General features: G+C 43.1%; 1 protein-coding gene across 1 annotated transcript; it reads right to left on the reverse strand.

Moving 5' to 3' along the window:
• Nucleotides 1-33,129: 33,129 nt before the first annotated feature.
• st3gal4 (ST3 beta-galactoside alpha-2,3-sialyltransferase 4) lies at nucleotides 33,130-116,938 on the reverse strand. The gene is made up of 13 exons (XM_056283765.1): nucleotides 116,579-116,938; nucleotides 82,450-82,585; nucleotides 75,291-75,357; nucleotides 73,776-73,847; nucleotides 71,826-71,907; nucleotides 71,178-71,267; nucleotides 69,587-69,684; nucleotides 68,968-69,031; nucleotides 67,118-67,213; nucleotides 58,353-58,542; nucleotides 49,397-49,534; nucleotides 36,315-36,464; nucleotides 33,130-34,009 (listed from the first exon to the last, which is right to left on the reverse strand). The coding sequence occupies exons 4-13, from the start codon at nucleotides 73,801-73,803 to the stop codon at nucleotides 33,920-33,922; spliced, it is 1,026 nt and encodes a 341-aa protein (XP_056139740.1). The 5' UTR covers nucleotides 73,804-73,847; nucleotides 75,291-75,357; nucleotides 82,450-82,585; nucleotides 116,579-116,938; the 3' UTR covers nucleotides 33,130-33,919.
• Between the last annotated feature and the right edge of the window lie 4,958 nt (nucleotides 116,939-121,896).

Here is a 121,896-nt window from a genome sequence, read left to right on the forward strand (position 1 = left end):
TGGAAATGGTTGCTGCCCCAGCTGTCCTACAGGGGAAGAGCTCTGATTGCCTGGTTGCCTCATCTCTATGGCACAGACTCCTTGTTTTAGTGCCACTGCGAGGCCTTGTGGAAGAGATGCAGAGGCTCCTTGGGATTTTTTTTTCTGGTCTGGTCAGCACTGAATGAGAGCTTTGGCCCTGTATCTCTCTTTGGCAGAGGGAAGATGGTGACTAATGCGTTGGCATTGTGTTTACTGCCAGAAGCGCTGTCATCAATTGAAATTTGTATCTAGTTTTTAGCCACAGTTTTACACTACTTTTAACTTTTAACAACTTTTAATTGATTTTATGGTTTGCCTGTACTATTTTCTGGATTTTATCCAATCATCAGTTGTTGCATGGACTTGATCGCACTGGAGTCTCCGACTCCATTGTGCTTGCGTTGTATGTGGTGAGAACTGTATGGATTCGGCCCTCTGCCGTGGCCGTAATTGGTAGTGTGTCTCTCTGTCGCTCTCTGTCTCTCTCTAGCTGTAACACAGCTGTCAATTAAAAGCAGATATGTGTACATTATGAGCCCTGATGGAAACTTTCCTGAAACTGCATTATTACAAAGTGTCTATCATCAGTTAAACTGGGTTCAGTGTCTGTCCAAATGTAAATTTAAAAAAAAATGCCCATTTGTATAAATGACAGTTAATTGTGCACATTCAACATTTTATTTTGAACTATTTTGACTATCTGGTGTAAGTGAAAAATCTTAATTACAAATCTTGTAAATATGATGGTAAAACACACCTACCACTCTACTAGCAAAATACATGCCTTTACTGGCTCATTTCATTTCCTGTTAGACGATGTTCATTGAAATACCTTGAGATAATTAATCTGGAAATCCGTACTTTTCTGAAGAGTTCAAAACAATTTGTTGGAAACTTTGTTCAACAAATCCAGTTGGGTTAAAGAGCAAAGAAGAAATTGTTTCCCACCTTCTATCACAGCAATCTCTCATTGCCAAGAAAAGCTTGTTCAGGTCCACCCGACGGATCAATGGCTGGTGAAATATCCTGCTGATCCTAGGCTGCTCTATATATCTATTTTTTTAAAGCGCAGAGACAGGCAATGTTGCCAGATTTCTCCTAAAAAAACAAGCCAAGGACACCACTATAATACACATTGTCAGACATTTGAGGCAACTGCCAAGTTGGAAAAAAACAACAAAGGGGGAGCCTAAAGTAGATAGACACACCACAAAGAGAGGAGGAATAAAGACTTGTCTGATAGGAAAGGCCAACTTGGACATTACTTTGGGGGATGTATTCTCTCTTAATGAGGCAGGCGTTGGCACTGGTACTGTGATTACTTTGCAAAGGCGGATTTATACAAATCTGCATGGAAAAAATGCAGAGACACTGTGGGAAGAACAGTATACTTTTCAAGTTATGTTGTCATATACACTACCGTTCAAAAGTTTGGGATCACCCAAACAATTTTGTGTTTTCCATGAAAAGTCACACTTATTCACCACCATATGTTGTGAAATGAATAGAAAATAGAGTCAAGACATTGACAAGGTTAGAAATAATGATTTGTATTTGAAATAAGATTTTTTTTACATCAAACTTTGCTTTCGTCAAAGAATCCTCCATTTGCAGCAATTACAGCATTGCAGACCTTTGGCATTCTAGCTGTTAATTTGTTGAGGTAATCTGGAGAAATTGCACCCCACGCTTCCAGAAGCAGCTCCCACAAGTTGGATTGGTTGGATGGGCACTTCTTTGAGCAGATTGAGTTTCTGGAGCATCACATTTGTGGGGTCAATTAAACGCTCAAAATGGCCAGAAAAAGAGAACTTTCATCTGAAACTCGACAGTCTATTCTTGTTCTTAGAAATGAAGGCTATTCCATGCGAGAAATTGCTAAGAAATTGAAGATTTCCTACACCGGTGTGTACTACTCCCTTCAGAGGACAGCACAAACAGGCTCTAACCAGAGTAGAAAAAGAAGTGGGAGGCCGCGTTGCACAACTGAGCAAGAAGATAAGTACATTAGAGTCTCTAGTTTGAGAAACAGACGCCTCACAGGTCCCCAACTGGCATCTTCATTAAATAGTACCTGTTAGAGCCTGTTTGTGCTGTCCTCTGAAGGGAGTAGTACACACCGGTGTAGGAAATCTTCAATTTCTTAGCAATTTCTCGCATGGAATAGCCTTCATTTCTAAGAACAAGAATAGACTGTCGAGTTTCAGATGAAAGTTCTCTTTTTCTGGCCATTTTGAGCGTTTAATTGACCCCACAAATGTGATGCTCCAGAAACTCAATCTGCTCAAAGAAGTGCCCATCCAACCAATCCAACTTGTGGGAGCTGCTTCTGGAAGCGTGGGGTGCAATTTCTCCAGATTACCTCAACAAATTAACAGCTAGAATGCCAAAGGTCTGCAATGCTGTAATTGCTGCAAATGGAGGATTCTTTGACGAAAGCAAAGTTTGATGTAAAAAAAATCTTATTTCAAATACAAATCATTATTTCTAACCTTGTCAATGTCTTGACTCTATTTTCTATTCATTTCACAACATATGGTGGTGAATAAGTGTGACTTTTCATGGAAAACACAAAATTGTTTGGGTGATCCCAAACTTTTGAACGGTAGTGTATGTAGCTATATACAGTGCATCCGGAAAGTATTCACACCCCTTCACTTTCCCCACATTTTGTTATGTAACTTACAGCCTTATTCCAAAATGGATTAAATTACTTTTTTTTCTCATCAATCTACACACAATACCCCATAATGACAAAGTGAAAAAGGTTTTGTAGAAATTTTTGCAAATTTATTAAAAAATAAAAAACTGAAATATTGCATGTACATAAGTATTCACACCCTTTGCTATGACACTCAAAATTGAGCTCAGGTTCCTTCTGTTTCCACTGATCATCCTTGAGATGTTTCTACATCTTGATTGGAGTCCACTTGTAGTAAATTCAATTGATTGGACATGATTTGCGAAGGCACACACCTGTCTATATAAGGTCCCACTGTTGACAGTGCATGTCAGAGCAGAAACCAAGCCATGAAGTCAAAGGAATTGTCTGTGGACCTCCGAGACAGGATTGTATTGAGGCACAGATCTGGGAAAGGGTACAAAAAAATTTCTACAGCTTTGAAGGTCCCGAAGAGCACAGTGGTCTCCATCATTCATAAATTGAAGAAGTTTGGATCCACCAGGACTCTTCCTAGAGCTGGCCGCCTAGCCAAACTGAGCAATCGGGGGAGAAGGGCCTTGGTCAGGGAGGTGACCAAGAACCAGATGGTCACTCTGACAGAGCTCCAGCATTCCTCTGTGGAGATGGGAGAACCTTCCAGAAGGACAACCATCTCTGCAGCACTCCACCAATCAGGCCTTTATGGTAGAGTGGCCAGACAGAAGCCTCTGCTCAGTAAAAGGCACATGACAGCCCGTTTGGAGTTTGCCAGAAAGCACCTAAAGGACTCTCAGACCATGAGAAACAAGATTCTCTGGTCTGATGAAACCAAGATTGAACTCTTTGGCCTGAATGCCAAATGTCACGTCTGGAGGAAACCAGGCACCTCTCATCACCTTGCTAATACCATCCCTACAGTGAAGCATGGTGGTGGCAGCATCATGCTGTGGGGATGTTCTTCAGCGGCAGGAACTGGGAGACTAGTCAGGATCGAGGGAAAGATGAATGGAGCAAAGTACAGAGAGATCCTTGGTGAAAACTTGCTCCAGAGCGCTCAGGACCTCAGACTGGGGTGAAGGTTTACCTTTCAACACGACAACAACCCTAAGCACACAGCCAAGACAACAAAGGAGTGGCTTCGGGACAAGTCTGTGAATGTCCTTGAGTGGCCCAGCCAGAGCCCAGACTTGAACCTCATTGAACATCTCTGGAAAGACCTGAAAATAGCTGTGCAGCGAAGCTCCCCATCTAACCTTACAGAGCTCGAGAGGATCTGCAGAGAAGAATGGGAGAAATACCCCAAATATAGGTGTGCCAAGCTTGTAGCTTCATACCCAAGAAGACTTGAGGCTGTAATCGCTGTCAAGGGTGCCTCAACCAAGTACTGAGTAAAGAGTGTGAATACCTACGTACATGCAATATTTCAGTTTTTTATTTTTAATAAATTTGCAAAAATTTCTACAAAACCTTTTTTGCTTTGTCATTATGGGGTATTATATGTAGATTGATGAGAAAAAAAAAGGAATTTAATCCATTTTGGAATAAGGCTGTAACAACAAAATGTGGGGAAAGTGAAGGGGTGTGAATACTTTCCGGATGCACTGGATAGATAGATAGATAGATAGATAGATAGATAGATAGATAGATAGATAGATAGATAGATAGATAGATAGATAGATAGATAGATAGATAGATAGATAGATAGATAGATAGATAGATAGATAGATAGATAGATAGATAGATAGATAGATAGATAGATAGATGTAGATCGTTTTGGGTTTTTTTTCCAGAAAACATCAATGGTGTTGATCAAAGTGCTCAACAAATGAGGAGCGGAATATTAAGACAGATGTAGAAAAACACATAGATGAATGCATGACACACGAAACAGGCTTGTACTGCAATGTATTAACGTTTTTTCCTACATCTATCTTTACATATATATATATATATATATATATAGAGAGAGAGAGAGAGAGAGAGAGAGAGAGAGAGAGAGAGAGAGAGAGAGAGAGAGAGAGAGAGAGAGAGAGAGAGAGCAGGTTTTTTTCGGAAACCATCAATGGTGATGATAAAAGTGCTCAACAAATGAGTAGCGGAATATCAATACAGATGTAGGAAAAAAAAAACTTTTAATACATAGCAGCGCTTGTTTCGTGCATCGTGCACTCACCAGCTGCCAATGTGATTCAACAAAGAAAAACACATAGTATACGTATGTTGCCCCTTGTCAAGCCCCTAATTTCGGTGGACAGCAACCAATGAGAAGAGGAAACATTTGAACTATTACAACCAATGGGGTAGGTACTTACAATGCACAGCAACCAATGATGGGGTAGAAAACGTTACAACCAATGGGGTAAGGGGTTGGGGCTTTTTTTTTTTTTTTTGCAAAAGCATTTAAAGGACCAGGGCACTGTTGAAATAGCATACATTTAGAATATAACAAGGTAACATCGAATGGGGTAATTTATGTATATCATATAGTGGGGTGGTGTTGGGGCACAGTTGGAAGGGCAGGCAGTAAAAAAAAAAAATATATATATATATATATATAGAGAGAGAGAGAGAGTGAGAGAGAGTTGTTTTTTGTTTTGTATTTTTTTCCGAAACCATCAATGGTGTTGTTTTAAGTGCTCATCTAATGAGGAGCGGAATATCAATACAGATGCAGGAAGAAAAAAAAAAGTTTTAATACTTTTTTCCTGCATCTGTATTGAAAAATACAACATCTAATAAATGTCTCACGTGTATAATCTAATGGCTAATGGGGGGGTGATAAAGACATTTTACTTGTAGTTACAAAGAATATATTTTTTCGGTGTCTACAACTGGTGGGCAATTCGTTTCTACTATTCAAGGTAGACATATCAGGTCTGCAAATAATAAAATAATTTTCTGCCAAGCACAGGTTACAGCTTTTGCCACTAATTGAATATGCATTGCTTTCTGCAAGGATTTTCCTGTTTCCAGGCTGAAAACTCACCTTTTTAAGAACTACTACCCTGTTACTTGTTCTTAGCACTTATTGTATTCACTCATTAAAAAAACAAAAAAAACCTCTTTCTTGCACTTTTACTTTAGCACTGGTTTTGCTCTTAGATGCTTCTTTAGAAGCACTTATGACCTCTGATGACTAGTAGTTCTCCTGATTTCCTACGTTAAATGCACTTATTATAAGTCATTTTGAGTAACCGATATTATTGTCTGCCAATGACCAAATGTGGCAGCTCGAAGCCATTGCATTTCTTGAATACTCATTCCTGAATTCCTGAAGCTACTCATATGGGTGTTAAACCTAATTTTGAAAGGGCCCTCTGTTAATCCAATGTAAGTGTCCACATTGCAGTTGTCTTCGCTTGTCACTGATGCCCAGTAGATGACTCCCTCTGTCTGGCATTTTCCTTCAAGAGGGCATGATGCCTTAACATGGCATTTGCAGTTGGAGGTGCTTGGTTGTGGTGAGGGGGTCTGTGCCTTGGTCATAATGCTTGTGTTGGGGGATGAAATAACCTGCTGAACATTTGGCATGCAGCTGTAGCTAATTTTGACTGTGTTCCTGTTGAATAGTTTTCTCAATTGATGGCCTGGGGTAAAGCACTCATCCAAAAGAGTGAAAAATAGTTTTCCGATATTAGAGGCCACGGTGTGGCTGTAGTATATAGGGAGGATTATACCACGTGATGTTCCGCCTTCTGCTGTGTTTTTTTTTTTTGGTGGCTGTCACTAGTCGACGGTAGACTGTACTTAAGCCTGAAATTATATCCACATTTTTGTAAGGCTTCTTGGTATGGGGAGGGGGGAGCTGCTTCGTTAAAGATGTCTTCGCTGGATCATAAACATGAGAGTCTCTTATTTATGCTCACTGGGATATTTTTCAAGATAGAGGGTGGATGATTGCTTTCTCTGTGAATGTATTGCAGTGTATTATTGGGCTTCATGTATGGCCTGTATGTACCATTTTAAGGTCTAATGAGATGTAAAGGAAGTCAATTTGGTTTTTGTTAGCCTCAATTGACATTTTAGTCCATTGCTTGTGAATATACTACACATTTTATTTTTTATTCGCTTGACTTCTCTTACTGGTTTGTTGCAGACTGCCAGCCCATTGTCTCTATATAGCCTGACGTTAATGTCGAGGACCTGTAGTTGGGAGTGCGCGACGCACGAAACAAGCTTGTACCGCCATGTATTAAAAGTGTTTTTCCTACATCAATATTGATATTCTGCTCCTCATTTGTTGAGCACTTTTATCAACACCATTGATGGTTTCCAAAAAAACAAAACGAGAAATGGGCAGGAGTAAAGACCTGAGCAACTTTGACAAGGGTCAAATTGTTATGGTCAGATGACTGGGTCAGAGCATCTCTGAAACGGCAAGGCTCCCGATCAGCAGTGGTGTGTACCTACCGACAGTGGTCAGAAGAGGGACAAACCAGCGACAGGGTGTTGGGCGTCTAAGTCTAATCAATGTGCGAGGGCAATGAAGGCTATCCGGTCCTGTCTGAACCGACAGATGGTCTACTGTGGCACAACAACAACATCAACTTAGTTATGTATAGCGCCTTTCAAGGAACTCAAGGACGCTTTACACTCGATAAGAACAAAAAAATATATATATTACACACACAAGGCACAAGTCACAGAAAATTTTAGTAATGATTACGAGAGGAATGTGCCACAACACAGAGTTGTTTGAGTTGCTACAACACAGCATTGTTGCACCCTGCTGTGTATGGGGCTGCATAGCAGCAGGCAGGTCAGAGTGCACATGATGACCCCCATCCACATTGGAAAGCACTTACAATGTGCACGCAAGTGTCTGAACTTGAACCTTGGAGCAGTGGAAAGAAGTTGCCTGGTCCAATGAGTCCCATGTTCTTTTAAATCACATGGAGGGCCATGTATGTGTGCACTGTTTACCTAGGGAAGTGATGGCATGTGTGTCCACACTAATTGGGACAGGGACCTAGGGAGAGTGGATCTCCAGATGCTCCTCCCTGCCTCTGTACCCCTGGGTTACATCAGTCCTCAGAGACAAACACACACACACACACACACACACACACAAACACACACACAACTTCATTGGTGTCACAGTGTAGCTCTAGGGAAGGCACCAAGAAGATGAAAGAGAAAAGACAAGGAGCGAGGAAGAGTCAGTGTGAAAAAGACAGAGGAAGCGAGATTGAGTTAAGAAAAGGCTAAATGAAAGCCAAAATTCACATTTGTAACGCCACAAAAATGAGTCAACTTGATGTCAGAAGCTGTTTGAGAACACAACCACCAGGAGGCAACTCTATTGACTTGGTGCTGAACAGCAAGCTGTGCTGCAGGCTTTATATATGTAGTGACAAACCACACTGTGGCTTTTAGCAGGCTCAAGAAGAGATAAGCAGCTAGAAACAAAGGAAGACCACATTAGCTTGGAAAGGGGGGTGCAGCCCCCCTAGTGGAGGGTGCACCCCACCCACCCCAGTAGTGGCAGGTGGCTGTGTAACATCTTAGACCTAACAGTATGCCTAACTTTTCCTAACATACAAATGCAAAAAAAATAAAACATACATTTATTTTGAATAGTGGACTTGGGCTGCGTGGAATGTACATTGTTAATAATAAAGTGAGCAAAGTGAGTACTAAATTGTCCCCCATAGGTGTGAATGTGTCGGCCCTGTGATCATGGACTGGTAGCCTGTCCAGGATGTCTCCCTGCCTGCCGCCCAATGACTGCTGGGATAGGCTTCAGCATCCCGCCACCACGATTGGGATAAGCAGCTTGGATAATGGATGGTTGGAAGTGAGTAAATACTCCATTCCAAATCTGCTACACACACACACCTTACAAACAAAACAATGACTTCATACTGTTGCGACTGTGGGAGGCGGTCACTCTGACTGTCGGTGGTTCTGCACTGGGGGAGCACAATGGCTGATGGGATTGTTAATGTTAGATTTAAAATTGTGTTTTAATGATGTGGTGTTCATGTGGTTATTCTTGTGTTGTTGTTTTGGGGTTTGACTCAGATTATGTAGGAGACCATTTACTGACTAACTGACTGTAGGACCGTAATGGCACTGATGTCGCCACTTGGGACATGGGGGTGACTCGTTATGTTGTTATCAGTTCTGGTCCATTCTGGTCGATGTGAATAAAGAGCACTCTCGGGGTCGTGCAGTGTATGGGGCATGGGAGTTGCGATTAAAAAGAGATCTCTGCCTATCGACTTATTCTTCCACGCTGGCCCGCCACAATACTTGTCATTTTAGTTGGTAGCCCCCCCACACACACACACACACTTAAAACATCTTCCCGCGTGCCTGGAAGACCACGTATTGTTTTCCTTTGACAGAACAAAACAACAAATTGACCCAATTTCCCCTTGGGGATGAATACAGTATTATGATTCTGATTCTGAACCTGGAACAATTCAGATAACCTTCAAACTAGGACAATAAAGAGTCAGGAATAATTTTTATTCAATTCAATTCAATCTATTGCCATTAAAAACAATGTGCAGGCATATGTTAAAAATGAAATAAGGGCTGCGGCTTCGCCAAACAATGTAAGATACACATAGACAAACACAGCAAACACAGTATAAGATACACACACATGAAGATCAAAAGCTAAAAATTAGTTAAAAAAGAGCATGAGTACAAAAATATTTAAAAATATCCACAGACATTCAGTGGGTAGCCAGGTTCAGGTAGGCGACAGCTTGGGGAAAGAAGTTGTTTTTGAGCCTGGTAGTGCGGGCTCTGAGGCTCCTGTAGCGCCTCCCAGAGTGCAGGGGGGAGAACAGTCCATGGTTGGGGTTGGTGGGATTTCCGCTGATGCTGAGACCCCTTTGAAGGCAACGTTTGTGATAAATGTCTTTTATGGCTGGGAGCTGGGTACCGGTGATATGCTAGGCCGCCTTGATGACCCATTTTAAGCAGTAAGTTTAAATAATCTAAAAAAGGGATGTCAGTTATATTATTTCATTAACCTGAGTAGTAGGAAACGTGCTAATATAATTATTCTAACCATAGTAGTTTGGCTCCAATGTCAACCCAATATAGCGACAAAGCCAATAGATTTTTACCTGAAATTAGAGATGGTAGTTTTTATGTAATACCATGACAAAGCATAGGGGTGATTTCCTCAAGAGACCACCTTACATTCTGTGCCTGAGACATAGACATGTATTAAGGTGAGATAAATTTGTCATCTTGAAAATCTGAAAACACTAGATGAACACTTTCACAAAGAAAAGGGCAGATAAACAGTTCTTGGGTAGGTTAATCTGTGCTATTTTCCATATCTGTATAGAAGCAACTTTTTTTTTTCCAGTATTGATTTCAGACTGTAATGTGACATTGAGCTGGTCGTTCTGATGAGGATTTTTCACAAAAGAGTATTTTATCCATTTGGTTTCTTAACAATGGTATTGAAGATAATATGATCAGTACATATGGTACACATGTCAGGGGTTGAGCAACTCACATCTTAAATAACAACCCCACCTGTGGGAACCCACTAAAATAAAACAAGTTCTGTCATATAACACATTTTATCATATTTCAAGTTCATCTTTCACTCCTCAACAGTCAGTGTTAAGTAAATGCTACATACATTGTATTATGTTACATTGTATTTCAATGCAAATATAAATTCCTCCCAATTTCAGACACTGAACGCAACAAGATTAGTTTAACATTGAAAGCCAGACACTGAAATGCAATTGTGTTCATAACCCAAACCCTGATGTATTGTTGGCCGGTCTCTTATCCTGGTTAAAGGGGGGACAAAAGCCATGTTAAACTGATAATGTGAATATTTTTTTCATTTAGTATCAACTGTGGTGTTTTCTTTTTTCAGGCTGAGATGTAAAGCAAAGCTGGCTTAGAGGTTCCATTCAATTTGGTATGTTGAGATAAAATCCAAATATGCTGTATGGATCCACCAGCCAGCTCCTATATCTCCCTGATGCACACATTCTCACATAAAGGCAGCAAGTAAACAATCTCTCACCAGTGTCTTTGTAACACCACAAGTCAGCTAGCTTTAGTATAAGCCCAGCAAATCACTCATTTGCTTACCCAGAACTTTTTTGCCTATTGAATAGAAGGAAATCTACTCTCGTCTGTTTTTCATTTAAATATGTGTGTGTGTGTGTGTGTGTGTGTGTGTGTGTGTGTGTGTGTGTGTGTGTGTGTGTGTGTGTGTGTGTGTGTGTGTGTGTGTATGTGTGTGTATGTATGTGTGTGTATGTATGTGTGTATGTGTGGGTGTCTGTGTGTGTGTGTGTGTGTGTATATATATATATAAACTTTGTTAAGAGAAACACTCAACAGTAGGAAAAGTGCTCAACAAATGAGGAGCAAAATAATCCATCTGAATATAATCTGGCTAATAATCTGGATTTATATATATATATATAAAATCCAGTGAGTCAAGTAAATTCGTTATGAGATGGTACAAGCCTGTTTCATGCCATAAGCAATCATCAGCTGTTAACAAAGCTACTGTGAAAGAACATACCATTATTTGCCTGATGCACATCACGTGCACAGCGTCCAATGGGGAAGGGAGAGGTGCAACAGTCCAATGGGGGGTTGGTATTTGTCTGTTGGCATGATTTATTTATAATTAAAAAATAGGTGCTTGTATCTATGTCTGCAACTGCTGGCCATGAATCCTGTTATTCAACGAGGACATTTGTAGTTTGCAAATGATAAAATATTTTTCAGTTATACATAGATTGCACATTTTACTGCTTGTTGAATATGCCCTGTTCTTTGAGAGGATTTTCTGGGTGGTTGAATAATTAATGTTTCTGTCCGCCAATGACCAAATATAATGGCTTAAATATGTTACATTCTTTAAACGGTTGTTTCTAAAGTTTGTTTAAACGGTTGTTTCTATATACTATATACAGTGCATCTGGAAAGTATTCACACCCCTTCACTTTCCCCACATTTTGTTATGTTACAGCCTTATTCCAAAATGGATTAAATTCCTTTTTTTTCTCATCAATCTGCACACAATACCCCATAATGACAAAGTGAAAAAGGTTTTGTAGAAATTTTTGCAAATTTATTAAAAATAAAAAACAGAAATATTGCATGTACATAAGTATTCACACCCTTTGCTATGACACTCAAAATTGAGCTCAGGTTCATCCTGTTTCCTCTGATCATCCTTGAGATGTTTCTACATCTTGACTGGAGTCCACCTGTAGTAAATTCAATGGATTGGACATGATTTGCAAAGGCACACACCTGTCTATATAAGGTCCCACTGTTGAACGTGCATGTCAGAGCAGAAACCAAGCCATGAAGTGAAAGGAGTTGTCTGTTGACCTCCGAGACAGGATTGTATCAAGGCACAGATCTGGGGAAGGGTACAAAAAAATTTCTACATCTTTGAAGGTCCAGAAGAGCACAGTGGTCTCCATCATTCGTAAATGGAAGAAGTTTGGATCCACCAGGACTCTTCCTAGAGCTGACCACCTAGCCAAACTGAGCAATCGGGGGAGAAGGGCCTTGGTCAGGGAGGTGACCAAGAACCAGATGGTCACTCTGACAGAGCTCCAGCATTCCTCTGTAGAGATGGGAGAACCTTCCAGAAGGACAGCCATCTCTGCAGCACTCCATACAATCAGGCCTTTATGGAAGAGTGGCCAGACGGAAGCCTCTGCTCAGTAAAAGGCACATGACAGCCCGCTTGGAGTTTGCCAGAAAGCACCTAAAGGACTCTCAGACCATGAGAAACAAGATTCTCTGGTCTGATGAAACCAAGATTGAACTCTTTGGCCTGAATGCCAAACGTCACATCTGGAGGAAACCAGGCACCTCTCATCACCTTGCTAATACCATCCCTACAGTGAAGCATGGTGGTGGCAGCATCATGCTGTGGGGATGTTCTTCAGCAGCAGGAACTGGGAGACTAGTCAGGATCGAGGGAAAGATGAATGGAGCAAAGTACAGGGAGATCCTTGATGTAAACCTGCTCCAGAGCACTCAGGACCTCAGACTGGGGCAAAGGTTTACCTTTCAACACGACAACGACCCTAAGCACACAGCCAAGACAACGAAGGAGTGGCTTCGGGACAAGTCTGTGAATGTCCTTGAGTGGCCCAGCCAAAGCCCAGACTTGAACCCCATTGAACATCTCTGGAAAGACCTGAAAATAGCTGTGCAGCGATGCTCCCCATCTAACCTTACAGAGCTTGAGAGGATCTGCAGAGAAGAATGGGAGAAATACCCCAAATATAGGTGTGCCAAGCTTGTAGCTTCATACCCAAGAAGACTTGAGGCTGTAATCGCTGCCAAGGGTGCCTCAACCAAGTACTGAGTAAAGGGTGTGAATACTTATGTACATGCAATATTTCAAGTTTTTATTTTTAATACATTTGCAAAAAATTTCTACAAAACCTTTTTCGCTTTGTCATTATGGGGTATTATATCTAGATTGATGAGAAAAAAAAGGAATTTAATCCATTTTGTAATAAGGCTGTAACATAACAAAATGTGGGGAAAGTGAAGGGGTGTAAATACTTTCCGGATGCACTGTATATGTGTGTGTACAAAAGTATTGGGACCTGGCCATTACACCTACAGGAGCTTTTATGACATCCCATTCTAAATCCATAGGCATTGATATGGAGTTGGTCCCCCCTTTGCGGCTATAACAGCTTCCACTCTTCTGGCGAGGCTTTCCACAAGATTTTGGAGTCTGTCTGTGGTAATTTTTGCCCATTCATCAAGAAGAGCATTTGTGAGGTCAGGGATTGATGTTGGACGAGAAGACCGGACTCGCAATCTCTGTTCTAGTTCATCCCAAAGGTGTTCGATTAGGTTGAGGTCAGGGCTCTGTGCGGGCCAGTCGAAGTTCTTCCACACCAACCTCACCCAACCATGTCTTAATGGACCTTGCTTTGTGCACTGGGGCACAGTCATGCTGGAACAGAAGCGAGCCCTCCCCAAACTGTTCCCACAAAGTTTGAAGCATAGAATTATTCAAAATGTCTTGGTATGCTGAAGCATTAAGACTTCCCTTCACTGGAACTAAGGGGCTAAGCCCAACGCCTGAAAAACAACCCCATACCATTATCCCTCCTCCACCAAACTTTACAGTTGGCACAATGCAGTCAGGCAGGTAACGTTCTCCTGGCATCCGCCAAACCCAGACTCATCCATCAGACTGCCAGACAGAGAACCGTGATTCGTCACTCCACAGAACACGTTTCCACTGCTCCAGAGTCCAGTGGCAGCGTGCTTTACACCTCTCCATCCGACGCTTGGCATTGTGTGATGTAAAGCTTGCATACAGCTGCTCGGTCATGGAAACCCATCCCATGAAGCTCCCAGCGCACAGTTTTTGTGCTGATGTTAATGCCAGAGGAAGTTTGGAACTTGCAGTTATTGAGTCAACAGAGTGTTTGCGACTTTACACTCTATGCACCTCAGCACTCTTTGACCTCGCTGTGGGACTTTACGTGGTCTGCCACTTCATGGCTGAGTTGCTGTTGTTCCTAAATGCTTCCACTTCTCAATAATACCACTTAGAGTTGACAGTGGAATATCCAGCAGGGAAGAAATTTCACAAACTGACTTATTGCAAAGGTGGCATCCTATGACAGTACTATGCTTGAATTCACTGAGCTCTTCAGAACGACCCATTCTTTCAAAAATGTTTGTAAATGCAGACTGCATGGCTAGCTGCTTGATTTTATACACCTGTGGCAATGGATCTGAATGAAACACCTGAATTCAATGATTAAGAAGTGTGTCCCAAAACTTCTGTACACACACACACACACACAAACACATATATATTAGTGGTGGGACTTGATTAAAAAAATTAATCGAATTAATTATGGGCTTTGTAATTAATTAATCATAATTAATCGCATTTTAATCGCATATCGATATTTGACACCAGAAGCAACATTTTTCAATTCAAACAGGTCTTGGTAGATGACTAAATCAATGAATAGACACATACATAAGTTTAAACAACAAAATCCTGTTTATTTTGTTCAAAACAAGCTTGTTTTGTAAACACAGTACTTTTTGTAACCCCTGATCTTCTACCACTGAAAGTGGTCTACAGTCCACAGCAATCCATTTCGCCAGTGAGTTTGTTAATTTATCAGACGTGGACTTACTCATCTTGGCTTTGAAACCCATCATCTGGTGGAGTCGGTTGGCGACTCTGTTTGGTTGTACTAGGAGCACTAGTTTTAGCGTTAGCTCCGGTGTTCGTACTAGCTGCAGCGTGTTTCGCATTTAGGTGGTGCCGAAGGCTTGAATAACTGCGGTGGAATGCAAACTCTTTGTTGCAGAGTCTGCACACAACAGTGCTCTTATCTAGGCTTCCATCCGACCATTTTTTAAACGTAAATTTCCCATCCACAGAGCTAAGCAACGCGGTGTCATCCTTGTCGTCCATCACATCTGTTGTTAGCATACTAACTTGTTAGCCTAACCTACTCCGCCTTCCGCTTGACTGACGTCACTCGGTGCATCGGTATAATCCGTATGCCAGAAACGAGTTCACTGAGAAGTGTTCCATGTTGACTGGAGTGTAAAAATAAAATGCGATAAAATGCGTTAATTTTTTTTAACGCCGTTATTTTTTCTATAATTAATTATCGAATCAACGCGTTAAAGTCCCAGCCCTAATATATATATATATATATATATATATATATATATATATATATATATATATATATATATAAAATAAATTAAACTTATATTTCTAATACTCAAAGTCGCTTTACAATAAACGGGGCAAAACAAGATGACAGTTAAATATAACACAGACATAGAGGGGTGGAGGGGAAGGGGGGCTACGAGAGGGAGAAGCAGCAGCCGCACACGACGCCAGCAGTACTCTCTGACTTGGACAGATACAAAAGGGAAAGAAAAACAAACATCATAAATCACATAAATCACAGATGAAGTCTGAAGAGGTGAGTCCCGACCAATGACCTGAATGTGGGCAGACCGCAGCAGTGTCCGGTGCGCTTGGGGAGGGAGTTGAGGGAGGGGGCAGGTCGAGCACTCGGTCCCCAGCCTGCCCCAGACCAGGGGTGGATGAGAGGACGGGAGGGCATGAGAAGGCAATAGAGAAAAGGTGTGTCTTGAGATGGGATTGGAAGAGTGGGAGGGATTCTGAGTCTCTAATGATTTGGGGAAGTGAGTTGGGAGCTGCCCTGGAGAAGGCTCGGTCACCAAAGCCGCAGAGGTTGGACCTGGGGGTAGAGAGAAGAGAGGCTGAGGTGGATCTGAGGGACTGAGAGTGTTGGTAGGGGGAGAGGAGGTCGGTGAGATATGGGGGAGCCAGTTTGTGAAGGGCTTTATAAGTAAGAACCAGGATTTTATAATTGATCTGGTGGGAGATGGGTAGCCAGTGCAAGTCTTTTAGGACTGGGGTGATGTGGTGCCAGGATTTGGTGAAAGTTGAAAGTTAGGCGGATGCGTTCTGGACCAGTTGGAGTCTCTTGATAGAGCTAGCACTGATGCCATAGAGGAGTGATTTGCAGTAATCAAGGCAGGAGGAGATGAAGGCATGGATCAGTATCTCAGCAGCAGGGCGTGTGAGAGCAGATCTTATTTTCGCAATGTTGCGAAGGTTGGAGATTTGCCGGTAGTGGTTGAGGCAGGATGGATCAAGACCGGGTTTCTTGAGAATTGAGGTGACAGCAGCAGTTTTGTTGGCAGAGGGGACAATTCCATGGGAGAGTGAGGAATTGAAAAGGTTGGTGAGGTAGGGGCATAGGGCAGGGAGGCATTTCTTCAGTAGGGGGGTGGGGAGGGGATCAAGAGAGCAGGTTGTGGATTTTGATGAGCTGATGAGTTCAGAGATAGTGGTAGGGGCAACTGGAACAAACTGGGAGAGGCAGTGATCAGTGGGAGGGGTAGAGGAATGGGGAGAAGATGGGCCGGAGTAGGTGCTGCCAAGTCAGATGCAGGGGACAGTGATTTGTTGATAGCGGCGATTTTGTCTGAAAACATTTGAAGAAATGAGTTGCATTGTTCAGGAGTAGAGTTGTAGGGGGCATCAGCAAGGGGCTTGAGGAGGTTGGTTGGAATCATTAATGATGGTGGAAAAATAGGCAGACTTTGCAGCAGTGAGGGCATCTTTGTAGGCAGAGAGGTGGAGGTTCTGGGCTTCTTGATGTACAGTGAGAGGTGTTTTCTTGATGAGTCGTTCCAGTTGGCGGGCAGTCTGTCTCATTGTGCGGAGCTCATGTGTGAACCAGGGTGCAGAGGTATTGAAGGAGACTGTTTTTGTTTTGAGAGGGGGCAGACAGTGGCATTGAGGTAATTGGTGAGATCATCAGGTGAGGTAGAGGCTGGTTCCAGGGGGAGAGCAGTGGAGAGCAGATCAGAGAGTTGGAGGGGGTCAATAGATTTAGTATTGCATAATGTTATTTCTCTGAGGAGGTGTGGCCGAGGAGTTGGGGATGGAATAGTGTACTGGATGAGATTATCGTCTGACAGATGAAATGGGGATGAGTGGATGTTGTGTACCAGTAGGTTGACAGAGCAGACCAGTTCAAGGATGTTGCCTTTGACATGGGTGGGGAAAGTGACATGCTGGGTGAGGTTGAAATTGTCCAATCGAGTGATGAATTCTGATGCAAACTTACAGGTGGGTAAATCAATGTGGATGTTAAAATCACCAAGCAGTAGTAAGTGTGAGGAGAGAGATGAGGCTATTGTGAGGAGTTCAGAGAGGTCAGACAGGAAAGATGGATTTGTTGTGGGTGGCTGGTAGATGAGAATGACAACCATTGAGCAGGTTTTAAAGGCGAGGAATTCCAATGATGAGACGGTGGGGAGTGAGAGCTCAGTGGTCTTTAAATTCTGATTGAATAAAACAGCAAGACCACCTCCACAATGGGAGGGACGGGGTCTGCAGATGTGGCGAAAACTGTGGGGGTGCTTGGTTGAGGGAGAAAAAGTTGCCAGGTTGTTGCCAGGTTTCAGTGAGCAGGAGAAAGTCAAATGAATTATCAGTGATTGTTTTATGTAGGATAAGAGCTTTGTTATTTAGTGATCGGGTGTTAAGGAGGGCAAGTTGATGGAATGAGAGGGCAACGTAGTGGGGGCATGCTGGAGAGGTCTGAGGTTGTCCAGGTTAGCAGTGCAGGGAGGTGCAATGGAGGGGGGGTGGGAACATAGGATTTGGATGTGTGATATCATAGATGGTGGGAGTGTCTGGGGCCGCGATGAAGATAATGGCGGCAGTGGAGGATGCCAGCAGACAGAGCAGAGGTGCGTGCAATAGAAGATAGCTTGTAGTTTTTGTTGAGGGACACGAGTTCATCAGGAGAGTAGTGTAAGGGAGGAGGAGGGAAGCTAATCACGTGAGAAAATAAAAAGGGAAACCAGGGTATTCTATGTAGTCGTAATAAGGGGGTTAATGTAAGTAAAAACAGAAGAGGGCAGAGTATTGGTTCCATGATACGGGTGGGTTAATAACGTTGGAAACATTAGAGGGATCGCGCAGAGCACAGATGGGATGAGGCTAGCTACTCACGATATGAATGGGAGTGCCGCCAGGGATGGTGATGTCCAGATTACGCTAGTCCCAATTGATGATAGAGGGATAGTGTCCACTGCCGAGGGAAAATAAAATAAATAATCCAGTGGGGGTTGGGGGATGGAGCCAGATCCACAAGCTAGCGTGCAGAGCCAGGGGGTCAGAACTCATATATATATATATATATATATATATATATATATATATATATATATACACTACCGTTCAAAAGTTTGGGATCACCCAAACAATTTCGTGTTTTCCATGAAAAGTCACACTTATTCACCACCATATGTTGTGAAATGAATAGAAAATAGAGTCAAGACATTGACAAGGTTAGAAATAATGATTTGTATTTGAAATAAGATTTTTTTTACATCAAACTTTGCTTTCGTCAAAGAATCCTCCATTTGCAGCAATTACAGCATTGCAGACCTTTGGCATTCTAGCTGTTAATTTGTTGAGGTAATCTGGAGAAATTGCCCCCCATGCTTCCAGAAGCAGCTCCCACAAGTTGGATTGGTTGGATGGGCACTTCTTTGAGCAGATTGAGTTTCTGGAGCATCACATTTGTGGGGTCAATTAAACGCTCAAAATGGCCAGAAAAAGAGAACTTTCATCTGAAACTCGACAGTCTATTCTTGTTCTTAGAAATGAAGGCTATTCCATGCGAGAAATTGCTAAGAAATTGAAGATGTCCTACACCGGTGTGTACTACTCCCTTCAGAGGACAGCACAAACAGGCTCTAACAGGTACTATTTAATGAAGATGCCAGTTGGGGACCTGTGAGGCGTCTGTTTCTCAAACTAGAGACTCTAATGTACTTATCTTCTTGCTCAGTTGTGCAACGCGGCCTCCCACTTCTTTTTCTACTCTGGTTAGAGCCTGTTTGTGCTGTCCTCTGAAGGGAGTAGTACACACCGGTGTAGGAAATCTTCAATTTCTTAGCAATTTCTCGCATGGAATAGCCTTCATTTCTAAGAACAAGAATAGACTGTCGAGTTTCAGATGAAAGTTCTCTTTTTCTGGCCATTTTGAGCGTTTAATTGACCCCACAAATGTGATGCTCCAGAAACTCAATCTGCTCAAAGAAGTGCCCATCCAACCAATCCAACTTGTGGGAGCTGCTTCTGGAAGCGTGGGGTGCAATTTCTCCAGATTACCTCAACAAATTAACAGCTAGAATGCCAAAGGTCTGCAATGCTGTAATTGCTGCAAATGGAGGATTCTTTGACGAAAGCAAAGTTTGATGTAAAAAAAATCTTATTTCAAATACAAATCATTATTTCTAACCTTGTCAATGTCTTGACTCTATTTTCTATTCATTTCACAACATATGGTGGTGAATAAGTGTGACTTTTCATGGAAAACACAAAATTGTTTGGGTGATCCCAAACTTTTGAACGGTAGTGTATATACACACACACACACTCACTGGCCACTTTATTAGGTACACCTTGCTAGTACCGGGTTGGACCCCCTTTTGCCTTCAGAACTGCCTTAATCCTTCGTGGCATAGATTCAACAAGGTACTGGAAACATTCCTCAGAGAGTTTGGTCCATATTGACATAATAGCATCACGCAGTTGCTGCAGATTTGTCAGCTGCACATCCATGATGCAAATCTCCCGGTCCACCACATCCCAAAGGTGCTCTATTGGATTGAGATCTGGTGACTGTGGAGGCCATTTGAGTACAGTGAACTCATTGTCATGTTCAAGAAACCAGTCTGAGATGATTCGAGCTTTATGACATGGCGCGTTATCCTGCTGGTAGCAGCCATCAGAAGATGGGAACACTGTGGTCACAAAGGGATGGACATGGTCAGCAACAATACTCAGGTAGGCTGTGGCTTTGACACGATGCTCAATTGGTACTAAGGGGCCCAAAGTGTGCCAAGAAAATATCCCCCACACCATTACACCACCACCACCAGCCTGAACCATTGATACAAGGCAGGATGGATCCATGCTTTCATGTTGTTGATGCCAAATTCTGACCCTACCACCCGAATGTCACAGCAGAAATCGAGACTCATCAGACCAGGCAACGTTTTTCCAATCTTCTATTGTCCAATTTTGGTGAGCCTGTCCGAATTGTAGCCTCAGTTTCCTTTTCTTAGCTGACAGGAGTGGCACCCGGTGTGGTCTTCTGCTGCTGTAGCCCATCTGCCTCAAGGTTCGACGTGTTGTGCGTTCAGAGATGCTCTTCTGCATACCTCGGTTGTAATGAGTGGTTATTTGAGTTACTGTTGCCTTTCTATCAGCTCGAACCAGTCTGGCCATTCTCCTCTGACCTCTGGCATCAACAAGGCATTTTTGCCCACAGAACTGCCGCTCACTGGATATTTTCTCTTTTTCGGACCATTCTCTGTAAACCCTAGAGATGTTTGTGTGTGAAAATCCCAGTAGATCAGCAGTTTCTGAAATACTCAGACCAGCCCGTCTGGCACCAACAACCGTGCCACGTTCAAAGTCACTTAAATCACCTTTCTTCCCCATTCTGATGCTCGGTTTGAACTGCAGCAGATCATCTTGACCATGTCTACATGCCTAAATGCATTGAGTTGCTGCCATGTGATTGGCTGATTAGAAATTTGCGTTAACGAGCAGTTGGACAGGTGTGCCTAATAAAGTGGCCGGTGAGTGTATATATATATATATATATAGTGGCAAAAACTCGTGCCATGGAAGGGTTCAGATGGAGGATGGACACAGGTTTGATGGAAGACAAGCTTCTTTTTATTTACACAGTTCAGAGTTCGGTGTGTAAATAAAAAGAGGAAGACCAAGAGAAAGATGGAGAGACCAGATAAAGTTGCAGACAAGACAGTTTGCAGACAAGAGAAGACAACTGCAAAGTAGACACTTACATTGGACTAACAGAGGGCCCTTTTAAAATTAGGTTTAACGCCCATATGAATAGCTTCAGGAATGAGCATTCAAGAAATGCAATGGCCTTAAGCCGCCACATTTGGTCATTGGTAGACAAGAATATTAGTTACTGCATTTCATGGAAAATCCTCACGAAGAACAATGCATATTCAATTAACAGCAAAAGATGTAACCTATGCTTGGCGGAGAAATATTTTATTATTTGCAAGCCTGATATGTCCACCTTGAACAGTAGGAATTAATTGACCACCAACTGTAGACACAAAAAAAAACCTGCTTTGCAATTATAAGTAAACCAATGTCTTTATTACCCCCCCTCCATTAGATGATACAAATGTGACATTTATTAAATGTTATATTTTTATATTTTTACTGTCTGCCCTTTCTAACTGTACCCAAGCACCACTCCACTATATGATATCCATAAAGAACCCCATTTGATGTTATCTTGTTATATTTTAAATGTATGCTTTTTCAACACTACCCTGGCCCTTTAAGTTATTGCTTTTTCAAAACAAGCCCCAACCCCAACCCCATTGGTTGTAATTTTTCAAAAAAATTTCAAATGTTTTCGATCCTCTCTTTGGTTGCTGTCCACCGTAACTAGGGGTGTGACGCGGGGCTACATAGTTTTTATTGACTGTGTTTTTGGTTACACTTTACTTTAGGGGTTCAGAGGGGTTTGGAAATTACCTAGTAATTTCGTAGTAATGAGGTGGTAATTATCACGTAATTTCTTAGAAATAAGGTTAAAATTACCTTGTAATTTGGGTTAGGGTTAGGGAGGGTTAGGGTTAGCTGTAAAATTACCTGTAAAAACTACCACCGTATTACTATGAAATTACTAGGTAATTTCCCGACCCCCTAAAATAAACTGTTACCAGTTTTTTCATTGTTGTATTATTACATTGGCAGCTGATAAGTGCGTGACACACAAAACAAGCTTGTACTACAATGTATTGACGTTTTTTTCCCCAACATCTATCTTAATATATATATATATCATCTAATGAGTCCATCTTCAATGAAGCTTCACCCCCATACCAAAATCCATTACAAAAGAGCAGCTACAATTTTACGCTCAAGTACAACCCACCATTAAACTGACTGCCAGCAAATCGACAAACGTAGCAGAAAACAAAACATCACCTGGTACAACCCACCCTACAGTGATACCGTGGCCACAAACATTGGTAAGCAGTTTTTTGAACTTTTGGATAAGTGCTTTACCCTGGACCATCAGATGGGGAAGATATTCAATCGGAACACCATCAAAATTAGTTACAGCTGCATGCCTAACATTCAACAAATAATATCGTCCCACAACACAAGAATCATGAACAAATCAATGACACCTTCATCACTACCGGACTCCCCTAGCTGCAACTGCCGTGTGAACGACTCATGCCCCCTCGAAAGAAAATGCCAGACAAAGGAAGTTATCTACCAAGCTACAGTGACGAGAAATGACAACGGCAAAATAGAGACATACAAGTACGTCCATCTAACAGAGGGAACATTCAAAAAGAGGTTTAATGTACACGTGTAGCTTTAGAAGTAACTGTTTAAAGAATGTAACATATTTAAGCCATTATGTTTGGTCATTAGCAGACAGAAACATTAATTATTCAACCACCTGGAAACACCTTTCAAAGAACAGGGCATATTCAACAAGCAGTAAAATGTGCAAGCTACGTATAACTGCAAAATATTTTATCATTTGCAAACCAGAAATGTCCACATTGAATAACAGCAATGAATTGGCCAGTAGTTGCAGACATAGTAGATATAAGCACCTATTTTATAATTATAAATAAATCATACCAACACCCCCCTCCCCATTGAACCATTAGCGATCGTGTTTTAGAATTTTTTAATGTCGCACCTCTCACTTCCCCATTGGACGTTGTGCACGTGATGTGCATGACGAGGCAGTAAATGGTATGTTCTTTCCCGTGTAGCTTTATTGACAGCTGATGATTGCTTATGGCATGAAACAGGCTTGTACTGTCTCAAAAAGAATTTACTTGACTCACTGGATTATTTTGCTCCTTATTTGTTGAGCACTTTCCCTACTGTTGAGCGTTTCTTTTAAAAAGGTTATATATATATATTATATATATATATATATATATATATATATATATATAGTATAAAGAGTGTGTGTGTGGGGGGGGGGATTGCAGTGCCATAGAGCCTTCTTTGGCAGGTCCCTGTGCTGTCTGTGGAGCAGGGCAACAAGGGGTTAAGTTCATGGAAGTCAGCCATCAGGGCCAGTGGATGAGCTCTGCTGCCTCTAATGACAGCATCATCTATCACTGTCATTTAAGGGCTCAAGGAGAAAAGGCCTTACATCACTTTCAGTCCTGCCCCAGATGGCAGAAACTGAATTCACAGTACAGTGGGAGTCTTGTTCTCAACAAATATGTGGCCAAATGCAGCCACCAGACATATGGAAAAAGGCAGTAAAGGGACAGTTGTTTCTGTGACAGAAAGAATAAGCCAACAGTTTAGAGACACTGGGCTGCACAACATGTACTTGTGAAGTCATGGATGTAAAATATAGTCAATGCCCTTTGACGCATCTCCCTCTCTGTACCTCCCCGAAGGGAAAGAAAATCAAAATTAAAACTTATTTTCATCCAATATATGTCTCCTGGACATAAACGAGTTCTATTAAACAACAAAGTGAAGTGACATTTCCTAATAGTTCTCAAACTGTGCTTCTGAGCAATATTGTTTTACTTGGCTCACAGGGATCAAAATATAAGTTCTGACCTTTTGGGGTTCACAGATGAGAAGGTGCAACCTCTCACTTTTTCTTATACCACTCCCGTTCTTCTTGAATCCAACGTTAAACCCCAGATCATTTATTTGTCTTAAATTGATCAATGCTTTCATTATTTTCCCTCGGGGTGGATGAAGAGACACAGTTGACTGTTCATTGATCCATACATAATATTTCTCACAGCAAGAAAAGGAGACCGGAATAGGCTGGACACCTTTTTTTGGGTGTTTTCTGCCACTTTCCGATACGGTAAAAGAATAAAGTTAAAAAAAAAACAACTTATAAATTAAGTTTTAGTTTCTTGCTGATATTTGTGCCATCAGTAGTTACAGTGCAGTCAGATTTCAAGCACATTATCAACAAAACACAGGCAGTTGTGTACAAAATGGACACCCCCTATTACCACGAGAGCACTGGAGAGTGTCTTGTTAAAGGAGCTCTTCCCGCACTCAAGAGTGCTGCCATATGACTATCATTGGAAAACGAAAAATATAGACTTGAGGCATTATGAAACAGTTCATTTCTGGCCATATTCTCTCATTGTTTTGTACGGTCATTATTCAAGCCTTTTCTGTTTCCGGCAGACAGAATAGAGGGAGAGGGAGTGGGGGAGATTTGACCTCTCAACAATGTAGGCGGGCATTACCACATCAAGAGGTGGTCGACAGTTACAAAAAGCTTGGTTTAAAAAAAGAAAAAAGTCAACTGGAAATTGAAAAAGTGACGGTGCATCATTACATAAGTACACATTATACCCCCACCAAAAAAAACACACACATCATTCTCTTGGGGTGAAACATGGGATTCCATTCCAGAGAGGGAAAGACGGGGAAAGTGTTAATACATGTAGGTTATATTCAACCGTACAACATTCGCATGCAGACATTTATTTATCTGTATATAATCATAACATTAAGATCGTGACTGTATGACAACTGACAAGCATCCGTCTTCTCTCAGCCACTGGTCTTGATTTACAGTCAATACAACCTGTTGATTTATGTGCCCCCATGTGTCAGCAACAATTCTTATTTCTGAGAAGGGGAACAATGCACATTGTGCCACAACATAACAAGGCACATGAGGACTCTGTTGTTCCTGGCAAATGAGACTGTGTCAGCAATGTGTTCAGTGAAATATAAATCTATATGAACTGAAAACAAAGTGTCATAAAAATACAGTGCCTCGGCAATGGCCATGAAAAAAAAGAGTGAATGAATGAATGAATTAATGAGTGAATGGACGGGTGTATGGATCAATGAATGAGTGAGTGAGTGAGTGAGTGAGTGAACGCACCACACATTTGTTTGTCTTTGTGTGTCCAATATTAGAGGATCGGAATCACAATCTGTTTTAATGCAAAATAAGTGTGACTCTACATAACTTGTTGCGACCTTAAATCATAACACTAGATTCAAGAAAATAAAGGCAAAATTAGTATCAGCAAAACGAAATGATATATATCAGAAATATGTATAATGCTCTAAGAATACTGGATTCCTGAATGGGCAGGAATGTAACATAAGTAATTAACAATTTTTAAAAAATTTAAGAACATGCTAAATATACATCGAATCTAATACAGTCAATACTAAGTATTACAATTAAAAAAAAGTTTTTTAAATAATAATAATCGGGCGGCACGGTGGCGCAGTGGTTAGCGCGGTCGCCTCACATCCTGGGTCGTCCTCTGGAGTTTGCATGTTCTCTCCGTGTCTGCATAGGTTTCCTCCCACAGTCCAAAGACATGTAGGTCAGGTGAATTGGCCATACTAAATTGTCCCTAGGTATGAATATGTGTGTGTGTGTTGGCCCTGTGATGGCCTGGCAGCCTGTCCAGGGTGTCTCCCTGCCTGCCACCCAATGACTGCTGGAATAGGCCCCAGCGACCCTGAGAGCAGGATAAGTGGTTCAGATAATGGATGGATGGATGATAATGATAATAATTACATTTATATAGCACTTTTCTAGACACCCAAAGCACTATTGTGATTTATGTACACACACACACACACCACACACACACACACACACACACACACACACACACAAACACACAAAGGCATACTATCAATAAAATACTAAAATAGTAAGCTTACTAGCTGTGGTGCTAGCTGGTATACATTGCCACTGTATAATAGTTTTCAGTATGATTTATTTAAGTGAAAGAGCGTTTTATTAATTGATGAGGTAAAGCGTTTATTATTTCTTTTCATCTGCCATTCACCCAATCCACGTGGTGATACATGGCATTAATTATTTTCATTTACTCTATGCTACAAAGGCAATTTGACAAAAATGAGTCAAACACGCATGGCTTGGCACATTCAAAACCACAGGTGTGCAGTGTGGTAGGATCCTATGTAATTGATCAACACAGCTCAGGTAGAGTCAGGTCAGCCGTCAATCACCGAATAAGGTTTGCAAAAACTTTGCAAGTATTGGCTGACCTGTGGCACTATTCAAACCATCAAGCCCTTCCTTCTCATATGAAGCGCAAGTCATCCAAGTCCAACCTGAAATAGGATTCCCATGTACTACATAGGTTGATAAAATTATACTATGCACGTAGCTCATAACTGATCTAATGGTGTTAATCTGCTTGTTTTTATTGCAGTGCACCAATTTATTTGGACGGTGATTAAAAAAAATTTGAATTTGTAACCATCATGATGACAGTAATGCCACTTGACTTGTTTTGCCAGACGTTAGATGGCAGCAAGAATATATTTTCTCAACCACACCATCCAGAAGATAAAGTGTCCTCATTGCTAGATGGATTCTGGGTTACGGAAGAAGAGTACACTCTAAAATCATCATGACACCAAAACACCCAGATGCCCAGTCCTTGAGGACAAGTAGAGCAACATACAAGGTGGCAAACAGACAGACAGACTGGTGCCCGGGATGAAACCCCACCCTCCTGGCACCATACTAGCAACACAAGGTTGTCCCTTTCACTCAAGGCCGGATCAGCGTCCAACCAGCCCTCGTGAGATACAAACAACCCTGAGATTTGCAATTAGAGGGTGAAGAAGTCGATACAAACACACACACACACACACACACACACACACACACACACACACACACACACACACACACACAGGCGTGCACACACAGCCACAGCAGTTTTTATGTCCCAGTACACTCTGGAGGCTTTTTCCTCAGCAAAGGTCTACTTCAGCATTTATGAACACAGTGTCCATTCTCAACCTGTGACCCTCAGATGGCAACTGCGAAAAATGTTAAAGCGCCTCTCCGACAACTTTTTAACTCGAGTTTTGTATGCAGAACTCTCTCTGGCTTTTGCAAGTCAAAGTAGGAGCAACGTGTGATTCTTGCCATGGACAAGAATCCGAGTACATCATGCATCAATGTCACAAAACTAAATTCCTGTGTAGTTATTATACTTGGAGATTAAAGCGATTCTGGTTCTGCATTTTTACCACACAGTTATTCTGAGCATGTGACCAAAGAACAATGCTTCTAGGCCCTGGTCATAAAGATTAAATCTTGCCTAAGCACTGATACTGAATTATTATGATTAGCGAGCGTTTTGTTTTTGGTAGGTCACTGACAAGACGAACCTCCACAACAAAAACAAAGTGTCACAGTGGGTGTTTATGAGTAAACAACAGCGGCAGTCTTGCTTTTAAATCAGCTGAGATGGTTGACCTTTATGGTCGTGCAGCAAATAAATGCATGGCACCACTTGGCAAAAAGTATGATGAATTAGCCCGTCAACATTAATAATGCCTTAAATATGGGAGGCCTAAACATCTGAAAGGGATGGAAGGTCTTGAGCCACAAGGGAATGGAGGATTTCTTGGACACCACACTGAAGAGAGAGAAAAAAATCACACTAACCACCTCTGACAGTTGTCCTTTTCGGTTACAGCTGAAATTGTGCATTACACGTGGTATCTGAGATGCACTCCTTCCTCTGCCCCTAAGCCTCTCAGTGGGGTGGAAAGCACACTGAAAATCTGACGTCATATGGTGGTTCTGCTCATGCAGGAGTGTTTTTTTTTTTTTTTTTTTTGGGAGGGGGGTGTCAAGGAAGGAGCTCTGTGAAGGAACAGCAATACCAGCAAATGCTCAAATAGGAGCAAAGAGTTGTTTTTTGGCCGTTTTTACCTCCACACGCTTCCCCTGTTTGTGCTCCTGCACCCAGTTCCCATAGCAGTGTTGTGTTTGCATGAGCACCTGACTCACGGCAGCTATCCTGGCTGTGGGGGAGTATCAATGAGCCAAGCCAGATGCCCTCTCTCTAGGTAGCTAGCCACATACCTCTTCTGCTTCTTCCCACACAGACTATCCACCAGGGCCACACACACACACACACACAGACACACAGTATAGGCTATACTGTATATCCTCATCTTTCATCTACATCAAGGGGACTGAGGCAGCAAAAGTTAAAAAATAAAAAAGGCTTAATGTGGCCTCATTTGGCTTCATTACAGAAAAGTGAGCACCTGACATTGTTAGGGCCGTAGACTAGAATGGTGGTAGTGGTGGTGGTGGTTTGGGTGGGGGGACACCTTAAAGCAATGTTGTCAGCCTCTTTAGCTCAACCCAAAGAGACAGAACAGCCGCGTCAATTCCCAGAGGATGACATTCACCTATATTTTTTCTTTGCTTTTGACATTTCTTAAGATAAATCACAAAATTAGCAGCAATCATTGTCAGTCCAAATTGATATATATATATATATATATATATATATATATATATATATATATATATATGGCCTGTGATGGACTGGCGGCCTGTCCAAGGTGTCTCCTCGCCTGCCGCCCAATGACTGCTGCAATAGGCTCCAGCATCCCCGTGACCCTCAGAGCAGGATAAGCGGTTTGTGTGTGTGTGTATCCATCCATCCATTCATTACCCATTAGCAGCTGATGAGTGTGTGTCGCACGAAACAGACCTGCACTGCAATGTATTAAAACTTTTTTTCCTGTATCTGTGTTGATATTCCGCTCCTCATTAGTTTAGCACTTATAACACCATTGACAATTTCGGGAAAAAAACGCTATATATATATATATATATATATATATATATATATATATATATATATACACACACACACACACACTCACACACACACACACATAGGTACCCTATCAACAGCACTTAGATGATGTTGTGACTCTTGAAAGATAGGAATCGACTCCTCAAGCATGTTCTTTCAAAGCAAGATGGTGAACTGGTGGGCTCAAAGCACTGTATGCAGAGAAGCAGATGGTGTAATGAGATATAATGACAATCACACCCACAGAGTTTTTGCCTGCATGAGACGTTCCTCACACAGTGGCATAGACATCATCATAGACCCCCCTCCCCTCTTTTTTTGTTGCTATGAAATATCTATGATTTAAAAAAAATTAAAACCATTCCATGGCAGTGTCATAGTGTACAAGGGGACTCCTTGAAAGTTCAGAGCTATGCATTTAAAATAGATGTTACGGTCTCATGCAGACATCAATCCTTTGGGTCACTGATAAATGTGTTTGGGGCCATGTACGGCAGCAGTGTGCACAGCATGGAAAATGTCGTGTTGATTTTGAAAGGTGTGCTACAGTACAATACCATTCTCTCAACAGTCTGACCTAATTTTCAGTTGTCTTATAAACAGCCTGCAGATTAACACTGTCCTGCACACTTACATAACTCAGCACTGTTGTGTAAGAGACGCAGGAAGCATAGAACTCTCTGAACACTTCGCCAGATTATTCATGCTCATTAACAGCCAATCAGATTCTAGATACTATATTCTATTCATCTCAGGACAGAACACACACACACATATACACACACACACACACACCAATCAGCCAAAATATTAAGACCACTGACAGGTAAGTGAATAACATTGGTTATGTCATTACAATGGCACCTGTCAAGGGGTGGGATATATTAGGCAGTTATTGAACAATCAGTTCTTGAAGTTGATGTGTTGGAAGAAGGAAAAATGGACAAGTGTAAGGATCTGAGTGAATTTGACAAGGGCCAAATTGTGATGCCCAGACGACTGAGTCAGAGCATCTCCAAAATGGCAGGTCTTGTGGGGTGTTCCCGGTATGTAGTGGTTAGTACCTACCAAAAAGGGGTCCAAAGAAAAACAACCGGTGAACCAGTAACCGAGTCATGGGCGCCCAAGGCTCACTGATGTGTGTCGGGAGCAAAGGCTACCCCGTCTGGTTCAATCCCACAGAGGAGCTACTGTTGCTCAAATTGCTGAAAAAGTTAATGCTGGCTATGATAGACAGGTGTCAGAAGACACAGTGCATCACAGCTTGCTCTGTATGGGGTTGCATAGCCGCAGACCAGTCAGAGTGTCCATGATGACCCCTGTCCACAGTTGAAAGTTCCTACAATGGGCACGTGAGCGTCAGAACTAGACCATGGAACAATGAAAGAAGGTGGCCTGGTCTGATGAATCACATTTTCTTTTACACCATATGGATGGATGGCCAGGTGCATGTGCGTCGTTTACCTGGGGAAGAGATGATACAAGGATGCACTATGGGAAGAAGGCAAGCTGGTGGAAACAGTGTGATGCTCTGGGCAATGTTCTGCTGGGAAACCCTGGGTCCTGGCATTCATGTGGATGTTACTTTGGCACGTACCACCTACCTAAACACCAAATGTTGCAGACTAAGTACACCTCTTCATGGCAACGGTAATCCCAGATGGTGGTGGGCTCTTTCAGTCTTTCAGCAGGATAATGCACTCTGCCACACTGCAAAAATTGTTCAGGAATGGTTTGAAGAATATAACAAAGAGTTCAAGGTGTTGCCTTGGCCTCCAAATTCCCCAGATCTCAATCCAATCGAGCATCTGTGGGATGTGCTGGAAGTTAGGCAGGTGGTTTTAATGTTTTGGCTGATTGGTGTATCTACAAACACACACACACACACACAAACACACACACACACGTGGAAGTATTTGTGCTCATGCAAATGTACGTGCACTGATCTGATTGATTTGAGTGTGTGTGTACACACATGAAAGCACACATAAGTATGAGTCGGTGTGTGTGATTATGAGTAGGAGGATGAATGAAGATGGGGGGCTTTCCACAGTTCATTCCCCTCAACACATAATAGACAACACTAAGAACTGAAACGGTAGAGTTGATATAGACAAAAAAGAATAATCTTTTTTCTGTCTGATTGGCTTTCAATTGCATGAAAATCAGCAGGCACAAAAAACTGCCAGTTCTAGTGGGGAATATTGAGGTAGGCATTTGAATAGTTTTCACCTTAATAGATAACGGATTCCTCCTCTGAATCAACAATTTGAATCCACACAGCAATGATCAGAGCAAAAATGCAGAACTCAGCAGTTTACAAATGATTCACAGATGGAAGATCCGTGTGGAAATAAAATCATGAAAAAATAAAAATCTCTAAGTTTGATTGGGTAATGTAGTTCCTGTTATAGCAGATACCATCGCATAGTCAATTGCTTACTTACCAAGAACTTCTCTTACAGGCCTGACCTTGTGGTAGCCTTCCGCTGACTTTGCAAGCTTCTTTGTTGAAGGTCTAATCCATGTTTTGCTTACACACACACACACACACACACGCGCACACACACACACACACACACACAAACACACACACACACACACACACACACACACACACACACACACACACACACACACACACACACACACACACACACACACACAAAGAACCAAAGCTTACCACTCAAGTGATACCATTTGTAATTCTGTCTCCATAAAAGAATACATTCGTGAATTGCGTAGCGTAACAGATTTAGGGATTTAGGAAAATTCATCATTCGTGACACCGACTGGCAAAGTAACACACTGAAGAAGCACTTACTTTATTATGTCATATATATTAATTGAACCGGTGGTGAAACAAACGCCCAGTTATGATGTCAGTGACAAAACTGGATAGAGATTCAGCTCACATTATGTGGTAGTACACAGAGGTCTAGTTTATGAAGTGCTAAAGGCAAAACTCCACAGTCCTGCAAATAAAGGGAAGATGTTTATAGTGGGTTGCAAAACATCATCAACATCTGTCTGTAGCAGGAAATATGCATTAATCATTCCTAGTAAATAGCATTGTGTGATGTTCCGGTCTTCCAGATGTTCATTCTGTATGCGGGTTTCTCCAGCTCATGTGGTTGGCTAGTGCTGTTGTGAACATGGCTCCAGGCGGCTGAAGCCCTGCCGCTGCATGACTGCACAGTATGCGGCGCCTCAGTGTGAACGTCATCCATGCTACCTCTGGAGGCTCTACGCCCTCTAGCGGTCAACGGTGTTACTGAGACTCAAAGTGAATGCCGAGCTCAACCTGCAGGTTTTGAATCACGTCAAGTCCGTCCATTTCTAGCGACTTAAATTCAGTCTGTTCGTTAACTCGCATGGACATTAGTAACCAACTCGCCGGGTTATAGGAAGGATGAAATGTGGGTCTATTAAATAGGACTCAGTCAGATCTCTTCAGATATCATTTTAATACAAAACAAATTACATACTGTACAATAAAAAATATCCAGTAGTATAATTTTACCAGCATTATTCTGAATATAAAAAAAATAATTTTCAAAATCAAGAGAACTGATAAAATCAGAAGTCAAAGATAAAGCCAACTTTTTCAATCTCAAGAAAGAGTAAAGTTAATCTTATTTATATGTTATTGTGTGAGTTAGGTCTGGGGAAAAAAACCTCACTTTCGATTCAACAGGTCCAACATGTAAAGTGAAAGTGTAATTCACATAATAACCATTGAATCTTTCTTCTTAAAATTCTATGCACAGGTGTAATAACCAATTAATGACAAATGTTGAATTTCGAAGAAAACCCAGTTGATGAATTGATTGAATTGAAAGTGAATTTCAAGCATTGAAGAGTCGTACTGCTTAGGAGGAGTTAGTTAGGAATCATGAGAAATCATCCACCTTACTGATATGTAGGGAAACTCTGGCCAGCAGGAACATCTAGCCCAGCGGTGGCTAACCATGTGCCATGGAGAGCCATGTGTATGCAGGTTTTCATTCCATCCTGACTCCACACCAGATGATTTCACTGATACATTCTTCCTCTTTGGTTGAAAGGTTGCTAATCAATGAAATCACCTGGTGTGGAGTCCGGCTGGAATGAAAACTTGCATACACATGGCTGTCCATGGCACATGTTTAGCCACCCCTGATCTAGCCCCTCACCTCAATCTAAAGATGATTCCTTTGATTCATGTCATCGTGAGAGAAAATAGCCCTGTAAAATAAAAGCAAACCACACACACTACTGTTAGGGTTGAGCCTATGAGAGGATCCAATTGCTCTGATGAACCTCAAAGGGGACCTCGCTATTTGCATGTACTTGATGCCCAGCATACACCATGGTGCAACACTTTGTAGCACTGAGTCATTACTGACTAAAATCAGGCCCCTGCTCAACGGCCCGGAGAGTCACCATCCAAAGTCCTTTAAAGACATTAACATTCCAAAAGTATAAAGTCATCAAAGTCCCTGTGACAAAGGTAATCCCACTTGACCACATAAAGACAACTATCAACCATCTAGCTCAATCATTTACATGTCTTTCAGATTTAGATAATATAAGATGCCAAGGCAAGGAGGTAGGGGTGAAGGTTGTTTCATAGATAGACCAATGTCACTAGTGTGAACTAATTGTGACTTTATTGTGAATTGGCATCTGGTATGCATCAAAATCAGTGTTGACCATTGTACAGGGCATGTGTCATTAAAGCTCATGTTGCAAAATAAATTAAATCCCAAAATAGGCACATAAAATTTTGATTTGAATCAGATGACCCAGAACACTTTGAATCAGATTTAATGTTGCAATTTAGGCATAGATAAGAAATAAGATCAACAGATTTGACAGATTTGTTGAACGATGTTTGTGCCAGATTTCAACTCTGTGTGTGTGTGTGTGTGTGTGTGTGTGTGTGTGTGTGTGTGTGTGTGTGTGTGTGTGTGTGTGTGTGTGTCATGCATGTGGGTGAAGGTAAAAAATGGCTCCCAAATCTTCCAGTCTTTTTAAGGCCTCAGCTTCATGACTCAGGTCATGATAAGAATCCTGGAAACAGAGAGAGAGTTGAATCATTATAAAGGATCTGGGATTTCCAAAGTGTGAGTTCCTACATCTGAGCAGAGATATGAAAGAAGGCAGAGCTCTCTGGTGGAGACACCCAAAGATCAACAGTAAGAGATTGGCAGTCTGTGGTGTAGCCTCATAGGGAAGGCCACCGAGGACAAGGCCAAGTCCACATCAAGTCTTTAGGGGGTGAGTACAAGTCAAGACCAATGGGGCTAAAACTTGGGTAAAGACACACCAGAACAGTGTAAGTCCAATTAAACACCTTGGCTTTGACTGTTGTAGTCTACCATCATTGTAAAAGTCACAATTTCACTACACTGTAACATTTATCTAAGCTTTTTTTTTAATCCTCTGCCAAGGGAGAAACGTCTCAGATTCCAATTGCCCGATGTTTCAGATACATAAATTGATAAAGATAATATTTAAACAAGATTAGATTGTACTGTATTGAGTAGGGATGTCCCGATCAAGTTTTTTGGGCCCCGATCCGATTCCGATAATTTAACATTGCTATCTGCCGATGCCTATACCGATCCAATCCGATCAGATACATTTTCCTAGAATAACCAATCCAATGTATATGCTTGACAATTGAATAGCTCTGGAATGTATTAAGAAAGAAAATGCCTGCATCCAAGCTGTTCCTTAATGGGTTTTTATTTATTTTCAAAATAAACAGTATAAATATATAACTCTAATCACAAGTACACTTGTATTGCAGCATTGGTTTTAATTTGTTCTTTAACAAAATAACCAAGTAACTGTAAACAAACTAAAATATATAGCTTATTCCACTTAGTGCAAATACTCACAATTCCACTTCAAAATGGAAGCTTAACTTTGACATTCAGTCACAACAATCAATTCCTTAGTGCAACATTGTACTAAAACTGGAATACTCAAAATGAGTGCATGACATGTAGTGTCGGGAGAGTAGGACATAACGTGGCTCCAACAGCTGCAAAAGACGGCGAAAACCAGTGTCCTCTACCACAGCGATGGGCTGGTCATCCAAAGTGATGAATTCAGCTACTTTTTCAGTTATCTTTTTGGCCTTGTTGCTGCCGGGAGGAAATCTCTCTCTTTGTAAAAGTACCCTCCAGTGTGAGTTGCTTCGGTGCAGCCTTCACCTTGGTTAGCAGAGTGAACTCCTTAAATTCCGTTTCGTGTTGTTTTAGGTGCCTAATCAAATTAGTGGTATTGTACACAGCTCTACAAAAACCGCCTCGCAAAATGCTTGCATTGCAAGTGGCTGTTGGGTTATTTTCAGTTTCTATTTTAAAATAATGCCACACTTCAGACATTTTAGCTGCATCCTGGTCATCCCTGATACTGCTGCAAATTGTGCTCCCCGTTTATGACAGCTGTGTGACAGCGGACTGACCGGAGGTGTCGCAAAACAAAACAAAAGATCGGATTTATTTTCCGCTCAATCCGATCCGATCTCTTAAAAATGCCTGGATCGGCCCCGATCCCGATCTTTGAGATCGGATCGGGACATCCCTAGTATTGAGCCGCATCGAGCCTCATCCTTCCTCCTCAGGGGGAGTTTGATATCAAATATAAGAAGTAAATGAAAGTCTTGTACTCAACTGGTCTTGAAAAATTATCTTGACTGTCTGGGATCGAGTCAAAATCTGAGTCATTAGGCTCTGAAGTCCAAGGCAAAATGGAATCAAGACCGGACTCGAGACTCGAGTACTACAACCTTACTTTGATATATAAATTGTTTTCTATTAAATGATTCTCATCATTAAATAACTAAACAAAACCAAATTCACCATAGGTATATAATTAGTCAAATCTGAGAATCAGCCAGATTTGGCACTTGGGTAGTCCCTTGAGGTTGACACTTCCTGTATATTCCCTTGGGCTCTACATCTTTTTTTAAGGAATATTGGATAGCATAACCAGACATATACTAAATGTACATGTGACCATTACAACATACACTTTGTCCCAAATGCCCACTACATACCAATTCTTACAGTGTTTTGAGTGTGCAGTGTGTTCACACTAGAAAACTGACAAAATTAAGTACACTTCAGCATTCCAGCATGCAACCGAATCTGCTTGAATTTTGAGTGAGCTGTATTGTACCATAATGCAATATCCTGCATTATGACTTTCCTGGTTTTACAAAATGGTACGTTTGTTCATTTCTGACACATTGTCAAAATAGTATACTAGGAAGATTAGAACATAACAGTTACTATAGTTTTGGTGTATTGTATGGATTTGGGACACAACAACAGACTACAATGGACAGATTAATGTCACCCACCTTCATAGATTTCATGGTGTCATATCCATAGTAATGAATGGGAAGCTTTTGGTTCTTGGAGGTGGGGTATCCAAAGCCAGCAACATGGACCATATCGCAGTAGTTGAGAGCCATGAACACAGCTAAGATACCTGTGGTGGGATGCACCGGCTTCTGAAACAAAACAAAATCCCATAAGACTACGAGGAATTGCAGCCTTGCTAGATTGATTCTGGCTGTGCCACGTGCCAAAACATTCACATATTGTTAAATGGTGGGGTTTCAGTGATTTCCGTGCAGGTTTCCTTGTGCAAGGCCTTTAACAACCAATAAGCTCTTGGGAGGGACTGAGGTAAGTGGATGAGTTCGGATGAACCATGATCATACAGTAATTGTAAATCATAGGAGAAAAATAAAGGGATGGTGAAAATGTGCAAACAAACATTATTTTGATAAAAAAAAAAAGTTCAAAAGCTGTCTCTCCATTTATGTATTCCAGTATATAAGGTGTATAAATCCTTGACACAATGGACTGGAGTTGTACATTTCTCCATTTATAAATCGTTATTTGATGCATCTGGACTATGGAGTCAGGCTGCATAATGCTAACGTTCATCTTCACCATGGTTGGAGACACACTTCAGCCTCAATATACTGTGGTGGACACGTATTGGGGACAGAATTCAACCCAGGAACTAAGGGTTAAGTCATGGTTGCCCTGGCAGGTTAACGCAGGGTTAAGTTATGGTTGTCCAGCCAGTTTTCTGGGAATTCTTGCCACCTCCGCTCAGTCGAGCTGTGGTTTGGTTGTCTCTCTGATTTACCGTGGATTAAAGAAAGTTGCCTACACGGCTAAAGTGTGAACCTACGGTCTTCTCCGTTCCTTCGGCTCTACACTGGTGACCCCGACGTCGGTTTTCGGATAAGTTTTCTGAAACCACACACATTATGGCTACGAACGCCGTTGCAATGAAACTGCCGGAGTTTTGGGAGTCTTCCGCGGCTACATGGTTCGCGCAGGCTGAGGCACAGTTCGCGCTCAGAGACATAACAGCAGACGAGACCAGGTACTACTACGTAGTGGCAGCGCTGGGGTGCGCTACGGCTTCCAGGATAAGCGGTTTCATAACCGACCCACCGGCCGATGGTAAATACGCCGCACTTAAACATATCCTCCTTGAAACTTTTGAACTGTCAACAACGGAGAGAGCACGTCGCCTCTTCGCAATTCAGGGCTTGGGAGATGGCAAACCATCGGAGCTAATGAGCAGGATGTTAAACCTACTGGTTCAAGAAAAGCCATGTTTCCTGTTTATGGAGCTGTTTCTGCGCAACATGCCGCCCCACGTCCAGACTGCGCTCGCTAACTCCACCATCACTGATCCCCGTGAGCTGGCAAAGGAGGCTGACCGATTCTTCGTCGCTACACAACGTTCCTCCCATGCCGGGGTGCTGGCTCCTACCTTCACTGGCCCCCCGCCGACATCGCGGGCGTGGCCCGACGGTGGCGCCACAGCGTCAGACCGCTACAAGCCCTCTGGACTCTGTATGTACCACGCTCGATTTGGTGCGAAAGCTAAACGGTGCCGTTCCCCCTGCAACTACAGGCCGACGGGAAACGAGAGGGCCAACACTCAGTAGTGGCCATGAGTGTTGGCGATACGAGCAGGCTACTCTTCATCCTCGACACCATCTCCGGTCGGCGATTTCTTTGTGACACGGGCGCACAGAGAAGCGTGCTCCCTGCTACTGACGTCGACATCATGGGCGGGGAGCGGGGCCCCCAGTTGGCGACGGCTGACGGCAGCCCTATCCACACCTACGGCGTGCGGTCTGTAGAACTGTGTTTTGGTGGACAACGTTTCACGTGGGAGTTCGTCATGGCCAATGTAACGCTTCCTCTCCTCGGAGCTGATTTTTTGTGCGCTTACGGTTTGCTAGTGGACATTCAGAACAGCCGTCTGGTCGATGCCTTAACCTTCTCCTCCTTCGCATGTACGCGGAGGGAAGCGGCCTATGCAGGTCTAGCCAACTCTCTCTCAGAGGCAGACAAGTTCAACCGCCTCCTCGCTGAGTTCCCTGACCTCACCCAGCCTACCTTCTCTGCACCTACCGCTAAGCATGGGGTGGAGCATCACATTGCTACGAAGGGGCCCCCGGTCTACGCCAGAGCCAGGCGTCTCGACCCCGCCAAACTCGCCATTGCCAAGTCTGAGTTTGAGCACCTGGAACGCATGGGGATCATCCGCCGCTCTGACAGCCCGTGGGCGTCCCCACTCCACATCGTCGCTAAGCCTGATGGAGGTTGGCGCCCATGCGGGGACTACCGCCGACTAAATGACGCCACCACGCCCGACCGCTATCCTGTCCCGCATATCCAGGACTTTTCTGCAAACCTGTCTGGCAAATGCGTCTTCTCAAAAGTCGACCTGGTCCGTGGTTATCATCAAGTTCCCGTGCACCCCTCAGACATCCCCAAGACAGCGGTGACTACCCCATTTGGCCTATTTGAATTCCTACGAATGCCATTTGGACTCAAAAACGCGGCCCAGTCCTTTCAGCGGCTGATGGATTCAGTGCTCCGTGGCCTTCCTTTCATCTTTGTCTATTTGGACGACATACTCATCGCCAGCGCCTCCGAGGAAGAACACCTGTCCCATCTTCATGCCCTCTTCACACGCCTCAGCCAGCATGGGCTGATCGTCAACCCGGCGAAGTGCCGGTTCGGGCTGACAGCCATTGATTTCCTCGGGCACCGCATCACTGGGGACGGGGCAGTCCCCCTGCCCTCAAAGGTGGAAGCGGTGGCGGCCTTTCCGCGCCCCCAAACAGCTCGTGCGCTCAGGGAGTTCATCGGGATGGTGACATTCTACCACCGCTTCATTCCCCGAGCCGCCTTTATCATCCGGCCACTGTACGAGGCGCTGAAAGGCATGTCCCCCAACCAGGCGGTCGACTGGACAGCAGAGCAGGACCGTGCGTTCACCGAGACTAAAGCTGCGCTCTCCCAGGCTACCCTGCTAGCGCATCCTTCACCTACAGTGCCTATTTCCATAACCACGGATGCATCGGACTATGCTGTTGGTGCGGTTCACGAACAGTGGGTGGGGGGGGCTTGGCAGCCTTTGGCCTTTTTCAGTCGCCAGCTTACACCCCGAGAGCGCAAGTATAGTACTTTTTACAGGGAACTCCTCGGTCTCTGGCTCGCCGTCCGGCATTTCCGTTTCCTGCTAGAGGGCCGCGAGTTTACTGCGTACGTGGACCACAAGCCCCTCACGTTTGCCATGTCCAAGACGGCCGAGCCATGGTCCGCTCGCCAGCAGCGACAACTCTCCTACATTTCGGAATTCACTACCGACATCCAGCACGTCGCTGGTAAGTCTAACCAGGTAGCTGACTGCCTCTCTAGGGCAGTGATTGGAGCGGTCCACCTAGGCCTTGACTATGCACAGATGGCCGCTGACCAGGCCACGGACCCGAGCATCCTCCGTCTCCGGGCCTCCGACACGGGGCTCCGCCTGCAGGACGTTCCTTTCAGCGACACAGGTGTCACCCTCCTGTGTGACGTCTCCACAGGACAGCCCAGGCCCATCGTCCCGCACAGCTGGAGACGCCCCGTATTTGAAGCTGTGCACGGCCTCTCTCATCCAGGCGGTAAGCCATCCGTGCGCCTGACCTCTGCTAAGTTTGTGTGGGAGGGACTTAAGAGAGACGTGAAAGCGTGGGCCGACTTGTGTGTTGCCTGTCAGCGGGCTAAGATACACCGCCACATTAAGGCGCCCCTGGAACGCTTCGCAGTGCCGGAGAGACGATTTGACCATGTCCACGTCGACCTGGTTGGTCCCCTACCCCCCTCCCAGGGGTTCACCTACCTCTTCACTGTGGTGGACAGGACTACGCGCTGGCCTGAAGCTGTTCCCCTGGCATCCACGACGTCTGCTGATGTGGCCCGGGCTTTTATTGGGTTGTGGGTCTCACGTTTCGGTACGCCTTCCGACCTTTCATCTGACCGCGGGCCACAGTTTACCTCAGAGCTATGGAATGCTGTGGGTGAGGCTCTGGGCGTCAAGCTTCATCGCACTACCGCCTACCACCCTCAGGCGAACGGCCTATGTGAGCGCTTCCACCGGTCCATGAAGGCTGCGCTTCGGGCTACTCTCAAGGACTGCAACTGGGTCGACAAGCTCCCATGGGTCATGCTGGGCCTGCGGACCGCCCCGAAGGAAGACCTACAAGCCTCCTCTGCGGAGCTGGTGTACGGCACGCCGCTGCGAGTCCCAGGCGATTTCATGCCCAATGCAACGCGTCCCTGGTCAGCTGTGGACCAACGAGCCTCCTTGCTGGACGGGGTCAGAGCTTTCACACCCGTCCCTACCGCCCAACACGGCGCGCCGGTGTCCCAGGTGCCCCCAGGTCTGCAGTCAGCGGACTACGTGTTCATCCGTCACGACGCACACCGCCCCCCTCTGCAACCCCCTTATGACGGCCCCTTCCGCGTCCTGGAATGGGGAACTAAGCACCTGGTGGTGGATTTTGGGGGCACGGCCGAGCATGTTTCAGTGGACCGAGTTAAACCCGCACACCTGGACTTGACGCAGCCGTTGGAGTTAGCCCAACCTCCTCGTCGCGGTCGTCCCCCGGCTCCGCCTCCTCCCCCCGTGGAGGCCCGAGCTGCCTCTTCTGCTCCTCAGGCCGACCTCCACAGGCCCGCGTCAATGCCTCCCGGAGACACTCCGGCCCCTGTTATCCGGAGCCGCCGCGGACGGCCTGTCGTCCCCCCGCGCCTGCCTGACTTCGATTACTAGGGCGAATTCTGGGGGGGCTCATGTGGTGGACACGTATTGGGGACAGAATTCAACCCAGGAACTAAGGGTTAAGTCATGGTTGCCCTGGCAGGTTAACGCAGGGTTAAGTTATGGTTGTCCAGCCAGTTTTCTGGGAATTCTTGCCACCTCCGCTCAGTCGAGCTGTGGTTTGGTTGTCTCTCTGATTTACCGTGGATTAAAGAAAGTTGCCTACACGGCTAAAGTGTGAACCTACGGTCTTCTCCGTTCCTTCGGCTCTACAATACCACTTTTGAAATGTGTTGACCGGGTAGGACAAACTGGTGCAGTAGCAAATCCATACGTGTTGGAAACATCTCCAGTGGCAAAAAAGAAAGGAAAAAAATGTTAAAATGCGATGCAAATGTGGCAATGCTTCTGTCAGACAGACGATCGATGTAACTGTAGAAAAATTAAGTAGTATGATGACGTACACTACCGTTCAAAAGTTTGGGATCACCCAAACAATTTTGTGTTTTCCATGAAAAGTCACACTTATTCACCACCATATGTTGTGAAATGAATAGAAAATAGAGTCAAGACATTGACAAGGTTAGAAATAATGATTTGTATTTGAAATAAGATTTTTTTTACATCAAACTTTGCTTTCGTCAAAGAATCCTCCATTTGCAGCAATTACATCATTGCAGACCTTTGGCATTCTAGCTGTTAATTTGTTGAGGTAATCTGGAGAAATTGCACCCCACGCTTCCAGAAGCAGCTCCCACAAGTTGGATTGGTTGGATGGGCACTTCTTTGAGCAGATTGAGTTTCTGGAGCATCACATTTGTGGGGTCAATTAAACGCTCAAAATGGCCAGAAAAAGAGAACTTTCATCTGAAACTCGACAGTCTATTCTTGTTCTTAGAAATGAAGGCTATTCCATGCGAGAAATTGCTAAGAAATTGAAGATTTCCTACACCGGTGTGTACTACTCCCTTCAGAGGACAGCACAAACAGGCTCTAACCAGAGTAGAAAAAGAAGTGGGAGGCCGCGTTGCACAACTGAGCAAGAAGATAAGTACATTAGAGTCTCTAGTTTGAGAAACAGACGCCTCACAGGTCCCCAACTGGCATCTTCATTAAATAGTACCTGTTAGAGCCTGTTTGTGCTGTCCTCTGAAGGGAGTAGTACACACCGGTGTAGGAAATCTTCAATTTCTTAGCAATTTCTCGCATGGAATAGCCTTCATTTCTAAGAACAAGAATAGACTGTCGAGTTTCAGATGAAAGTTCTCTTTTTCTGGCCATTTTGAGCGTTTAATTGACCCCACAAATGTGATGCTCCAGAAACTCAATCTGCTCAAAGAAGTGCCCATCCAACCAATCCAACTTGTGGGAGCTGCTTCTGGAAGCGTGGGGTGCAATTTCTCCAGATTACCTCAACAAATTAACAGCTAGAATGCCAAAGGTCTGCAATGCTGTAATTGCTGCAAATGGAGGATTCTTTGACGAAAGCAAAGTTTGATGTAAAAAAAATCTTATTTCAAATACAAATCATTATTTCTAACCTTGTCAATGTCTTGACTCTATTTTCTATTCATTTCACAACATATGGTGGTGAATAAGTGTGACTTTTCATGGAAAACACGAAATTGTTTGGGTGATCCCAAACTTTTGAACGGTAGTGTAGCTTAGACTGTCTGCGTTAGCTTTAGTCTATGGATAACATTTAACAAGGGTGCAGACTATTTACTGGTGAGCTGATGGCACACGAGCTACAATGGCCGCTACACCTTGTTTGTAATCCGAAAACATCAGTGTCAGCAGGTCTATTTCTCTGTCTCCTACATCCAACTATGTTGGAATGCTGTTTTACTGTAATAGTGATTGATTTTCCAACAGAATTTCCAAATTTTCATCACATTTCAAATGGATAAAATAATGTAAAATCTTACGGATTGCAGCTTTAACTGTCTAGTTCTTCAAGCACAGGCATGACTAATAGGCACTACCACATTTAACCATTAGATGGTGATAAATAGCTAGAAACGTTGATACTAGGTCCTTAAGCCCTATCATTTCAGAATCAGAAAGATGTTTTATTTGCCATGGAAGCTTTCACATTACCAGAAATTTTGCTTGGTGCATTGCTTTTATTATGACCCTTAGAATATAAAATTTAAGAGAAATTAAAAAGAGTAAAAGCAATGTAATCTGTAAATATGCATATAAGATCATTGCTCGATTGACATTGGAATATTGGCTGTGTGCAGAATAATAATTGCAAATTTTGACAGATGACCAAATCATTCAAAATATGATTTCTTTATACAGGGTGAATATGACATATTTACAAAGGGGCAGGAGGTGCAAATTGAAAAGGACAGGACTGAAAAAGGAAAACTTGTCTTAAAAAAAGCTCTGTTTAATAAATTTGATCCTAGGCATGGCTTCATGTGATCATCTGAAAAATCATGCAAAGGTTGTACCAGGGGCATAAAATCTGCCCCTGATCCCTAGTAGATGGCAATGTTGCTTACATGTTCATTTCTTCTCAGACTGCAACCTGGAACACATTAACAGATTATAATCTTCCTAATCCTCATTCCTAACACTCACTCCTCTACACAGAAAAAACAAACCAACACAAAAAGAAGGGAAAAATGTGGTCATCAGTTTCTGAAAGGTTTGGCAATTTTTTAATTTGTGCTCGGCTAAGATAGTTAAAACTGGCCAGTTAAATATCCAGCAAACTCAAGAGATGGATGTCATGCATTTGATTTATAACAGCTAAACAATTTCTACTCAATGTGAATATGAAGAAATATTAGTTAGCTTCCTGCCAGAACACTGAACGTTTTGAAATGGCTGATTGTTAAATGATATGTTTTTTGTTTTTTTTTTAACCCAGATTTAATCAAAACGTCACCGGGTATCTTTTAGAATCATACGGACAAAAATGTCACTGATTTTGTTGATATTGAGAAACTTAACCCTTTACTGAATTTGCTCAGTAGGTTTCAACACAGTCCAATGGGGCAATTGTTTAAGCATTCAAGCACCACGAGATCTCCTTTTCAAAAATTGGATTCTGAAAGTACAGTCAGTCATATCTTACTGTGTTCAATTAAAGAAAATAGTTGCAAACCATGCTTTCTATCAAGTTAGAATGACTTTATTTTGCATTTCCACGAATTCGCTTTCCTTGCTGCGTTAGTACATGGCAGTGCATCACACGGTAAGCTGCAGGGGGACAAGACGTCATGCTTTCACGGGTGTGCAAGTTTTGGTCGTCACTCGGGGTCGAGTAAGACCGTCGTCCCTCTGGGTCCTTCTGGATCTTCATGTGTAGAGGCCGATCCTGGAGCCGCATAATGGGAGGACGCCTGTGTGTGACAGCTTTTTTACCTGGAATGGCTGATACACCTGCAGCCACCACACGGTCCTTGGCAGGGGGTGGTCAGAGTCCAATGGCATGGAGAACCAAGACGATTGGGACCACCCTCTGTTGCAGTCTTCATCCATCTTCACTGCCATTGTGACCTGGAGACGTCTTCCGCCAGTTCTGCCATTGAGGTCTTTGTTGGATCGCGCTTCGTCTGGAACCTCCCCCTTGACCTGTCCACCTTGGGTGACCCTACCAGGAGACAAGCTCCGGACGGCATAGCTCTTGGGATCATTAGTACACACAAGCTTCTCCACTACGGTAAGGTGGCAATCCAGGAGAAGTGTGCAAGTTTACAGGTGGTTGGGATGCGCTGCATCAACTCCAAAAAGTTGTTTAAAATCAAATCAAATCAGATCAAATCAAATCAAATCAGATATCACTCCTATTCAAAACGTAGTATGCATAAAGATAAAATAGTAATAATACATTTTATTTGTGGTGCCTTTCAGAGCACTCAAGGACACCTTACAGAACAGTTAAAAAAAACAAACAAACAAGCAGCACTGTATCAGACAGCATAAAAATAAATGAAGATAAGTCTGACTGTATTTTGACCTTCCCATTTTGGAAAAGGAGCTTATAATCATGTTTTGTTTTTGTTTTTTAAGCCAAGCGAGAAAATTCAGCAAAGTTATACACTTCTCAATACTGACGCAATCAGTAAACATTTTGTCCGTAACATTTTAAATGATCCCCGATGACATTTCAGTGAAATCTAGGTTAAAAAAAAGTGATCCTATCCTTAAGTAAATGCAAACACCACACACAATATCTTGATAAACATTGAATTAGTTACTTCAAAAGTTAAATAAGGAAAAAAATAATAATGTACGTTCACTTGTTATAAATACAGTTTTAATTTTTAACAATGAAATTATGGGAAATCTATGAAAATAGTGGATTGATCAATATTACAAGAATATCTGTCATCAAGACATTGTTTCCAATAAATTGACTTAATAATTTTGCTGGAAATAACTGAAATGATCTTACTGTACTGGCAAATGGATTAACTTACAAAGTTTGTAAAAATGGATACAAGATTTTTTGTAAAGACACATTTTTTACAGTGTATAGTGACTCACTGTGCACAGAAATTTCCAAGTGTTGTTTGTTGCTTGACTCTGTAAACTATTATCTATGTTCACAGAGGCAGGGAGAGGCAGAATCACTTCCACATGAACTGGAAAAGGGGCAGAGTCTCTCCATCCCTTTCCAGCAGGTCACATGCTATTCCAAAAGCTTTTCTATTTATCTCCTCTATCTTTTCATATGCCATCAGTTTCTTCTGATTGAGTTATCCTGTACTCAGCATCCTATCCGTGCATGCAGGGGTGCTCACCATTACTTTAATTCCAAGTTTCCATTACAACTCAAAAAGAAACAACTTGATTCCTGTGACAGGTGAATTCTACCAAAATTAAATTTGCATGATTCCTTTTTGTTTTTGTTTTTTTCTTGTTTTGTTTTGTTTTGTTTTAATCTGGCTGCACCAAAAGAGAATTTTTTCATCAGTTCAATAATATTTTTAAATAGCCAAGCGGTATTTTTAATTGCCAATCTATTGACATATAGGCATTGGCGCTGTCCCTCACAGGCACAACCAAACAACTGTGGAAAAGTTGCAACTGACACAACATGAAAAAAAAAGACAGTATTATTATAAAACACACTGACAGCATAGAAAATAAATAGTTCCAAGTTGGGCATTCCTGTTAATAATACTAGCATAAAAGTGATCTATCCAATAGGTAAGCTTCGTTGACATCTTGAATGAGATTTACGTCACGCAATCCGTCACATCATTCTCAAAAGCTCATATCACTCTGTGTGTGCCTGTGCTGTTTATCCGTTTGTATGCATGCCACTATTTCCTCTCTAAGCTTTCCCCTCTGATATATTCCATCAAACCGGATTGCCGGTGCACTTAGAATGAGTGTCTTTTTCTCAAAGTCGATGAAAGCCCAGTGATGGGATACAGCTGACATTCTCGCCAACAGACCAACCAGCAACAGTTTATTTTCTGTGACTGTGCAGCCTATAGTTTGGATGCATGCATACAGGGTCTGGCGAGAGAGGTAACAGCAGCAGCATACAGTCCCACAACTGCAGGAGAGATCCAAGAGCTAAACAAAATCTTTTGTTTGGACATGGGGGCGTTTCAGCATTGGTGTGTGAAAGCAATGTGTTTGAGAAAGAGATGCTTGAGAGAGAGAGAGAGAGAGAGGAGAGGGGGGAGAGAAAGAGAGAGAGAGAGGAGATAGAGATTGAGAAAGGGGGAGAGAGGAAAGAGAGGGAGGGCGCGAGAGAGAGGAGAGAGCGAGGGGAGACATAGGAGAGGGGGGGGGAGAGTGAAAGAAAGACTGAAATGCAAAGAAAGAAAGAATTCCATGTGTGTTTGTGTGCATGTGTGTACATGTAGAATGTGCGCAAACGCAGAAAGGGTCATCGTCTACTTGTCTGACTGACTGGCAGAGACACGAGCTAGCCTAATATCAGTCAGCCCTACCCATGATGCCTTAGGGCACGGCCTGCTGCTGCTTTCAGATGGGCCATGGCCTGATGGCTGCGATGGGTATAGAAGGCTGAGTGAGTAAGGTGGGGGTGAAGGGTGGATGGATGGATGTGTGCCAACATGGAGACCACAGCTCCTGCAGTCAGAATTTTTCAAGGCCCCTGCTGACATTTTGCGAATGCCAACCAGACACCCAGATACCAACCAAACACCCACCAATAACCAGACAACCAGATACCAATCAGACACCCAGATACCAACCAGACGCAAACCAATAACAAGACACCCAGGGACAGAGAGGGAGAGAAATAGCCTGAAAGAGACTAAGGGGAAGACAGGGGAGGAGAGGGCATGGGACAGACAGAGATGGATATGGGGGGGGGGGGTGAAAAGGTGACTCCGGAGCTACTGCAGGTTTCAGAAAATTTCATCAAAAACTTTTTAAAGGGATAGTTTGGTTTGCAGGATTTTTATTATGAGGCCTACTTAACAGGGAGTTTAGACAAACGCATGAATTACCTTTTTCATGTATCCGCATGCAGTTTGAAGGTACCTTGAATAGTGAGTTTAGCCTATTGCTAAGGATTGCCAGCAGCTCCTCTCAAAAGAAGGGAAATAAACCTTCTCCAAAGACAATCTTTAATCCTTTTCACTCATTACCCAAGTGTTGAAAACTCTTCCTAACCAAAGTTTTCATAAGTACAAGCAATAGCCTTAAAATCAGATTGTTATACATATATGCAGCTTCTACGGCAGAAGAAGACGCACAGAAGCATTATGGAAAAAAATAGTTAAAATTGTAGTTTTTAGGATTTTGCATGTACCTGTGAAAACTCTGGTTAAGAAAAATTGTCAATGCTAGGTTAACGAGCAAAAATTATGAATGATCGACTCATTTATTTGTGATAAACATAAAATTAAATTAAAATGAAAGCAATGAAATTGAATCACTATAGATCAACAAACAAGCTTAACTTTTCAAGGGGGCAATATTTTGTGGCACACCCCAACCCTGGTCTAATCATTGTATTCAAGCCATCAAAATAAACCATTTATCCCAAACTTTCATTTCCTCTCTGTAACGACATTCCTTCGCTTTCTCCCTCCCTTGTCCGCTATCCGGTCAGCCGCCCATGTCGATGGTGCAAACGTCCTATTGTGTCTGGCCCACTGATCATCTGTAAGATACCCCTGACTTCCAACTGTTTGTGCTGTGCTCATGCACCAGCTAGATTTGTTTGTATCATAGTCCAAGAGGTGAACACCCCCTCAGCCTTCGAAGAAAAGGCCTCTTGGGAGGGAACGAAGCAGAGCCAAAAACAAAAGTTGGCTTTGTTCCATGTCAGAGGCGATCCTCAGCACAACGCGAACGAGTCTGCTTGGCAGATGGGAGGTTACATGAGTAATAGCTCATGTCACAACCCAGTCTATAGCATTTCAAAATCTGAGTGTCAAAGTAGGAATTGAGGTCCAATTTCTGAAAATAAAAGCGGGTCAATGACACACTAGAAAAAAATGCACTGCAGTTTCTCATTCCACAACTCCTCCTGACTTTAATGATTCTCATAAACTGTTAATCCCATAACCCTACTTTGCATGGTCCCACTTACCTTTAGATTGACTTTCATAGGCCCTACGGCCATCGGACCTCTTTAACCTTTACTAGACTAGTCCGACCTTTAAATCTTGTAAAAATTAAAAATTAAAAAAGTTATGAAATTAGTTCTGCCACAGCCAGCTTTGCAGAACATGAAAGCACAAAAATATCTTATTTTCAATTTACTTGAATTGTATACAATATGTCAGCCATACGCTCAAGAGCCAATTATTTCCAAAGGGTTCATTGTGCATCCCAAAAGACAGTAAGAGCTTATCATGTAATGAGCTGCCAAGAGGTCGAGAGGAAGCCAGTATTCATCATATTTTGCAGTAATTGGCTTCAAAAATGTCTCCTGACCCCTCATTACTTTAAGAGACATACTTTTTACAGTAAATTGCATATCATAGCACCCAAGAACACACCAATGAGGTGATGTGGCCAGTCATGAGGATGCACGATCCCCCTGTTCACTTTTAGGATGGGGGCAAGGGGAGGAAGAAAGAAAGGATGGGAGGAGTAGAGAGTGTAAAGAAGGCTAAGGGAGGCAATAGATGGATGAAATGAAACAAGGGAGTCGGGAAACTGTTGAAGGTAAGAAAGAACAGTGAAGACCTGCACAAATAAACAAACAACCATTGTAATGAGGTCAAAGAAGAAAAGAAGAAAAAAACGTATATATTTTCCCAAAGTTCTGGTAAGCCTGCTAAAGTAAATAGAACAGGATGTCAATGCAAAGCAGCCGTGTGGCGTGGTGAAAGGAATGGGGTCTCTCACCTGTTTGTTCTTGGGATGGAGAGGGATCTGGAGCAGTCTCTCTGCTGTCTGGTGTATAAAGTGAGGGTCCAACACTCTGATGTTATTGATGTCACCAAGCCAGATCTGGGGAGGGGGCTTCCAAAAGCCTTTCCTCACCTGATTCACAAATGGATATACACGCATGCATGAGAAACACATACAAAACAGGAGACACAACAGAAGAGAAAGAGACCAACAAAGCAAGAGAAAGTAGGAAGGAGTCAGACAAAGATAGGACAAATTAAGAGAAATGACAAAGGTCAGTGAAAATGTGGAGGACATGGTCATTTTTGATGCGCAGACAGAATTCATTGATAAATTGAGATGCAACTGAACTTCTGGCGCCCTTCCTTCTGGAGGCAACTAAATTGATGTGCAAATTACAGGGAAATGACCCTGCAACTATTAGCACTAAGAGGCAAGAGGGGCTGGGAGCTACAGAGTGGGATTGTCTGTGCAAAACACTTAACTGTGAAGGGTTTTGGCATGGAAGACATTAAACCACTTAAATGTTTTTTCCCCGCCAGGCGGTAGCCTATAGAGAAGTTTGTGTGTGTGCGTGTGCGTGTGCGTGTGTGTGTGTGTGTGTCCGTCCCCAAGGCTAATCTTGAAAACTACTGGACCGATCAGCCTAAAATATTTTGTGCATAGTTATGACTGTACGCTGAAGAAACTGTCGTGGTTGTGGTGATTCAAAACGTTTGTTCTCGCGATTGCTTCTCCCTCTCTTCATTCACTCTAGTTCGTTCGACCAATGCTGCTCACTGCCAGATCAGTCATCGGTGCACATGGGTGCGCATGCACGACTCACATCTACGGTTGACTCGGATCGTGCAGCGACATGATCAAAAGTTATTAAATAAATTTTAATAATCCAAAAAAAATGTAAAAGTTATAAATGAATAATGTCCTCTAGGTTGTAGTCAAAAAAGGAAGTGTTGCATATGTAACCCATATGAAATATAGGGCTACTAACCCATTGTGCGCCCGGGTAGCGTAGCTGAATATTCCGTTGCCTTCCAATACGGGCGGTCGGCGGTTCGTATCCCCGTGTTACCTCCGGCTTGGTCGGGCGTCTCTCCAGACACAATTGGCCGTGTCTGCGAGTGGGAAGCCGGATGTGAAGAGTAGGGTAATTGGCCAAGTACAATTGGGGAGAAAATGGGGGAAATTTAAAAAAAAAACATTGTCATTTAGAGATGTGGTTACATGTTGTTCCCAGCAGAGGGACGCTGGCAGTTAAGGGTATTTGTGCTGTGTGCAGGCGCCATTTTCTCTCTGCTGGAGATCTCTTCATGTGTTGCCACGGATTAAACCTTTCCTGGTATGAAACGCCCCGCGACCCTGAAAGCAGGATACACTGTTCGGATAATGGATGGATGGTATGAAACGCCACCAAATCACGCTCAAACTGCCCGACTTCTGGGAAACGGCTGCGGCAGCAGGGTTCGCTCACATCGAAGCCCAGTTCGCTATTAGGAACATCACCGTTGGTGGGACCAAGTGCTACTACGTCGTGGCGGCACTCGGAACATCTACGGCGTCACGGATATTGGGCCTGCTGCAAGCCCCGCCGCCCGTGGATAAGTACGGTACGGTTAAAAGACACTTGCTGCAGGCTTTTGAGCCAGCAGAGGTGGAGCGGGCGGACTGGTTGTTTTCGCTGCAAGGCTTGAGAGACGGCAAGCCATCGGAGTTAATGGACAAGACGCTGAGTGTGCTGCGTTCGTGCGACCCCGCCTTCCTTTTCGGCCAGCTGTTCCTCCGTCAGCTCCTCTCGCACGTCCGTGCTGCTTTGGGTCCGTGCTGCTTTGGCCAACTCCAAGTTGTCCACCACCAGCAACTTTCGGGAGTTGGCCGCGCAGGCTGACGGGATTTTTCTCGCCAGCCGACAGCAGTGTGCGGCCGCTCTGCTGCCTGCCCACGCTCTTCCACCACCGCCGGTTGAGGCTGCGGGCGTCGCCGCGGCAGCAGTTTCCCGTCAGCAGCAGGACTCAGGGGGACTGTGCTTCTACCATGCTAGGTTTGGAACCACAGCCAAGCAATGCCGTGCACCACGCACTTTCAGCAGGGCGGGAAAAGCCAGGGCCGGCGCTCAGTAGTAGCCCTGAGCGTTGGCCAAGAAGGCAGGCTGCCGTTTATTCAGGACACCATCTCCGGCCGGCGGTTGCTAGTTCATTCGGGCGCGCAGCGGAGCATCCTGCCTGCGACACCAGTGGACGCGATGGCCGGCGGATTCGGCCCCCCATGGATGCTGCTAACGGCACCCTCGTACGCAATGGCAAATGTGTCCATCGCTCTCCTGGGTGCGGATTTCCTGCGCGCTTATGGACTGTTGGAAGACGTTAAAAACCGCCACTTGATTGACGCCGTCTCCTTCTGCTTCTACCCATGTACGCTACAATTGAGTTTCCGGACCTCGCAACGCCCATCTTCTCATCAGAAGTCGCCAAGCATGGAGTGGAACACTACATCACCACCACAGGCCCCCAGTCTACGCCCGTGCACGGCGCCTCGACCCAACCAAGCTTGCCATCGCCAAGGAGGAGTTTGCTAACATGGAGCGCTTTGGCATCGTGCGCCGCTCCGACAGTCCATGGGCCTCCCCCTGCATATGGTCACGAAGGCTATACGGTGGCTGGCGTCCATGTGGTGATTACCGCCGCCTCGACGCCAGACCGCTATCCTGTCTCGCACATCCAAGACTTCTTCGTGCACTTGGTGGGGGCGGTCATCTTCTCCAAAGGTGAACCTCGTGCACGGATACCACCAGGTGGCGGTCCGCCCACAGGATGTGCCGAAGACGGCAGTAATCACGCTGTTCGACCTGTTAGAGTTCCTGAGGATGACGTTTGGGCTCAAGGGGGCTGCACAGACCTTTCAGCGGCTCATGGACGATGTGCTGCGAGATATGCCGTTCCTGTTTGTTTATCTGCAGCAGAGCACCTGGTCCACCTCCGGCAGCTGTTCGAATGGCTCAGCCAGCATAGGCTCATCGTTAACCCAGCAAAGTGCCAGTTGGGCCTGCCCACCATTGATTTCCTTGGGCACCGGGTTACAAAGGACGGAGCAACCCCCTCCCTGACAAGGTGGACGCCGTCGCCAGGTTCCCACCACCGAACACGGTGAAGTCCCTGCAGGAGTTCCTGGGCATGGTGAACTTTTACAACCGGTTCATTCCCCAGGTGGCTCATCTTATGCGCCCCCTGTGTGAGGCTCTGAAGGGTAAGGACCCCAATGGCCCAGTGGACTGGTCGGAAGAGAGAAACCAGGCGTTTGAGGATGCTCAGGCTGTGCTGGCTGACGCTGCCTTGTTGGCGCACCCATCACCAACTGCCCCAGTAGCACTCACCACGGATGCCTCAGATTACGCCGTGGGGGCAGTGTATGAGCAGTGGGTGGGCGGAGCCCGGCAGCCGCTTGCTTTTTTCAGCCGCCAGCTACGCAGCAGTGAGAGGAAATACAGTACCTTCGACTGGGAGCTTCTTGGCCTGTTTTTTGCCATCCGCCGCTTCCGGTTCCTGCTGGAAGGCTGCCGGTTCTCTGTGTTTGTGGACCACAAGCCGCTGACATTCGCCATGGCCAAAGCCACCAAGCTGTGGTCTGGGCGCTAACAGCGCCAGCTCTCTTACATCTCCAAGTTCACAACTGACATCCGGCATGTCGCCGGCAAGGACAACTTCGTCGCTGACTGCCTCTCCCAGGTGATGTTTGGGGGCCATCCTTATTTGCTGTCTTTGCTGCTTGCCAATGGGTTGTGTTCCAGGACGCTGCCGGCGTTTTCACTCCAGTCCCAACTTCGCAGCACGGCCTCCCTCAGTCTTATATCCCCAAGGACCTGCAGTCAGCTGGGTACATCTTGATCCGGCATGATGCCCACCGTACCCTCCTGTGGCCCCCCTACGATGGCCCCTTCCGTGTCCATTTGTTGTGGATGTCGGTGGTAAGCAGAAGTGGGTTTCAGTGGACCGCCTCAAGCCGGCTCACCTGGACTTGGACCGGCTGGTTCAACTGGCCTAGCCCCCTCGGTGTGGACGCCCCCCTGCTCCTACACCCGTCAAGAGGAGCCGTTTTGGCCGCATTATTCATGTCCCGCCACGTTGATTTTTTCTTTTTTCTTTTTGTCATGGTGAATTCTGGGGGGGCGTGTGTAGTGACTTACTTGCATGTTACATATTCACCATGAGGGCCAGAGACGGTCCCTTTAAGAAAGTGGGTGGGGGTTAGCAAAGGGTATTGTGGGTAGACACGAGGCTGAGGTTTAGCAGAATGAACTGCGGACTTAGTTTGAGTTGGAGGAAATAAATGACCCCACGGCTGTGTGGTCAAAAGGAGAAGGGGTCTCGTCTCCTTTCTTTCCTCCTCCACATACAGTGTTCTGTTTCTATTGACATTCATGTTACCCTCTTGCACCACTAGGTGGTGCTATGTTAATATGCTGTTTCCTGTTTTGACGTGAAGAAGAGAGTGTAACGATGGCTGCTTACATGATCCTTGAGTTAGGTAAACGTCCGTTCTAATCCGACCTGCATCCTCGTGATTGTGCATCATCCAACACTACAAACTGGCGACGAGTGAACCCAAAGATTGTTTTATGCTTTCAGCTGATATTTTCTGAAAATGGCTGTGAATGTGCCTTCTCCTGCGATGTTCCTGCCTTGCCCAGGCGAACCTGCAATGCCATTCGATACATGGCTACGGATGTTTAACAATTACCTACTGGTGATCAATGCAACTGGAAAAGATTGGCCTGAGGCTCGCAAGAGAGCTGTTCTGCTACATTGTCTGGGCACTGAAGGACAACGGATTTTTTACACATTACCCGATACGGGTGAGACATTTTCTTCTGCTGTTACTGCCTTACAGGCTTACTCTACACCTAAGACCAACGTCGTTGTTGAACTGCATATTTTCAGGAAGCAGACACAGGCATCACATGAGACTATTCTGCAATATGTTGCTGCCTTGCGTGAACTGGCTACTAAATGTGACTTTGCTGATAAAATGGATGAGATGGTCCGCGACCAGTTAATTGAGCATGTAGTTAGCCAGCATATAAGAGAGAGACTGCTACTTGAACCTGATCTAATGCTGTACAGTCGAGGTCACGTGCCTTTAGGAAGCGGGACAGACAGCCCTCCCACTCAGCTGAGCCACCTACTACTTCACAGCCTGCATCACCTGGCTCCTGCTTCAGATGTGCCTCTGACAGTCACTTGGCTAACTCTCCCCATGCCCAGCTGCAAATGCCACTTGCAATGCATGCCACAAAGTAGGCCTCTTTGCTCGTGTCTGCAGATTTCCTCAAAACCAGCCTGTGCATGAGGTTGAACTCCCTGAACTGACAGTGCTCTACTTAGATGGTGCTGACTATGCTCCAAAGAAAATTCTGTGCAATGTACATGTCCACACACCAACTACTCCTGCCCAGGAAATAAAACTAGCTGTGGATACAGGTTCAGCAGTGTCCATAATGCCACACTCTACCTACAACAAGTACTTCAGTACCACACCACTGTCTGCACCTGCTGTTCGCCTTGTGTCATACAACCGGTCTTGCATACCTGTTCTGGGGTGCCTACAAGCTCAAGTGAGTAGAGATGACATCACTGCCCCTGCCACGTTTTTTGTAGTGGATAAAGGAACCCCATTGTTCGGGATGGACCTGATGACTGCTCTACACCTCTGTATTAGTGGAAATACTGTCCTTCCCTCTTCTGCTCCAGCTACATCTGCTCCGGTGATGACCACTGCTCTCACCGCTCCTACTGCCCCTGCCATCGGCTGTGCAAAGGACTTTGTGCATCAAGTTAAGCCTCGTTCTGCACCCCTACAACCAGTACCTCTGCCAAATTGCCCATGGAAAAAGCTAGGTCTTGACATAGTAGGGCCTTTTGAGACAGCTGTGCCCACCTGCCATTATGCTGTTACGCTGATGGACTACTACTCCAAGTTGCCTGAGTTGGCCTTTCCCCACACTGCAACAACTGCTGATGTAATACAGTGTCTTACCTCTGTTTTTAGCAGACACGGTGACCCAGAAAGGCAGCCTTCGCTGAGTTTCTTGAGAAAAAGGGGCATCCCCCACAATCGGGTATCAGTCTACAATCCGGCGGCCAGTGGGGCCATTGAACATTTCCACCGTGTTCTGAAGAGCTGCATCCAGACTGCAATCCAGCAGTCTCGGCCATGGAAAGAGGCTGTGTTGGATTGGCTACAAGTCTACAGGGCCACTCCACACACCACCACTGCCATCTCCCCACATGAACTGCTTTATGGCAGAAGAATAAACACTTAACTGGACATACTGCCCCTGCAACCTACTTTGACAGTACAGGGTGACTCTGCACAGAATGGTCCAAGAAAAACAGGCCAAGATGAAGCGCTACACTGACTCCAAATGTGGTGCCTGTGCACCTCTCTTTCAGAAGGGAGAGAGGATTAGGATAAGAATACCTCACCATGTTCCCAAAGCACACCCGAGATTCAGTGGACTAGTGACTGTGGAAAAGAAGGTAGGCACAATCACCTTCTTACTTAGCGATGGAAAAAAATGGAATGCATCCCACCTGGCTCCCTTCCCTGCTGCAGCTGAGTATGAACCTGTCAACAATCATGCTCCAAAATCACATCACACGCACACTCCCCACATCCAGCCACGTGCAAGAAACAAGCCTAGTTGGCATAAGGACTATGTCCCGTACTGAAAGTTTGACTGTAAGTTTAAGCCATTGGATGGCTAGAAAAAGTCATGGGGAAGAGAAAAAATAATCTTACAAGCAAGCCTGTTATAAGGGAAACATACTGTTGACAAGTCTTTATTTGATGTATACTCTGGTTTTGAAGAATTGACCATGGCCTAGACAGAAAGATAGTATCAGAAAGAAATGGTAAATGAAACGTAATGTTATTGTAGGATTAGAGATGTTAAGGTATATTGTTTGATTGATTACATAATCTTACTGATGCTGGTTTGGTAGTAACATTATTTTACAGAGAGATGTTGTGTTCTGTTTATATTGATATCTATGTTACCCACTTGCACCACCAGGTGGTGCTATGTCAATATGTCGTTTCCTGTTTTGGCGTGAAGAAGAGAATGTAACGATGGCTGCCTACATGATCCTTGAGTTAAGTAAATCTCCGTTCTAATCCGACCTGTCTCCTCGTGATTGTGCACCATCCAACACAACAAAAAGGTACATATTAGTCATGATAATTCAGTTCATGTTCATGTTAAAGTGAAACATATTAAATGTTGTTTAAAAGAGTTAAAAATCGACGTGTTACAGGTAAAAAAAAAAGTGGTTAAAAAGAAATAATTCGTCAATGCTAAAAATAACAATTGTTGTGACATTCATCTCATTGTAATCAAAGTATATCCTTTATTCAATGGTTATATGTTTTAAGATGTTCTGAATGAAGAAAAGAAGCTAATGAGGTCTCATGTTAGAAAAAGAACAGAGAACAGAATAACTTATTAGAGCTCTGCACTATGTGTGTAGGTTGTTTTTTTAATTACCAGATAGTCTGGATGATTCTGTGATGGCGAGCCCAGCCCAATGAGACTGGATGGTCGTGGAAGCGGTGTGGCCTACTATGGGATCTGTCCACAGAAGAAGTCGGACTAGCTCGATTCGCTCATTCAAGACACCAGATAAGAACACATACACACTATTGCTTTACCCGGGTAGAAGTAATGATAGTAGTAGTACATCCAACACACTCATGAACAAAGAAACTGAACTCTTTGGATCACATATGCACAGGGACAATGAACTGAACTCGTTGCTCTCGGACCCTTTATCATTAAGGAGCGTAAGTTGGAACTTTCAGCTTGGAAGAGACTTTTTTTAATTTTCTCTCTTTTAATTGAAACTTTAAAGTGCTCTATTTTATTTTGGGGTTTTATATACAAATGACAGTGCTATTTGTATGTGTTATTATTGTGAGGCGATAAAACTGCAAAATGTTCAACTCCACACCAACTCCCCCGAGAGTTAATCAAGGCGTACCACTCCTCAAACCTAGGTAGATGTTGGTGTCCCTTTTCTTCCATTGGTTCGGACTAGAGGCGCTACACATATTTGTGTCACTGCTTGATCTGAGTCAACCATAGATGTGAGTCGTGCATGCACGTGCATAAATGATTTACCCAGCTTTATCATATTATGAGAATAAAGACAGGGTTATGGTTAGACCAAAATGGCCACATAGCAAAACCATTTCTTTTTGGAAAGTGCAAGTTCATAATTGTTGCATTCATGCGAGAGTCCGCCTAGGAGGCTGCACATCCACAGACTGACAGGTAAAAAGTTTTTGTTATGTAATTTTTTTTAGCTTGAGCACTGCATATTAAAAACTTTTTATCCATATTTCCCGTAAAATAGATTTTGGCACAAGTCTTATAATGGCTTGGAAAACACTGTTTTTGGGGGGGGGTTTCTGTCCGTGTGTGCGTGTATCTGTCTGCCGCTAATCTCGCATACTACTGGGCCTGTCAGCCTAATAATTTTTGTGCACAGTTATGACTGTATGGTCAAGGACCTCTTTTGGTGGCTGTGATTCAAAACCTTTGAAAACCCTGTTTTATACTGTGATTGTGTGCTACCTCCTCAGCTGGATTTTCATCTAAATCCGAGCACCAGAGAAGCAGAGATACGCAGACAGTGCCTCCGTATTTTCCCTTCTCCCAGTAGGTGAAAAAAGGGGTAATTTGTCACCAAGTCCGAGAACCGGAGAAGGGGAGATACGCCTGGTGGAGATCTGCACCATACTCTTTTAGTTGTCTCTACTATGGGTGGCTGGCAAGTGCTGGTAAGAAGTTTGTGTGTGTGTGTGTGTGTGTGTGTGTGTGTGTGTGTGTGTGTGTGTGTGTGCGCGTGTGCGTGCGTGTGTGCATGCGTGCATTGGCATTTCCATGCATATCCTATACCCTCTTTTCGTTGTAGAGGATCTCTTTCAGCCACCGTAGGTCTTGTTGTTTGAAAGGCACCAGGACCATGAGTGTGCTGGGGTCATTGTGCATGGCAGGGTTATAAGAGGCAGACTCGGGGTAGAAGAGCCTCATGGTGGTCTTGTTACCCACGTCGTCCTCATAACCTCTCACTGGGGCATTATTCAACCTGTAGATGAGTCATGATACATATTTTTTTCCCTTTCAGGATTATTTATAGTCATTTGTTTATTGTAGGAGGTAACTGCTTGTGTCAACATACTTTTTAGGTTTTTATGTCTTCCAAGATCAAAAATCACTATGATAACCAAATAAGCTAATAATGACCAAACCAAAACAAATAACCAAACAAACAAATAATGATAACCAAATAAGCTAATAATTAGCTGATAACTGGTGCAGGGACAAATTCACAAATGAGAATGCAAGACATAACACAGACAGAAGACCATGAACACTCCATATTCTGTCCTGTTTAAACACATCATGGAATACAGGATGGTTTGCAGCTTTAAAAAAAAAAAGCTTGAGGAGTGACCAGTGCATTAGAGCACCACACTGTAATGACATCCTGGCCACAGAAAGATTCAAAGCTAGGCTTCTTTTAAAGTGTCTTAAATCCTTGAGACAGCCAAAGGGGTGTGGGGAGTGCCTTGCTCAAGTCCACTTTGATGATTATTTATACTTTGCCAAAAGCAGAAGATCTGTGAGCTGGCTTGAACATTATCTGAAATAAAACCCCACAATTGTCTCCAAGACTCCAAGCTCCACACATCACTGCCATTGGTTGACCAAATAGCTCTGACTAAAATCTTCAACTGCAAACCAAAATGTCTACAGTTTGGGAGTTTCAGTTAGAGCACACTTGATTCAGTGGTATTAGTGTTATTAGTGTTGGGCTAGTGTTGCTATGACAGGACCCCCCCCCCCCTTTTCTTTTTTTTTGACAAAATAGTTGATAGTTCATGGAAACTTTCAGGCTTTTTGTAACAGAGAATGTAAAATGTCAATAACCTTGCTTTACTCAGCCAGTAAGAGATTAGCTTTTGATAAGAGAGGGAAAGACGACAGGGGTAGAGGCTAAAAGGGGAAAAAGGTGCATTGTTACCAGGACAAATTCAGGATGTTTGAAAGAGGCTTATAAAAACTCCAACTGCATGTGCTCATTCCAAGGCTGTATAAAATCAGGTTTGCGGTGCTTTTGTCCCAGGGTAAACTAAATCCCCTTGTTCCCTTTTAGAGAGCCTGCCTTGGCCCAACAATTTGCTAGCTGCTGAGAGAAAGGTTATAACCGGGTCAGATAGAAACAGACTATTATAAGTCATTACTTTATAAGGAGAATGTGATTAATATTTTTACTTATTAGGAAAAGTCACTGCATATCTCTTTGATGGGTTAAGGAGAAGGTAATTGCTTTCCCTAAATTTCATCCTCTTGCATGGAGGGAGGGCATTACGTGAATTCTGCAGCAAATTGGGGCCTTTGCTAATTTGACTTGCATGCAACCTTGGCACAAAGTAAAATTGACTCCATACTGATGTGAACCATCTTGTTTTATCACCATTAGCATAACAAATTTATCACTTAGTGCAATTAAACCCATGGCAAACAGAAACAAGAGAGTAATTCTTCCACAATTTCTTTGTAGATGCTACAACAGGAAAACATGGTTTAATCATAAAAAGAAAAGACCAGGCATTGCCTAATAACAGCTGGATTAAAGAAAGTGCAAGGGGGTTGCATAACATTGTTGAGGGTGTGTATTATGGTTGAGAATACTATGTAGGCTATGCTTTGATTGAGAACAGCTTGTGCAATTGAGTCGCTTTCTAAGCTGTTCCATAATTTTGTTAGTTGATAACAATATGAGTAAAATTCCAAAAATCCCCATCCCAAATTCAAAACTTTGACAAAACGAGAAATCCCATGTAGTGAAGCCTAAACATTTCATTAAAATAATGACCAATAAATATATTGTGGCATATGGCATTTAATTAGTATTTCAGTAAACAACATTGTTTTAGCAGTTCAGCTGGCAGCAAAACTAAAAAGTAATAATACACATCTTTGACATAGTGGCATATAGTCTTCAAATAGTAACTGATTTTTTTTTTTTTAGTTAGGAAATCATATATTAGAATATCAATTATACAAATTATAATAAGAATCTTTTAGTATAGACTATCTTCTGTATTCAGGTCAAAGCAGCCTAAACACTGGGATTGTAATGCCCGTGACTCAGTTATGTGCTGCAGGGTATTAGACACACAAGTGTATGCAGCCTTGTTGGTCCATAGATTTGTGGTACAGACATAAAGCAGCTTTTCCCTAAGTTGCTGCATTATGATGTCCCAGGTTTCTGTGTAGATTTTGAGGATCTCTGTGTACATAGCTGATATCGGGGGTTCAACTCATCAAGCATTTGTGTGACTTCATGAATTTCAACAGTGTAAACAGGAATTTGACATGCAGATAAAGCAACTGCCCTGTCTAATTTCCTTCCTTCGTTGGAGTCCTTTCCTTTCTCTTTTTTTTTCTTCTCAAAAGCAACAGCAGCAGTCTCTCCAGCAAACTAAGCAAAACAGTTTTGTAATTTCTTGATGCATGCTCAGTAATCCAGGTAAGGGAATACCAGAAAGTTGAATCAGTTCATCTGGACACAATGTTTATTGAGAGAAAGGTTTCATCCCTCATCTAAGTGACCTCTTCAGTCTCAGCTGACTGCAGGCATCCCCATTCCTTATAAACAATACAATTAAGTTTCCTGTATTAATCCCCTTGGGGAAATCCAGTTACTGCCAATTAAACCATCCTAACTGTGATCTGTGTAGCTAGGAGCAGTGAGCTGCAGTGGCATAATGACCGAAACCAACAATCAGTTTCATATGCAAATTGCCGTGACCATTAACTAGAGTTACAATGGCCATGTGTACTATTCAGAGGATTGGGGAATAGTTGCAAACACAGCCTAAGATGGTGACACACTATGGTGATGGTAAACACTGTAATGTTAGCATGCTTCGGTTCAACAAAATGCAGTCTTACAAATACTGAATTTGCAGGCAAATGTAGCCTACATGTTTAAAAATGTTATATGGAAAAACAGCCACCTTCAACAATTTAGCATCATACACGCATTTCAATGCAGCCACAGCAATTACACATGGCAATACATGTGCAAAAGAGATGTGTGTACTCAGAGAGAGAGAGAAATAAAAAGAGAGAATCTGTCTCTTGTCACCTAATGAAGCCATTTCCACCGTCGAAAACTAGCCTGCTTTGAATGAGCTTGAAAAGTTGTTGGTGCCAGAACCCCTAGGTAGACACTTTAAATCTAGTTGGAAAGACTCAGTTGAACACCTGTTTTCAATTCCAGGTTCTGTACCCATGGACCTAAGGTAAAGTTAGACATTTTTGGATGTTGGATTTTCCCTTATCCGTAGAGGAAGACATTTTGCTGGCAGAGTGGTGTTATAGAGTTGGTATCAGAAGACAGTTGGATATTTGTCTGCTCTGTTTTTGCTGGTCTAAACCAGGTGGTCAGTAGAATTTCAGTGAAATTCAGGTTTTTTGCAGTCAGGGTTCAGGACAGAATGATCCAAGAAAAAAACAAAAGGTAAGAAGATAATTTGAGTTTAAGCTCACGAATACACTTTCGTGGTCTAACTGGCAAATTTGTAGAACACACTCAGTAGAAAATGTGTACCAAGTTCCACGTCAATCAGACTATCAAGTGTGGGAATTACAGCCCTACAAATGCAGAAAGTTTGGAATTTTAATAGTATTTTATTTTCATAGATTTGTGATGGCCCTGTGATGGCCTGGGGGCCTGTCCAGGGTGTCTCACCGTCTGCTGCCCAATGACTGCTGGGATAGGCTCCAGCATTCCTGCAACCCTGAGAGCAGGATAAGCAGTTTGGATAATGGATGGATGGATGGACATTTGTAATGAGTGTGAAAATTTTAAGGCCTTGACTATTTACCATCTCATGGGAAATTGAGCAAATGTATGGAGAAGAATGACAAAAAAATAGGGGTGCAGCCGTATGAGCGAAACCCACCCTGCCACAAGGACGCATAGGCCTATACTATGCCTAAAATAATTTTTGTTCAAGCTCATCTTTTGCAGTTAAATAATACAAAGTATAGGGGAAGCTGCAGCACTCTTAAGCATCCCCATTTCCCGCATCCTTGTGCTCACTGTTAAGATGCTTACACATGATTAGCGGTGAAACCCCTCAGTACTGGCTTAGCCATTGTTTTCCTATGGGGGAGAACATTTCACCACAGTTACCCTCCAGCATCACACAGCACTCAGAGTTGCAGTTGTAGTGCTACATACAAAATTCAACAAGTTTGAACTTGGACCCTGTTTGCAGCTGATCTTTCAAAGTGCAACTAATGATTTCAAGTGTGATGTAATGTGATACAGGTCACATGAGACCCAATTAAAATGGAAGAAAAACTAATTTTTATGTCAGAGTTCCCTGAGCTGTATAATGCCATATTAAAATCTTATCATGACCTCATCATAAAAAAAATAATTCCTGGCAGAATGATGGGATTGAGATGAGGCTATCAGGTTTATGGATTCAACTATAATTATTTGATAATGTAGTAGCCTGATGTACTTAAGTACATTGCTTAGCTACTGTTCTGAAAGTTGTTTTCTTGATTTGTTAATATGTTCTTGCTCACTACTTCCAACAGCACTTCCATGGTGTTGCATCTACTAAATTGCTAATCATGTGGATCAAGGATGGGCAACATGATCCAGAAAGGGCCGCTGTGGGTGCAGGTCTGTTCCAACCAAGCAGTTACACACCTGAGTCTACAAATCAAGGTCCTTAGCAAAGACTATTGGTTGACTAACAGACTCAGATCTGTAACTGTTTGGTTGGAACAAAGACCTGCACCCACACCAGCCCTTTCTGCATCATGTTACCCATCCCTTCGACTTATCATGTGTAAGTAGCTTTAGAAACATTTTGCGAAATCTGTTTCCATCCCTTGTTATAGCATACCCCCACAGGTCTGTGTTTTGAATTCAATCTTTTGTGTGATGTTCAGAGGCACACTTTAGTCAAATATTGATCCAATACAATCAAATAGATGTTTTCTTAGATCTACCGGTCCATTATGTAATGGTCTTACTCCATAAACATATATTTGCTGTTTTTGACCAATTGGTCATGGAGCACAACTGTTCCTTATCACAGACACGATACCTGGGTCCCTCCCGTGTGGCCCAATGTAATGGTACATTATAAATATGTATGTGGCAAGCATTTTGTCACTGGCAAGTTACAAATCATTAGCAAGTTATCTTTATGTAAGATAACATGTTAAAATTTGTTTCGAAAGCTACCTTTGCTGACATAAATCTTCTACTGTGCAAATACTATTACTGAGCCGATTCCTTTTGTATTGCTTACACTGCCTTCAACGCAATGTTAGCGGTAAAAAACTGTCCAGGCTGTGAGTTCAGACATGCACAGTGAATGTTTTCCCCCACGATGGGGAAAGTATGACACTCTGAAGTGTCTTGCAAGAAGGCTTGCAGGTTCACATTGCCACCTCTTGCATGTACATTGTGCGCTGCATGAGGCCCTATCTCGAATGAATTAAAGGTACCTTAGAAAGGCACACATTAGGGGAGCACCTATGAGACTTGTTATTAGGGAATAAAAAATTCCAGATACAGAAGCAGGACTGGCAGGTTCATCTTAAGTCTACTATACATATGGCAGCTTAACTGCTATTTTTTGAACTGATCTATGCTACTACAAAACATGTATTAAGATAAAATAGGCATGTCTTCGTATACCTTCAGAATTTTCCATGTTTCCAAGAGGGCTTGAATATCTTTGTGTGATTTCCTGAGATTTTACAGTCTGAAGACAGGTTCAATAAAATTAATATATAATATATTAACTTTGGCTTATTAGATCTGTGGCACAATCATCTGGCATGAACGTAGGGTAGGGCTGTCACTTTAAGAAAAAAACATATTCGATATTCGTGGCAGAATTGTACCCATATTCGAATTTGGATTCGAATTTCCACGTAAAACACGGTCTTTAAAATGGCAAGACTAAAAATAACCCGTAATTTATTGACCAGTAATTATTTTGATCATGCGTTTTACCATTTGTATCCACAAGAGGGGACAAGCAGACAGACAACATATTTCGGTCGAAATAATTAGTGAAGTTTAATGCAAATTATGAAGTCAAATGTTGCCATATTTTCAAAAACAATTACCACAGAGTATGCTTCTCAAAAAAGTAATAATAATGTCAATAATCCTCACGGCGATTGGGCTGCATTCAGCGCTGCCATGGCAATGTAACGAAGGCTACTGACAGAACGTGGCCTGTAAGTAGCCTAGGCAAGCCCACCAAACTAAATAACTAAAATAAATAATAATAGTAATAATAAAATAAAAAATAGTGGGTTATGTGGCCTTTGTAAACACGATTATACATAGCCTACACATAGGCCTAACTGGACTGGGAGGCTACAAATTATTCGCCAGGAATATCAACTGGTTAACGTGTTCAGTGTCAAGAGCGGAGCGCTTTTTGTTAACAGTATTCCCAGCTGTGGAAAAGACTCGCTCAGAACGCACTGATGTCCCGGGAACACTCAGCTAGAGCGGAGCGCTTTTTGTTAACAGTATTCCCAGCTGTGGCAGAGACTCGCTCAGAACGCACTGATGTCCCGGGAACACTCAGGTACTTTCTTGCAAGCTGCGCCAGGTGGGGATATTTTGCGCTACCCAGCGTCTTCCACCACAGAAGAGGATTGCTGTCTGCTGGCATCGTTGTCTCTCTTCGGTAGGACCACATCTCTTGGTGCAGTACATTTTCTTGGTCGTCTCTCGTCTCGCCCCTTCCCTTGTATGTTTCTCCAAACAGATCGCCCATTGCCGTCAGGGCCGTTTTCCCTGCGTGAGTGTCTGAGCTTAACGAATGCTCATCTGTCCCACTTTCAAATCTCACGGCCATTTCTTCTTTAATGTTTGCGTGCACTTGGTCCTTCTGTTCCTCTGATAAATGCATTAAACTATGAAAGCGGGTATCCAGGTATGCTGCTTTATTCAATAACATGAATGTTGCTTCGTTATTTTTGTCATAACGCTTCCTCAAATCTGTGTCGATCTTTGCGGTCATTTCTCTCAAGCTGGGCATTGCATTAGGAATGGGTGAGCCAAGTTGACACAGTAGTACATGCTGTAAAGGCAATACAGCAGAAGCTGTGGGATATCTGTTAGTTGACAAAGCCTCAGTCGCAATCTTGAACGGTCTAAGTATTTCACGCATCTGTTCGACCATGGACCATTCAGTTGTGGTTAGTTCGAGATTTGACCATTTTTTCTCAAATATTACAGCTGCAACAGCTGCCTGTTGTTCCGATGCCCTGCAGATCATTTCATATGTACTATTCCATCGCGTGATGCAATCGTTAATTAATTTATCAGTTTTCAAGCCCAGCAAACGCTGTTTATCCTCCAATAGGTAGCTGTCGGTAGGTGACCTGCCGAAATGTGCGGCTGCTTTCTTTAGCCTGCTAAGTGTCGTGTCTATGGCTCTGACGTCTAGCCCTTTACGTACAGCTAGATTGATTGTATGTGCCATGCAAGGTATGTTAACGGTATCGAGGTACCTCTCCACAGCATTCACATAGTTATGTGCATTGTCTGTTGTGACTGCGATCACCGATTCACGAGGAATGTGAAAATCCCTCAGTGTGCCAGAAATGCACTCCGTGACATTTTCTGCAGTGTGGCTACTTCTCAAGTCTTTCGTTTGTAGGACAAAATCGTTCAGTTCCCATGCCTCCGACATTACGTGTGCTGTAACTGTAACATAAGCGTCTGTGGCTATAGACGTCCACCCATCTGTAGTGAATGCAATTTCCTTATCGCTTAGTATCTGGCGTACATTTTCACGAGTAGTATCGTAGAGTTTCACAATGTTTTTAGTTATTGTGGTTCTGCTGGGATAGTGTAACGTGGCTCAATTTCACGGAGAAAATCTTTAAAGCTTACACCTTCCACGATGCTTATGTCTTTACATATGAATTTGGTGAGTTGTGAAGTGATCGCCTCTTTTCGTGTAGAGGACAGAGCAGCCGAAGGTGAGAAAAACGTTGTCAGCCTCGGTTGTTTAGCAGCAGCAGACGCACCAGCAGGGTCCTGCAGTTCTTTGTATTCGGCCGGATGATGGAACTGCATGTAGGTTGGTGGTGGAACTATGGTATGCTAGTTCACGCTCACATAGTTTGCATATTACCTTGTCCTTGTTTTCAGTCTTTCCATTTACAGTCCAAAAACCAAAGTGTTTCCAAATCGCACTCCTAAGATTCTCTGGAGTGACGATCTTTCTGGTATGCTGATCATCGGGCTCGTTGTCGGCAGCACCAAATTCCTCCATTTTTTTGTTTCTGGCTGCAGCCTAGGCCTACGTTTCCGCTCCATGGACTTATGGGTAATTAGAGCTGGAATGCTTGCCGTAGCCTACTTTCGGCATTTTTGACATTAATTAATTAATAATTTAAAAGTACAATCAATGTATTTATTTATTTAATTCGAATTTCCCCATTTATGTTCGAATCTCGTGTTTTTATGCAAATTCGAAATTAAATTCGATATTCGAATATAATGTGACAGCAGTAACGTAGGGCGGAACAAACTGAATTTCACTTCATTAGCTTTCATTAGCACAACATTCCATGCTTACCGAATGACCACGTCATACTTGTTGATAATACTTCCCAGGGAGCGGTTTTTAATGGCAAAGCCATTTCCTATTACGATGCAGGTTCTGCAGTCGAGGCTGTGGGAAAATACACACACACACACACACACACACACACACACACACACACACACACACACACACACACACACACACACACAGAGTTCAAACAGACCAGACACTTTAAGCCACTTCAAAGTTTGGTTGTCACAAGGTAAAGCAACTGCTTTATACATAGGCTGTACGTTACAAGATCCTGGGGTTTAGGACATAATCCTTAAGTGACAGAACATAAAATAACACCATTTATTTGGTGACAGTTATATTATTCTGCTAGTTATGACGTTTGAGATGGCTGCTATTGGCTTTACCAAAGCCCCAGCACACACTGAACACATTATAGGGCTAGATGTGATGTTGTAACACAGTTTTAAGCAATTACAGTTTGCCTGAGACTATACACAAAACACTACACAGTACACTACACTATACAATATACACTACACTATGCCTTACACGTTGCACTCTTTACACTATGCACTACACAATATACACTATCACTACACTATACACTATCGCTACATTACACTATACAATATACACTATGCACTATACACTACAGTATACACTACACACTACAGTATACATTAAACACTACAATATACACTACTACACTATACACTATTCTATACACTTTACACTACACTAAAGAATATACACTGCACTATACTATACACTACACACTATACACTAAACACTATACAATGTACTGTACATTATAAACAAAACACTATGCACTATACAATATAGATTATACACTGTACAATATACACTATACATCATACGCTATACATGATACACTATACACTACACTATACAATATACACTATACACAATGCATCATATACTATACATGATACACTATACATTACACTATACATTTTGTAAATTTATTTCTGACTTTTGTCTTTTTCTCCCAATTTAGTGGCCAATCGATCCCTATTCTAGTTCAAACACCCACCCTCGTACTGCATGCGTTCACGAACTGCATCTCTCCGGCTGGCAGTCTCGAAGGAGACGTCTCGCCACTTCCGTGACAAGGCGACTCCAGGTCGAACCGCTGCTTTTTCCGACACACACAGAAACACGTTCATGTGACGAACACAAGCCGACTCTGCCCCCCTCCCGAGGACAGCGTAGCCAATTATTGCTGCTTCATCGAGTCCGGCCATAGTCAGATCTGACGAGACCGAGGCACGAACCCCGGTCTCCAGTGGGCAACTGCATCGGCGCACAAAGCCGATGCTTAGACCGCTACACCACCGTGGACCCTACACTATACATTTTAATGCACTATACACTACACTATAGACTATACACTACACTGTACACCACACTATACACTATGCATTATACATAATAAACAAACCATTATATACATTATACACTATACACTACACTATACGTTATACATGAAACACTATACAATGCACTATACATAATAAACAAAACACTATATACATTATACACTATACATCATACACTATACACAGTGCACTACACACTATACATTATACATCATACACTATACACAATATACACTTTACACTACACACTATACATTATACACTATATAATATATGAACATGTCATGTGGTGGGTGCTGAGAATGAGGTAGGACACAAGAATTAGTATGACCTATTTTTTTTTAACTTTTATACAGAAAAGGACTTTATACTAAGATGTTTATCATCCATTTAGCATACATCTAACTAAAAATAAGTTAGTTTCTGCAACACATGTCAAGCTGACTTGAGTTAACTCATACTTACTTTTCAATACTGGCTGGCACTTTATAATTGGCAATAATGGCGAGAACTTTTAGTAACAGTAGTTCTGGGAAAACAAAAGTAGTTCAAAAAGTGTGATTGCTTGGAAACATTAAGTTACATTTAGAATTTAAACTTCACATGAAAGTATGCCACAGATTAAATGTTCCAATGGAACATGTTGCCATTCACATAATTTGAAAATGCTGTGTAAATCCTACATGCCAAAATGTTTTTTTTTAACAAGTTGGATGTATTTAAGCCTTCTTTTAGAATAATTTCAATTCTTAAAAGGTCCGTAGTCTTTCTGATCCAATTGAGATTGTTTTAATATTACCAAACAAATATCAAAGGTCATCAGCCTCAAAATCCAAAATCAGCTTTAAAAAAAATTATTGAAAGATGAAATGAAAAATGTATTTTTTTTTTCAAATAAGTGACTTAAATCATGTAGCGGTACTGTATGAATGACCAACTAATTATATAATAAAAACACATACATACTTTACTGTATGTGTGTGTGACCAGTTACTGTACATATGGTTGTAAACTAGATAAATAAGAGATAGACAGATGAAAGCACCATATATACAGACAAGCAGATAAAGTGGTGTCGACATACCACTGCCCTTAATGCCGTAGGGTAATGCCAGCTTTGATAAATGCTCTCGCCAGAAGAAATCCTCCAGTTTCAGAAAAAGCTGTGTGTGCCTGCTAATGCTGGATAAGATATGCAACAGCCATTATTACAATACAGTAGTGTACAAAGGATTAAAGTGCACAGATAAATGCTGTGGGTTGTTTTGTGATGAAAAAGTTATATATATGGCACATTGTTAACATTGTGTAAGAAGGAAATTAATGTTATGTTGCAACTGCATCAAACTAAACAAAGCACAATGTGATGTGTGTTGTCAAAAGTCCACAGGAGAACAGGGAAAAATACTGGATCATTTTCTCTTAATCCGTGAACTCTCTAAATATGAAATGCTCTGCTGTCTACCAGGCAGGTTCACTTGATTCATTATAAGCAATCATGAGTTCTTTTTTTTAAAATTTATTTCCCTCCCAATACAGTAGACAAATGCGCTTGCATGATGTCATGAAATAACAATTTCTCTCATTAAAATTGGCTGTTGCCACTTCTACCACGACAGGGAGGGGAACGAAAACACCGACAGCTACAGACAGACCCCATCGAGAGAAACAAATGCATTATGTTATAATGAACTATTTTATATGTGAAAACACAGCGGTGCCGTATGCTTGCTTTCCTTCCTGTTTGATTCAACATAGTTCCTAGACCACTGCGTTAACATCCTGCTGCTCATAACCGACTGGCTTTGACAGCGAGTCTTGCAGACGTGCTAACCAGCTCTCAGATAGAGATGTGATTACATCTGGGGACGGGAGCTGGCTAGCTCGATAAATGTCCCTGCCATTGACTTGAAGGCCTTCTGGTGACTTTTAATGAACCAGTGGCTGATCTTTACAAGTAATAACGCTTTTATTTGAACCTGAATGAATGCAATTCACAGTCATTTTTGGGGTAAAACAACTGAATATGAAACAGGCTTCAGGATTATGAATCTTAATGTTGTTTTACAAGTCTTGTCATAGAACGGCTGTGGAAGGTCTCCCAAGTTAAAGAAATAAACAGTGACATAGGGGGTGGTTGGGCCAAACTGCAGATGGAGACTATATCAGTGTTTTGCCCCTAAACAGGGCACACAAACAGACCCACACCAGTAAATATCCAGCTGAATAAACCAATAACTGTGCAAGTGAAAATAAATGAGAGAGGGGTTCAAGTCTGCAGAACAGCAGTTACTCAACAAGCCAGAATTCTGAGGGATACAAACGGCCGTTGTCCTCCTTTAAAAAATATGTATTCACCAGCCAAGACTTATGCTCCTGTTAGCCCTCCCTCTCTTAACAATTTCATTCTAGTTTCAGCTTGAATGACCGTTCCAATAAAAGTTCTTTATTTGAGATTTGGGTAGCAAATTCTTTCCTTTCATTATATGTAGAACCTGTTCTGTCTCAGGAAAAAAAAATGCTGGATTTCAATTACGACTCTGTGTGCATAGCCCCCTGAATTTCCAAGGAGGCTGGCACCTTGGGTGCCAGTAAAAATGCTGGCATGGCATCCTCCCTCAATAAGCCATCCACTCCCTCCAGGTCTTAAAATGCAAAGACATGCTATTACTCACTTAAAGTTGAGGCTCTCCCATTTCTTCTGCGTTAGCCAGCCACCACACACTGACTTGCTACTGTTCAAAGACTTGTTGGTGCTGCCATAGCTGTAAGACAGACATACAGATCACCACATTTCACGAAGCTGGCATGCTCCCGACTGCTGACTTCCTAAAAAGACACTGTGCCAGGATGTGGATCCAACACACTCAAAAAGTGCAAAGACAGGCACGTCTGAGGGTCTAGAAGAAACCACCATTTAGTTACTTACTGTAAAACCCTTGCTAATCTGTTTAATGTCAATTTCTCATGACTCATGAGCATTGTAGCCCTCACATTTCACAGAGAAATTTGCAGATGTAACTCTGCAACCTTAATATGAAGACAGGAAGAAAGAAAGAAAGAAAGAAAGAAAGAAAGAAAGAAAGAAAGAAAGAAAGAAAGAAAGAAAGAAAGAAAGAAAGAAAGAGACAGACACAGACAGACAGATCGAGACAAGCAGACATAGAGAGACAGACAGAAAGAGAGAGACAGCCAAACAGAGACAGACAGAAAGACAGAGACACACAAACAGACAGACAGACAGACAGAGAGACCGAGAGAGACAGACAGATAGGCAGAGAGACAGACAGACAGACAATGGCTGTGTCAGGGTGTGTATTTACCTCTGTATGAATGCATAGGAACAGTAGTAGGTAGCAAAGGAGATGAAGAAAAGGACAACTGGGAGCAGCCTGAGGCACCATGCTAGAAACAAAGAAATTACACAGAGGTGTGAGATTATTTCAAACAGCTGGAAAGATAAACTATCATACAACAAACAAGAGGTGTATATAAAAAGTATAGCTAACTTTATTGTGCCTTTTTTGTATCAATATCAGGGTTTTGGTACCAAAAGGTATTGAGTGGAATCCAAAGCCTTCAATGTCTTGAATGAGTACAAAATTATTTTTTCCTGACTTAGCTCATTATTGAGGAAACCAGTTACATTTTGTTGGAATTCTATGTAGAATTATACTGTAGAATAATAAATAATGTATTCCATTGACTAATAAATTATGCTTTAATGCCTCAAAGATTTTTTTTAAAAGTACAAGGCATACCACATGGTCCTTTCACATCAGCAGAAAGCTTCCATTTCCAACAATAACAACCCAACATGATAATATATAATTAGGTTAAAAATCTTCATATATCATTTTTTTTTGCAAACAGCCCAGTGAGTATTTGTGTGGGGGGAAAAAATGCCCTCTCTTGCAGGGCTGGTGAATGACTGGTGAATTTCAAACCATGGTGATATCAGAGACCAAAATACTGAGATAGAGGTTTCATTTTCACTTCTAAATAATGTCAACTATAAAGTTATGCTGTCCTCTCAAACCCTGGAAATATCAAAAAACAGTGTTCTATGTTGTGAAAATCAATCTGTCCTTTTACATCTCTAGCCGTCATCTCTAGTGAGACATGGTCCTGGTAGTGGTATAACATGGATCTAAGATGGATCTTAACATCTGGTTATGCCTGCCATTTCTTCTTGTTAACTTACAAACTCATATCTGCATATGTGAGCTACTGTACATACAGCTCAGTCACCACATGACCATGGTTACCTCCTTATGCTGGCCATGTGCAAGTAGACAGGGAAGAAGTTTCTCCTTTTTAGGACAGATATTTTTTTTCTATATTTGTTCCAGGAATAAAATCGGGCACTGACAGTGTAAATGCAAATTGTTTGTAGCATATTACCCAGGAAATTGGCTCTCTGAAACTGTTTTGCAGGAAGTCATGATTCACCTGCCCTTTAGTACTGTTACTTGTCTTGCAAGTCTTTTTGGTAGTTTCAGTGACAAAAGAAAAGGCTGTCCATAGCGCAGTCTGTTTTGTCAAATTGAAAAATGTTGAAAAAGGAAGGAAGAGGGAAATATTTCCAAGAAAAGAGACTGAGGAAAATGTGCTCTCCTAAAAGTGTAACATGTTTTGAACAACATCTTGATTATAACATGCAAAGCCTATAATGAATTATATTGTCTAGGGTTGAATATAAATCAACAAAGCACAGAATTAAATAACAGATAAAGAGCATTCAAAGTTTTCATACATGGCTGCACACATTTTATTTACACATTGCCATGTAGACAGTAGAGAAAAATATCAATGTATCTCAATATTGTAATAATTTTCCCCCACAAATGATGCTTCATTAGCTTAATGCAAAGCTTCATTACAGTAACATTTCAAGGACTTAATTGTAGGACTACATGAAGATATCTAGTAATTAAATAAAACGTAGTTATAACTAATTTAATGGTAGTCCATATGATAAAAAAAATGACTTGCATATTCTATAGATTTTTCAGAGCAAAGTAATGCAAAACACAATTGAGGCTAGGTACTAGTGACGGACATGCTTACATGATCTATATTTCATAATGAATAACATGAGAATACCCTTGCCAGCCTCGATTATGGTTTTATCAGATATCAGAGACTTTTCAGTGCAATGCATATCCTGTGTAAATGAGACTGCTGCAAGCGAGCACAAAGGATTGGCAACTTCTGAGAAGGCTCAGTCAGGTGCTCAGAGGTGCTAAACCACCCACAGCAGAAACGCTTACTCTTAGTTGCCTTCTGGGACATCTTCATATGCTCCGTGGCCCTCTCATCTCTGCACAGTGCATGATGTTATCCTGTGGAGGGGGTTGGCTCAAAAGAAACAAGAGCAACTTGTTAGTAAATGTCACACAGCTGAGTTGCCCTTCCATAATCATCAATGAAATAACCTTCACAGACGCGTTCTCTAAAAAAACACCTGGAAAATATATACCCTTATTGTTGAGTAAGACGTTGGGAGTGTGGAAGTAGAGACACAGCAGTGTGCCAAGTATAATTTGGGATTACAGACAAAAAACTGCTTTGGGTCAGCGGGGTTTAGTCTCTGGAAGTGAGGACATGGTAAGGGTATGAGAGCTATTGTATAATACCGTGCAAAAGGTCAGGGGAGGCTGGAGGCAACAGAGGAAGAGGGATTGGCAGGAGTACATCCTGGTTACTTCAACAGTTAATGTACAAAGTTTAGGCTGCCATTGCCTCTTTCACTGCTCTATTTATCCGGTGGCTCTATGATCTATCAAGTAAAAGCAATAATCTCTACAACAATTTCAAATAAAACGACAAGGCAAGACTTGAACGACACACAGCATGAAAAGAGTGACACTGGCAGAAAGTGAGAGATGGCAATGAGAGAGAGAGAAACAGCAGCAGCTGTTTAAGGCTGAAAAGATGATCAAGCTGGATTGATGGACACTTGGCCCCTTAATTTAAAAGCATGTGCAATTCCACACCATTATGCCAGATTCATCTCAGTCTGCTTTGCTCAACTGTGCTTTGGAGTGGCCAAGTCAAGATGACAATTTAGATCAGATTAAAAGACCACAGATTCCCAGTCACACCTGGCCGTTTATTGCAACATGCACATTCATCTGTGATTAACAGATAATGTGTGGAGGAACTATCTACCCACTTCAACAGAGAGAAAGAAAAAATCCCTTTGGTAAAATTCAGCTTGTGATGCTGCTTTAAAAAATACTTATAACTATTTCACTTTTCAATTAAGAGAATGATGGACTTGGGGTATACATTTTAAGATGTTTTTGTATGTGTTTACATTACAAATTTGAAGACTGGTGGTTGGGTAAGACCCAACATGACATTTGGTAAAAAATGCTATCTAATAATCGGTATAAAACTTTAAATTGAATAACCATAATAGGATAATCCAAGCAGATCACATGTTCTCAAAACCATAGCGACCATATTTGTCTTATGTCTAATATTTGTGGGAGCATTAAAGGGCAACGTCATCTGCGCTTTTTTCCGGGTTGTTAAAATGGAAACACCCACTCAGCCATTAGCGAAACGCAGTGACAGGTTAGCACAGATGCCCGACCCCCCCCCTCCTTCACCCCCCCTCACACACACATGCACACGCACACACACACGCAGTGCGATGACAGTGTAAGAATGAAGAGTGACGAAAGTGTTAAGTCACATGGGAAAATAGCATTTTGATGCAAAACCCTCAGACACACAAAAAATGGACCCCCCCCCATCTTCAAATTACAGAATCTTACCTTTTTTCTCACTCATTTCTACTGACCCCCCAAATATCACAAATCTGTTTTGATTCCAGGCATCTTCCTGTAATAGAGGTAATATTTTTAAGATGTGTAGAGGCTAAACTGAAACAATATTGGAGCAGCACTCAACTACCAAGCTGTCAAACGAGAAGGCAGGACTTATCTCTTGTGTTGCCACACTCAGTTCAGGATTTAGATAGTTTCACTGAATTTCCTCAAGTTAAAGATCATTGTATAATTGAATCATACTATGTAGTTGAGATTAAGGTTATCCCTAGTAGCTTTCTTTTAAGAGGATAAACGAATAGCAACTAGACAGAGAAAATCCTGCATTAATAAAGCCTGTCCACCCTAACAGAGAACCAATGACGTAGTCATTACACATGATAGTGTAGCTCATTCACCTTCCTACCTTACACGTGCAAACAAGATGTTGCCACCTGGCAACATCTAAGGTCTTTGCTGGTACATGAAGCAAAATCCAGAATGAACTGATCAGTGCCACTGCCGAGGTGTTATGGGATGCAATGAAAGATGAGGAACATACTACTTGTAGTGGTCATGGTTGATGAGACAACCAATGTGAGTAACTCGGTACAGATGTCACTTGCATTACGTTATGTCACTGGCAGTCGCGTGAAGGAGATTTTTCAGATTCAAGATGTCACTGTGGACAAGCGGGCGGAGGTTAATGCAGCTCACAATTTTGCCTTTCTTAACGAGTTCGTTACTTTGGACAGTTGACCCCTAGTATTTAAACTTATACGCCTTCTTCAACTCTACTCCTTGCATCCTCACCATTCCACTGTCATACCTCTCATTCACGCATAGGTATTCCATCTTGCTCCTACTGACTTTCATTCCTCTTCTCTCCGATGCATACCTCCACCTCTCCAGGCTCTCCTTAACCTGCACCCTACTCTCACTGCAGATGACAATGTCTTCCACAAACATCATAGTCCACGAAGACTCCTGCCTGATCTCGTCCATCAACCTGTCCATCACCATTGCAAACAATACTTTATAAATAAATGGTAACACTTAATGCTTCATGTTAATTTTCTTTCACAGATGCGGAGAAAGCTTTTGACAGGGTTGAATGGAATTTTCTTTTCTCCGTTTTACATAGATTTAATGTGGGCTCTAATGTCGCCGAACAGATCTAATCAATTTACAAAAGTCCTAAAGCAGCAGTTATCACTAATGGTACTTCCTCTGACTTCTTCCCTTTAAGCAGAGGGACGAGACAAGTGTGTCCATTATCACCTTTGCTTTTTGCATTGGTGATCGAACCATTGGCGTCATGTGTACAAGACAGTACAAACATTAATGGATTGAAGATTAATAATAATGAACACACAATATCTCTAAACGCAGATGAATGAATTCTATATATAACAGATCTATAAAACTCAATATTGTAGTTATATAGTAAAATAGAACAATTTGGAAGGTAATCAGGATATAAGATAAATTTAAACAAATCCAATGCTTGTGTCTTACATATGACACCGGCGGAATAAAATGTGAGTCTTGTCCTTTTAACTGGATACCAGGGGGTTTTAAATACTTGGGAATAAATATTATGCTACATTTAGATAATCTGTTTAAAGAAATAAAAAGCCTTCTCGTAGATGAGCTCAAAATGGATTTATGCAAACGGTCCTCTCTACTATTATCTCTGTTGGAAAGAATAAATGTTATAAGAATTAATGTTCTCCCAAGATTTAATTTCCTTTTTCAAATGTTACAATGTTATTTATCTGCAGCATTTTTTAACCTTTGAGCGTAAATATTTGAAAATCTATCTGGTGCTATGCAAAACGTTAGTTTACTTCCGTAAGCCAGGTTCTCTGAGTAGCATGAGTGAGATGTCTCACTATGGAGTACGCCCCTCGCATATTCACAGAAGCCCTGATTGGCTGGCAGTCATGACGTCTGCATCAGGGCCCTGCGCCTTATATATGACTGACGCAGCGTCACTCGTCATTCAGTCACCTCTTCTCACTTCAGAAAGAAGCTACTCTCACCCATATCTAACCTACTAGCTAGATTGTCCCCAGACCGGAGCGAACACCTCCATCATCAGATGTTAGCCGCTGAGATACCGGTACGACTGCCTTCACCAGAGGTAGTTTTTTTTACTCAGGCCTGTCCCCAGATTGCTGGGTATTTCTGCTTCTACAAGCTAGCTAGCACATTAATTTTGCTACTTCAAGCAAACTAGTGATACCGGGAACCTGCGGTCACCTCACTGATTGCCGCCCACTGTGAAAGAGAACCAAGGACTAGTTTATTGGCCCTCCAGAGCTGGAGCCCATAAGGTGTCTTGGTCGCCCCAATCGCCAGTATTACTTTTGGTCAGAGACGGGGATCTCACTGTGGATACAGATGGAAGACAACCGTTTGTGATTCCTTGCCTTTGGGATGTCTTATATTTAGAAAACACTACAATAAGATGAAAAACCATGGATCGGTATTTCACTGTTTTCAATACACTGTGAGCCTAGATACAGATACATATCAGTTTATCTTTTATAACATTTTTCATTCATTCATTCATCTTCAGCTGCTTCTCTGGGGTAGAGTTGAGCTGATAGCAAGCTAAGTAGGGTACTCCATACGTCCCTCTCCCCAGCAAGGCCCTCCAGCTCTCCCTGGGGGATCCCAAGGTGTTCGCAGGCCAGACTGGACATGTAGTCCCTCCAGTGAGTTCTGGGTTTACCCTGGGGTCTCCTTCCAGTTGGCCATGCCCGGTAAACCTCCAAAGGAAGGCACCCAGGAGACATCCTAATCAGATGTCCGAACCACCTCAAGCGGCTCCTTTAGATGCGAAGGAGCAAGCTCTATTCCAAGCTCCCTCCGGATGTCTGAGCTCCTCACCCTATCTCTAAGGCTGAGCCCAGACAACCTACAGAGGAAACTCATTTCAGCCGCTTGTATCCACGATCTCACCCTTTCAGTCACTACCCAGAGCTCATGACAATAGGTGAGGGTTGGAATGAAGATTGACTGATAAATTGAGAGCTTTGCCTTCTGGCTCAGCTTCCTCTTCATCACAACGGTCCGGTACAACATCCGCATTACTGCTGATGCTGCACCGATCCTCCTGTCAATCTCCTGCTCCATCCTACCCTCACTCATGAACAAGACCCCGAGATACTTGAACTCCTTCACTTGAGGCAACAACTCATAGAAAACCCAAAGGGAATGATCCACCATTTTCCGGTAGAGAACCATGGCCTCAGATTTTGAGCTGCTGACTCTCATCCCAGCCATTTCACACTCAGCTGCAAACCACCCCAGTGTGCGCTAGAGGTCGCGTTCTGATGAACGAAGAGAAGATATGCAATTCTGAGGTTGACAAGATGGACACACTCCTCACCTTGGCTGCACCTTGAGATCCTGTCCATGAATATCACAAACGGAATTGGAGACAAGGGACAACCTTCGCAGAATCCGACACCCACCGAAAACGTGTTTGACTTTGTGCCGAGAATGCGGACACAGCTCTCACTTTGGTTATTCAAGGACCGGATGGCTTGTAGCAACTGCCCTGGTACCCCATACTCCCGCAGTACCCCCCCACAGAGTGCCCCGGGGTACACTGTCATAAGCCTTCTCCAAGTCCACAAAACACATGTAGACTGGCTGGTCAAACTCCCATGCCCCCCTCAGCACTTCCGCAAGGGTAAAGAGATGGTCCGTTGTTCCACGACCAGGACAGAATCCACATTGTTCCTCCTGGACCCGAGGTTCGACAATTGATCGGAGCCTCCTTCCAGCACCCTAGAGTTGACTTTACCAGGGAGGCTGACCAATGTGATGCCCCAATAATTGGAGCACAACCTCCGGTCCCCCTTTGTAAATTTGGGAACCACCACCCCAGTCTGCCACTCCACAGGTACTGTCCCCGACCTCCACGCGACACTGAAGAGGCGTGTCAACTAAGACAGCCCAACAATGTCCAGAGCCTTCAGCATCTCAGGTCGAATCTCTTCAACACCCGGCGCCTTGCCACCGAGGAGTTAAACTACGTCAGAGACCTCTGCCAGGGATATGGGTGGGGCGTCCCCTGAGTCTTCAGACTCTACCTCCTCCACTGAGGACGTGTTAGCTAGGTTCAGGAGCTGTTCAAAGTGCTCTTTTCACTGCTTGACAACATCTCCAGTCCGGGTCAACAGTTCCCCTCCCTGGCTGAATACAGCCTGAGTCAAGCCTGGCTTCCCCTTCCTGAGTTGCCAGAAGGTTTGCCAGAACTTCCTTGAGGCCAACTTAAAGTCCTCCTCCTTAGCCTCGCCGAACTCCTCCCACACCTGAGTTTTTGCTTCCGCGACCACCAAAGCGGCAGCCCTTCTGGCCTCTCAATACCTGTCTGCTGGTTCAGGAGACCCCTGGGCCACCCAAGCCCAAAAGGCCTCCTTCTTCAGCCTGACGGCTTACCTCACCACAGGTGTTCACCAACGGGTTCTTCGGTTGCCGCCTCGATACGCACCGATGACCTTTATCCACAGCTCCTGCCTGCCGCGTCTGCAATAGAGGCTTTGAACATGGCCCACTCAGACTCAATGTCCCCAGCCTCCTTCAGGATACACGAGAACGTCTTCCGGAGGTGGGAGTTGAAGACCTCACAGACAGAGCCTCTGCCAGACGTGTCCAGTTCACCCTCACTACACATTTGGGTTTGCCAGGTCTGTTCGGCAGTCTTCCCCACCATCTCATCCAACTCACCAGCAGGTGGTGATCAGTTGACAGCTCTGCTCCTCTCGTCACCCAAGTGTCCAAAACATACAGCTGCAGATCTGATGATACCACCACAAAGTCTGCCATCAATCTTCAGCCTCAGGTGTTCTGGTACCAAGTACACTTATGAACTACCCTATGTTCAAACATGGTGTTTGTTATGGCCAATTCATGACTCACACTGAAGTCCAATAACAAGGCACCATTCGGATTCTGATCGGGGAGGCTGTTCCTCCCAATCACGCCCCTCCAGCTTTCTTGGTTGTTGCCCACATGAAGTCCCCCAGCAGAAATATAGAGTCCCGAGGTGGAGCCCTATCCAGGACACCACCCAGAGACTCCAAGCAGGCCAGATACTCCGAACTGTTATTCGCTGCATAAGCACACACAACAGTCAGAGCCTTCCTCCCAGCGACTCATGTCGTATAGAGGCAACCCTCTCGTTCCCCGGGGAGAACTCCAACACGGTGGCACTCAACTGGGGATTTTTGAGTATCCCCATACCTGCCCGGCACCTGTCACCTTGGCCAAATCTTGGTGGTCTGTCAGGTAGTCTTCAACAGGCTGCTAGGAATCTTGGGGTAATATTTGATGCTAACCTCAGTTTTGACAATCAAATTAAACATGTTGTTTAGTCATGCTTTTTCCAACTCAAGCTAATCTCCAAAATTAGGTCATTTTTATCAGTTGCTGGTTTGCAAAAAGTTGTACACGCTTTTATCTTTTCTCGGCTCGACTACTGTAATGCACTTTATTCTGGGTACAAAATGCCACTGCTCGGCTCATTACAGGGACAAGGAGGCATGACCATGTCACTCCTGTGCTTGCCTCCCTACACTGGTTCCCTGTTATATTTCGTATTAATTTTAAAATTTTACTGCTCACTTTTAAGGCTTTAAATGGTATTGCTCCTTTATACATTTGTGATTTATTGACTTGGTATGTCCCCCCTCGACCATTAAGGTCTGCTAATGGAGCCCTGCTAGTTATTCCCAGGTCTCGGCTGGTTACAAAGGGTGATCTGGCTTTGCTGTTAGAGCCCCCACACTATGGAACTCTCTTCCTGATAAACTAAGACGAACCAAGTCTCTAGCTTCTTTTAAATCTCGTCTTAAAACTTTTCTTTTTATGAAAGCTTTTACAAATGTTTGATATGTTTTTATTTTTACTTTTTTTATGTTTACTCTTATTTGGTCTTACTCTTATTCCTGCCTTGTCTGGTTTTTTTTTTCTTTGTGACGCACTTTGTAACATTGTTTTAGAAAGATGCTACATAAATAAAATTATTATTATTATTATTAGTAGTAGTAGTAGTAGTAGTTGGAGTATTATTATTATTCCATGTCCCGGGGACCAATCTGCGAACCCTGAAGTCGGCATGCCCCGGTCCCCACCTTTGCCTGCCACCTGGCCTGCATTGCACCCTACCCCAATGCTCACCCCCGCGTATGGTGGGTCCATGGGGTGCTGGCTCCATTTTGTTTTTTTGGGCTGGGCCCAACCGGGCCCCGTGGGCCAAGGCCCGGCCACCAGATGCTCGCCAGCGAGCTCCCTTCCCAGGTCTGGCTCCTGGAGGGGGCTCTGGTTTCCCTTTTCCAGTCGAGGTGCTGTAACTGCTGGTGTAATTTCATTGGGTTTTTTTGGGGGGGTTTTCTGGACCAAATATTGGATTTTTTGCAATTAGAGAGATTAACTCTAGAAAAATATAACCATGGATAAATAGGATATGTAGAGACGAGTTGGCTCCACGTCAGTTCAGCTGACATGGATTTTTTTATGGTTGGTTCTCAGAATTAAGTGTGTAGTTTTCGTAGTAAATGCTAGAGCATGCGTCCGGGTAGCGTAGCGATCTATTCCGTTGCCTACCAACACGGGATCGCTGGGTCGAATCCCCGTGTTACCTCCGACTTGGTCGGGCGTCCCTACAGACACAACTGGCCGTGTCTGCGGGTGGGAAGTTGGATGTGGGTATTTATCCTGGTCGCTGCACTAGTGCCTCCTCTGGTCGGTCGGGGCGCTCCCCGGATCGGCAGAGAAGGGGTGGAGCAGCGACCAGGACGGCTGGGGGTAATTGGCCAGATACAATTGGGGAGAAAAAGGGGGGAAATTTTTAAAAAAAATGCTTGAGCATAACCACGCACAATTCAAACCCAACATCAGGAAAGTTTGTAAAATCTTGAATGACAATATATAATAAAAGGTTATTGTGGATTTGGGTTTCCAGTGGCTTTAAGTACTTTTTTCCGTTTTTGTTTGGTTTTGTTTACTTGGGCCTAAGGGAGTGGAGGGAAGGGAGGAGAATATGAGGATACTCAGTGTGCTGTTATGCTTATATGATTACCCATAGGTACTGGTTATTGTACATTCGGAAATCGGAAATCAAACCACATTGAAAAAAATAAAGACTTACACACACAACCGGTGCAACCGGCCCCTGGTCTTCATTACTTCTTTGGAACAGAAAGTCATGCTTTGACAAACAACAGAGGTTAACCACTTCCAGTTGGTCATCTTAGACTGTTCCCATACGAGCAAGAATCCAAAATCTACCGGGGGAATGTTACAGAGGGAATGGATCAATAAACTTGACAATATTCCTCTATCTAGTGAATGATTCATATAATGATTGATAGAATCAAAAAGGGACATCTTATCCTTGATTCAGTTAGTCATAATGGCACGTGCAGTGGGATACAGAAGCCATCAGACATGATGAAATCCTCAAATCCTTTCCATTTATCCAAACTATTTGAGCAGGGGTGCCCGTTCTTGTTTTACATGAAGAACCCATTAAAAGATCTCCTAAACCAAAAATCTTTAGTTTGATTTTATCTTAGATAACCCTATCTGAAGGAACTTATAATCTTAGGAATTGTTTAATACAAACTCATATTCTAGGAAGGATACCAGGGAGGAGATTGACATCTCTCATCGATGTAGTTTCTTAGTTACATTACATTTTGTTCCTTCAATTTGTTAAGTGCTAGTGAATAAAAGGACCACTTTTATGGTAATTTCTTTTTTTCTTTTTTTTTTAATCCCGGGACTTCCAGCCTGTGCTTCGTAAACAACTATTTAAAAGCAGGAATATGAAAGTTTTATTGGGCAATTGTCTGTACAACAGAAGTTGTCTAATGTTTGTTGCTCAGACATTCATTCTCAGTAATTTAACAAGGACATTTCTAAGCAGTCACTTTCGTGAAAGGCATAGCATGGCCTGTCAGTCCCAGAAGTCACACATGTTGCCATGTGCACAATAAAAGTAATCCTCATTAAAAGGCAGCGTCTGTGAAATAAATAATTAAAAGTCCTCCCTTGTGTGGACTATCAGTGGCTGAAATGAAGTGAATGAAAGTAGTTTAAATTATCTGAAACAACTCAAATCAAATCTTTCCTTGTTGTTTCACCCTGACCAGGCAAAGTGTGTCCTGTTCTTTGCTTTCTATGGCAGTGTTGCTATGCGACAGATTTTCCCTTTGGGAATGATGGGCAGCTGGGGAAAAAGTGATTGTCTGGACATATTGGCAGGATGGTTTATGTTCCTCTGTTGTGTTGCCATTAGTTCTACTTTAAAGCGCAGTTTCATTTGCTGGTGTGTAAGCTGATGTAGCCTTATTTGTGTTCTCCTATGACTTAGCATATAAAGGCAGCATATTGGGAAGCCTGCATTTCCTCAAAGTGTGTAAACCCTTGTTACAAAGTACATAAAGAGGCTCACTCTAGTCAATAAGCAGCTCGTCTGCATTGCTAGATTACCTATAATTCATTATTGTAGATAAACAGCTTTCCCAGCCCTGGGAAACAAACAGGCAACTTGATTTAAAGTAAGCCTTCCCAATGGAAGCAGTACAGCTATTCAGTGAGCATTTAGAGTAGGGATGCACCAAAATCCAATTGTTTACTGCTGATAAAGATTCTGAGTATGATTCTTTAAGTATTGTCCGATACCAAGTGTTGATCTGATCCATTACTTTTGCCGGACAGTGCAAGCTGAGACCATTAGTTTGGGGTCAGTGAGCAAAATAATTGAGATAGAACGTTTTTGTTTTTTTCACCATTAAAGAATGTATATATGTAGAATGTATTTCTATGTAATTAGAAAATGTTGTAAATCAAGCTATTTTGCTTTTATTTTTAACACATTAATCATGGCTTTTGGGTTAAGATTTTATTCCTTGGTAAGATCTCTGATACTGACACTCGATTTTAGCCTGGTATCTGGCTGGTATCCAATACCAGTATCAGTATCGATGCATCCCTAATTCAGAGAATGCTATGGGTGCTAGGAGCAAGATACCAACAAGGGGTGTGTAAATATCCAAATGTGGCAGGGCTGTACAGTGCAACAATATTGCCTCATTTGGTAATAGAAATATACTGATATTCCTATCACACATGTGCAACATCTTGGTTAGTTTGGAAGATTCTTTATTCAATAGCACTGAAATTATTAGTCAACTAGTCAGTCAGTTGACAGAACATTATAATCATGGTAACTGATGAATGTTTGAGACATTTATCAAGTTAAAAATTTTTTTTTGCTGGTTATAGCTTCACAACTGCTGAGATTTGCTTGCCTTCTCCACTTACTGTCATAATAAAAAAAAACAACACTTCAGGGGTTTTTTTAGCTGCTGGTTAGACTGAATAAACGGTTGTAAGATACCCCTTTGGGCCATGTGACTAGTGATAGACATCTTTCATTATTTTAAACATTTTATAAACTCAAACAGTCAACCAATTAATACAAAAAATGAAAAGATTAAATGATAATGATAATAATCCTCAATTGCAGCCCTAAATTTTAACATTAAATCTGCAGGAGTTGAAGTTCGAAACAACTTTCTTCTCAGAAAAAACAACTGAATGCATTATGCAAGATGCATTCTCTTCTACCTTTCATAGCACTCCCAGCTTCCCCTGCAGTAAGCCTAAGTATAATGACACCCCAAGTTCCTATTCAGTAATTCCAGTTGTGATCACTTCCAGATATAACACAAAATGAATTTATGGCATGAATTTTAATAATCGCAGGCCTGTATGTACACATAAACCACCTGCTGCTAATAAACCCCTCATGAGAACTTTGTCAGTGACCCTTTTTGGGGCAGCATGGCTCAGGAGGTAGAACAGGTCATCTAGTAATCTGAAGGTTCCTGGTTCGATCCCCAGCTCCTCCAGAGAGCATGTCGGAGTGTCGTTGAGCAAGACACTGAACCTCTAACTGCTCCTGATGAGCAGGTTGGCGCCTTGTATGGCAGCCTCCACCATCAGTGTTTGAATGTGTATGTGAATGGGTGAATGTGAGGCATACATTGTAAAGTGCTTTGAGCGGTCGGTTGACTAGAAAAGTGCTATATAAATGCAGTGAATTTACCATTTACCCTAAATATGGCACTACTGAATGTCCAATCCCCTTTAAACAAGACATTTCTTGCTAATAATTTTGATTGTAGACGATAATATTGATTGCATTTTTTTAACTGACACATGGCTTAATACTGATGGACCTGCTGTTCTCATTGAGGTCTCACCAGCAAACTACAACTTTTCATACTCTTCCAGGAAAAGTAAAAGAGGTGGAGGTACAGCAACCATCCTCTCAGCGTCCCTTGTGTTTTAAAGACATTACATTTGATGAATACACATCTTTTGAATATCAATCCATTATTTTTACCATTCCTCCTATACTGTGTGTGATAGTTTACAGGCCACACAAGTGATGATCCTCTTTCATTTCAGATTTTTCAGAAGTACTCACACCAACTATGACAGAATTATTATTTTAGGTGATTTTAACTTGGACAACTTGGAAATTTTAATGTGGACAATCAATCAGACTCTTTTGCTTTGGAATTGTTATACTTGCTGAACTGTATGACTTTTATCCAACATGTTACTCAGCCTATTCATATAACAGAGGCCACACTTCAGACCTTGTAATAACTCATGACCTGTCTGCCAATTTCTCTTCAGTTGTGGATGTAGCCATCTCTGATCATTTTTTGTGTTTTTTTTACTGTCAATAGTTCTCTACAGCAGAATATTCTAGAACAAAATATTAGGAAACACTATCTTACTACTGAAGTGGCTCCAAATTTTACTGATCACTTATTTGACACTCCAGCAGAAATTATACCCTCCTCTTGTGATTTTATTGTAGATAGTTTTAACAGTAAACTAAGGTCTACTCTTGACACAGTGGCCCCACTTAAACTAAAAAAGACATTCTAATCTGACACCTTCCTGGAGAAACATGAAAATTAAACAAAGAAAAACTGTCAAACAACAGAAAAACGACGGAGAAATATTAAATTACTGGTCAATTATCAAGTTTTCTGTGAACAGCTGATTATTCACAATAAGGCAATTAAGACAAACACACTTCTCAAAATTGATAACCAGAATAACCCCAAAATCCTCTTTTCAACCACTGTTTTGTCAGCCAATAAGCAAGAAAATTGGCATAAAAGTCTGTAAAGGAGAAAAAAGCTTAAAATCCCCAATAAAAGTGACCAGCTCACCTAGCCACCAGCGTAAAGCTGGCAGCAGTTGAGATGGTCAAGTAAGCTATGTACAGCTGTCAGCCAATTTAAAATTACTAACAACCCAAGAAACATACATCCAATGACTAACATATTTTTACCTTGTCTAAAAGTGTAGCATAAATTTTCAGCTAAAAACTAGATAAAAATTTCAATTTATGACAGCTTCTAGCAGAAAAACACAATGCCAACACATGCGCAGAGAGTCCACCGATGTCGAAATTGTGTCATGTGTCATGTGATATGCTGCTGCAGTACAATTTAGCAACAAATATTACTGGGGTCACTGCAGAAAATTGCAGATGAACATTTAATATCCAGGAATTCACATTATGGATGCTACCACAGACGATCCCTGTAACAAATTGGCCACAATTTTGAACATTGACCATACATGGTCCGATACATGTGGAGTCACCATAGCTAAGATTTTCATGGGGAGTGATGAAGAAGGACAGGATTAGGAATGATTATATTAGAGGGACAGCTCAGGTTGGACGGTTTGGAGACAAAGCAAGAGAGGTAAGATTGAGATGGCTTAGACATGTGTGGAAGAGTGATGCTGGGTATATTGGGAGGATGCTGAATATGGAGCTGCCAGGGAAGAGGAAAAGAGGAAGGCCAAAGAGGAGGTTTATGGGTGTGGTGAGGGAGGACATGGAGGTGGCTGGTGTGACAGAGGAAGATGCAGAGGACAGGAAGAAATGGAAATGGATCATCTGCTGTGGCGACCCCCTAATGGGAGCAGCCGAAAGTAGCAGTAGTACACTATACACGGTCTGGCCATATACTAGGTTTTGACTTAGTCTTCTTAAATCAGTTTAGCTTTTTTGGATGAAGTTTAACTTAACATTGTAAACTATTTTCCTCAGATGGGTGTTTCCCCTACTGCTCTTAAGACCGCCATCATTAAACCTCTTCTGAAGTAAAACAATTTAGATGCCTCACTTCTTAATAATTGCAGACCAGTATCCAATCTTCGATTTTTAAGTAAAATTTTAGAGAAGCTTGTTTTAAGCAGTTAAATTATTTTATTAACTCCCACAATACTTTGGAAAAATACAAATCTGGTTTTCAGGCCAATCATAGCATTGACACAACAGTAGTCAAGGTTGTTAATGCACTCAGGTACAATATGGATATGAAGAAACTTTCTGTGTTAGTACTACTTGACTTAAGCACATTCTTTAACACAGTAGATCACTCAATTCTTTAAGCTAGACTTCACAGTCTGATTGGTCTCTCTGGTACTGTTCTTAGTTGGTTCATGTCTTGTCTTACCAACAGGGAATATTTTGCAAGCATAGGTGAATGTTCATCTAAAAGCTTTAAAATGAATTGTGGTGTTCCTCAAGGTTCCATTTTAGGTCCTATACTTTTTAACCTTTATATGCTGTCACTTGAAAATGTCATCAGGAGGCACGGAATCAATTTTCATAGCTATGCTGATGACTAACAGCTTTAAACTGCCATGGCACAGGGCCAATAGATGCCAATTATCGCTATATTTTAGATATCAAGTTTTGGATGGCAGAGAATTTTCTAAAGCTCAGGCAGGACAATACTGATGTCTTCTTTATTGTTGTTATAGCTCAGAGAGACAAACTCAATGCAAATTTTCAAGCACTGGCATTATCCACTGTCAAGTAAAAAACAAATAAGTTACTTTGTAACTTCATTTTGAAATGTGCTATATAAATAGTTATGATTATCATTATTATTTTCTTTGATTCAGATCCAAGTTTTGAACCTCACATTAGAAACATAGCAAAGAATGCATTTTATCATCTGAAGAACATTGCCAGCGTGTGCTCGTTTCTCTCTTAAACCAACACAGAGACCTTAATGCATGCCTTTATTGCCTGCAAGATGGATTATTGCAATGCTCTCTTCTCTGGTGTCCCTAAAAAGAACATAGTTCAATTACAATTACTGCAAAACTGCTGCTCATGTGACCAGACCAGAAAGAGAGCACATATTACACAAATTTTAAAGTCCTTGCATTGGCTGTCTGTTTGCTTCAGAATTGATTCTAAGCTCGTTCAATTTGTTTATAAAGCTCAATGGTCTTGGTCCTACCTATTTAGCAGATTTGCTTTCAGCCTATGAACCTTTAGAACTCCCAGGTCATCTGGTAGTGGCCTCTTAATTACTCCAAAATTAAGAACAAAAACCCACAATGAGACACCCATTTATTACTATGGACCAAGTCTCTAGAACAGCCTTCCTGTGGACTTGGGGGCAGCAGAGAATGTTGATATAGATATATAGATATAGATATATATATATATATCAACACAGATACAGGAAAAAAAAGTTTTAATGCATAGCAGTACAGGCCTGTTTCGTGCATCGTGCACTCACCAGCTGCTAATGTGGTTCGACAAAGAATCATACAGCTTAGTTTGCCCAGCGTCACGCCCCTGATTTCGGTTGGACGGCAACCAATCAGATGAGGAAACATTCAAAATATAACAACCAATGGGGTAGGTACGTACGACGCACAACAACCAATGGAGGGATAGAAAACATCACAACCAATGGTTTAAGGGACTGGGGCTTGTTTTGAAAAGCATTTAGCGACCAGGGCACTGTTGAAATGGCATACATTTATTTATATATATATATATATATATATATATACACACAAACCCCAATTCCAATGAAGTTGGGACGTTGTGTAAAACGTGAATAAAAACAGAATACAATGATTTGCAAATTCTTTTCAAACTATATTCAATTGAATACACTACAAAGACAAGATATTTAATGTTCAAACTGATAAACTTAATTGTTTTTTGCAAATATTCACTCATTTTGAATTTGATGCCTGAAACACGTTCCAAAAAAAGCTGGGACAGCGGCAACAAAAGACTGGGGAAAGTTGAGGAATGCTCAAAAAACACCTGTTTGCAACATTCCACAGGTGAACAGGTTAATTGGAAACCGGTGAGTGTCATGATTGGGTATAAAAGGAGCACCCCCAGAAAGGCTCAGTCGTTCACAAGCAAGGATGGGGCGAGGTTCACCACTTTGTGAACAACTGCGTGAGCAAATAGTCCAACAGTTTAAGAATAACGTTTCTCAATGTACAATTGCAAGGAATTTAGGGATTTCATCATCTACAGTCCATAATATCATCAAAAGATTCAGAGAATCTGGAGAAATCTTTGCATGTAAGCGGCAAGGCCAAAACCCAACATTGAATGCCCGTGACCTTCGATCCCTCAGGCAGCACTGCATTAAAAACCGACATCATTCTGTAAAGGATATTACCACGTGGGCTCAGGAACACTTCGGAAAACCATTGTCAGATAACACAGTTCGTCGCTACATGTACAAGTGCAAGTTGAAACTCTACCATGCAAAGCAAAAGCCATATATCAACAACACCCAGAAACGCCGCCGGCTTCTCTGGGCCCGAGCTCATCTGAGATGGAGTGACGCAAAGTGGAAAAGTGTGCTGTGGTCTAACAAGTCCACATTTCAAATTGTTTTTGAAAATCATAGATGTCGTGTCCTCCGGGCTAAAGAGGAAAAGGACCATCCAGATTGTTATCAGCGCAAAGTTCAAAAGCCAGCATTTGTGATGGTATGGGGGTGTGTTGGTGCCCATGGCATGGGCAGCTTGCACATCTGTGAAGGCACCATTAATGCTGAAAGGTACATACAGGTTTTGGAGCAACACATGCTGCCATCAAAACGACATCTTTTTCAGGGACATCCCTGCTTATTTCAGCAAGACAATGTCAAGCCACATTCTGCACATGTTACAACAGCGTGGCTTTGTAGTAAAAGAGTGCGGGTACTAGACTGGCCTGCCTGCAGTCCAGACCTGTCTCCCATTGAAAATGTGTGGCGCATTATGAAGCACAAAATACAACAACAGAGACCCCGGACTGTTGAGCAACTGAAGTCGTACATCAAGCAGGGATGGGAAAAAAATCCACCTACAAAGCTTCAACAAGTAGTGTCCTCATATCCAAACGCTTATTTAGTGTTGTTAAAAGGAAAGGTGATGTAACACAGTGGTGAACATAACCCTGTCCCAACTTTTTTGGAACATGTTGCAGGCATCAAATTCAAAATGAGTGAATATTTGCAAAAAAAAACCCCAATAAGGTTTATCAGTTTGAACATTAAATATCTTATCTTTGTAGTGTATTCAATTGAATATAGGTCGAAAAGGATTTGCAAATCATTGTATTCTGTTTTTATTTACGTTTTACACAACGTCCCAACTTCATTGGAATTGGGGTTTGTATATATATATTTTTAGCAAACTCAAGACCTACCTTTTTAGTCTGGCTTTTAATTAAATTTCATGTGATGAAATAATGAAATAGACGGTGGTGCCGTATTATGGTGACTCGCTACGAGCTACTCGGGCTTTGTTGTTTGTTTCATGTTATATGTCGCTTTTGTTGCACAACATGCCTCTTGCACAATTACTGATGATCACCAGACTTTACTGGACATAAGATTAGACGTTCCCAACAACTCGAAGCTGTGGGACTTGACAAGAGAGATTACCCACAACAAACAGTTACAACCATGGAGTAATGGCCACAGACAGTGCTGCCAGAGGCGAGGTAAATGAGGTGGCACCCTGGTGAGCCTACGACGGCGTCCTACCTGGCTTCTGATTCCCAGCATACTGCTGCCTAATGTCCAGTCCGTCAGCAAAAAGCTGGACGAACTTCATTGCCGAATAAGCTCTCAAAAGGACATTACGTACTGTTGCATGTTCTGCTTTACAGAGACTTGGCTGGGCCCTAATACACTTGATAGGGCTACACAACTGGAGCGTTTTTCTGTGCACTGCATGGACCGTTCTATGACGACCACTGGCAAGATAAAGGGAATTTTTGTTAACAATTCATGGTGCATGAACGTGGAATTAGTCTCTCAGCCCTGTTTGCCAGTGTTGGAACAATTAAAACTAAGGTGCAGACCATTCTATCTCCCAAGGGAATTCCCTTGTGTTTTGTTAACTGCTGTCTACATGCTGCTGCAAGCTACTGTTGCAGTAGTGCTGGAAAAACTGGATGGAGCCATTAGCAGGCAGGAGAACTTACATGCTGAGGCCATTTCAATTTTGGTAGAGGACTTTAACCACTGTAACCTCAAATCTGAAATCTTACCAACATGTCACCTGCCCAACCAGAGGCAATAAGACCCTTGAACACTGTTACTCCACGGTCAAGGCAGCGTACAGGTCTATCCCACAATCTCACTTTGGGAAATCAGACTACCTGTCAGTAATCTTGTTTCCTGACTACAAGCAGAAAGTGAAGTGTGTGCAGCCACTAGTCCAACAGCACAATGTTGGACTACAAAACAGAATCAACGGACTGGTCAGTCTTTAAGAATTCAGCCTTGAGTTTGGATGACTATGCTGAACTGGTCACTGGATGTTAGATTCTGTGTGGATAACTGTATCCCACTATGGTCTATTTGCTCCTACCCCAACCAGAAGCCCTGGGTTAGCAAAATTCGCCTGAGGTTGAGGGAGCGTACCACTGTAAATCGGGGGACAAGGAATGCTACAAAAAAATCCAGGTGTGACTTAAGGAGAGCCATCAAAGCTGCTAAAGGTGCTGCTATAAGGACAAACTGGAAAATGACTACAGTGGTTGTGACTCGCGGCACATATGGAGGGGGCTGCAGGCGATTACGGACTATAAATATAAACCCAGTGTGACTATCAACATTTCTGCCTCTCCCGGATGAGCTTAAGAACTTTTATGCCCACTTTGAAGCTGACAACATGGACCCAGTGACAACAGCACAGTGCCCACCCAATGAAGTTGATCTACAGGTGACAGAAGCTAATGTGAGTAAAACTTTTAAGAGTTAAGGCTCATAAAGCTGCTGGCCCAGACGGCATCCCTTCCCATGTCCACAAGTCATGTTACACTCAGCTATCTCAGGTTTTTACTGACATTTTTAAGCTGTCCCCGTCATTGTGTGGTTCCACTTTGTTTTAGGTACCTAAGAAAACACCTGTCTCTTGCCTTAAGGATTACCAACCTGTTGCTTTGACCTCTGTTATTATGAAGTCCCTGGAAAGATTGGTTATATCATATATAATTTAGGGACCAGTGCTGCCCATGGACCACAATACCCCTAACAATACCCATAACTCCCTGCTCAACCTCACCGACACCAAAATTAACATTTTAACAACGATAATACTATTTTTTAACAATTTAAACTTCAGAGAGACATGGTCGAACTTGAATAGAAAAATTGAAAAAGTGAAAATATTACCTGAAAACACATATTGCTAATCTAACAAATGTAACAAGGCCTATAGAATGTGAAATGTAAAAAACGAACTGAAAATAACCCTTGAAACAGTCCCAAACAACGACCAGAACTTAAAAACTACTAGAACAACCATGGTTTTTAAACTCTATATTCTGTCAAGATAAACGCCACATTGAGATAGCAATGCATTGCATATGTTAATATGTCTGTTAAGAAACAACTGACACAAATATTAACATGACGGCCTGGAAAGACTGCTGACAGGAGGGAATAGACCCCAACGGGGCTGGTATGGGCTAGCGACTCACACTAGCAGGACCCAGCGCTAGTTAGCGTTCCTGGATCCACCCAATATTGCTACGAAAACTTTAAGGAGAAGAATACCCCCAGAGTCTGCGAGAGCGGGGGCGCAAGATGACTCACAGGTGGATCACCCGGTAACGGAACAAGGAAAGGATTTGACAACGAGTCGGACAATCAGCACTGCAACCGATGGATCATCAGCACTGGCAGGACAAAAGCTGCACAGCTGCATCTGTGGCTGGTCAAAGGTTACATCAGTGAAGGGTCTTAAGATACATCAAGGCAAAAAGAAGTGCCTTAGTGAGCTCGGTAAGGGGCCTCGCATTGACCAATACTTCTTAAGAAGTAGGCCAAATCAGTCGAGTGAAGCCCGGAGGCAGGAGAACCCCCACAGTCCTCAGGGTATCAGCACCCCAGACGAAGCTCAACTTTGCATAGACCCTCCAGTGGACTCCGGTCTGGAGCCCGGCCAGCCACAGCCGGCAGCAGAGAGGAAGATGGAAGGAAGAAAACCTCAAATCCTGTGGCCCAAGTCCAGCCAGAAGATTGAGTGGGAGACCATCAACTCTGACCTTGTCCTCTTACTAGAAGGTCAAAAGGGAACAGTTGAAAGAAAACTGGAGAACATGGGAGCCATCATTTACAGCTATGGTGTAGAGAGATTTGGGGTAAAGGAGAAGATACCCAGTAGGCAGAAAGACCCTTCAACCCAGCCCAAATCCAGGAGACAGCAGGAAATTGACAGGTTGGTGAAGGAGAGAAGACAACTGAGGAAGCAGTGGAGGAAGGCCACAGAGGAAGAGAGGGTTGGGCTTGACGCACTGCAGGCTGAAATAAAGCAGCGTTTGACAAAGCTGCGAAGAGCAGAACACCTCAGATGACAGCATAAGAGGAAAGAACGGGCTAGGACTCGTTTCTACAGCAACCCTTACAGCTTTGTCAAGACCCTTTTTGACAGCAAGAAAAATGGGAGCCTTAGAGTCCCCATACGAGATCTGGAAGAGCACCTAAAGAAGACCTACTCTGATGTCCGGAGACATGAGCCAGTCACCATCCCGGATGACATGCCACCAATTCACCCACCTGACCACCATATGGACACAAGACCCCCCACATGGAGCGAGGTGGAGAGGACGGTAAAGCAGGCAAGATCGATGTCAGCTCCTGGGCCCAATGGTATTCAGTATAGACTCTATAAGAACACTCCTGGAGTCCTGAAATACCTCTGGAAGCTGATGAAAGTGGCATGGCAGAAAAGAGTCATACCCAGGGCATGGCGAAGAGCAGGAGGCATTCTGATCCCCAAGGAAAAGAACTCTTCCTACATCAGCCAGTTTCGCCAGATCAGCCTTCTTAATGTAGAGGGAAATATATTTTTTAGTGTGATTGCCCAAAGGCTCTCCACATTCCTGCAAAGAAACAACTTTGTCGATACATCAGTGCAGAAAGCCGGGATCCATGGCTTCTCAGGATGTCTGGAGCATGCTAATATCATCTGGCACCAGATACAAGCTGCCAAGAAAGAACGGAGAGACCTGCATGTGGTTTTCTTAGACCTTGCCAACGCTTTTGGATCAGTTCCTCACAAGATCCTGTGGACGGCGTTTGATTTTTTCCATGGCCCCAAAAATATCACAGAGTTGGTCAAGACCTATTTTCAGGATCTCCAGTTCTGTGTCACAACACAGAACACCACCACCACTTGGCAACATCTGGAAATGGGCATTATGGCGGGCTGCACTATTTCCCCTCTGGCATTCACCATGGCAATGGAGCTCGTCATCCGTGCATCTCGATGGGTGGTGGGAGGTGAAAGGTCCAGGAATGGCCTGCGTCTTCCACCAATCCGGGCGTACATGGATGACTTGACCACCATAGCAACAACAAAACCATGCACCAGGCGCCTGCTGCAGAAACTCCAGGAGAACATCAAGTGGGCACGAATGGAGTTTAAACCAAGTAAATCTCGCAGCATCTCCATTGTCAAAGGCCAACTAGCAGATGAACGGTTCTGCATTAGTGATCAACCAATCCCCACAGTCCGGGAGAAGCCCATCAAGAGCCTCGGACGGTGGTACAATGCAGACCTCAAAGACACCCAGCAACTGGAGCAACTTCGCCAGGATACAATCAGTGGCCTCAGGCAAATCAACAACACTGCACTGCCCGGGAAGTTGAAGCTTTGGTGCTTTCAGTTTGGGCTGCTACCCCGACTCATGTGGCCAATAACCATGTACGAAGTCTCACTATCTCATGCCAATCGCTTGGAGAGGCTAGTGAACTCGCAGGTGAGGAAGTGGCTTGGACTGCCAAGGTGCCTCAGCAGTGTTGGACTCTACGGCAATGGAGCCCTCGCACTGCCAATTTCCAGCCTGGTTGAGGAATTCAAATGTGCCAAAGTGAGGCTGGACATGTCGCTCACAGAATCCCGAGACCCAGTAGTGACAGGAGTTGCTCCAACCCTAGCAACAGGGAAGAAATGGACCCCGGCTGCAGCTGTACTGGAGGCGAAATCTGCCCTCCGCCACCGAGACGTAGTAGGCCATGTTCAACAAGGCAGAGGCGGCCTTGGCCTGGGAATAAAAACACCTACCTGGCAAAAGGCGACTACTACCGAACGGCGAACTATGGTGGTTGAGGAGGTTCGCCGACAGGAAGAAGCAGCCAGATGTGCTAAAGCCGTAGCACAAGCCAAACAGGGTCGCTGGATGACGTGGGAGGGTGTTGAAAAGAGGAAACTCACATGGAGTGAGCTCTGGAGCATGGAATCAAACAGGCTGAGTTTCATCATCAAGGCCACATATGATGTCCTGCCCTCTCCCATAAATCTTAAATCTCTGGTTTGGAGAGAATCCATCTTGCTCCCTGTGTACAGCCCCAGCAACCCTCAAGCATATCTTGGTTGGCTGCAAGACCAGCCTTACCCAAGGCAGATACACCTGGCGACACAATCAGGTGCTCAGGTACTTGGCAGCTGAACTCAATTGCAAGAGGGTTTCCATCAATGCCCAACCCTTCAACAACCAGGAAGGGCCCCGGCGGTTTCCAGCTTTCATTCGAGAGGGAAATAAACTGAAGGCCAACCCTTCACTTCCCAACTTAGGCTCACTAAACTCAGCCAGGGATTGGGAAATGCGAGTGGACTTAGGCCAGAAGCTCATCTTCCCGACAGAGATCGCAACAACCACCTTGCGACCAGACCTCGTCCTCTGGTCCAATTCTAACCAGCTCGCTTACATCATTGAGCTCACAGTCCCCTGGGAGGATGCAGTCGATAAAGCGTATGAGCGTAAGAAGCTGCGGTACGCCAACCTAGCAGCCGAAGCAGAGGACAGAGGCTGGAAGGTGAAGGTGCGCCCTGTGGAGGTGGGTTGTAGGGGCTTTGTTGCCAGCTCCACAGCAAAACTCCTGAGGGAACTAGGAGTCAGGGGGCAGGCCCACAGGAGAGTGATCAAAGAGCTAGCCAACACTGCTGAGAGGACTAGCCACTGGATCTGGCTCAAAAGGAGAGATGCCGTCTGGGCTGCCAGGGTGAACAGCTAACCACAGGTCACGCACCCAGGACCGATCAACCTGTGGTGGGCCTGCCTCAGCGGAGGGTGTCTTGTGATAAAAGGCCGAAACACCCTGTGATGCTGAGGTACACAACTGATGATGTGTCCTGGTGGTGGCAATGTCACCTTGGCAGACATCTCCAGGTTGATCTCCACTGAATCTGTTGCAGTGCAAACACTAGGGATTTTAACAACCAGTCCTTTTTTTGAATCTAACAACTTTAATACTATTTTTCAAACAATTTAAAATTGCCACTGTTCAACACCTGTAAATACTGCAATGCCTTGGTGGTAGTCATGGTGCATCTGAAACGGCTGCTGTAACCACACATGTTGGAAATAATCAAAAATCAAGTTTAGACTATTACTCTGCACTGGAGAACGCTAGTGTGTTTCTATGAAAGAGCACTAAACTTCAAGAAGGAAATGATGCAACCAATACATGCCATAAATAGTAACATGATGCGCACAGTTACATGCAAATTACGAGCGGTCATTTTGACCGGTCATGGTCATTTTAGGTAGATCTTATCATAACTTTTTTGTGCAACTGATCTAAAACTCATTTTAATGCAAACATATGCAATTTTAGGAGCATTCGGGGAGCGGCAGGTCTGTGTCTTTTTTTTCCACAAAGTTATTAAACTTTGAGAATCCAAAACGGTCAAAATGACCATCTTGGTCCGGTGTAGTTACAGAGCTAGTTTAAAATGTGGTCTAATGATCTGAAGTGGGAAAAGTGTTGTTAGTGGAAATCATCTGTGATCTAGATACACACTGTGATTCAAGTAGGAAGTGTTACATAGACCGATTGTTAGTTTTTAATTTTTCGTTTAACTTTTTTTTTTGTTTGAATCTTCCTGAGTTACTTGAGAAAAGGTTGAATTCATTTTGGTATTCAGTTGCACACACTGAACCTGAGTTTGCTAGTTTACCTTCCTTTGTTCATTTGTTACTTTGATTTTTGCCTCTTGGTTTGCAAAATTATTTTCAGGTAGATTGCGCACACGCTGCCCCCCTCCCCCCTCGCTCTCTTTCTCTATCTCTCTCTCTCTAACCTCCCTTTGGTCTTTTAGCACAATTTCCTCACACACACACACACTAGTCACATAACCTCACTACGTCATATCACCCTTTCGCCTTGTTCATTACATTGCTGCTTATTATTGAATGTACTTCATTAGTGTTGATTAGCATTAATCAATTTCCTCTTTTGATTGGTTGTTCTAAGAATGATTGTTCTAATAAATTGTTTTCACTGAAGTAAGAAGCTGTCCTGCCTGTTTTTGACAGTATAGGCTGCAGCCATCCTCTGCCAAGTACTCCAATTTGTGCAACATTGATTATTCTATCAGTTTGAATGAGACTGATTTTATGATACTGATTTGATAAAGCTGTTGCTCCAACAATAAAATGCAACATTCCTGCTACCTTTTTTCCCCCTTTTTTCCTCTCAATTGTACTTGCACTCTTTCGGGCCGTCCCGGTCACTACTCCACCTCTTTTGCCAATCCGGGGAGGGCTGCTGACTACCACATGCCTCCTCTGTTACATCTGGAATCGCCAGCCACTTTTTTTCACCTGACAGTGAGGAGTTTCGCCAGGGGGATGTAGCGTGTAGGAGGCTCACACTATTCCCCCCAGTTCTCCCTACCCCTGAACAGGCGGCCTGACCGACCAGAGGAGGCGCTAGTGCAGCGACCAGGACACATACCCACATCTGGCTTCCCACCCGCAGACACGGCCAATTGTGTCTGTAGGGACGCACGGGGATTCGAACCAGCTATGCTCATGTTGGTAGGCGACAGAATAGACTGTCACACTACTGGATGCCCCAATTCCTGCTACCTTTGACCCATTAGAGTTTGTCTACTGTTCCAGTAGATCTGTCGATAACGTAAAGGGGGGGGGGATCGATTCACTAAGAATCATGCTAATTATCCTCTAACAGTCTTGTTACAGGTCTTAGATGGCATGTTACTGCCATCTGTTGGAATTTAGGGGTGCTGCTTTGCCGGCTGTGTATCGCTGTAGGGGAATTGTGATCGGTCTCTGCTGTAATGCTGTCGCATCCATACAGATAATGGTGAAAACGCTGGCACGCAAACACAATGCTGAGGCACTCCTTTTCGATTTGAGCATAATTCTGCTGTTGGTGTGAGGACCCTCGAAGCGAATGCGACAGGGCGACCCTACTGCATCAGGCAGCAGCCCAGGCCATGCTGGCTTGAATCACTCTGAATAGTGACGGCCTTTGCCACATCGTAGTAGCACAACACAGGTGTTGTCACCAGCTGTTTTATCTCTTCCACTTTTGCATCATGCTTTGGGAGCCAGTGCCAGACTGTGTCCTTGTCCATGAGTCTTCTCAACAGCTTGCACACCTCCGAAAGCTGTGGCAGGAATTTGGCCAGGTAGGTGACGAATCCAACAAACCGCTGCACAGCCTTCACATCTGATGGGGGTGGCATTTCCACAACCACTTTCACCTTCTCTGTATCTGCCTTTAAACCCATGGAAGACAGGATGTGCCCATGGAAGGGGACCTCTGGCACCTTGAATTGGAGCTTTTTCAGGCTAAGTCACAGCTTGACCTGCCTGTATCGGTCCATTAGGGCCAGCAGCTTGGTATCATGGTCTCAGTCTGCCTCATCTGTTTTGCCACAGCCCACGACGAGAATGTCATCAGCTATGGGCTCCACCCCATTGAGCCAAACCAGCAGCTCGTGCTGTTTGCATTGGTACACTTCTGGGGCCACAGACACACTAAAGGGAAGCGTCAACCAGCGTTTTTGACCCCAGAGCATTCAAAAAGTGGTCAGGTAGCTGCTGGGCTCATCAAGCTTGCTTTGAAGGAAGGTATCCCTGGCGTCCACGAGTGAAAACCCTTGCCTTAGGGAGCTTGTAGAGTACATCCTCTAGTGTGGGCATGATGTAATGTGATCGCCTCAGCGCTTGGTTGAGGTGCTTTGGATCAATGCATAGCCGCAGCTTGTCAGGTTGCTTAACAATCACCATATTACTAATCCAGTCTGTTGGTTCTGTAGCTGGAGTAATATGGCCTTCGTATTGGTCGAGCCATGCCTTCACTGCTTTCTGCATAGTGACTGGAACATTGCAAGGTGCACTCTGAGATGCAGCCAAATTGCTGTATCTAACACAAAATGCACCTCACCTGGCACGGAGTCGACTAGGGCAGTGAAAACATCTTGGTATTTACTAACCAGCGTGTCCTTAGTCAGGGGCCTGGCTTGAACATTGTCCACAGCATTAAGGTCTACTGGAATGGTAAAATTCATGAGCCCAAGGCCCTCACAGGTGGACCCTGGGAGCAATGGCTGCTGACTCGTCTTAACTATCTTGAAATCTAGAATGTATCTGCGGCCACGCACAACACACTCGTGTCACAAACAGGCCCATGGAGGGCATCAACTGTCCTTAGTAGAGTCTGAGTTTGGTGCTACTTGGCACGAGATTGTCTCTGGGTGCAATCCGCAGTTTGTCCTTGAAACTCATGACATTATACACTACCGTTCAAAAGTTTGGGATCACCCAAACAATTTCGTGTTTTCCATGAAAAGTCACACTTATTCACCACCATATGTTGTGAAATGAATAGAAAATAGAGTCAAGACATTGACAAGGTTAGAAATAATGATTTGTATTTGAAATAAGATTTTTTTTACATCAAACTTTGCTTTCGTCAAAGAATCCTCCATTTGCAGCAATTACAGCATTGCAGACCTTTGGCATTCTAGCTGTTAATTTGTTGAGGTAATCTGGAGAAATTGCACCCCACGCTTCCAGAAGCAGCTCCCACAAGTTGGATTGGTTGGATGGGCACTTCTTTGAGCAGATTGAGTTTCTGGAGCATCACATTTGTGGGGTCAATTAAACGCTCAAAATGGCCAGAAAAAGAGAACTTTCATCTGAAACTCGACAGTCTATTCTTGTTCTTAGAAATGAAGGCTATTCCATGCGAGAAATTGCTAAGAAATTGAAGATTTCCTACACCGGTGTGTACTACTCCCTTCAGAGGACAGCACAAACAGGCTCTAACCAGAGTAGAAAAAGAAGTGGGAGGCCGCGTTGCACAACTGAGCAAGAAGATAAGTAAATTAGAGTCTCTAGTTTGAGAAACAGACGCCTCACAGGTCCCCAACTGGCATCTTCATTAAATAGTACCTGTTAGAGCCTGTTTGTGCTGTCCTCTGAAGGGAGTAGTACACACCGGTGTAGGAAATCTTCAATTTCTTAGCAATTTCTCGCATGGAATAGCCTTCATTTCTAAGAACAAGAATAGACTGTCGAGTTTCAGATGAAAGTTCTCTTTTTCTGGCCATTTTGAGCGTTTAATTGACCCCACAAATGTGATGCTCCAGAAACTCAATCTGCTCAAAGAAGTGCCCATCCAACCAATCCAACTTGTGGGAGCTGCTTCTGGAAGCGTGGGGTGCAATTTCTCCAGATTACCTCAACAAATTAACAGCTAGAATGCCAAAGGTCTGCAATGCTGTAATTGCTGCAAATGGAGGATTCTTTGACGAAAGCAAAGTTTGATGTAAAAAAAATCTTATTTCAAATACAAATCATTATTTCTAACCTTGTCAATGTCTTGACTCTATTTTCTATTCATTTCACAACATATGGTGGTGAATAAGTGTGACTTTTCATGGAAAACACGAAATTGTTTGGGTGATCCCAAACTTTTGAACGGTAGTGTACGTAGCTCCCAAATCGAGTTGACATTGCTGCTTCTTGTTGTTCAGTTGAAGAGTGACAAACCACTTTTTTTCTTTTCCTCCCACAGCCCCAATACATTCGTTTGAATAAACGTAATTTTCGGCGCTGCTGCTGTCCTGGCCTAGAATTAAATTGTCCACAGAATGAACTCGTGCCCCCACTCTCTTGGTTGTGATGCACAGTCTTGCAAAATGATTAGCCATGCCACAGGCTCTGCACCCCTTGCCATACGCTGGGCATTGCACATTTCCGCACCCATGCAAAGTGCCACAGTATCTACATGCGGAAAGGCTATTTGTAGACGTATCATATTGTCTCTGTTGCTTCTCTACGACCGGGAAATTTTCCTTAGATAGCTGCCTGAATGTTGCATTGATGCCGTCTATGCGTGGCCTTTCTTGGTCAATAGCCCTCGGCCTCATATCTATCAGCTGCGCAACACGGTATGTCTCCACTGCAGCCGTCAGCGTTAAATATTTCTCCCTCAACAAAAGTCTGCGTGTGCCCTCATTTGCAATGCCAAGTACAACTTTGTCCCTGATCAGTTCATCTCTCAGCGCCCCATAACCACATGCAGCAGCCTTCTCCCTAAGGCGAGTAGCAAAACTGTCAATTGACTCACCATCCTCCTGTTTGCAACAGCAAAGATGCATCGCTCATCAATCATATTCTTGATGGGTTTGAAGTATGTCTCAAGCGCATCCAGAATTTTCTTCACATCTTTCTGCTCCTCCTCAGTTAATTCCAGATTGGGCTTGTATGCATGCCTGCATTCAGGGCCCATTAGACTCCTCAGAGTAGCCGCTTGGACCTCCGCAGGTTTCTCACGTAGTCCTGTTGCTAAACCGTAATCCCAAAAATCTGCCCCAGAGGAATCACGTTCACTGCTGCCAGGATTTAGCTCTGGTATACTCGCTAACTTTAACTTTACCACACTTAAACTGGTAAGCTAATATTCACGTCCCCTTGGGAGAAAAAGGTAAGCGTCGCTATCATTCACTCACTTCTACCCCATGTTTCGGTGTTAAATGACGAGACGAGTCATGAGTGCTGACATACTCTTTTTATCTGGCTCGGAGCACAACAACATCCGGGACACAACCACATGCGGGGTACAACGCCCCTACAGCGATATACAGCCGGCAAAGCAGCACCACCTAAATTCAAGCCCCTCATCACCATATTCAGCAAGCCCCTTCTGAGTGCCCCGAAGCGTCTGTAGAGCATGCTGCTGGTGCTGCAGAGCTACAGCCAGAGATGCACGTGAGTGATAAGTTTATTAATCCACTTCATTCAAACATCAAACCTACCACTAAAAATCTTGGTATCATCTTTGACCAGAATGTCTTTCAATCAACATGTTACTAAACTTGTCCAATCCCGTTTCCTTCAGCTGCGAAATATTGCAAAAATCAGAAATATTTTGTCTTTTAAGGATATCGAAAAATTCACACTTTCATTTTTTTCCCATCTAGATTACCGTAACTCCCTCTACTCTGGTCTCAGTCAAGCTACTTCTAATCGTCTACAGCTGGCTCAGAACGCAGCTGCTAGACTACTAACTAGAACTAGCCGTAGGTCCCATATTACCCCTATTCTTGCATCCCACCATTGGCTTCCTGTAAATTTCAGAATAATATATAAGATTTTATTTATTACTTTTAAAGCACTGCGTGATCTTGCCCCCAGTTATATTTCTGATCTTCTCATTCCTCATTCCACTTCCCGACCACTCCGATCCTCAAACCTCTGTCTTTTATCCTTTCCTCACTCCAGCTGCAAAACAAAAGGTGACTGCGGTCCGCGCCTTTGCAGTTTTAGCCCCGAGCCTCTAGAATAATATCGCCCAATCCATTAAATTTGCTGAATCTTTTGACTGTTTTAAGCGGCTTCTAAAAACCCATCTTTTCCGACAAGCCTTTTAGTAGATTCCCACCCCTTGCTTCTGTTTTGTTTCATTTTTAGCTTGATCCGTTACTCCCGATGCCATGTTTTTATATTCATTCAATTTATTTTATATTTGTATTTTGTGTATGGAGTGTAAAGCACTTTGTAATTGTGTGTTTTTAAAAGTGCTATATAAATAAAATGTTGCTTGCTTACTTGGTGCTTTCTTGATACCCTCAGCAGGACCACTGTCAAACACACGCAGGGTCCATGCACAACGAGCACGCTGTCTGTAGTTTAGAGACAGAGCAGCTGGATGTGTAGCTCAACAACCAGGCTGACTACCTCAATGTCACAGACCAGCGACTCATACAGATCCGGCAGCACACCGACAATGAAGAGCAACTCCAGGCTGTGAAATCTGTAACTCTGCGTGGCTGGCCTGAACATAGAGATGAAACTCCACTGGCAGCAAGGGAATATTGGGCATTTAAGGAGGAGCTCAGTGTTATGTATTGGCCATCTAGGTTTGTCCCTTCTGAGATACTGTCACGCTACCCTTGTGTACCTTGTGTGTTATGGTTATGCGGATACCGGGGTTCCGACAAGAGTACATCTGACCATGTAAAATACTCCTCGTCTCCTGCCTCTTTATTAGAAGTTATACTGAAGTAGAAATAGGAGTATACAACAAAACTGGCGACGAGGTAATACGTTCCCACGTTCTGTTTATTATTTTCGGTAGAAAGTCCGACTTATACAAGTTTTTTTCTCGCGGCTGTACAGCTTGAGGTTGCGGCTAACTTAGCTACAAGCTAGCAAGGTGGCTACCATATAGTAGAGAAGACGGCACTCGAACAGAGGACAGCACTGCTGAGTGATAAGGCAGAATCTCCGCGGTGGAAAGGAGACGGAAAGAAAAAGGAGAAAAGAAGGGCAGTATGTCAAATGAAACGGCAAAAAGAAATAGACAGAGTGGACTGGCTAAAAAGGAAAATTAGCATAAAGAAGCATACATTTAAGGCAAATTGCTGAAATCAGTGGAAAACAACCGATACGAGTATATGAAAATGGCAGCATTAATAGGAAACAGGACCATTTGAAGAAAACACAGCGCAGTGGAGCGCATACACTGAAAGGTTTGAGTATTTTATACATGCTAACAAGATTAATGGAGAGGTTGTAGTGCTAACCATCTTGAGTGTTATGGGAGGAAAACCATTCAACCTACTGCGCAGTTTAGTGCAACCTGACAAGTCAGGGGACAAATCATATGATGAGATAGTCCAAATACTGGGAAATCACTACTCTCCTAAGCCACTGATCATCACAGAGCGGTTCAGAATCCATAAAAGGAACCAGGAAGAGGGGGAAATCTGTTTCACAGTTCGTAGCTGCACTGAAACGGTTATCTGAACATTGTGAATTTGGATGTGTGCTCAATGAAACCATACGTGACAGATTGGTGTGTGGCCTATGTTGTGAGTCCATCCAGAAACGACTACTTTCTGAGGCTGATTTGACACTGAAAAAGGCCATAACGATAAGCACGTCAATGGAGATGGCTGTTAGTGAAGCACAGCAACTAAGGGCATCAACACAAGTGCATCAGTTGTCTTATGAGTTCAAGAACAAGGCAGCAGCTGGCAAGCCATGCTACCGTTGCGGTAAAACATGGCATCAGGAATCAGAGTGATGGTGTAGAGACTTAGACTGCAGACACTGTGGTAAGAAAGGCCATATTGAACATGCCTGTAAAACAAAAAAGACCCAAACACACAAACAGCACATTGAAAAGAAGGAAAGTGGCTTCCACAGAAGCAAAAAGAAACGTGAATAAGATGGAGCATGACCAGGATGAGCAGAGCAGCTGTGAGTCTTGACGATGACACAGTGTTCTATCTGTGAGGGACAGTTATGATACTGGGTCACACCACTGTTGGAGAACCAAGCAGTGCTGATGCAAGTAGGCACTGGTACACATGTATCCATGGTATCAGAAGCTGTCTATAAGGAGAAGCTGCAGCACCTTGCTCTACGGATGACACAGTTGAGATTAAGGACGTACATGGGTGAGGCTGTTCCAGTGTTAGGCGTTGCGGACGTGACAGTGGAACACAACAAACAGAAAATGATTCTTCCACTCTACATCATTAAAGGAAACTGTCCAGCTCTGCTAGGCCGCAGATGGCTGGAAAAGCTCAGACTGAACTGGAAGGATGTGTTCCTGGTTAATGATAGAGACACAGGCCCCCTACAGGAGATCTTGGAGAAACACTCCAAGGTTTTTGATGCATGAAAGCTTGTAATATTTATGTCATGTTCAGCAATGGAGGGATAAGTATGAAGTACACAAATACATAAGTACAGTTTAGTTCTGGAATTTAATGAGATATTTCTTATTTCGGAAAAGGAAGATGTTACGGGTTTTAGATGACACGTTACTGCTATCTGTTGAAATTTAGGTAGTGCTGCTTAGCCGACTGTGTATCGCTGTAGGTCGTTGTGCCCTGGGTTTTGTTGACTTGTCTCATCATTTAATACTAAAACAATTCTTATTGATTCATCCATCCATCCATCCATTGTCTTAACCGCTTATCCTGCTCTCAGGGTCGCGGGGATGCTGGGGCCTATTCCAGCAATCACTGGGCGGCAGGTGGGGAGACACCCTGGACTGGCCGCCAGGCCATCACAGGGCCCACACACACACACACACAAACACACACACACACATCTAAAAAAATATTTTTTAAAACATTTTTTTTTCAGTCTTAATTAGCCTCTTCGCTGCTGGCAATGTTGACTTGCTGCGGACCTGTTCCGGCTTACGGAAAACACAGCAGTGCCTAGTCAGTCGGGGCTAATGTTAGCTCTTGGTAGCCTTTCTAAAAATTGAGCAGCAACAAATTCAGCCAGTCCTATCATCACTGAAGGCAAGCGTTTGGGCGCATTTAAGATTTTAGAATCTCCCGGGGATGACTCATTCAATATGCAAGATTTGCAAAACGAAAGTGAAGTATTTCGGGAACACTACAAATGTTAGGTCTCACATCATACGCTATCACCCAGAGTTGGAAGAAATGGAACAATGACCTCCTGCAACATTAACAAACAACCAACGCACACTGCACCACTTTACCAAACTCCCAGCCAATTCTGAACGGGCAAAAAAAATAATAAAATAAAATAGTTCCATCGCCTGTTTCATTTCAAAAGACCTGCGCCCCTACAGCATAGTCGACAATGAAGGATTTAGATTTATGATCCAGACAATTGAGCCAAAGTATGACATACCATCGCATCAGGGGGTCTTTTTTTACTGAGAAAGGTTAGGTTTGCCTTTGTGTGTTAATATTATTGCAATCAACTGATATGTTTTAAAATATAAAAACTACATACTCTTATACACACTTTAGTCTGCTTTCATGCCATAATTTGCCACACCACCTTTCTTAGCACACAGCGGACTTGAGTAGATCCTGAAATTAGCAACCCTGTGTGGCAAATCTGGAATCGATTTTGAATCGGGAATCCTTTTGAATCGAAAATAAATTATGGATTGAATCCTGACCCCAAGAATCGAAATAGAATCGAATTGTTAGATTCCCACCCCTAATAACGTTATCTCATTTGCTCTGCATACTGCTTTAGTACACCTTGAAAAGAAAAAATACCTATGTCAGAATGTTGTTTACTGATTGCAGTTCTGCTTTTAATACAATTGTACCATTCAAACTGGTGTTGAAACTCAGAGGTCTTGGTCTGCGCAACTCTATCTGTAATTAGCTATTTGAGTTCCTGACAGGTAGGCCCAGACTGTGAGGATAAGTAAAACATCCATCCATCCATCCCTTATCTGAACCGCTTACCCTGCTCTCAGAGTCGGGGGGGTGCTGAAGCCTATTCCAGCAGTCATTGGGCAGCAGGCGGGGAGACACTCTGGACAGACCCCCAGGCCATTCCAGGGCTGACACACGCACACACAAACACACACACACACACACACACACACATATATTCATACCTAGGGACAATTTAGTATGGCCAATTCACCTGACTTACATGTCTTTGGACTGTGGGAGGAAACCAGAGTCCCCAGAGGAAACCATCCACATTAGTCCATAGGACCAGTGCACCTCAGGGCTGCTGTCTCACTCCCCTATTATACAGTCTGTTTATGCATGGCTGTGTTGCCACATATGACAACAACAGCATCATCATATTCACAGATGACACCACAGTGATTCGACTAATAAGTGACAGTGATTGCCTTTTTCCATCTGCCAAACAAAACATCTCCAGACTATGCCCTGTTTTAACACAACACTTCACGGATGTCTTAGTCAATGCTTCAGTCAATGCGTGATGTGACCAAAGTCACATCACACATTGACTACTGCAATGCGATCCTGGCAGGCATTTTCAACAAACTTACTTACCATCTTCAACTCATCCAGAATTCTGCAGCAGATTATTACACATTCAAAGTCCACTGACCATCTCTCTCTCCTGCCGATTCAATTATACTGGTGTCCTGTGTTGCAGCGGATTAACTTTGAAATTTGACTATTAACATTCAAAGCTCTTCATAATCAATACCCTGCTTATCTCACAGACCTCCTTCAGACTTACACTCCATCTTACTCCCTGCGGTCTTCACCAGCAGGTCTGTTGGCACTACCAGCCATCAACCTCAGCACAATGAGTGCCAGGGCTTTCTCCTATGCTGCACCCAAACTCTGGAACTCCATTCCCCGTCACATCCACTTACTGGACTCCATTACAGAATTCAAAACTGCTCTTAAAACCCACCTTTTTAAACTAGCATACTCACTTTAACAGCATCCAATTCATCTTTTTTTTTAACTCCTGATGTTTGCTTATTGTGTTTTATTGTTGATTGCACTAACGTTTTTACTGCTTTGTTTTATTGTATGTGATGTAAGGTGATCTTGAGTGTCATGAAAGGTGCCTTTAAATAATAATAATAATAACCACTACAGTGCTTTTCAAAAAGACAGGAGGCGGAGCTGGAGGTGGCAGAGTTGGAGATGCTAAGATTTTCACTGGGAGTGACGAAGAAGGACAGGATTAGGAATGGTTATATTAGAGGGGCCGCTCAAGTTAGACGGTCAAAGACAAAGCAAGAGAGGCAAGATTGAGATGGCTTGGACATGTGTGGAGGAGAGATGCTGGGTATATTGGGAGAAGGATGCTGAATATGGAGCTGCCAGGGAAGAGGAAAAGAGAAAGGCCAAAGAGGAGGTTTACGGATGTGAGGGAGGACATGCAGGTGGCTGGTGTGACAGAGGAAGATGCAGAAGACAGGAAGAAATGGAAACGGATGATCCGCTGTGGCGACTCCTAACGGGAGCGGCCGAAAGTAGCAGTAGTAGTAGATTATATTATTATTATGATTATGATTATGATTATTAAATTAGAGGGCCTATAGGAGGGAAGTGAAAGATTTAACTATATGGTGCCATGATAACAGCCTATCTCTAAATGTCAGTAAGACAAAAGAAATCACTGTTGATTCTGGAAAGATCAGAGAAAAACACATTTCTTTTCCATCAACGGTCATCTGTTGAAATTGTGGACAGTTTTAGAATTCTCAAGTTTCCACATCACAGACCCCCTCACATGGTCTCTCAGCGCCATTTGCATCCTCAAGAAGGCACAGCAGAGATTGTTGTTGTATGTTCTTATTACACACACAATCAACCTTAGCCAACCATTGTCTTAATAGAGACACAGACATGTTATGAGGGACTTGAGCTTTCTGTTTTCTCTTTTACTTACTCAACTCAGGTCATGTAGCCCACATCACACATATATCAATTTGCAGTTACATAGACTAGTATAACGAGAACAAAATATAGTGCAATGAAATTCCATATATAACATTCCTCCCTCACAGCATTGATGCTCACATTAGCAACTTACAGTAACATATAGGAGGTCATATTAACTACATGCTTTAACTAATGGTGAACTACATCTATTTACGTGTCAGTCTCTGAGTTTCTCTGGAAGTCTATGAACTCTTTCTGGGTAACGCCTCATAGGTGTTGGAGTCACACTAATAGTACGACTTAGAGCTGTGGGTGCAACTGTCTCAGAGCCACCATCATCAACTTCAGTGATGTCAGGCACTTGACTTCTACACTCAGGTCCATATGAGTGATATGTGCTCTGAGTTCATGACCGTCTGTCCATCCTCATCCAGCAGCTGATCAACATGTTTATGCCAGACCATGTCATGACCCACATTGACAGTGTAGGTTAACGGTCCAATCTGTGATGCAATGGTGCCCAACTGCCATTTCTGAGCATTGTTTTATTAGTCTCTGGCCTGTACATTCTGTCCAATGCGGAAGGTGCGAAATGGTCATATTTTAGAATGTAGGTTATAGTCAGACTGTTTCCACTGTACAGGCTGGTTTAGGTTGGGTTTCAGTAAGTCCAAATATGGTCTCAGTGGATGTCCCAGGAAAAGCATTGCTGGTGCCTGTCAAGTTGTGGCATGCATACTGTTCCAATATGCCAGCAGGAAGTTTGCAATTTTGTGCTTTAGTGACCCACTGTCTTTGTCCATGGCCTTGATGGATTGCTTGAAGGGCTGGATAAAGTGTTCCGCTTGCCCGTTGCAAGCCGGGTGATATGGCAGAATGGTGGTGTGTTGTATACCATTCTTCCTGACAAAGCATTGGAATTTTTCAGAAGTGAAAGGTGTGCCATTATCACTCACAACCTGATGGTCAACAGTTTTTGAGGAGGTTGCTGTCTTCGTGCAGAAAACCTCAGGCCATTTTGAGTGTGCATTAACCACGACAAGGGAAAAGGGGTTGAGGAAAGGTCCTGCATTATCAATATGCACCCACTGCCAAGGCTTGGTAGGCCACTCCCACACATGTGCAGGTGCTGTTGATGGAGATTTTTGGGTCTGTTGACACCCACTGCATGTCTTTACCAAAGCTTCCAGCTGTTTATCGATTCTCGGCCATCATACAAAGCTTCGGGCAAGACTTCATTTTCACAATGCCCAAGTGCCCTTCATGCAATACAGTCCAGACTTTGAAACACAGCTTTGAAGGTATGACAACCCTTGCACCCCACAAAACACATCCCTGGTTCACTGTTAGCTGTTCATGTCGACTGGAATAAGTTGGCATAGATGGGTCACCCTTGTTTAGCCAACCATTCAGTGTTATGTCATACACCCTGGACAAGGTAGAGTCGTGACCTGACTCATGCCCAATTTCTCCACTTGTAACTGGTAATGAGCCATGTGGAACATGTTTGCTGGTTCTTTCATATTTTCTGGTGATGGAGACTCCAATGGAAGCTGGGAAAGTCCATCAGCATTCCTATGCTGGTGAGTTCCTTTGTACTCAATACTGTAGGTGTGGGCACCCAAAAACAATGGCCACCGCTGAATTCATGCAGCAGCCATTGCTGGAACTCCCTTTGCTGGATTGACGATAGGCACCAGGGGCTGATGATCAGTGAGTACCGTAAAGTGCTTGTCGTACAAGTACTGATTAAACTTCCTCACCTCCCAGACCAGACTCAGGGCTTCCCTGTCAATTTGAGCACAGTTACATTCGGCTGCATTTAAGAACCTGGATCCAAATGCTGTCGGGCGCTCTGTTCCATCAGCAAACCTGTGTAATAACACCGCTCCGATCCTGTATGGGGAAGCATCACAGGCAAGCTTGAGTGGCAGCTTGGGGTTGTAGTGTGTTAGCACATTGTCTGAGGTGACTAACCGTTTCGCCTCTTTGAAAACACTCTTGGACCAGCACCATTTATTCCCACTTTCAAGCAAACAGTTCAATGGGTGAAGGACTGCTGGGAGGTTGGGCAGAAATTTACAGTAATACTTTACCAAGCCCAAGAAAGAATGCAGTTGGGAGACATTCTGTGGTAGCGGTGCCTTTAGAACAGCATCAATTTTGTACTTGCATTTGTGTAGTGCATCTTTATCAATTTTGTGACCACAGTACTCAATGGAATCCTGAAAGAACTTGTACTTGGCTTTGTTAGCCCTTAATCCAAAATCTTCTAGCCTCTTAAGGACCATTTCCAAGTTGGCAATATGTTCTTCGTCATTTGCTGCTGTGATTACAATATCGTCCAGATAGCACTGTGTTTGGTATGCCTTGTTCCATGGCTTTCTTCGATATTGCTGGGGCTGAAGCTATGCCAAACACCAGGCAGTTATACTGATAAAGCTCCTTTGTGGTGTTGATCATCAGGTATTTCCATCCATCTCCATCTGTAGATATGCCTGTGCCTGATCGATTTTTGAAAACCGCTTACATTGGCCCAGTGCAGCAAAGATGTCATCTATATGCAGTAAGGGGTATTGTTCAGCTTTCAGTACCGGGTTAATGGTTACTTTGAAATCCCCACAGATGCATACTGTACCATTATTTTTTACCACTGAAACAATTGGCATCGCTCACTCAGACCACTTTAGATAGAATGTCTTTGAAGCTCATTCTCCACATTGGGGTGAAGAGCATAAGGCACCGGGCGAGCTTTGTGTAAATTTGGAGCTATATTGTCTTCTAGCGCAATCTGCACTTTCATGTGCTTTAGCCTCCCAATGCCCTCTTGGAAGACTTGTCCTGCCTTTGTGAGCATCTGATTCAGTCTTCCCATTGTAGAGTGGTTGCTCGGTTTTCCAATGACTTTGGTAGCTTGCATTTCCTTGATCAATTGTCAATCTAGTCGCACTTCTCATAGCTACTCACATCCCAAAAGGGGCACACCTTCTCTTTTGATGACATACAGGGGCAACACACACTTCTGATCACCATATTGGACTTTCACTTTGACTGCTGCCATTTGTGTTATCCTCTCCCCAGTGTATGTTTTAGCATCACAGCCATAGACTATAATTCCAAGTGTGAGAAATGTGCCTGGTAATCTTTATTGGCGATCACAGATAATGCGGACCCAGTGTCCAGCTCCATATTCAGTGTCACTCCCTCCACTTTGGGTGAAACCCATATTCATTTCAATTCAATTCAATTTATTGTCATTAAAAACAATGTGCAGGCACATGATAAAAATGAAATGAGGGGAATTCAACAGGAGAATTCATATGATTCCCCTGTTGTGACCTTTGAGTGAGCTTACATCAAAGTAAGCTAGATCATTAGAGTCTGAATCAAAAGTGTTAGTTTCATCAACATCATGCACATTTTGGTTTTTCGTTTTGTATTTGTGAAACCTTTTCTCTTTTATTCTAGCTTTGCACATTTTCTGAATGTGACCTGGATTCTGACATTGTCTGTACTCCTTGTCTTTAAACCAACAGTCAGCTGGAGTGTGATTTCTTTCAACACCGAAAGCATGTGATATTTCTCTGTTGTCCCCTGTCTATTTTGTATACAGTGCACTATTGTGCCGTCTGCTCTTGTAATTCCAATGTGTCTTTGGCAGCTGTTTCCATTGAAGTGGCTATTTCAATTGGTTAATGTCAGCACCCTCTCCATTAAGAGTCTTTTCTGTATGTTCTCACTGCGCAACCCACATACAAATCTATCTCTCAGTGCATCTGTCAGGTTCAATCCAAAAGCACGGTGCTCAGTCAGTCTTCTAAGCTCAGCCACAAAATCTGCAATTGACTCAGTTTTCAGCTGGTTTCATTTGTGGAACCTAAAATGTTCAGCAATAATAAGTGGCTTTGGGTTCAGGTGACTGCAGCACATCCACGGTATCTTTAAGACTTGTCAGCTGATTTTGTGGGAGCCAATAGGCTACAGAGCAAGTTATAGGTTTTAGCTCCCATTACACTAAGTGGGACTGCTCTTTCCCTTACAGTTGTTAGCCAGACACTACTGCGCTGATCTTTCAAAATTTGTTGCCCAATCATCTGTGGAGCTATTAAAACTGTCCATTATCTCCAGCCATTATTTATCTGTTGTATGTTCGCTTGGTCTTTTCTCCAAGTTAGCGGCAGTTAGCTTAGCTCTCTACAACAGCCTACTCATGGCTTGCATCTGTGCAGATGCTTCTTCTGATAAATGTACCCCTTCCTCGTTTTACTCCCTTGTGACGTTTTTCTCATCCTTCACTCATGCAAAATGGCGCACTGTGCCGATTGTAAGTTGCAAATCGTCGCCGCCAATTGTATATGTTCTTATCACTCACACATTCAACCTTAGCCCAACGTTGTCTTAATAGAGACACAGACGCGTTGTTATGAGGAACTTGAGCTTAGCTCCGTTTTCTCTTTTACTTATTCAACTCAGGTCACATAGCCCACATCATACAGATATCAATGCACAGTTACATAGACTATAGTATCTTCTTCTTCTTCTTTCGGCTTGTTCCCTGTTTCCCAGGGGTCGCCACAGCGGAATCGACAGTTTCCATCGGTGCCCTGTGAGGGCACAACACCGATGGCGGTCTTGTCAATCCGCATAATGATCTGGCAAGATTTTACGTCGGATGCCCTTCCTGACACAACCACTAACCCTATGGACGACATAGACTATAGTATAATGAGAACAAAATATAGTGCAACAAAATTACATGCATAACAACTGTATTTTCTGAGGCCTCTCAAGGGTTTTGGTATGAGTACCAAAACTCTTATGAACTTTTATGGCAGTACCATGGAGAGTGTCTTGACAGGCTGTATCACAGTGTGGTTTGGCAACCTGACTGCACACTGTTTCAAAGGACTGTAAAGACAGAAGCAAAAATCATTGGCATAGAACTATCACGACTTCATAATATTTACACCGTTCACTGCAAAAGGAAAGCCCAAAACATCATTAAAGACACCAGCCACCCTGCTCATGCGCTGTTCTCGCTTCTACCATCTAAAAAAGGTTACCGGAGCATCAAATCACACACCATCTGTCTCAGTACGTTTCTTTCCACAGAGAGGTTGCTGAACAGCTGACGCACCCATATGCACCTTACATTGTTATGTTATCAGGCACTGTAATGTATGAATTCATTGTGTACATATCCATTTCTTAAGGATGGTGTGTCCTTGTGTCCTTTTTTCTTGTATCCTTTATCCAAGAACATCTAATCAACCTTAAAAGTGACAAGACCCAGGGGACTTTCCAAACAACAGTGGGATGTTTTGTGGTCAATAGTGGGTCCTTAAAGTCTTAAAACGTCTTAGATTTAATTTCACTAATATTAGGCCTTAAAAGTCGTTGAATTGTTTTCCAATTGAATTTATGAGGTCTTAAAGTGGGGCTAAGTGTTCGGAAGTTATCAAGAACTAGCAATATTTTGAGAACATACTACACAATAATCTGCCTCCTATCTTCTGCGTAAGAGCCTTGTGAACTCACAAACTGACTGATAACAAATAGGGACCAAAAGGGGAAATAGCTTGCAAAGAACTCTCCTGATTGGTTCATAAGGAGCTCAGAGAAAAAGTTCTGTTTCCGTTTACAGTGCCTGGAGCAGCCACAGAGATGAAAGTTGTTTTTTGTTTTTTGTTTTTTCCTCAGTGCTTCTCTTTACTTGTCTTTAAAACCTAAGCCTAAGTACATAATGTTTGCCTCTTTACTGAACCTATACTTACCTGCTACAGTCCACTGTTGAGAAAAATTTACATTGCTCAAAAAGTAATGAACCCAAGTGTCAAACAATAATTTCACCTATGTAATACTTATGGAGCGAGCTACACTGGAACAAATTTGTAAAGCATTAAGTTAATTCCTCTGAACAAACATGGCCTCTTTGTGGCTCCCTTTTAAAACGGTCCCCCATTTGCCCCTACTTGTGCCACTTGTCAACTGAAACCTGGTATGATCTGTACTCACGTCACTCCTGCAATTTCATGTATTTTGTCTTAAAAATGTCTTAAAAGATATTAAACTGAACTCTCTGATACCTACAGATACCATGCATACTGTCAGCGTTACCCTGCACTCTAACAGAGGACCCAGCTTCTCCTCTTTGGATTTCTCAACTTCCTACCTGGTTGAGCAGGGTTCAGCCATGTGCTGCTTACACAGTACAAGTACTGCAGCTGGCTAAATCTGGTAGCCTGAGGCATTCTCAGGCTAAAGTTGGCTTCTCGTTCTTCTGTGAAATTATTAGCTTGGACTCACCAAGAACAGAGCTCTCACTAGTGCTCATCTCCAGCCCAGTGGACTTAAAGTGCCCACTTCTGTTCAGTTCAGATATTTCTAAATAGTTTGCATTTGATAAGGTTTATCCTACCAGCCAAAATCCTGCCAATAAATCTGATTTGGCTCAGTGTACATACACTTTTGTTGCAATCATGACAGTTGATTGTCAGCTGGTCTTTTTTTATTCCTTGCCAATTTGTTCCAACTTAACATGAAAATAAATTTATGTTCAATCAAAGGGAAAGCAGAGCTCATTAATTTAGAATTTAACAAATACACTGACATTTGTTGGCTCCAAAATTGTAGGTATACAACACAACTGTATCAGATGGTTGGCCTTTGATGGCAATGAATGTACTGGGCATATGTCAGTTATTGCTTTAAAAATCACACAGGTTTACTCATGAACATGTAAAGGTCAGAATTGCTTTCTCACTAGTGGGGGACAGCAGGAGGGCTGGGTACTTGTTTGGAGGGCGTTCACCCAAACAAAGGTTTGAGAACCGCTGGATTAAAAAAAAAAGCATTTACATGTTTCCTACCAACAAGTTACAACATGCTTAATACTGAGTACTGAGACTACTTTGGACAATTCTTCTGATTCGTGTTTCAATATTGCCCTGTGTTTATTATTAGAATATGATAATGCTTCCAATACAACAAATTCCAAACATATGCATGTATAACCTCATGTCCTTTACACTTGTATCTAATGGCGTGAATTCCTTAATTGTATTCAGCTCTACAAGTCAGTTTCCTGGTGAATTAAACATTACTTGGCAAACAAAACAGAATGTGATAACTATTTTAGCAAAAAACAAAACAAAAAACAACAACTGTTTATCCGTCTGTCTGTCTGTCTGTCTGTCTGTCTGTCCATCATCCATCCCTGGAGTTGGAGCAATGCTAGCATGGTAGATCAAATAAACTGTACTGACATTAAGTTACAAACCATGAGTTGGTCAGACCCAAATGAATGTGACAACTCGCAATAAACAAATGTGCTCTGTCACTGCTGCAGGCACTGCAACACATATGTACACATCCAAACCCCGCTTATACAGACGCAGGCTGCTCGCTTAGTTCGAAAAGGTCTTAAGTCTTACACTTACCGTCGACGGTGGAAAACTAGTTAATGTATAATCCTTAGTTTGAGTTTATTAAAAGAAGGGGTATGTCTTCCATCGATGGCTGCTTGGCTTTCTGACATCCAGTTTGCGGATTTGAGAAATAGGCGTCTGCCTCAGTCTGCGCGCGGAGTGGGAGGCGCCCACAAAAGCCCCGATACGAGCATGGACGCTCATCCCTCACACAGACACAACGGGGCAGACAACAAGACATGTACAACCACCATGATGCCTCCTCCGACAGACAGTATGCGGGGGACTGTCCAACGCAGTCACCGGTCCACTTCAACGTGTTCGCACAACGCGTTCCCGTCCCTCCATCCGCTGACGCATGCGCATGTGTAGCACCGCGATCGCCACCTGGACGGCGAGCAGGGTTTAAAACGCATTTGAGTTTAATATCCCTAAATACCACCAAACATGATAGGGCGCGCTTCTTAAAGAAAAGCGGTGGCTTATGAAAGCAGTTGCGTCTTTTTTTTTTCCTTTTTTTTATCAAGGGTATAGTCAACAGGGATTTAAAAAATAGTTTTCTTTTTCACTGTCACGCTCGAGTCGTTATGAGTCAGCTTTGTCATCAACAAAAGTCTGGGCGTTCTCGGAATAAAGTAACTGTACTAACATGGAGATTTTGGGACACACACACACACGATTCTGTGTAAAAAACGGAGTTTCTGGTTATTGGCCCTGCCAGATAAAGTCACCTATATGATCAAGTAACGATATCTCTTGACAGCTGTGTGATCTCACAAGTCCCATAGCCAAAACTCTTGGTGTTATTTTTGATCAATCATCTTTTGAACTGAGACTGTTCTTCCCATGGCTGATGCTGAGACCCTGATCCAGATCCAGATTAGAATACTGCTATGTCCTTTTCTTTCTAGCCTGCCACACACTAGCACTAACAACCTCCAGTCGATTGAAATGCTTCTACTAGAATATTCACTAACCCTAAAAGTTTGACCATATCACACAGATTCTAGCCTCCCATCACCGGTTCCCCCCTTCATGCTAGATTTGACTTTAAAGTGCTACTAGTAACCTATAAAATACTTAATGGGCTTGCCCCCTCATATCTGTCAGATCTTTTACAGCCTTATGTAGTATCTGCCCTCCGTTCTCAAAGTGCAGGCCTCCTCTCCGTCCCTAGAGTTAAAAAGAAGTCTGCAGGCTGCAGAACCTTCTCCTACCACACCGCCTTTATTTGGAATAGTCTCCCAGCTGACATAAGAGAATTGTAGACTCTGTAGACTTTTTCAGATCTAAACTGAAAATCCATCTGTTCTCGTTAGCTTCCAACTAGTCATTTTACTTCTTTTTAATATGACTTCCCTCTGAGTCCTGTCACAACTATCCTCTCTTGGGAGGCTCTCAGCCTCCATGTATTTTTGACTGTAGGTTTTAGCAGTAATCTCTTGGCCTAAAATCTCTTGGTCTAAAATCTCTTGGTCTTGCATGACTCTCTCTCCTTCTGTCACTCTAATTTCTTGCTTTCAGGATCAACCTTCTTACTTTCTTCTTCTTTGGACTGTCTGATGACCATGGAACCAGCTTCTCTCTCTCTCTCTCTTTCTCTCTGGACTGCCTGATGACTTCGCGATCTAGCATCCTGTTTGTGCTACTTCCTGTCCTCCCTTGGTCACAGTCCCACCCTCCTGGAGATTAAGCCTTTGTTTGGGTTGGTTCCGTTCATTATTGCTAATCTGCATCAGCCTCATCCCTTCTCTCTTCTTCTTCTCCCTCTGTTTGAATGCTGTGTCAGTCTGCCTCTTGTGTGCATGTGAAGTCTCTTCTCTCTGCACAACCACACTGAGAAGACCTGGTTTTGTCCCGCCGGCTCTTGACTGCATCTGTGGATTTCCTGGTGTTGGATGGTAACAGATTCACCCCATATGCTCTTCCTTTCAATATTTATTACCCAATACAATGAAATTTGTTTTGCTAAATTCTATGAATTGACGGTATATATTATACATTACCTTGCACTGTGTGTAATCCATAATGGTACATTATAATTCTGTTAGTCTTGTGCATATTGTGCATTCAAGATCTATTGCATATCTGTCCATCCTAGATGAGGGATCCCTCCTCTGTTGCTCTACCTGAGGTTTCTCCTGTTTTTTTCTGATAAAGTTTTTCTTATGTAGTTTTTCTTTATTTGAGTTGAGGATCTAAGGGGGTGTCATATATGGGACTGCTTTGTGATTTTGGGTTCTACAAATAAACCTGACTGACTGACTAAACACACACGTGACTGCGCTTCAGGCAAGGATTGTCAATCTACTTTAGCCGATGTGATCAAGACAGATGGATTGACAGATTTGCCCCAACTATAAATAAGTACAGCTGTATTATAAAATATATGTAATATTTTTAATGAATTTGTTGATAGTTGAGAACCATGGCCTCAGACTTGGAGGTGCTTGACTCTCATCCCGGTCATTTCACACTCAGCTGCAAACTGCCCCAATGCGTGCTGGAGGTGGCGTTCTGATGAAGCCAACAAAACCACATCATCTGCAAAGAGCAGATGTGCAGTGGAGCAGCGTCCGGGTGATTTCACAGCATTGCTGTCGCTATGGACATGTCACAGGAAGTCAGATATGCGGAGCACGTTAGACAGCACAGCATGACTGTGTTTACAACACCAACTCACATATATGCTGCCATATATCCAATAATATTAATTTACGCAAAAAACGAATAAAATTACAACAAACTGCTTACTTCTAATGTAGTCTAGTGCAGCCCATGTCTGACTTCCATTTGCTGTGAAGCTTCCGCTTCCGCTCGGGAAGGGCTGCGCCTTGAGATCCTGTCTATGAATATCACAAACAGAATCGGAGACCAGGGACAACCTTGGCTGAGTCCGACACCCACCGAAAATGTGTTTGACTTTGTGCCAAGAATGTGGACACAGCTCTCACTTGGGTTATACAAGGACCGGATGACTTGTAGCAACTGCCGGAAAATGGTGGATTGCTCCCTCCGGGTTGGGGGTGAGTTGTTGCTTCAAGTATCTCAGGGTCTTGTTCACAAATGAGGGTAGGATGGAGCGGGAGATTGACAAGCGGATCGGTGCAGCATCAGCAGTAATGCGGATGTTGTATCGGACCATTGTTATGAAGAGGGAGCTGAGCCAGAAGGCAAAGCTCTCAATTTACTAGTCAACCTATGTTCCAACCCTTATCTATGGTCATTGGGTAGTGACTGAAAGGGTGAGATCGCTTATACAAGCGGCTGAAATGAGTTTCCTCCGTTGAGTGTCTGGGCTCAGCCTTAGAGATAGAGTGAGGAGCTCGGCCATCCATCCGGAGGGATTTGGGTGTATAGCCACTGCTCCTTTGCATCGAAAGGAGCCGGTTGATGTGTTTTGGGCATCTGATTAGGATGCATCCTAGGTGCCTTCCTTTGGAGGTTTTCCAGGCATGGGATGTTCAACTGGGAGGAGACCCCGGGGTAGACCCAGAACTTGCTGGAGGGACTACACGTCCAATCTGGCCTGGGAACGTCTTTGGGATCCCCCAGGAGGAGCTGGAGGGCGTTGCTGGGGTGAGGGGCGTCTAGAGTGCCCTACTTAGCTTGCTGCCACCGCGACCCGACCCTGGAGAAGCAGCTGATGATGAGATGAGATGAGATGAGATGATAGTTGTTGGTAAACAAATAAAATAATAAAACTAACAATGTAGTTATCTGGGCCCTGTCAATATTTACCAGATGTGTGTGTGTGTGTGTGTGTGTGTGTGTGTGTGTGTGTGTGTGTGTGTGTGTGTGTGTGTGTATTGCTATCCCTAATCAATGATAGTGTGAACAAAAGCTGTCAGATTGCCATGGTAAGACACTTTTACACCAAACACAAGGAATGTAAATTCTTCGTGGCAGGCATTTGTCTGAAGTGAGAAACATTTTTAAAGGAATTGAAAGTAAGAACATGTTAAAAAATATCTGGAAAATTGACAACATAGAGATAAGAAGGCTCGTTCTATGGAATCAGAATCATCTCAATATTTACAAGCGAAAATAAAAGAAGACTGATTCTGTAATGAATGAAAGGTCACGTGTTTAACTTGACCTACTCACGGGTGTACGTGCAGTGCGTGTGACGTATACAGGAAGTTAGAAGCGCATGTTATGAAGGTTGTATGTCGGATGAACGCTAGTAAAAGCTACACAGTTAAGAACCTACGAAGTCGGCTCGTTCTTGAATTATTCTTATGTCAGTAAGACAAGGCGTCTACGGACATTACATGGTGTCAGAATAGTCTGTGTATCTGAACACGAGCGGTCATGCCGAAGTTTAATCCGCCGAGTGAATTCAAGTTTGACTGCCCCGTTGAATGGCCGGAGTGGAAACAACGGTTTTCGCGCTTCAGGCTCGCGACAAAGCTGGATAAAGACGACGGGGAGATTCAAGTGAGTTCGCTGATTTATGCAATGGGCAGCGAGGCTGAAAAGATATTCAGCTCGTTTGACTTCGCGGCGGAGGGTGATAAAGTGGACTATGATATCGTACTGAAAAAGTTCGATGACTACTTTATTCCCCGCCGTAACATCATACATGAGAGGGCGGGCTTCTATCAACGTAGCCAGCAGCCAGGAGAGACAGCGGAGATGTACATCCGGACATTGTATGAGCTGTCTGAACACTGTGAGTTTGGGGACAAGAGGGATGAACATATCAGAGATCGCCTGGTAGTGGGCATAAAAGATAAGGTGCTCTCCCGTCAGTTCCAGCTCACAGCGGACCTTACTCTGGTGAAAGTCATTGAACAGGTGCGCCAGGCGGAGGCAATAACAAAGCAGCTCAGCCTCCAAGCTAACCAACCAGAGGCCCAGCTGGCTAACGTCAATGTTGTCCGACGGCGGGACGGACGCCAAAACAAAAAGGGCGAACAGCGTCATGGTGGCAGCAGACCTGCAACCAACAAAGTAGATGAATGCGGGAGGTGCGGCAAGACGCAGCACACCGATGAGCGGAAGTGTCCTGCAACGAACAGTAAGTGCAACAAGTGTCATAAAAAGGGACATTGGGAGCGTGTATGTCACTCTAAAGCGGTGAGAGAAGTCACTGAAGAGGTTAAACAGCTGTACTTTCTGGGAGAAGTTGGCAAAGAGAGCAGTGAGGAAGATTGGACTGTTAGTTTAACAATAAGTGATGTACCAATAGCCTTTAAAATTGACACGGGGGCTGACGCTACTGTTATCAACCAAGGGACATTTAAAAAGCTGAAGCCAAACATAAAACTGGGACCTCCTGACACATGCTTCATAAGCCCAGGTGGAAACATCAGTTGCATAGGACA

The sequence above is a fragment of the Lampris incognitus genome, chromosome 7 (assembly GCF_029633865.1).
Source record: "Lampris incognitus isolate fLamInc1 chromosome 7, fLamInc1.hap2, whole genome shotgun sequence".
Lineage (NCBI taxonomy): Eukaryota > Metazoa > Chordata > Actinopteri > Lampriformes > Lampridae > Lampris > Lampris incognitus.

What these genes read in the sequence shown, in the direction of transcription:
- st3gal4 (XM_056283765.1), bottom strand. Translation starts at nt 73,803, where the DNA reads ATGAAGATGTCCCAGAAGGCAACTAAGA. An exon ending in TGGGAGAGCCTCAACTTTAA is followed by an intron (nt 69,685 to 71,177) that starts GTGAGTAATAGC and finishes TATCTTATCCAG; the next exon opens with CATTAGCAGGCACACACAGC. An exon ending in TCCTCTACAACGAAAAGAGG is followed by an intron (nt 49,535 to 58,352) that starts GTATAGGATATG and finishes TTTGTGAATCAG; the next exon opens with GTGAGGAAAGGCTTTTGGAA.